The sequence below is a fragment of the Perna viridis genome, chromosome 2, assembly GCF_037379345.1.
Source record: "Perna viridis isolate PV_CMFRI_1.1 ecotype Kerala chromosome 2, ASM3737934v1, whole genome shotgun sequence".
NCBI lineage: Eukaryota > Metazoa > Mollusca > Bivalvia > Mytilida > Mytilidae > Perna > Perna viridis.
Window position 1 is genome coordinate 62,435,897 of NC_142446.1, and position 144,179 is coordinate 62,580,075.

The 144,179-nt window shown below is 32.9% G+C and overlaps 5 protein-coding genes and 1 long non-coding RNA gene across 9 annotated transcripts in view; 4 read left to right on the top strand and 2 right to left on the bottom strand.

The window, feature by feature from the left end:
• Positions 1-4,187: 4,187 nt before the first annotated feature.
• LOC148626387 (uncharacterized) lies at positions 4,188-8,210 on the top strand. The gene is made up of 2 exons (XM_088570346.1): positions 4,188-5,866; positions 6,446-8,210. The coding sequence occupies exons 1-2, from the start codon at positions 4,274-4,276 to the stop codon at positions 8,033-8,035; spliced, it is 3,183 nt and encodes a 1,060-aa protein (XP_088426472.1). The 5' UTR covers positions 4,188-4,273; the 3' UTR covers positions 8,036-8,210.
• A 4,139-nt stretch (positions 8,211-12,349) lies between these two features.
• On the bottom strand, positions 12,350-21,727 carry LOC148626388 (uncharacterized). 2 transcript variants are annotated; one of them, XR_015920064.1, is made up of 4 exons: positions 21,533-21,727; positions 18,554-18,613; positions 16,641-18,258; positions 12,350-15,759 (listed from the first exon to the last, which is right to left on the bottom strand). It is a non-coding gene; the product is annotated as an uncharacterized LOC148626388 (long non-coding RNA). The 2 variants fall into 2 exon arrangements; XR_015920063.1 differs by lacking the exon at positions 18,554-18,613.
• A 26,300-nt stretch (positions 21,728-48,027) lies between these two features.
• LOC148626389 (ubiquitin-like-conjugating enzyme ATG3) lies at positions 48,028-65,059 on the top strand. The gene is made up of 10 exons (XM_088570347.1): positions 48,028-48,176; positions 54,941-54,982; positions 56,047-56,167; positions 56,419-56,526; positions 57,595-57,650; positions 58,671-58,781; positions 59,531-59,680; positions 60,687-60,814; positions 62,778-62,846; positions 63,861-65,059. The coding sequence occupies exons 1-10, from the start codon at positions 48,105-48,107 to the stop codon at positions 63,949-63,951; spliced, it is 948 nt and encodes a 315-aa protein (XP_088426473.1). The 5' UTR covers positions 48,028-48,104; the 3' UTR covers positions 63,952-65,059.
• Positions 65,060-69,469: 4,410 nt separating this feature from the next.
• On the top strand, positions 69,470-98,686 carry LOC148626390 (uncharacterized). The gene is made up of 24 exons (XM_088570348.1): positions 69,470-69,760; positions 75,900-76,191; positions 79,281-79,493; positions 79,912-80,136; positions 80,749-80,967; positions 81,508-81,735; positions 82,367-82,840; positions 83,090-83,320; positions 83,584-83,802; positions 85,038-85,997; positions 86,908-87,120; positions 87,886-88,116; positions 88,645-88,866; positions 89,291-89,512; positions 90,735-90,947; positions 91,783-92,022; positions 92,222-92,434; positions 92,736-92,966; positions 93,269-93,481; positions 93,690-93,917; positions 94,071-94,277; positions 94,968-95,195; positions 96,238-96,462; positions 97,165-98,686. The coding sequence occupies exons 2-24, from the start codon at positions 75,900-75,902 to the stop codon at positions 97,425-97,427; spliced, it is 6,210 nt and encodes a 2,069-aa protein (XP_088426474.1). The 5' UTR covers positions 69,470-69,760; the 3' UTR covers positions 97,428-98,686.
• A 21,008-nt stretch (positions 98,687-119,694) lies between these two features.
• LOC148626391 (patatin-like phospholipase domain-containing protein 4) lies at positions 119,695-126,188 on the bottom strand. Of its 2 annotated transcripts, none has more exons than XM_088570350.1 (5): positions 125,871-125,985; positions 125,421-125,610; positions 123,871-124,101; positions 123,413-123,478; positions 119,695-122,039 (listed from the first exon to the last, which is right to left on the bottom strand). In XM_088570350.1, exons 2-5 carry the CDS (start codon positions 125,589-125,591, stop codon positions 121,743-121,745), a joined length of 765 nt encoding a protein of 254 aa, XP_088426476.1. In that variant the 5' UTR covers positions 125,592-125,610; positions 125,871-125,985; the 3' UTR covers positions 119,695-121,742. The 2 variants fall into 2 exon arrangements, with proteins under 2 accessions (XP_088426476.1, XP_088426475.1); XM_088570349.1 differs by lacking the exon at positions 125,871-125,985 and adding an exon at positions 126,044-126,188 and having other exon boundaries at positions 121,609-122,039.
• Positions 126,189-127,969: 1,781 nt separating this feature from the next.
• The window catches only part of LOC148626392 (uncharacterized), an 18,281-nt gene continuing 2,071 nt past the window's right edge, over positions 127,970-144,179 (top strand). Inside the window, exons 1-8 of one of the 2 annotated variants that reach the window (XM_088570351.1) lie at positions 127,970-128,243; positions 132,346-132,551; positions 135,323-135,519; positions 137,611-137,687; positions 140,544-140,577; positions 141,506-141,577; positions 142,363-142,502; positions 143,010-143,267. In XM_088570351.1, the coding sequence (XP_088426477.1) occupies positions 128,117-128,243; positions 132,346-132,551; positions 135,323-135,519; positions 137,611-137,687; positions 140,544-140,577; positions 141,506-141,577; positions 142,363-142,502; positions 143,010-143,267 (1,111 nt within the window). In that variant the 5' untranslated portion in view covers positions 127,970-128,116. The remainder of the gene's footprint in view (positions 128,244-132,345; positions 132,552-135,322; positions 135,520-137,610; positions 137,688-140,543; positions 140,578-141,505; positions 141,578-142,362; positions 142,503-143,009; positions 143,268-144,179) is intronic. The other variant, XM_088570352.1, reaches the window with a different exon arrangement.

The window sequence follows — 144,179 nt, forward strand, 5'->3', positions numbered from 1 at the left end:
TTGATAATTTTGATTCATTATGTATTTTCAAGTTTTGTGCTATAAATAATACGACAATGACACAATAAAATACTGAAGCAATAAAAAGTGGAATTTCCGACATCATTATTGTGAGTCAAAATATTTCGACTAACTATAACAGTATTGTTTAGTACACAAAATTCTGAAATGGGTCTAGTGGTAGTTGTCAGAGCAAATAGTGCAATGCATCTCATTGCAATAATTCACTTGCAACTGGAAGATTCACCTAACGATTGCTAATTTCAATTTTCAAAATGACGGTGTACCCCGGACAAGTGTTTCCGAATCCGTTTAAACAACAGAGGTAATTGTATTCTTTTCTTCTTAAGTATCAGTTTTAATAAAAAAAAATCAGACAGGAGGTGATTCATTCATGTCAAAAGCCCAACAAATTAAGTGTAGTTTCTTGTCCTGAAACATTTACTGATAACATAAACAGTCTAAGTTTTTCACCTTGTGGGTATACTTTTGAGATAAAAATTATATAGATTGTACTTGAAATTGGAACTTTGCAAGAGTTATCGTTCTTGATTTGGTTTCATTTGGTTTATTTTAGGGGGAGATGAATGTTTAATTGTCTAAACAGTGCACATCTGAATGCATCAATGATTACTCTTATGTGAAAGTAAAGCATATGTAGACTGAAAAAGCACAATTTTAGTGGGTTTTTCTTCACCATGAATCACTGTACCATTTGCAGTGTCTGATTTTAAAAGGAGTTGCAGTTAATGATTTTACCGGTGCACCTGGTCCATGCTCCCAGTTTTTAATGGCGTCCGAGTTGCTCATTTGCTTTTGTTACTTTGTATGTATGATTTTAGTTTCTTTGTTGTGTATGTCTGTTTTCAATGTCTGGTCTTTGTACCTTGGTTACATTCTTCTGATTACCGCTATAACCTTGGTTCTATTGATTACTCTTATAAAAATTGCGTTTTCGAATTTTACAGGAACCACCTGCTTATTTACGGATTCAAGAAAAACATGACACAGATTTGTTTTTCTTCCAATTCATGACAAATTGACACCACTAGCGTTTTCCTAAGTATTGTAACTTTTAGGCGTTGTTGGTCTATCAGGTTCTTTTTCTTGATAAATTTTCTAATATATTCGAAAAAAAATCATTGATTTGTTAGATTTCTCAAGCATCTTTACTGAATTCAATATCCATTGTATTGTCATGCCATATTGTCCGACCGTATCCCTCAGTCATTCCCTGTGGTAATCATATTTGTCGACCATATTACCTCTGTGTCCCATTCCATTTTTCATTTCATCATAATTTCTTGTTCATTTTATCATTCATTCCAATTTTATCGCCCGGATATAACTAAAATACTGCTGCTTGGGAGTTTAACACCATCAATCAATCAAACAATCAATCAGCATTATCAATGAATAACAATAAATAGAACTTAAAATTCTATGAAAATGTATATGCTTGCGCGTGCGTACACACACACGCGTTGTACAAAGACTTTTCATCATATCCCACTATTTAGAAAGGTTGATTATTCGCTTTTTCACTGACATCAAGTGATTTGCATTCATGCAGTAATGTCATTAGTTAGAGTTCCCAACTTAATGTTTGCACCACTAATTATGTGCAGAGATCCACACTACTTTACTAAGAGTTTTAACTGGCCTGTCCTGTTTTTCATATATTAATTGCGTGTCTGTCAAGCCTAAGTCTTTGGTAAATATCAAATCAGAAAGATCGTTTGGATAATTCAATGAAATTCACAAAACAAACCAGGACAATAAACGCTTGTTAACAGTGAAACTTGGATATGTTAAGCAAAACAGGAATACACTAAACATCCGGTCTAAACTAAGCATTTTCTGTAGGTCCCTCAAATCAGTTATAATACATTTTGAACCTCTGTTTATTGAACATCTACTCAACTTTAACAACTTTATCAGTCCAGGAAGGGATAGAGTTTAACAGGTTTATTTATAGTTGAAATAATAATACACATGTAAACAGATAAACTTTTATTCATGCCAGAGCTTGCTGTAGCTACGTGCTAGACTTCTTATATTAAGCTTCTGAAACAGTGTTATGATGTACAAGATTAAAGTGATCAATATTTTTGTGGTCGTCATTATAAACTCCTGGATCTGCACCATGATAACCGATTTGTTCAACGTATCATAGTTGTCTTCTTTCGTCTACACAGGACTTTTTATGAGCAATACTGTGGGTTTTTCTAGAAAAGCAGAGGACGCATACCCTACATTTTCACCTTTTTCATGCTCCCAGTTATTAGTCGAGTCCGAGTTGCTCATTTCCTTTCAATGTTTCTGTCTTGTTTTTAACCTAGGGTTGTGGTCATCTGATTTTCGCTCGGTTCCCTTAATTACTCTTTCACTGTATACGTTATCCATATTGTCCCACAAAATGTTGTAATGCAAAAATAACAATTGTATAGATATTGCAATCAGGTACCCATTCTTCCATTCTTTTAAGGAGTAATCTCTCAATAGCAGCATTTACAGCAAATACTAATAAATTTCAAGATCGAAATATAAGTACTATATAAGAAGTATTCAACAACTAAATTATTGTTATAGGAAGCAAAAACATACGTGCGATAAGATTGTTTTCAGATTAATGTGACCACATATTTAATAGAAGGACTGAAGCTTTAGTGTTTCAGGGGGTTCTAATTTTGAGCAAATTTAGTAAAATAATATATGGTTTATAGTTCGTGGTCATACAAGTCTGAATATTGAGGTGGTGAAACCCGGTGAACAAGTGCTCCACAAGCAGTAGAAGCCTCTAAATGGTTTCTATGTACAAAAGACAAAAGGGATATAAAAAAGAAAGAAAGTCCATATTACAAATGGCAATATCAAAGCAAAACAAAAAAAGTCGGAGAAACTTTCTATCAACATGACATGTCATGGTAAATGGATTTCCGATTGACAATTTACACTGTTTAACGTTTTTTTTTAACAATCATGACCATGAATTAAATACAACCTGAAAACTATCCTTATTCTATAGTATGTACACCTAAGAAAATTTTGAGGGATACATTTGTTTACATCACTTTCCAATCCAAATATCAAGTGAATTATTTAAGTTTAACATTTTACAAAATACCATTCAATATTTATTATTATAATTGACTCGACAGTTTGGTCAAATAAACAAATAAAACCCCTTTCAAATATTTCAGCATTTAAAAAATGCTAAAAGACAAAGATTGCGAAATATGAACTGATAATTCAAACAACATTTTTAAACACATGAACACAAAAAAAAAGACTCATATTAATTTACAAAGAACAATGAAGAAATTAAAATATAACAAGGCAAAATACACATCTATAAACGCTATAAAATTCTGATGATCACTGTGATTCATTCGCATAACACTTATTGTGACCAACGACTCGGTTGTTCATAAAAGAATAGCAGGAAAAGCTCATTGTACTCATATCCCTGGTTAATACAATAATTATAAATGGGACTGTTCTCTTTTTTTTTTATTTTATTTTAACACAGATAATCAATAGCATTTACTCAACAAATCTTTGTTGAGTAAAATATTATTTCAAATCACATTTGTGAAGTTCATTTATTCAATTACATGTACATTTGCTGTCCTTGTATGTGACATTTAACAGATTGTCGCGAATGTTTGCGCCTTTAACCACCTTAAGTGCAAAATTACGTTCATGACGACGTGTTCATGTCAGTTCGAAGCAAAATGTCTCTCACTTTTAACCAGTTCTTTAAAAGATGTTGCACAGTATAAAAATGGAGAAACTAGTCGCTTAATCAAACATTTTTAGTGAAACATATTACAAGTCGCATTTCCAAATATCAGTAATTCAATTATGAGTCTTTCAATGAATTTTGCATTATGTTAATTGTTAACGAGGAAAAACAAACAACCACATGTAACCGCCTGAAAATGTGGAATAAAATTCATGACTACTTGTTCATGTCAGCTTGCAGCACAATGTCACTCGCATTTTCCCAATCCTATAACAGATGTTGCACGGTATCAAATAAAAGGGGAATTTTTTATCACCGTTATTAAAGTTATCTTTGGTGTGTAATGTGGAGAGAATTAAATTACTGTAATTCATACAATTACTTACAAATTGGACAATTTGGAAGCGTATAAAATTGATGTTTTTACACATTACAATACATCATGTGAATAATGTTTTTGATACTTTGTTAAGTAGTACAATAGACGAAATACTGTACACTGTATCTTATCAATATTTTTGAATTATGACCTTTCATCGAATCCTACGATGCTTTTGTGTGTTTCCAATGTACATTGTCTTTAGTGGTCTATGTTACTCGATAAACCTTGACCACACTCATCTCCTAAAACAGTATGCATTGTTTTGTGGCTCGGATACAAAGGACGGATTTGAGAACAGTTGGTTTTTACCAAGCATTCAAGAATACTCAGGATTTTGTTCTAAATGCAGTATAAAGAAGGACTGTTATATTCAACAAAACTGCTGTCCGCACATTGAACTAATGCTACCAGAAAGGGAATGTAAAAGTGACGTGATATTTTCTTCTCGAAATACTCCGACACATAGATATGAGGTAGTGACTAAGTGCCCTGTTGATGCTGATGAAACATATCATAAAAAATGTTTGCAAAAACAAAACATTGCGGAGTTTGCTCTTAACTCACCTGTTTTATCTAAAGAAAATTATGTTTCGTATGCAAATAAATATTGCGCGTTGTGTTACGGAGTTACAGACGTAGTACCATGGCTCATAACAGTTTATTCCACTGTCTGTGAAAACCTGACTGTGTATGACAGTGCTCATCAAATCATTAAAACAATAGTTAAGGAAAAATGTGGCGAAGTATCGTATTTTACAGAGATGGAACATCGTGTTTCATGTGCTACAATGGAACCAAATGCAGTGGTTGGTACATGCAATAAAACAGGAACTTGGAAGACATTTGACAAATATATAGATTATGCCTGTAAAAGTATGAATCTTGGGTATAAATTTTTTAAAAACATATTTTGTGCCATTTGTAATCCTCCAGTCCAAAACGATGCAAGTGAGCCAGTTTCAACTTGTTCTACTGAGGTAACTGTTGAAAAAGCCATAGAAACTGCTTGTTTGAATAGTGGAACCTCTGCAGCTACATATCCGTACAAAAATATATATTGCTACTTGTGTAACGTAGGAGACAAAAGAATACGGTCCACTTACGAGACATGGAGCTCCACAGAAATACGATATTATAGCCTTAGTTTAAGTGACCCATATCTAACGAAGATTCTAGATAATCAAACAGCTGTATTAACAAATTCAAAAATCTTTGTACCCTGGGTTTACCTTATCAAATGTCTAGTACCTCTACCGATCAGTCACTTTGAGGACAATTTACGACTTCTGTTAAAACTGGCTAGACAGTACAACTGTATCATAGAAAGGAACCAGGATAAAGGACTGTTTCTACGTATTAGAAACAAGAATGATACACAATCAGTAGGGGGAATTAGCTTGTACAATACTATAAAAGTTCATTATGCGTATCTGTCAGAAGATGGCATTGTTCATGTAGGAGTAAACGGCAGAGAACAGGATTATAAATGTAGTGATAACATATTAATAGAAGAAATCGAATATAAGTCATCATTTTGCAATCCAGAAAACTATCAAAATGTAATAGATAGGAATATATTAATTTTTCCTTTTGATACACTGATGTGTCTTTGCACTACAAGTATTGAAAATAAAGTAGCATTTGGGCAGCCGTTTCCGACAAATTTATTCCGATTTCAATCTTATGAGTCACTCCTGCACCAATGCCGCAATGAACAGATTTATGACGATCGAAAGGTAACCAGCAGTAATTCAACAACTAATATAGATTTATAACTTATTGCAACAGAATAAAGAGACGGGGGGGGGGACTAAAAAAACAAAAAACAAACAAAACAAAACAAAACAAAAAAACACAAAACAAAAAAAAACAAAAAAAAAAACAAAAAAAAAAAAAAACCAACCAACAAACAAACAAACAAAATTATATCAAGCAAAACAACACAAACGAAAACCCAAAAAAAAAAAGACAAAACAAAACAAAAGCAAAAAACAAACAATTTCAGGGAAAGTACAAGAATGCAGATAGATATTTTTTGTCCGACAAAAAACTTATTCATATATTTTTATTAGCATAGATTCAAAGTGTTTGGTATTTCTTGTCAAAACTTACTGGAATGAGGTAGTTTTTAATTTTACTTTGAAATCACCCTTCCTCCACAATGATGGTTTCTAAGAATAAGGTAAATGTATTAACTATTGTGTTTTTAGTCTAATTAAAAAAAAAAATCCACCAATTTAAAGCAAGTTGTAAAACTTTTCGGTGAATAGAACAATTCAGTTTTTTTTCTTTAACTTAAATTTGTATTTTTTCAGATGCAGTGTCGACAAGTTGGATGCTTTTACGGAAAAATCCTGCATGATGGTAATTGTATCGGACAAGGATATAGTTATGATGGATACACTTTCCCCTTTCTAGTAAAAACAAAGAACCTAAATGAATTTTATGAATTGCTCAATAAAAGCCTTATTATTAATGAAAGCTTTTCTGCTACATTTTGTCCAGTAACTGAAGAAGAAGAAGAAGAAGAAGAAGAAGAAACAGAAAAACTTACTTTGATACAGTTATATGTAAAAAATTTAAACTCTTCTTACAACCAAATTGAAACTGAATCTGATTTGATTGATTTGGTATCCTTTGTAGCAACTGATTCAACATGGTCAAGACAAATCGAATTGATCCAAAGACATAATATTAGTTCTTATGGAGGAGCTTTCGTATTAAGAAACACAACAACGTATTTCAAACAAACATCAAGTTGTCGTATTAGTAATCGTCCATTTATCACCAAATTATTAATATGCCCACATGTTAAATACGTATCTGGAGAATACGATATAATGAAAGATTACACTGTTTATGTACCTGTACACGATATTAGACTGAATTTCTATGAATTTAATATTGAAGAGGATGGTTCCCTGCTAATTTGCAAGGACCGCTTTGACATCAGAAAGGAGTCCAACTTAGATGAAAATATCAGATCTGTAATTGTTCTCATTTTTTTAAACGCTATTTCAGCATTATTTCTTGTGATAACATTTATAACATATTGTTGTATATCATCAATGAGAAACCTTCCGGGGATAAATATCATGAGTTTGTCATTTTCGTTATTCTGCCACAATATATCCTTCATATTTGTGCTTACCACCAAATCAGATGGTTTTCTCTGTACACTGGTTGGAATACTTAGTCATTACTTTTTATTAACGTCGTTCGGTTGTTTATTTGTTTGTGCGTTGCATATATTCAAAATATTTGGCACTGGAAGTGTCGTAACGACAGTCGATGCAAGTGGAAATAAATCATTGACATGGAAATATATTCTAGTATCATATGGCTATGCTCTTGTTACAGTCATAATTTATATTGGAGTTTCTGCCTCTGTTACATCCGGTGAATCAATTGGATATGGGCATCATAAATGCTTCATAACATATAAAGAGGGACTTATTTGTGCATTACTTATACCGCTTGCAATATTTTCAACAACAGATGTAATATTGTTCGTGATAACTGTATTTCGTCTACGAAATCGACCTCGCCTACGATGTAACGACTCGATGAAGAGGAGGGATATTTGGATATTTTCTAAACTGTTTGTTACCACAGGTTGTTCGTGGATTCTTTTTTTAGTCAACTCAATTACAGACGAATCTATTCTTGCTTTAATAATTTCAAGTCTAAATAGCTTGCAAGGGATGTATATATTCATTGCATATATTTGCAACAGACGTGTGTTCAATTTATTTCAAATGAAATTTAAGAACCACTCGAATCGGACATTAAACACTTTGAAAAAAAGGTCACCATCTACATCACTAACGTCTTTATCAAGAATCAGAACTGGTATCAATTGTAAACATTCCTCGCTGAACACGAAGGATGCCGATTATATCTAGCCACTGTGCGGACGCTGACTCTTATAAAACATATAGAACTATTTTTGTAGTCTGATCTCCTAAAACAGTCAGATCAGTATCTTACTTTATTTTCCAAACATAAAAAAACTCACGATGTTTTTTTCACTTACGAATTTTGTCGCAATCTAATTAAAATTTATCTATATAAAACAAAGTTCGTTTGGTAACCTTCTTAAACTTAGCCATATGCAAAAGATGAAGGTTTGGTGGTGCTAAGGTCGAACTGTTACTTTTTTTCGTTAGTTTAGGTTGCTTTTTTGTGTATCCTTTTAAAGTACAGCGGAGCTGCGGTTGGGCTAGTTGTGTTATTATAATTTTACTTATTTTCGGCGGAACATTCCTTCTTTATTGGTGAATATGGCCCTTAATGTAAAGTATAAAGTAACGCGTACTTTTACAGCTTTATTGAAAACCATGATTAATTTCAGACTTTAATTCACCCGGTCCGAAGGCAAGGTGAGGTATTGCCAACACTTTGTGCCCGTCGTCACCGTCGTCCATCGCCTTCCGCCGTCAATAACAAATTTTCAAAACTCTTCTCAACTGAAACTTCTTGTCCAATTAGAAGCAAACATTAATGTTTCTTAGAGTGTTTTGCATTGATGGGTTGAGAGGTTTTTGATCCGTTGACAAACATGGCCGCCGCAACTAAAATAAAACATAGCGGTCTGTTTTTTTTTTGTATATATCTCCGAGACGGTTAGTATAGCAAAAATCTGACGTAGGGGAATAGTGCTCAGCATGATGAGATCTATCTATGGTCAATTTTTCGTGTTAATCTGTCAGGCAATGTTATTGCCTCTTTTCCACGCACAATTTGGTCAACTGAAACGTCTCAAATTTGGTATCAATCGATAGATAATTTTATTTTCTACATGAATAAACCACAAAAAACTAATTTTCAAGAAAGATTTCTCAAAAAATGGTAAAAAATATTACCCCTTCCCATAGAAAACTGGTCACAGTATCAAACAGAATTCTCATTCACATCAAACCAAGAGTGTAAAACTCATATTTCAAGCATTCATTATTAAGATAAAGATGCATAAAATATATCTGATCAATTCAAGCGCTTAGTTATTCCTTTTAGGGTGACAATTACTATAAAGTCGGAAAAATGGGACATTTCAGAATTTTAGAATTTTCTTCTATATCACCCGTTATTGTTTTTTTTCAGAATTCCGTAGTTTAAACAAGCTTGTATGTGATACAGCACATTAATATTATGTCTAAGCTTCAAAGCAGCCTAAGCAATAAATATTTGAACTTTTTCATGTCATGTCATAACAATGCATACTTTAACGTATTCTAGGTCATTTAAGCGAAAGGATAGTACCTCATACCCACTAAAATTTCCGTAAAAAAACCACAATTGGTGTATGTTAGATTATCATATTTAAAATGGCGTTGGATACATATATGTCAGTCATTCATCGTAGCTATTTCTTTGAAATCCTATCCTTATATGTATAAAAATAATGATTGATTGATTGTTGATTGTTGATTGTTGGTATTTAACGTCCGAGCAGCAATATTTCAGCTTTATTCAGACGATGAACATGAAATGATGATGAAATGAAAAATGGGATGGGACACAAAGACAGTAGGGTCGACAAATTTTAATTGCCACTAGAAAAAGGGAGGGATGGGTAAGGTCGGGCAATTTAGCCTCCTGTGGCCGAGCGCAGTGGTTCCTACTCCTATCGAATACCACAGCAGGGTTCTTTAACGTGCGAGGAACGTGGTATCTTTCCCAACACGGTGCACCACTATGGTTTGCGGTCAGGTTTTCCGTATTATAGCCTGACAACCCCAGCATGTAAAATGCCAGGGATACCCCATTCCACCACCTGGGGCACACATCCCAGTTGCTCTGGGCAGAGCGCCTAGCCCCCGGCTAGGTTTCTGAGCACTATTTAGTCGCCTTTTACGACAAGCTTAGCGCTGCTGCAGGCCTATTCTTTTGACACCCGGACCTGCACGGGGCTAAAAATAATGATAGCATACAGACATATGCTTGAAAATCTGTTTTATTCTTAAATTTTCTTTTTTTAATATTTGGTCTTCTTCGGGACAATAAGCAAATTTGCTTGACAATATGATTGATACAAGATCTGCATAATAAATGCAATGTAAGCATTGTGTACTATTCGTCTATGTTATAAACGATCATTTTCTTCCACATTGGGGCAGATTATAGTGGTTAGGGGGTGCTTTGTACACCCTTTATTTTCCAAAAAAAAAAAATAACATTTAAGTTCATGTTGAAGCATTTTTTTCATGGGTAGGGGTGGCATTTTCCCACCTAACATGGCATGAAAATGTTCAAATATTTATTGCGTAGGCTCATTTTGAAGCTTAGTCATTTTATTAACTTGCTGTATCACATAAAACCTTGTTTAAACTACGGAATTCTGAAAAAAACAATAACGGTTGATATAGAAGAAAATTCTGAAATTCTTCACATCTTAATTATGAATGCTTAAAACATGAATTCTACACTCTTGGTATGATATGAATGATCATTCTGTTTGATACTGTGACCAGTTTTCTAGGGGTAGGGGTAATATTTTCACCAGTTGTCGAAAAATCGTTCCTGAAAATTAGTTTTTTGTGGTTTATTTAAGTAGAAAATAAAAGTATCTATCGAATGATACCAAATTTGGGACGTTCCAGTTGAGCAATAACTTGTAGAGTCGAATTTATCTGACTTGCATGGAAAATTAGAAAATCCCATTTTTTGCAATTTTGGATAAATTTTGACTACGAAAATCGGTAAAATTCCCCAAAAGAACCCTGGAATTATAAATTGTGATAATACTAAACAGAAAATACCAAATAAGACATTTTTTACTGAAGCATAAATACTCTAGTTTTGACATTGAAAAAATGCCAATTTAAGCGATTTTTCGGCGGAGTAGGGGTACACATTATTTTCATTTTACCCTAAAGTCTAAGTGATATCGCAAATATTGTGGTACCATGGAAAAGCTGCGACATTTGGCTACATGATACTGCCTAAATATGTTTAGCTTGTTCACACACATGCTATCTCAGGAGGACAGAAACGGTCAAACAATTGAGTCACAAAATATTGGCTTTTTGACCCAGTGGGGTACAAATATAGGCTTATACTGAAAAAGAATCCCAGAATAATCTTTGGCAACAAATTGATTCGGTAATGGGAGGTATAAATGTATCTCAAAATCACCATGAAGTTGATGAGTGTGGGGGGGGGGTGCACGGTGGCACTCCCAGCCCATGGACTATTGGCCTTTAAGTGGATGCTTTCAGGAAAATGAGGAATGTATAAGTTCTTTTGCCTGTTTAAGGGTAATTATCCTTGCCCATTACATAATACCTTTTTCCACGGAGAGGGGTTTCGGGGATGATATTCCTCCTTTGTTTGAAAAGTTTAGTAATTTCGTGCAAAATTTTGGGAAATGAATAAATAATAGCCTGGTACTACCGTTTTAAACATTTTAGGACCCGACTTTCAAACTTATATATATATATATATCAATATCACACAAATCAGAGCTAAATCTCATCTCTACTTTTCTGAAAACAAATTAAACCTTGCAGTCATTTCAGGTCATACCGACATCAAAACATTAAAAAAGAGCTCAGTATCTTAAACATTACTAAAAAGATGCAAGCGTTTAAGCATTTAATGTTTAGTTTTAGATAGTTGTAAACTGATTGTAAAATATTCAAATCCGTTGAAACACTGTAATGTTTTGTGTTGAACCACTAGTTCTTCCTCTGATGCTCTTGGATTTCCTGGCACTGTTTTTTCATCTACTTAGTGGGTGTATTTAAAATAGCTCAGGATGCTATTTGCCCGATAGATATTGTCCTACTCCGAGTTTCAATTTGACAGCGCCACTGACCGTTTATACTTTGTTCACTTGTTTTATAATATGTTTTGCAACAGGTACACTTCTTTATATAAATGATTAACGGAAGTATGTTTGTAGTAGTTTACATGTGATTAGTGAAAGTTGTTTTTTTTTTCTATAATAGACATTAAAGATATTTTTAAAAATGTGCGAAGTTGTAGAGCTGCAAACTATCAGGTTTAAATAAACTACATTGTTTTAAGTGTAAGTATTTGTAAGAATCAGGCAAAATTGGAAAAATCAGAAACATGCATGTCGAAAGCCCATCGATCTGACAATGTAATATCGCCCAAGGATAGTTTCTCTATTTAAAAAGACCATTATTTGATCTCTGCATCACGGCTTTGCTCAGGAATTTTTCAATAGAATCTTAAAAAAAAATATTGGGTCGTTTAAACTTCTTGAAATTTTATTCAGTGTTTTACATTGATAAAGAATAATCAAGGCAACCAAGATTCTAGCGGAAATAAAAATGTAACATAAGGATGAAGATCAAACAATATAAACAGACAAACACAGCAACGAACACAAATTAACTAAAATAATACATACAAGGAACATAAGGTAACTAAAATAATACATACAAAGAACATAAGGTAACTAAAATAATACATACAAAGAAACAAACGTAAATGAGAAACTCGGACTCCACTAAAAACGGGGAGCATAGACAAGGTGCACCATTAGGGTTAGCGTCCTCTGCTTTTCTAGAGTTGCTTATAAAAAGTCCGGAGTAGACGAAAGAAGAAAGGAAAACGTTGACACATTGAACAAATCAGTTTTCATGGTGCAGATGGATACACCGTAACAATCCACGAGTTAATGATGACGACCATAAAACCTCTGTATTGATGACTTCAATCTTGTGGCAATATAACCCTGTTCCAGAAGCCTAATTGTAAGAAATCTACCTTAATACAAAAAGTCTGCGTAGTTACGGCAAGCTCTGGCATAACGTATGAGTTGTGATATGAAAACTCCATACACAGGTGTTGAAGGGATGTTGCCACAGATAAAAGGAAAGTTCTGAAATTCTGAATGAGAAGTCATCACGTTTGTCGTAAAGTTTGGTCAGTAGTTTTCCTTTATCATCGATGTCTAAGTGTAGGTCAAGATATGAGGCTGACTTCACATGTCTGTATCCTTTATCTCAAGTTCTTTGGGGTAGATGCGATATATCAAATCCCTGAAACTAGGATTTTTAACGATAACATCCATATAGCGGAAACTGAAATTAAATGATCTAGCTAAGCGATGTTCTTTCTGTCGGATGAGATCAGCTATGAAGTTAATAAAAGAAGCAAAATATATAAATTTCAAGAAATTTTAATCATATGTTTCATGTTTCAATGAACATATAGTAGCTTAATCAACAAAACTTTTGATCACTAAGATGCTTTGAGTTTGATATCAGAATGTTGCAAATTAAAACATTTTTACAGAGATATTTTCCTACGGAATTGTGCAACCCCCTATTGTAGTTCTGAAAATGGACATATAATGAGTTGATTTACACATTAAATCATGCTGACTGTCATAATCACATACAAGTATAATTATTCAAACAACACAACTAAACATAAAAATAAACAACTGCCAAAGACAGTCAATGGGGCTCCAATTAACGGACAGAAAAATTCCAACACACGAAATATGCCTGCGATTGGTCCCTGAAACAACAAATGCATCGGTTCAGCGAAACACGTGCTTCCCCTTTTCCTTGTGAAATAAAACTCGAAATCACACAAGACATCTAAAGACTAGAGATTCCTGTCTTGGGATCATTGCAAACGATATTGGGGGACGAAATATTTTGATTATATCCAAATCATTTCTACCCCTACGTATAAATACCGACAGCATAATACACAAGAACATATGATAAAACTTATTCAAAAGGAGACTGATTATCAAGTAAATTACGATCATTACAAATCAATCTATTAACAATTAACTACAAATACATGACTTCTATATTATTAGTAGTTACTGACATGTCAGCTTCTGACCTCAAATCTTAACCTTTTGTAGGTAAAAGCCATTTTTGAATACAGAACTTGAAATCAGTAACATTTTCATATTGTTATTGAAGAAACATAAAGTTATATCGTCAAATTTAAATGCATGTGCAAGTTGGAATAATTTGTAGAACAGTATATTTGAAGTTATTTTACATTTTTCATCCACATGTGTACGATTACACTGTGATTAGATTCCAACTTGTCCATTTGATGTTCTATTTAATTACTGTTTAGATTCCTGGGTGTCACTCCGGTTTCCATCTTTTTTCGATAAAATTGAAGACCCTGTTTTTGTATTATTACGTCTTGACACAAGCTCTCTAAACCTATAACATCCATCGCGATACATATGAAAAATGCGCTTATTGCAGACAAATGCAATAAAAATGAATATTCCCTGAAAAGTATTTAGACCAGATATGGTCACGTATATAGCAATATTGTTCACGAAAAAGTTCACGAGAAGTAAAATCCACGAGCATCCAGTTGTAATGAATAGTTTGAGAAATATCAAAACCTCCCTCCTATTTGAGTCTCTCCTGTGTGTAAGTTCAGCAGAAAGGTCAACTTTCTTTTTCAGCCTGTAAGTTGTAATAATGTATAGTGTAAAATTTATCACAAAAGTAAGGACTAAAGGTACGAGTACTGTTATAACAAAGCTGGTTACTGTTGATACAAAACATTTGCCGTTGCGGCCGTATCCAATGGATGACATACCGGAAGTGATGTAGAATATCATTATGTTGATGGCAAGAATAAAAGATGGAATTCCGTACGCAATGAGCATGTAAATGCCAAACAAACGGTTTTCGGTCAGACCAATTGTAGATACTAATTTTGTGCGTCCGAAAATTCGGAACATATGTACAGTGCAAATGGTAAAACTGCCAAAGCAAGATAACATAAAGAAATGAGTCATGACTCCAACAAATTGACAAACGCCGTTGTTAATGTGTTTCAAAACCATCAATACAAGATAAAACGTATGGAACAAAAATAAACTCAAAACTATATTGATCATATTCTTTCCCGGGATAGTTCTTAGTTTTTTAAATAAGCAATATGTAATTAGCGTGAACATCAAACAGAAAAGGGAAATAGTTGTACAAATTATCATGATGACTGTATAAATACTGTAACTATTTTTCAATCTTTCTAGGATCGTTTCAAAACGGTGTATGCAGATTCTTAGATGTTCATCTCTATCTAGCTTATATTCGTAGAATTTTAAGTCTGTTTCATATTGTGTCAAGCGGACATTATGATTAGAACCAAGTATGTAATCGTCAGAGGGTAATAAAATATGGCGGCATGTCAGTAGTTCTGTAGCTAAATGTATTTTCTTGTTCCCTGTTACGCATGCCCTCGCCCCATGCGTTTCAATTTCCGTTATATTCATATCGAGAGTCTCATGACAATATCCTGTAGTAAAGCTGCCAAATGATTCCTCTAAAAGTCTGGTAGTAATATTTACCAACTGTTTTTCTTGTTGTACGATACCGTGCAATGTGTTGACATTTATAACAGCAAAATATGTTGTCGCTGTAATGTTCACAAAGGACGGAGCAGAAATAAAACAGAGATTGAATCTAATTCTGTAATTGTCGTGTAAAAAACTTTGTATCTCGTTTGACATATTTTGGAGGTTGTTGTCGGGAGTCAAGTACAATGGAAGCGCATATAGCATGTTGTTTGGATACCTTTTTGATGGTAATATTGTTTCACACACTGAATTTTGAAAACGTTTGCCAGGATAACAACCTGTAGTTCTGCATTCATTCTGGAAAAAATAAAAGAAAAAAAATTAAGATCATTACTAGCATATTGATATTCATAACCTGGAAGAAATACAGACAATGCATTCAAATGTATTGTACAGGTATTTAATTTATCCCATAACGAATTTTGAAATATGAAGCCACAGAAACAATAATTCTGACTTTTACTGAAAAAAAAAGCAAAATTTAAGAACCAATTAAATGAAAAGAAAATTTGTAATTAAAATATTTCATTGATAAAAATAGATTAGTAGGCTTTAATAGACATTCAGAATCACTGTCACTTTACAATAGCCTGTGCTTTAAACAAAAAACCAACAACACAAAAAAAAAAAAGAAAAAAAAAACTGATTTACCGATCACTAGTGTGACGCAATAGCATGCAAATGCTATTTAATCAGCACTGGTATATTCAAGCCGCGATGGAAGAGAGAGGCTTAGCGCGCTGTTAAACATTGATATACTCCACCATTTCATTTGAAATACTTGTACCAAGTCAGGACCATTACAGTACCAGCTGCCCCGGTAGTGTAATATCTATTTTGCCATATTTATTTTATTTTGGACTTAGACTTGATTACTAATCGGATCAGTAATCGATAGTTTTGTTTTTACGCTTATTTATATACGATGGATTTTCAAGATTTTCATGTCAAACTCCAAATTCTAAATTCCCAATAGTTTTTTTTTGCTTTTTTATCATAAGAAGAAAAATTCCACTTTTACTATGAAAGAGGCACAAAACATTATACAGATTCATACCCTATATTTACTCGTATTTAATTGTTCAAGAATCGTTATCTATAGTAGTAGGTAGTTTTGTGTAAGTGAATCGCAACCCCAAATGTAAAGTTAACCCACAGTACTTGTATTAATTGCTTACCATTACAGGATCGTATACTTCAGTCTCTGAGCAATCAACAGTTGAATAGAAATTAGAGCTAAATATTGCCGGAATAAAATTAACTGACCCCGTACCTATTCCATTATCAGAACAACATTTACAAAAGGCTGCTTCGATTGGATAGATAAAACTTCTTGCTTTACACCTGACGATATCACATATCTGATTTGTATATTCCGCTTCATTTGGAATCAATGCAGGTGGATAATAACAACTATCAGAAAGAAAAAGCATAATACCCGAACGTTCTATGCCGTTAAAATAGTTTTGAAATTCTGAGGTTTCGCATGCCCATAACATTTCCAATTGAGTACCATTGATGCATAGGTTATGTGATTTTGGCCGGCATGCAGAAAATTTTTCGAATAAATATTCACTCACATTACACATGTAAGTTTTGCTGTTTTCTAGTATATCCTGTGTTATATTTCTTGAAAACAAACTAAACGGAATGGCTCGACTGCATTCTACCTTCATCTTAACATGTGCATAGTTGATTTTACAGGAGCTAGAATAGTGTGTCATATTGCCATGGAAACGATAAGAATTTTCAAAAACGCTGATGTCAATTAAATTGTAAGTATACTTGTCTGATATTTCCACTGAATATGGTCTCAGAATATCATGGATAGAGTGATTTACATTGCACATATAACAGTAAACGTTCTTATAAGGAAATGTTGCTCTGGAATACCCGCCATTTTTACACGCATTTACAATATCAATCTTTGTAACATTACTATAAAAAACATTTTCACATGTCGAAACCGAGGCATCTAATACGTTTGACTGCTTTGGAGGGTTGCAAATATAACAAAAAACATTTCTGAATGGAGGAAAAATGTTATCCAATGATTTACAGGCAAAGTCGATATTTTGGTTGTATTTTAACCAAGTACCTGTCGTGTTACATTTGCTTATCAGGTGCTGGGATATACACGGTTTAATATTTCTACGTATAGATGATGGTGGAACAAAATGAATTGCGCAGTCATTTCGAATTGCATGATCAATAATTTGGTCCATACTAAAAAGTGGGTCATATTTTGTATTGCATTGTACATCAAACTTCCATGAAATATATTCATGTACGTTGTTACATTTAGCGCAATACCTATTTTTAAATGTTACATCTGTTTCAACTGCCGTTACGGGTGATTTATTGATCGTGAGAAATATATCGTCACCGTCACCAAAACATTTAATCTTCAAATTATCGTCCGCTTCGGGCGGACACGACTGTACTAGTCTATACATTTCAGTACCAATCGTTATATCACTTGTATTCGGAAAATGAATTATATTTTTCCAGCAAACTCTTGGTTGATATATTAACTCTGTTTCTGGACAACAACTGTCGTCCAACCAACATGATTTGTCATTAGTACAGTTTGGACACAATCCGATCGCATTGCTGGATGCTGGAAGTGAATATGGGTTGTTGTTTCTGTCCGATGGCCCACATAAAAGACCATACTGGTATTGAATATATCTTATGTCAATTCTAAAGCAATACGAGCTATGAAGTATTGCATACACAACTATAATTCTTATTAGTTTTTCCATTCTATGAATAGGGTAGCGGCTAACAGATTCTCTGAAAAGAACGAAATTCAAATACTTATGAAATAAAATAGAACTTCGAAAAATTATAACAATGTCATAGAAATGAAAGATTTTCTACCAGGTCATGAAACGTCAGATTACTTAATGAATTGGCATCTTACTACATACATAGACTACTGTATATTTGATTACGTTATAAACTAAAGCAATTGCTTATCTGCGTAATTTGGCGACTTGAAACCCTTGAGTACAACATTAATTTTTTTTCAGTCAATGTTCAATTATATTGATTCTCAAATCACTACATACTGGACACATTTACATACATGTTTGAGGGAAGTGACAAAGATATGATTGTGTTGCTTTCTTCATGGTCAACTGGTATACTGAAAATATTTATTAAACAAGTTACCTTATTTGCTTAAAAGGAGGCATACAATTATAGAAATAAACACGTACATAATAATGTGTATTTGGGTAATCAGTATGATATATGTAGAAAAGATCATGCGGGCTTACATTAAAAAAATATTCTTAAACTTAAAACTAAAGAAAAGAACACTCCCACATAAAATTAAATAGTAAACAACGGTTGTTTTCTTTAACTTTTCAATGTAAATAATATCGACAGTGTGAAATTTACCACAACGTCCTTCGAGAAAAAAGTTAGTAAATAATACAAGGAGTTTGTTGTATTCCTCCCGGAACCTCTAATGGATAATTATTGACAACTTGGATTCATGTTGCATAAAAAAGCTTCACTTTGCGATCATGCTGCATGCAATATTTATCTTATTTTGGCGAGGGTTACATCGTTAAGCATTAATAAACTGATCGATTGATTGATTGACTGATTGATTGATTTTTATTTAACAACTTATAGCAGATATAATCCATGCATTTTAGAACAGGAACGATTGACCAGACAAGCAGATCCTGCTTTGTAATAGTCCGACATGCTAAGTCGGTTCTTATCGCGCTAGCTTACACAGCAACTACCCTCAAGTAGGCATGTCATCAAATGCAGACACAGTATTCTGAGTTCGAGTCAAAAAGTCGTCACTCTTTCTTACTTATACCGCACTCTTAGCGGAGAAGCAATGTAATATATAGTAATGTTTGTAGATTTACGTTAAGCATTATAATGAATTATTATATAAATTCAATAACAATATGTAGGTAAAACATTCTTTAACATAATTCAAGATATTCATTACCTGTGGGAATCATCTGTTTGAATTGATAACAGATATTCTGATTATTTCTTAATAGATCAAGGAGTGAAACATTGTACAGTTTAGCCCCACTTTATCTTATTATTGTTTATGTTCTTTATTGTGTATGTCTGTTTTCCATGTCTGATCGTTGTCCCTGGAATACATTCTTTTGATTACCGCTATAACCTTGGTTCCCTTGATTACTCTTTGTTATGATATTCATGATATATTTGACGACTCATGTGATCCAAGTCATCTTGACAGCATTAAGCTAGTAAGTCTTAGTTTTGCTGACGATCTTTGATTCCTTTTTAATGTTTTTATATACTTGCTGACAGACTGCCATGAAAATTAAAAGACGAACTGTTTCGATTGGCAACTAACAGTCAACACTGTATGATAAAACAATAAACATATTATAGACTTTTCAGAGGTATTTTGTTCCCACTCCAATCCAATGATATTTTAGGAGTATTATCAATTAAAACAAAACTGATAAAAATATAACTTTTCAGGAACTATCATTGACAATAAAGGTAATTCTAAAATATATACTCAAGAGCTATTGAAAAATGGCTAAAAGTCCTAATTAACTTAAGAAAGCTTTTCCCAAATTTTGAACAATAACCTTTCAATCTTTGATGTAAATTATTTGATACACTTATAAGACTTATACTTTGCAATAACTCAGATTTATGATATATATGGATGATTACATAACTTCTGAGTTTAATGGGGTTTGTTACAGGTTTTACACCCATTTCTCAATACAAAATTTATTAGTTATAATCGATTATTTGTCATTTAACTTCCAAGCTAGAAAATATGTCATAGTATGTCTAAACAGTCCGTTAAGTACCAGTCCATATAAATTTCACACATTGCCTATGGAAGAGGTGATTCATGGTGAAAAAAATACCCACAAAAAAAATGATTCTTTTTTTAGTCTACTTATGCTATATATTAACGTAACGATAGTCATTTTTTATTCTGATCTGTATTTTTGGGAAGACCATACATTCATATCCCCCTAAAATCAACCAAATCAAACCAAAGCAAGAACAATAATTCTTACAAGGTGCCAATTTCATGCACAATATTTTGTTATCTCCAAAGTGCAACAATCGAATGACAAACTAAGCCTGGTTATGACAAACCTAAGACTGGTTATGACAAACTCAGACTGGTTATGACAAACTTAAGACTGGTTATGACAAACTAAGACTGGTTATGCGTTTTGTAACTAATACAAGTAAAGTAAATGGGTTGTTTGACATACACGAATACCTCCTGTCCGCTTTTTATAAATGGCTACTTTAAAACGGAAAAGGCACTGCAGTAGATCTTTCAACTACAAGTTTTAATCGTTTGACCCAGACATCGTTGAAGTCTTGGATGAATGCACTTTAATAATTAAGTGATTATGCTAACAATAAATACCATCCAACCACACGCCTATATTACACAATGATTACAATAATTTGGTAATTTGACCTAACTTGTTTTGCTTACAGCAATGGTCATCACTCCATGTATTATTGATTAAAACATTTTATGATTAAAGAGTAATCAAGAGAACCAAGGTTACAGCGGTAATCAAAAGAATGCAATCCAAAGACAAAGACTAGACATGGAAAACAAACATACACAACGAAGAACATGAAGTAACTAAAATCATACATACAAAATAACAAAAGAAAACTCGAACTCCACTAAAAACTGGGAGCATGGACCAGGTGCACCGGTAGGGTAATCGTCCTCTACTTTTTCAGAAACACCCGCCGAGTTACTCATAAAAAGTCAAGACCGGGGTAGACAAACGAGGAAAGGAAAATTATGACCCGTTGAATAAATCAGTTTTCATGGTGCAGATGGATACACCATACCGATCCACGAGTTCATGATGATGACCATAAAACTTGTGTAGTGATGACTTCAATCTTGTAGCAACATAACCCTGTTCCAGAAGCCTATTTGTTAGATTTCTATCGCGATACAAAAAGTCTGCGTAGTTTCGGCAAGCTCTTACATAACGTATAAGTTGTACTAATTAATATCGTTTTATGTGTATAAATACCAAGTACTTACATTTAAGTAGATGTACATGTTTGTATATATCCAAATTAAATATTTCTCATTAAATGTGTATTTTGTTGTTTAATTGTTCTCACAAATAAGTTTTCTGTATATAAGTGGTTAGTTATGTAATCAATATCAAGTGTAATAAACATGATCCGGAATACAAAATATACATGTATGTACACCAACACCCCACTGCACAAAAGGAAGCTACAATTTATAGGAACGATAACTCAATGATAACTGACCAAAGTATACATGTCATAATTTAATTTTCTACAAACAATATGTCGTAAAAATCAATGTTCATTTAATGATAATAGCAATAAAAATATCATTTGAATGTGATCACGAATCATAGTCCAAATGTTATCAAGTCCATCTGTGGAACAGAAACATCTGTTTATAACAATATGTATCATTAATTTGATCCTATACTCTACATTATAACACCTAGATGAAATGTCCCGTACTACTATACATCGTGTACTAAGTTACAACCCTAGATTAATCATACTAGGAGGAATATATTTTCATAGCCTACCTGGCCGAGTGGTCTAGGGCGCTGGACTTTGTGCAGGCGATGTTGCCACAGATGCCAAAAATTTTCAGACCTATATATATATATAATATATAGAAGGGTCTGACAAATTCCCAACGATGTTAGAACTGTCAAATTTGCGAAGCAATATTTTTTGGTCGTTCCCTCCGCGAGACTCGAACTCGTACCGCTGTGACATCTATGGCAACACCGCCTGCACAAAGTCCAGCGCCGGAGACCACTCGGCCAGCTAGGCTATATAAAAAAATATAGCTTTCGCTGGCCGGGTCATTCCTCCTCGTAGGATTAATCTATGGCTGTAACTTAGTAGACGATGTATGGTAGTACGGTTCATCTAGGTGTTATTATGTAGGATAGAAGATCAAATTAATGATGCATGTCACAAGTCAATATCATACAACGTCTCAGAATGTGACGACTCTATTCGCTACACTGCTCCATCGGATCAAATTGATACAGGGAAGATAACGTTAACTTATAGAAGGGTCTTAAAAATTCCCAACGATGTTAGAACTGTCAAATTTGCGAAGCAAATGTTTTTGTTCGTTCCCTCCGCGGAACATTCTAACATCGTTGGGAATTTTTCATACCTTTCTATATATATTATATATATTATATTATAAGGTACATTTCCTCTTCCGTAATAGGAAATTGGAACCTTTATTATTTACTTATATGAATAGTGTGTGATTTTGACTGAAGATATTTAAGACGCCGAATATTACAATTATTCATCAAGGCTTTAACGTTCATATCAAATAATTTGAGAACCTTTTTATCATCGTATAGTGTTGAACCAAAACATTGACGTGTCAATAAATGCTTTCAGATATAAAGTAGTCAAGTGACAGCTAACTACAAAAGGCACACTATGTGGTTTGAAATAACTTACTTTAATGTAAATTCTGACAAACACAAATGAATGTTTACAAAACATTTTCTAAATTCCGGTTTTTCGGAGTATTGTGTGAATGGTTTTTTTCGTGAATTTACTTGTCTAAAAGCAGAGAAAAGTGAATATAATTACCCTCAATATATTAGTAATTTCAAATTTAAAACCTTACGATGACAAAAGTCACAAAAATGGGTACGGCCAAAACAAGACGGATGGGATAGTAATCATGATTTAAACAAGATGAAAAGTTTTATCAAGTAAACAAGTTGGTTAAAATGACTTATTTGGTAATAAAAATTAAACATTTAAAATTGACTAAGTTATAAATTACCTGACTTAAGCCTTATTTACTACCATGTGGAGCATAGGCCACTGACAATTCCTCTCCATCTTACTTTGTTCTTTGCAAGTTGGTGTATGGTGTTCCTGTCGTACACACTTTCATTCATTTCTTTATAAAGAATTCTCCTCCATTTTGTTCCTTGTGATGTCCATTTTAGAGCTTGACTAATGATGTTACTTTTTACCCAAGCTATTTTGTAAATAGCAGGCTAGTTGAGGTTCGTAAGCTTTGGCTATCAACGCACCTTAGCGATATATTTGACATAAAACCATTTGGATTTATCTCGATGGCCTTGGCTGGCAATAAATCTAGAGGAAAGAAACCTTGACTACAAATCTCCGTATTCAGGGTAAAGGATTTGAGCAAAAAGTTGATCGCTCACTCTCATAACACAACAGGATTACAGCAACACAGTAAAAATTATAGTTACAGGTAAAAACTAAAAATATTTAAAAAAAAAAAATTATGGAGTGCCAAAAATCTATGAAATTACATTATTTTTGTTGGAGATACGTTGCAATGTAGAATGTTTCCCCAGAAAATCGCTACAGAATGGAAACCAACCAAAATTATACACTTCCCTATTAATTAGTCGCTAACAAATATGACACACAAAACCTTTTTACTGACGAACTCAGCTTTCTTCTAGGTTTGAAATATTATAATAATCTATTTTTGTGTCCATCCAAACGAGAAAAGGCGAGTGACATAGCATATTTCATTCAAATCCTAATGGACGATTTGTATTTGATTTCGTCTCATATTTTTTGGGGACTAGAAAATCAATTAGTAACTTGTACTTAAAATATGATAAAAAATAAATCCAGATTAGAGTTTCCCGGTACAATTCCTTCATTATGATGATTGCTAAACATCGAACTCAATCTCAGTTTCTAACAGCCTAATCTCAATTTCAGCTTTCTTTTATGATCACCTTTGCAACGTATTGTTGCTTTGCGAGACTGCGAACTATTGATGAGATAAACATCAGAAGTTTAGCAATTTCGTTATTTTCACATGATATTATTTTTACCTTTATTTTTGTATTTTTTGCTCAAGAATCTGGTACTATTTATAGGAAAGTAGGAATACTTCCTGATTATTATTGTTAACATCATTTGAATGTTTTCAGAAATTTGGAACCAGAAATGTCGTTACCACAGTTGAGACTAGAAGTAATAAATCACTTATTTAGATATAGTGTACTTCTTGGTATCATAATGTATCCTTTTGTTGTTGTTGTCATAAACATGATTATTATTGAATAGCTTTTGCAACCTAACTATAGGTAGGATATCGGGATACTTTTATATGTATTTTATTTATGAGGAGGGCTTTCTTATTGTCCTGATCATACCGCTTGCTTTGTTTTCTTTTACAGATATCATTTAACAAGTAAAAACTGTGTATCGTCTAAAGTTACGATGTAATGATCCAGTGAGGAGAAGTGACATAGATATTTTCATAACAACAGGGTGACTGATCTGTTCTTTTCTTTGTAAACATTCTGATAGACGAACCCGTTCTAGTTTTGTTTATTCAAGTCTCAACAGCTTATAAGGATTTTATATACTCTGTGTGTATGTTTGTAAAAGACAATTGAGTGATATGTTTAAACGAAGTTTCAGAACATAAGGAACATAGCGTGAATAACAGAGCCAATCTAGATCAATGCCGCTATCTTTATTATCCAAACCTATAAATGTATTCATCGACAAGAATCCATCAGCGACGGGTAAACTCAGACATTACATTTATACAAGTTATGGCGCATACATATTTTATTAAATGAATATCAGTTAAATGCGTTCGTAAATCTCATTAACTTGCAGTAAATTACAATGTTAACAGTGTCCGAAGAAATACAAGTTTACAAGTACACCTATCAATCATCTTGGAGACAGGAAATCGGTGATATTATTAATATAGGGTTGATAATTTACGCACCGAATGCTTAAATGATGCTGTTAATATATCAAGTAAAATGTTCATTTATTTCATAGTTATTTCCCTACGCAGCATTTGTAGGAAAATGACCGTAAATTAACAAAAATCGGCGTCAGAAACGCATTACTCCGCCATAGAAACAATAAAACCTGTGTTAGATTAAGACACGGGGTTATGGTAAAAACTTTTAAAACTTCGTTGAACTGCAAAGGAAGACGGTTTCTTTTGGAGCATATGCAAAGTTTTCTAACAGTCTATTTAAAAATATCAAAATTTGTCTGACAGGAACCAGGTCAGTCATTGTCGGTAAATAAAGGTATTATTTGGATAAGTGGGTGTTTTGAGAAAAGAGAAGGGACCTTACCTTACCACATGACCTGATTCGTACAAATGGTTTTTGACTGCTTTTTAATTCGTAGTTTTTCGTCTATTTTTTTTGGTAAACATGTGCTTTGATTGTATCTTGTCAGTGTTCTTGGTCTTGTCTTTGATCCCAGATTATGAATATCATTTTCCGTGTTCTAATAATGAATTTCTTGTTTTTATCTCGACTGGTTTGATTTGTTCAATCATACTTTACTTTTGATGAAGTCTATTCGAATCACTTCAAACAGTAAATACAATAAATAATACACTGGATAGAGTAATTGAAGACAATATTTATCAAATCAAAGTTAACTTTAACCCAGGGACTGGCAACAAATCAAAACGCATTGCGAATTAAGTGCCTTTATTTAAGTCAAACTGCAGTTTTGTTTTATTCTAAGCATATGCATACTAACAATGCATTTACATGCACAATCATCAACATCAATGCATTGAAAATTATAAGAATAACAAAAATATCAACTCTGAGTAACCAATTTGAAATGATTCTCATGAAACATCTTTGACTGAATTATCTACCCTTGCAGGCATCCGACAATATTATCTACAAGCGCAAAGCGTCAGAATTAGAAATAATTAATGACACAAAATGCGTGTGCATACCTAAAGCGACATCTTGTGTGTAATAATGTGTGTGTGTGTGTAAGTGTTGTGTTCCTTCCTTTGTTCATTTTTTGTCTTGCTCTTTGTGAAAATTGTTTATGATGTGCATTAATAATGATTGATGAAATAAGTATTCTATCAATGAATGTAAGGGGGCTTTTTTCAAATAGGAAGAAGCGGGTGGATGTTTCTTCGGGCCAAGGGACAAAAATACTGATATTAGTTGCTGGCACCTGGTCCATGCTCCCAGTTTTTAGTGGAGTCCTAGTTGCTAATTTGCTTTTGTATATGTGATTTTAGTTACTTTATGTTCTTTGTTGTGTATGTCTATTTTCATGTCTGGTCTTTGTCCATGGATTACATTCTTTTGATTACCGCTATAACCTTGGTTCCATTAATTACTCTTTCAAGAGACACATAGTACAAAAGAGATAGAAAAAAATTTGGAAGATGAATGGGAATCAAAAATTATTTTCAGTCATTATAACAGCAAGAGCGCTGGTGTATGTATTTTATTCAAAAAAGTTACTGATATGATAATACGCAATGAAATATGTATTCCTAATTGTAGATATGTAATTTTAGACCTCACAGTAAAAATAAGTAGATTTTGCTCTAGTTTCACTATATGGCTACGATACAGATGAACGCAAACCGTTCTATTCTACTTAACAATTTGTTTTGCATAAAAAAAATCTTCTGTACTATTAAGTGGCTTGATAAAGATTTAGATACACATAATGTATTACATGATAGGCAGAAAACTTGTTCAAGATATTATTCACTCAGACATATAAATTTTAGACCCTTGGAGAATTTGTAACCCACGTTGAAGAAAATTTATATGGCGCCTTAAAAACAAAGTAGGATTTAATAATTTTTTAGTTTCTTAACATATATTTTCATTACTCAAGAAAATTGATATCATGCCTGGGTATAAACTGATCATTCTGCTATTTACTTTTCCGGTATCTTTGGCTAAACGTGGGGAAGGTAATTGAAAGTTAACTTCTCAGCTATTGTTTGAAATCGATTACGTTGTTTTAGTAAAAAATGTGTATGAGATGCTATAAAAGAATACAGAATTTCTGGTGAAATAAATGACCCAATGAATATTGTATTGTCATGTAATGACCAATTATTTTTTGAAATCCTGAAAATGAAAATAAGAAGTGCAACTTTTGCTTGATAAGTCAAAGAAATAAAAGAAATATATCATGTGTATTGATGATGATATTGTAAAGTTAGAAAATCAATTCCTACAAAATCTTAAACAAAAGGAGGAAAAAGAAACAAGCAAGGAAGGCAAGGATATGCGACATTTGTCTAATTGGAGACATATTAGTTTTCTAAATGTAGACATGAAAATTGCTGCCTCTGTCATCGGTTCAAGAATGCATTATCTACTAAAATAAGTGATTCTTAAAAAGATTTTATTAAAGGTCGTTTTATTGGAGAAAATACCAGATTATTGTATGATCTCATGCATTATTTAGAACAGAATGATACGGAAGGCTTACTTTTACTTATTGACCTTGAGAAAGCCTTTGATTCTGTAGAATGGGATTTTATTGTAAATGCTCTTAAAAGCTTTAATTTTGGTTCATCTATTTTTAAATGGCTTGAGGTGTCATACAAATATGCAAAAAGCTGTCTTATTAATAATATCCTCCTGTTTTGATTTACAAAGAGGCTGTCGGCCGACAAGGTGATCCCTTGTCATTCTATCATTTTATTATTGATGTCGAACTTTCATCACTTGAACTTAAGTCCAATCTAATATACAGTTGCGATCACTTCTAACCTCTCTTCGATCCTATCAGGATTCGCTGTCATAGAAGAGTTCTAAACTGTCAAAAACTGTTCTGACCCGCGACACACCTTTTCAGGGTCTGTCAGGACTTCGGACAAGCTCTGTCATAATTTGTCATGGGTCCTGACACCCTCCTGTCAGGAACTGTTCTAAGTAGAACAGATACGTGGATTAGAAGAGTTCCTGACAGATTCTGACAGTCATTAGCTCGAGAATACTTCTCTGACTGAATTACATACAGTACATGTACGTGATTACGAAAAAAGGCAAAGCACCCGAATCCCGATTCGTACGACGAGAAGGAAGCCTTGCTATGTTTAAACTTGATTTTTTCAATTTTTACCCGACTTTTATGTATGGCATACAGTACCAAGAAAAAATATTGTCTGCCGTACTTGCTACGTCCCTTACTTTAAAGAACTTGGACTGATTTTTTTAATTGCAGATCTAAATACCTGTATGATACAGATTACTTATATAAATTGACATTTTCAAACAGTATATACAGAAATTTTAGACCTTTATGGAACGTTAAAGTGTTCACACTCATACAATTTGAAAAAATAGGACGTTTTGAAGAATTTTGACCGAAATAGATTAGTCGTAGTCACCCATATGGTAGTTATATTGCAAAAAATAGCATTTTAGTCAATAATTTTAGGCTCTCATGGAAATCAAAAGTGCTCACACGCATACATTTTGCAAGAATAAGACTTTTTTAAAAAGAATGTGGAGTCAAATGTGTCACAGCCTGCCACATAATAATTATGTTGTTAAATTTAGCATTTCAGTCATTCTTTTTAGACCCTAAAGCAAATTAAAAGTGTGCGTACTCATACATTTTGCAAGAATATGACATTTTTAAAGAATTTTGACCCAACATAATATGCAAATTAAAAGCGTACGCACTCATATATTCTGCAAGAATATGACATTTTTAAAGAATTTTGACCCAAAATAATATGTCACAGCTACCACATGATATTGATATTGGAAAATTAAGCATTTTAGTCAAAATTTTAGACCCTCATGGAAATTAAAAGTGCTCCCACTCATACAGTTTGCAAGAATATGACATTTTTGAAGAATTTTGACTAAAAAAAATGTGTAACAGCCACCACATGATAGTTACATTGCAACATTTAGCATTTCAGTCATTTTTGTTACACCCACATGGAAATTAAAAGTGCTCGTGCTCATCCATTTTGCAAGAATATGACATTTATAAAAAAAACATTGACTCAAACTAATGTGTCGCAGCCACCACATGATATTTATATTGAAAAGTTTACCATTTTAGCCATTAATTTTAGACCCTCATGGAAATAAAAAAGTGCTCGCACTCATACATTTTGCAAGAATATGACATTTTTTAAGAGTAATCAAGGGAACCAAGGTTATAGCGGTAATCAAAAGAATGTAATCCAGCGACAAAGACCAGACATGGAAAACAGACATACACAACAAAGAACATAAAGTAACTAAAATCATACATACAAAGTAACAAAAGCAAATAAGCAACTCTGACTCCACTATAAACTGGGAGCATGGACCACGTTCACCGGTAGGCGTCCTCTACTTTTCTAGAAACACCCGCCGAGTTGCTCATAAAATTCAAGTCCGGGGTAGACAAACGAGGAAAGGAAAACTATGACCCGTTGAATAAATCAGTTTTCATGGTGCAGATGGATACACCATAACGATCCATTTAAAGAATTTTGACTCAAAAAATGTGTCAGAGCCACGATATGATAGTTACATTGAAAAATTTAGCATTTTAGTAATTAATTTTAGACCTTCATAGTAATTACAAGTGTGGGCAAGAATATAACATTTTTAAAGAACTTAGACTCAACCTAATGTGTCGCAGCCACGACATGATAATTATATTGAAAAATTTACCATTTTATCCATTGATTTTAGACCCTAATGGAAATAAAAAGTGCTTGTACTCATTATTTTGCAAGAATATGACACTTTTAAAGAAATTTGACTCAAATTAACGTGTCAGAGCCACTTCATGATAGTTATATTGAAAAATTCAGCACTTTAGTAATTAATTTTAGACCCTCATAGAAATTAAAAGAGCGGGCACTCATATATATGCTGGATTACGACATTTTTGTAGAACTTTGACAGAAATATATGAGTCACAGTTACCCACATGATAGTTGTATTGAAAAAATAAGCATTTTAATCAATAGTTTTAGAAACTCATGAAAAATAAATTGCCTGCGCTCATATATTTTGCAGAATTTTACTGAAATAATGGTGTCACAGTCACTAATATGAAACTAACATTTTTAGTTTCTACATTTTCTACATATAACACTATGTAGGGAAAGTGGAAGTGTTATCACTCACATTCGTTGCTAAAAGTGGCATTTTGAAGAATTTTGACCGAAATATTTAGGTATCAGTCACCCATTTAATGCAAAATTGTCAATTTTAACATTATTTAGAATGATTTGTGACCGTTATGTTATTAAAAGTAGCTTTAACTCAAAAAGTATTTTTGTCAATCTTGAACTTCGTGAGAATTAAGGGCATCTGAAAGTTATCTGTTACGACTTTTACACTTAGAACAAAAACATAGACCTTTATACATGTAAACAATGATAATTTTTGAACGATGAATAACTGGACCGTGATCGACAAAAATTGGAACATGAACAATGATCGAGTGATTGTGGGATGATGATAACGACGAGCTCTCTACATATAATTGGAATTTCAATGTAAATTTTGAAAACAAGATTTGTTTCCTAATCGGGTTAGCTAATTTGTATAGTCACACAGTTTCATTTATTAATTGCGGACTTCCTGTTTTAAATTACATCACACAGAAGAAAAAGATTTAGTGTCAGGAACTGTCCAGAGGTATGACAGTTTAGAACAGTTTTTCGTATTTTCTTTGTCACGACCCAAGACATTTTTCTGTCAGGATCTGTCAGGGAATAGGACAAAAAGTGTCCTGACCCAGGACAGCCTCTGTCAAACCCTGTCAGGATCTGTCAGGATTTCCGTTCTATCTGATGTCGAAGAAAAGAAATCCTGACAGAATTTAAGAGTGGTTAGAAGTGATCGCAACTGTAAAGGAATTCAATGTTGATAATTATAAATCACTTGTCATTAGATGATACAGAACTGTCATTAAGAGAATCGTCAGAAACATTTAAAGCTTTTTATAATATATCTGCTTTAAAAATGGATAATTCCAAAACCAGAGGGGTCTCGATTGGAAATAATAAATATTCTAATCAATTTTGTGTGCAGATAAATCTCTTTATTGGCCACAATCTAACTTCAAACTTCTTTGATATTTCTTTCACTTTGTATACCAACAATGATTGATGTAAATTTCAAACAAGAATTCAAAAAATTTCTAAGCTTTTGACAAGTTGGCAACACATAAAGTTAACCCTTCTTAAGAAGATTACTCTCTCTTATTATATTATTAGCTCTTCCAAAAATAATTCATCTGCTGTCATCTCTTCGAAACATTCACACTGCTATATTGGATGAATTCAATCAATTATTGTTTTAGTTTTATCTGGGATGGGAAGACTGAAAGGATTAAAAGAAAAACCCTTATGGGGGCTTCCTCGAATGTGGCTTGAAGATGGTTCACCCTGAGTCCTTCACTACATAAATGAAATTAGGCTGGGTGAAAAGACTTTTGGAAAACATTTCTTGTACCTGACAAGCTGGCTGAACGACAGCTTAGGCATCTTGGAGGTTTTCGACTATTTAGGCTTGAAAAGGAGAAGCTTAAAGATGCTATAAGTGAAGTCACGAATCCATTTTGGAAGGATGTCATGTTTAGTTTATATAAGGTTAAACCCATTTTGAACATATATATGTATGATATACTTAGTTATGATATTTTGAATTTCGTGACTTTAGACAGTTTTCAGTAGTCAAAAAGTATTTAGAATCTGGTTGATCTTATTGATCAAAGTACAAAGACATATTTTTCTTTTGATAGGGTTAGTCAGATTTGTAATAGCAACGAATTCCTTAAGTATTACAGCCTCTTCTAGCAAATATCCCAAGATCAGAAAAGGGTTTGAGGTAGATGACAGCAAATGAAATTTTAAATTTGAGAGTCCAATTTTTTTTTGGAAAAAACTACTACATGGAAAAGATTTAAAAGATTCATATATAGACTTTTTAAAAAAAATATTTTTGTTTCTTCATAAAATAGAATATAATAATACAAAATGGAATATGTATTCCTAATGGTAGATATATAATACTAGACCAAAATGGGAAAATGTGAATATGAAGCCGTATGAAGGGAGAAAGTCTTTGCTTATACTACAAAATTAATGTAAAAACACATATCTTGGAAATTTTCAATATTAATTGTTGCACAAAATTTTGCTAACAAAAACATTACTTGATAAGATTGGCTAAGTAAGTTCGAAACAATGTACGTTTTGTAACAGTTATGAAGAGACAATTGGACATTTGTTTTATAATTGTAAAGTTTCAAAAGAATTTCAGGAAAACTTTTTTGTAATCTTGAGGAAACATTTTGTTAATATAAATTGAGAGAAAAATATGTGTTACTTTGATACACAGATAACATTCGTGTCTTAATTTTTTGCTTATTATAGCAAAATCTTATGTATATAAATTTAATTAGATATGACTGTACCATACATGACTGGGTTAAGAGAGAATGGTCAAATATTATAGAAACTTAGATTTATATACTGGTAAAAAAATAATTTGTACAAAACAGAAAATTTTTGGGCCCTAGTTATGTTATTTTCCTTAGTAAGACCCAGAAAGAGAATATTCAATATCAAATACGGTTCTTTTATTGTTGTTGATATTTAAAACAACTCTAAATGAGAGATAAGGACAAAAAATGGAAATTCTTGATTTATTTTTCACCGAGTCCAGTATGTGTGTTTGAACGAATGTGTAATATGTATATGTAAATTGAAATTATAATAGGTTTGTCAGTTAATTAATTATGAAATAATCATAAATTATACAATTTACCCCTGTACACCCTTGTCAGTTGGTGATTGCGTAAATCATGGCTATTGAAAAACAAATAAAAATATGTTTTAATACTGTCTTGTATGAATTATCTTTTTTTTTAGATTGGTAAAAGTCCCCAAACATTCTAAGTATCGACAGTAAAACACCTATGAAAATCTCAAAGTGTAAAACTTAATACTAACTTAACATATTTCATTTATGAAAATATTACAAACCCCCCTCTAATTTAAATACAATGTATCCATCATCAATATCGAATATATTTCATGAATTTTTTCGGGAATTTGACGAAAAAGAAAATGAACATTGAACAACAATTTAAAAAAAAATAATATACAATTCCATATCCAGTTAGCATGATGACTAAAATAACAAACATCCAACAGATCAATCTTCAATGTGACGGACATACTTTGTACAATATTCAGTAAACCGTGGTTAAGACATATGATCTGAAGAAAATGATAAAATCAAATATGGGTAGAAGACTCCTTCGTCGTAGTAACGACATCCCTACTAAATGTCGCATTTTTACCCTGCTTATATTCCATGACATCGCTGAAATTATGGCTTTCCTTTTTATTCGAAGCAAATGTAGACTCAGTATGTTTTGTGTCTCGTTGATTGAAAACTGAATACCTTCCTCGAAAAAATATTCCACGGTACATGTTAAGTATACGCCTATTGCAGACATATGCTGTGAAGATAAAAACTCCTTGCAAAGCATTCAGAGCAAAAACTACTACATACATAGCAATATTATTTACAAAGAAATTAACTAGCTGTAAAATCCATAAGCATCCAGTTGTAATGAAAAGTTTAATGAAAATACACATCTCTTTTCTGTTTGAATCTCTCGTTTTTGTAAGTTCAGCAGAAAGATTAATTTTCTTTTTCAGTCTATAAGTTGTTATAATGTATAGTGTAATATTCAACAGGAAAGTTAGAATTAAGGGTAGAAGCACTGTAATGACAAAGCTGGTCAATGTGGATATAAAGCATTTTCCATTTCGGTCGTATCCAACTGACGTCATACCAGTTGAAATATAAAATGCTAAAATGTTCGTGGTTAAAATGAAACATGAAGATCCGTAAACACTAAGCATGTAAATACAAAACAAACGTTTTCCTTTCTGTCCCAATACTGTGGTAACAAGTTTTGTCCGTCCAAAAATTCTAAACATATGCACAGTACAAACTGTAAAACTACCAAAGCAGCATAACATGAAGAAATGTGTCATGACTCCAATAAATTGACAAACGCCATTGCTTGAAATTGATTCATTTAACACCATCAACGAAAGATAAAATGTATTAAACAGTAATAGATTTGATACCATGATCATTGTATTTTTACCCGGAAGTGTCCTAAGTTTCTGGAATAGACAGTACGTTATCAGCGTCAAGAAAAGACAGAGAACAGAAACGCTAGTACAAATTATCATTGCGACTGTATAGATACTGTAACTTTTTTCTAGGGTACTTAATATGTGATCAAATCGTTCTAAACATATTCTTAGATTCTTTTTGTCGTCTACTTGGTATTCGTAGTACTGTAGTTCCGATTCATAATTGATTAAGACGACGTTTTGATTTTTACTCATAATATTGTAATCACCTGGTTTAAAAATGATATGACGGCAGGTTAAAAAATGTGTGACCAAATTAACTCGTTGACCCTTAATCGCACATCTTAAACTCTTTATCTTCTTAAAGTCCATTTTGAAAAGTTCATAATGATAACTTGCACTGAAGCTGTTAAAATATGCCTTTAAAAGACCAGTTGTGATATTGATCAACTGGTTTTCAAATTCAATAATATCACGTTCGGGTACGAGTTTAGTGAGTGCGACATAATTTGAGGATGTCCCGTTCATAAGGGAAGTCACTGAAATAAAACAAAGCTTTAGAATGAATTTATACCTTCTTAAGACATAATGTTGTATCTCCTTCTGAATATTTTGGGCACTATCTGTTGGAGTAAAGGATATGGGAAGTAGATACCACATTCCATTAAGATATTTATAATTTTGAAATATCATTTCACACCTAAGACCCTGAACACGTTTCCCCGGATAGCATCCTGTAGCTCTACACTCGTTCTGAAATTTGAAGTATTTAGTTTTAAAATATGAACGATAGTAAATGGCTGTAAAAATAAGAAGCGTAAAATAAATTAAAAAAGAAACACACCCATAAAAAAACAGACTTCCCCAAATTGCATTTGTCAGTTTGTAAATGTTTGCTACTTTAATATTAACTATTTCTGTGCGGCATGAGCTAAGGATATACGTGCCTGAAATTAAAGGCCTTTACACTTATGGTCCGATTCGTTTCACCTTCGTTTTCAAACAAATGCTTACCGTAGAACTGTTTCGTACAATAAACAACAAAAAGTTAACCTGATTTCAACCATCATGAGAATAGTGCCTTGCCTTCATACATTATAACAAAAAAAATTATATTGGACAAAAAACGCTAAGAACACCAAATTTATAGTGACATACGGGGAAAAAATTGCACATCGCAAAAAGAATTAAAAAACTAACAGCACGTATTCCTCTAAAAGCCAGAATGAACTCAGATGCTCCGAAAGTGATATATTAAACTAAACAATAATACACGATAATCTACGACAAATTCAATGACTGAAAATTTGCTTACCGCGACAGGGTCGTATACTTCAATTTCTGTACATTTTGGAGAGTAGAAATTATAGTTGAATATTGCAGGAATGAAGTTCATTGAACCCGTGCCTCCCCCACCGTCATCAGAATTTCTGCAGCAACCACAGAAAGCATCTTCAATTGGGTAAATGAATTTCTTTGCTTTACATCTTAAGTAGTCACATACATGTACTGTATAGACAGGTTTTATTGTTTCTAATACACTGGAAATATCGCATTCATCCTTGATAAATTGGCTATCTCCAAATTCAGTTAAAGTGTTATAATATAGATTGTTGTTTGATGTTTCACATGTCCATAATAAATCCATCGTAGTGCCATTTCTACATTTAAAATTATAATCGCGGTGACGTGGACAAACTAACAAATCATCTACAATTTTAGTAATATTACAGCTGTAAGATTTACTAAGTCCCAGTATTTCATGCGTTATATTTTTTGAAAACAAACTAAGTGGAATAGCACGGCTGCATTCTACTTTTACCTTTATCTTCCCGTAATTAACCATACAAGAGTTAAAAGATTGTATTATATTACCATCAAACCGTGCGTCACTGTCGTAAACAGTTGTGTCAATCAAATTGTATATAAATTTGTCAGATATGGACACTGAATAAGGTCTGAATAGGTCATGTATAGAGTTATTTAAGTTGCACATGTAACAGTAAATATTCTTATACGGATAAGTTGCCTCAGAAATTCCAACTTTTTGACATGCATATTTCACATCACTCCTGCTGAACTTTGTAGTGTAAAAGTGATCTGCGCATGTCTTCACCAGTTCATGAGACGTATAGCTTGGTTGCTTTGGGGGATTGCAAATATAACAAAATACATTTTTGAACGGAGGAAATACATTGTCTATGGTTTGACAGCCGGTTTCGATATTCTTATTGTATTTCAACCACGTCCCTGTTGTATTACATTTGCTAATTAAACGCTGGTTCAAACACGGTTTAATCCTATCGGCGATGGTAACAGGTGGGTGGAAAGTTATTTCACAGTTGTTTTTCTTTGCTGTCACAACTATTTCATCTGTGCTGGAGAACGGATCATAAAACTGATTGCAGTTAACATCAATTCTCCATGATACATATTGGTACACACTGTTACATTCAGCACAATATCTATTTTTAAAAGTAACGTACGTCTTTATATCGGAAACAGGGGAGTTATTTATATTATCGGAAATATCGTCTGTTTCTTTCAAACATTTACTCCTCAAATCATTGTTGCTTCCAGGTGGACATGATTGCACTATTTTATAAGATTTGATATTTTTGGAAATATCAGTTCTATTTGGTAAATAAACAATATTTTTCAAACAAACTCGTGCTGGATAGTTCAACTCTGTTTCTGGGCAGCAACTATTTGTACTCCAACAAAATGCATCATTGGAACAAACTGGACACAATCCTACCTCATTACTGGTTATCGGAAGCTTAAGGGGATTGTGATTATGATCTGAAGGCCCGCACAATAGAGCATAGTGATACTGAATATCCTTCATATCAATTTTGAAAAAGCACCTGCTTCGTAATAATAGAAACACAACGAAACTTTTGATCAAGATCTTCATTTTTGATTTGGATCATCAATGGTCAAATAAAACGTAAACTGAAATATAAATATTAGAAAGCGAGATCAGCATTAGGGTTAACTTAACAATAAATCAAAATCTCATCAAATTGCATGTAAAACTATAGTTTTCTTACCTTGTTTATTTGTTTATGTAAACTCACACGCGCAATCGCACACCATCTTATCGAATCAGCTCTTTGTCGCTATTTGACGTTAAGAAAAGGAGATCTCACCATATCACAGCAATTTTTTTTTTCAAATAATATTAACAAAAAGCGAAACATAAAGACTTATACATGTAGTTTGTATACATACGATGTATAAATGTAAATCGTGTGACTGACGGCAAAACCGTTTGGCTTGCAAAATATATTCCTGAATTATTGGAATATATCTATTCTGAAATATGTTCATTGTTAATATTCTGAAATATGTTCATTGTTACTATTCTGAAATATGTTCATTGTTAAAAAATACCAATTGCATGCGAATGGAAAATGTTTGCTGTCTTGAATTGAAAGATAGAAATTTTGAATTTCAATTCTTAAACATGCTGATCGTTACAAAAAATACCGATGTTGACTACACTTAGCCTGAAGACAGGACTTTTCACAAGTTTGGAAGCTGTTTTAAAATTTTACAAAAGATCCTCAGTTCAAAATAAAACATTTACAACATATTCCCTATCAGTTATACAACTGAAAACCTTTTTTTTTTCATATGATTAATAAATGAAATGAATGCAAGGTGTTCCAAATACAAATGGTATTGAGATTTAATAAAGTTACGACATGCTAAAGCATAAAAGGTGGTGAAAGAAAATATGATAAATAGTTTTCTTACCTTTCATATTGTGATCAATTTTCAGTAATGAATTTGTCAAACGCCAAGAGGCAAAAGATCGTTACGATTATAGAAGTAGGTGTTATTGAGAAATTTTAAAAGCTTCAACTCAAAGTGATTGCTGAATTGAATGCGTTGAACATTAATCAATGCTATGGATAATTGTTAGAGTTTGCATTGGTTTATAATAATAATAATAATAATAATAATAATAATAATACCAACAACAACACTAACAAAAATCATAGATCATGAATAACCAATACCATAGCAACGTTGATTTAAATAAACCCACTTTGTCTGATTTGAACAATTTTGTGTTATTTAAGAATTTGTAGCAACAAATGATTCAATTCTGATACATTCTTTTGCGGCATATCTACTATAGTAATATAGATACATAACATTTTACATGATGTTGTGTTGTATATTCGAAAACAATATCAGAGGTTAACGTCATAGAGATATTTATTCTACTGTAACATAAAATATAATATTGCCTACAGTGTCGCGCTATACATCTTACCTCGATCATTAAAGCATTCTTAATTATATTATTTTAATATTTTTTTGACGTAAACGATATCAATAAGAAAAAAAAATAAACAGGAAAGAATGATTAAGGTGTTGATCACATACACGGTAACAGGAACAAAAATATCTTTTCACTTTGTTCTTTGTGCATTAGGGATGTTCGCTGCTCTATCAAAAGAATAGCAAGGGTTTCAAAGGGCTGTGAAATCTTTTTAAAAATTATACAAGAAAAAGTAAATTTTAAAAATAGATGGGTCCGTGTGTTCGTTTTTGAGACGTTTTTGCGGGTAAATATTTTTCTAGACTCTTCATAGGTTTTGTCTTGGTAAGTTTTATCTGTTAAAACACTTAAAAATAATAAGGATTTCATAATGTTTCTAAGTAACATTTTAAAATGTGTTCAATGAAATTATAAAAGAAAAATAGGGGTAACTGGGCAAAATATAATAATGCAACGAAGTCGATAAAACCAGAAGAGTCCAAAAATCTGACAAAAACGGCTAAACATGACCATTAAATTTTTCGAATTTATCTAGCATATAGTTCAAAATATTATTTTTTAATTAGGTATCTTGATCATTATAACTGTTTAGAGGTTTACTGAAATAAATGTTACAGATGAGATCAGTTGTAACCTCTCACATGTTCTATGACAGATTTAGAACAGTTATAGTCAGTTCTTCTGATAGTTCTAGCAGTAGAGCCGGCTCTTCTAGTAGAACCGTTCTCGTAGAATCGGCACTGCTAGAACTGTCGGAAGAGCTGGCAATATTATTGTTCTATCACACGTTTAGAACTTCCATGGGCCGGCCTCTCTGACAGTTCCCCTGAGAGGTTAGTACTGATCTTGTCTGTATTAAACTATACACTTCAATAAGCAGGCAAGAACAACCTTGAGTTTAATCATCGGAACAATTTGATATCTTTAAACGTGGTCATATTCTTGCATATCTGAATCACTGGTGCTGGAATGCTCCTCGTGAGACAAAATAAATATGCTATATAAATTCCCCTGCAGCTACCATTAAGATTTATATCATGTGCTGAATATAACAACGATAGTTTGTTGTGAGACTTTATAAAGTTACTATAGGATGGCTCAATACTTTATTGACCTTAATTAATTAAATTCTTAATATTTGATATTATTTTCATTTGGATAATTTGACCGGTGTCCAAGGAGAATAAAGTCATCATCCTGATTTCTGATCTATTGTTGACCTTAAACGATCGTGTGATTGTACTTTAACAACCTATGGCAGATAGGTTATGCATTTTAGGAGAAGATTTTAATCAACCAATATACTCTCGTCTGTACTAGCCCAACACGCTGATCGAGTCGAGATTTTAATGTGCTAATTCACAGTCCTGAGTGGCGTGATATTCGTACACGACGACTGTTGCTTCGAAGTAACAATCCCCATGTAAGGATACCATCCCTCTTTGACAAATTATTTTGATTTCTAGCCAACCAATCATATGCCGACTGCTAAGCGAGGACGCAGCAACAACCAGTTTTAAAGTCCTTGGTATGACTGGGCTCTTCACCTTAAGGATTCAAGGCGAAAACGCAACCACAAAACTACCGAGGCGGGGACCTTAACGTTCAGATTAATACTTGACATCATTTGTATACTCATATGGATACTTCCTTTAAAGTAAACAGACCATACTGATGGTGTATGAGTGGGGATGGTAAAAAGTTTTCATTTTAACTAATCTTTAAAGGATTAGATATTTAATATTTTGAGAACGTCTGTAGACTAGTCAGATTATTCCAATTCCAGCATGCCTCCGTTGGGCCAACTTTGGCTGATGGTTGGTTCGTTGGATCTTATTTGGCATTGGTAAGACAAAGTTGGCCCAACGAGGCAGTGAGTGGTAATGGAAAATATCTCCTCTTGATTTTTTTCCCAAAATGGTTTCTACTTGAGAAGCCAAAGGTTAAACTTGACGTTTTGAAATTTTGAATATTTTCATTCTGAAAAAATTATATGTTGACCCACGTTCGTCCTACTACATTCAGAATAACCATTGTATTTCATGTTTCTCTTTAATTATAACATGTTTTAGAAGCTATTTGAACAATAGAATACTGTTAAATTTCATTGTTTAAATCAAAACCATGATTACATAATTTACATTTTTCTACATTTATCCTTACCCAGAGCCAACGATGAGCCAACATTGAACCAACATAGAACTAAAGTCGAAACAGCTTTGGTAACACACGTTAAAACAGACTCCATATATGTTTTGTGCAAAAATGTATATCTCAAGAAAAGTGAAACAAGAAAGCAAATACAGACATATGCATGAGAGCTAATATTGTATTGCACCTATACTGAGACATTACGTTGGCCAAACGTTGAAACACAAAATACATATATAACTTTATACTTTAAAAAGGAACAAGTTTTGTTGGCTCTTTTCACATATTCTGTTAACTGCATGTTTAATATTTATGTCACAAGTATTCGTGTTTAATATTTAGAAATTAATAACTCAAAAACTTATTATGAATAACCAAATCTAAATGATAACAAAAATAATGTACGTGATTATCCCCCCTTATGCAGTTTTGAAACTGAGAGCAATGGTGGTTAAATCTAGGTTTTACAACGCGCAAAACCTCCCTCTTCCATTGCGGCGTAACTTCGACTTTACCAGTGATTATTAAAAGCATTTGCGTGCTATTGTCATAATCGGTAAATCAGTGGTCACATCAGCACAAAGAACAGTTTACAACCCCCCCCCAAAAAAAACAAAAAAAAAAAACAAAAAAAACCAGTAATTACTAGTTGTTTTAGAAGAAACTGAGTATTTTTCAACCAAGGACTGATAAGGACTAAAAAAGAATTCGGTAAGAGACCATTTAAGACGCATTTCTTCATACCTCTGATTCAGGAGTCTGTTACGCAGATATTTATGGCGTTCAAGGAAATCAGAGTAGTCAGTACTTGCTCTAGCGTAGCGAATCAATTGTAAATATAAACACCATAAGCAGGAGATGAAGGGATATTACTGCGCAGGGAAGAAAAATTTATGATATTAAAATTAAAGTTGTCTCTTTTATCATAAATCTTAGTGCTGAGATGTAAAATTTGAGATGAAGGTCAAGAACAAGCTATTTCTGTTTCTGCAGTCTCCTTTATCTCGATCTCTGGTGGATATATTGACGGTAACTAATTACCAAAAGAAGGGTTGTTGATGGACAATACATCATCAATATATCTGTATGTAAGGTAAAAGAATTACACATTTTTTAAATTTTTATTCTTTACGAGGTTCTAAAGAAATTCAGTCTCGTATGAATATAAAAAACAAATCGGTTAGGAGAGTTCCACAGTAAATGCCCATTGGAATGCCAACTTGTTGAAAAAAAATAGCTCCTCCAATTGTGACAAATATGATATCAATGAGGAAATCAAGCTTATCGCAAATGCTAAATTTATATGATAAACGGAGTGAAAATTTGAGTACTTACTCGTAAAGAGAGTATAGCATCAGCTAGCGCTCTGTAACATAACAATTTATAGAATTCTGATTTAATCATCAAGAAAGCCATAATCGGACCATTTGATTGTGTTAACGTTGGGCTTATGTTGAGTCAGTATTGGGCATTCGTTCGTTCAATTTTGGCATTACGTTGGACCAACGTTGGCCCAACTATTGTTTGCCTCCGTTGGGCAAACGTTGGCTCTCTTTGCACTTACAACGTTGGGCCAACATTGAGCACCCTACGTTGGCCAAACGTAAATGACTTCGTCGAACCAACGTTGGCCCAACGTAGAAATGCTGTCTGGGGTGTTATTCGGGATTTTATATCATATATAAGTTACAGGTTACAATTTTTGCTCAAACAAATCCTTCCCAAATTCACAATATTTCTTAAATGTCTTTACAAAAACGAGTTTTTACTGGATTATGTAGCATTTATCTCGCGAAAGTACCGACTGAGCCTGTTCAGATATATAGCACAAAATCGTCTATTATCGTAGATGTTTTTCTAAGAAATGAGTCATGACACTCTTGTATTGAGCGTATATTTTTAGTTTATGGTTGTAAAAATACTAAAAATTACTCCTTTTTTTTATCAAATAGCAAAAGTCCCTATGATAACAATGTATTTTTATGCATCAACAGAATGTATATGACAAAAATATCTGTTTACCGTTTCTCAAACAAAGAATATTATCTATACATATAGTTCTTGGAGTACTCACATAAGTGAAAATACAATCATACAAACGTTTGTAACATACAGAATCATTTATAAACTGCATTTTAATATACAAAATGGTGAATATTCAATTAGTTCACCTAAGGGTACTTGTAGTAAAATAAATTAACATGTTAAATCATATTTTATATCTTGCTTCACTTGTGTGTATTGATCTGAGTGGTTGTTAGTGACGTTTGATTTGTCATAGTACTGTTCGTTTTAATAATAAGGTACAGCAAACTTTAAATAGTTCCTTTGTAAAGGAGTAAAGACTATAACAATAAAAAATGGTAACAGATGACACGAAACATTCCCCATTTCGACCATAACCGACTGACATCAACCCAAAAATGATGACATCAACACATTTAAATGATAACCATTGCTAACATGCATACAAAAAGATCACGTAAATACAGGTCATTCGATTGTTTCCACTTTGTCTCAAAACTATGGATGACAGTTATAATGTAGATTATACCTCGCTATTACACTGAGTATTCTTTTCTGTCATCTTGCAAAATCATACAGACTTATACATTTTCTATAAACTAATATAGTGTTTGAAGTGATCTAAAAAAACAATATATTTAAATTATTTCAAATGATTTTTGACATAAAAATTAGTATGGTAAAAAAGCCTCTTTCAATGGGAGATAATTGGTGAGAAAAATAATTGGCGGGGAAATGTTCTATAGAAATGTACAGGGAATTTATTCTTTTTAATATTAGGAGAAAAAAATCGATGATCCCCAATTTTGGTTTTGAAAAATGAAAGAATGTCATTTTAGTGTTCTTTATATAGTTGCAATGTATAATGTCCAATCTCATGTCAATAAATCATAAAACTTTTCTTTGCAGATCCTCACATTTTGATTTTTTTCTATTTCATACATATTTTTTAACTTTTTAACTCAAAATAAAAAAAAAAATTGTATATTTATTCAAATGCCTTGATTTATTTTAAAGTAGTTGCCAAGATCTGTTTTAAAATTTTAATTTGAAGAAACTTCTTATATATTCATAGCGTTAATGAACAGTCCTTCCTTAGTACATTATTATTTATGTTTATATGTAAATTGTAAACTCAGTAGTCTCTCATAATTCTTAATAGAATGGCTCTTGTATTTTAATTATACTCATGTCTTGTATATATAATTGTATTATACATAAAATAAAATATTGAATCTGAATCTGTTCTGCAAAGCAGGAAGTCGCAAGTCGACGCTTGTGTCACGGATCGAGAACCATGTGAAAGATTAGAGAAGCCGCCCATGCTATCTCTTGGTCATAATTAAGTCTACCGGCTTTGTTCATGAATATAACACAGCGGCAAAGAAAGAACGATACACATAGTGTCAGTAATTAATTGTTCAAGTCCTTAAAAAATATTGTGCAAAGTAGTGTCTTCACCACGGGGATGTATGAAGGTAATAAGCAAGGCATGTTTACTTGTAGACAATCTAGTGTGGTTAATTATTTCATATGTACTCATGATTTGTTATACAATATTGATATATAGCTTAAATGCTTTGGAATTTCCACCATTGTATTCAGATGTTCATTGTGCAAGAATTTTATATCTATGAACATGCATGAAATGATACACCAGATTCCTCTCATGGTAAAAACTGCAAAATAAGATAGTGAAAAGAAAATTGATTTTACAGAATCAATAGATATGGTTAAAGCAATCGGAACTACTCGGCCATTTCCGCTACACTAACAAATAGCCTCGGATGCAGAAAGGAGAATTTCTTCTGAAAAAAAATGCCGGAATTGTAGTCATGCGCGACTCAAAGTAGTTCTATCCACCAGGTGGCGCTAAATAATTTGTTAGATATCACTAGAAATAAAGAACAATAACTTTGTCAAGAATTTTGGCGCGAAGCGAGGAGCTAGGAAAAAAAGTAATTGTAAAAAATTCAACCAGTAAAACTATGATTTTAGAATCGGATCGGTCAAACTCCGGACAGATTCTTTCGCCTAGTGCCTCCGAGGCTTTTTCTTGTGTGTAACTAGAAAGGCTGAGGAGTTCCGATTGATGGATAAAGTTCAGCAATTAGAAACCGAACTTGGTCATCTTAATAGTGATAATCTTAATTAACACGCTACGGTTTTCACAGATTCTACAGAATAGGTGTTGATTTGTACTATTATAGTAAATAATAACAAAGATAAACACACAAAAATGAAAATAAACCTTTGTTCAGCCAAGAATGTTGGAAAAAAAGAAAAGCCAGCGTACTTCTAAAAGACGAGATAAAATTAGCAGAAGCATTGAGGAAAAAGAATTGATGAAGAGGTTAGAAAAAAGCATATAAGCGAGAGATGAAAAAAGCCATCAACGAACACAGGCTAAAAATGAGGAAAAAACTTAAAAGTTTGAAATCTAAGGAATTTTGGAATATTATAAATACTAGACAGTCTAAAAAGAAGACTGGAGTTCCAACTGATATTTTTATGAATTCTTTAAGAAACTTAATACTTCAGATAATGAGGATAATATACTGTTCATTCTGCCTGACGATAATGAGCTGAGTTTAATGAGATTATAAATGATAAATTTACAGAAAACGAAATTCTAAATGTATCAAAGACTCGAAAAATTGTCAATATCCTGGAGATGATCTTATAATAAATGAATATATGAAGAGTCGATTGTTGATATATTAGATTATTTGATATAATTTTTGATACGGTTCCAGAATCATGGCGAACTGACAATATTCTCCCTTTTTACAAAAACAAGGGAGACCGATCACAATTTTGAGTTTCTTGGGTAAATTATTTACCTCTATTTTAACCTCAAGATTAAGCAATTTCTTGGAAACTTTGTATTGCTAAATGAAAACCAAAATGGGTTCAGGAAAGGAAACTCAACAGTCGACAGCATCAACAACTTTTGCGAAAACTTTCGATAGGATATGGCGTCCTGACCTGTTCTCAAAACTTTTGAAGACCTCTGTAAATGGAAAAATAATCAACGTCATAGTTACATGTAACATGTATAGTAATATTAAATAACGTATATTCGATGGAGAGGAATACGCAAACTTCTTAGATTGTAATGTTGGAGTCAGACAAGGTGAAAATCTGTCCCTTCATAATTTTCGTTATATGTGAATGATGAAGATATTTTTTTACAAGTAAAAATGTTGCTGGTCTCAGTTCATTATCTAATGAAAATGAAAACGAAATTAACTATTTTCTAGAACTTTTCGTCATTCTATATGCAGATGACACCGTTCTGATGTCTGAAAATGTATTTGATTCACAACTTCAATTACATGCACTATACGATTACTGTAAACTCTGGAAGTTGAAAGTCAATGGTAATAGGATAAAGGTTGTTGTTTTCTCAAAGGGAAGCTGCAAAATGATTTTAACTTTAAGTATAATGATATGTCTCTTATGTAGTTACATGTAACGGATTTACTTACTTAGGTGTTCTATTTTCATGTACTGACAGTTTCGTAAAGGCAAAGAAGGCAAACGCAGTGAAGGCAAGTCATTTATGATATTCTCAGAAAATGAATAATTCATAAATTTTCTATCGAATGCCAACTTGATTTATTTGATAAAGCAGGGGCGGATCCAGGATTTTAGTTTTTTTTTTTTTTTTTTTTTTTTTTTTTTTGGGGGGGGGGGGGGGTTAATTGAATTAAATGCCGTGCAAAGCAAGGCAAAAAGTATTATGGTGTGAAAATTGTGGTGAAAAAAAATGTCTTACCGATTTAGATTAGTCATTGGATCCGCGCCTGTAAAGTAATTCAACCCATATTACTTTATGGATGTGAAATGTGCGGTGCGGGAAACAACTCCATATTAGAAAGAATACATTTGAAATTTTGTAAGATGCTGTTGCATTTAAAGAATTCTTCTCCATATAACATGATATATGGTGAGTTGTATAGACATCCTTTGGACATTTGCATACTCGCATATGATCAATTACTGGTCAAATTTAGTACATTGTATCAGGAATATAAGAGAAACTGTCTGCAATCTTGTAAATTTTGGCCTTTAGGAAACACGGCCATAACATGGTATGGCATAAATACATCAAGTCAATTTCTTTACCTCTTTACACACGTGTTAAACAGAACCGTACAGATCAATTTCGCCAGGTTTGGATTTGACAATTACAAAATTCTCCAAAAAAAAAAAAAAAAAAAAAAAAAACATTAGTAAAAATGAAGTCAAATGTTATTATAACCACCGTTGCTATGATAACATTTGAATTAATAAATTCCAATTAAATATAACAAAGATAACAAGAACAATTTAAAGCGCAATTTAAAAAATTATCATAATACATTGTGGATAACCACTATTCTACCAAAGGGGTTTGCTCCCACTTTCAAATACGCAGCCCCATCAGTATATAATCTAGAAAAGGGTGATCCTAGATTTGTGGGTGTCTCGCTTAAAGTCATTTTTTTCGCTCATATAAAATCGAATATATTACTATTTCCTTCTGGGCAATCACTTGACAAATGACGAATCTAATACACGTGCGCCATCAAATACTTCTAGTTAAATCCACAAAATGATTTGAACATTTAAACTTCATATTTTTACAATCGCTTGGACCGAACGTGAAACTACTGTGACCTCATCTGGCATGGTGTGGGTAATTTATCATAGTTCAATGTGCGCATAAACTGCTCTTGGTTAATTTTTTTACTGCCGTGTAGCTTTGGTGTTTCTTTGACAAATTCTTCGGTTCCACCTCGTTCTCTATAAAAGATGTTATCAAAAATAGTCTTTGTCTCTGGCGTTAAAATTTTTCTCACCGCTGGTAATTATAAATTAATCCACGGTTTTATTAAACTTTTGAAATGTCCATGCGTTTTTCTGGTACTATTTAAACTTAGTTTATATCTTGATTCATATCATTCAGATTATAATCCGGGTCAACAAATATTTGAGAACTTGAAAAAAATGCGCTACTAGACTGGTCATCCTTATTGATTTGATATAGAAACAATTAGGAGCGTGATTCAAGTAGTTTTACTGCCTCTGGACGTCACTTGTCCGTAATTAGTAATACCTGACTCTTCTCCACAATTGGAGGTAAATAAATAATTATTTCCGGTTTGTTTTACAGTAAAAACGGCCACTTTTTAAACGACAAACATGCAGAATATGATCAATGCAGTTAAGGGTTCTGCCTTAGGTGTTGCAGAATATTTTACTCCAGTCTTGAAGGTGAATGAATATGAAAAATGATGTAAACGGGTTAAAACTTCATGACCCTCCCACTGGCTCCGACTTTTCACTTCCACACTTGCCAGGAAATACTCAAAATCTGATGAAGCACTTCAGTAGCACATTTTTATTTTTAATTTGTGCTTCTTTTTTTATTGAATGCAATACTACTTAGCTAGTGTATTGTTGTAAGGTTGATAATATGATTATGAGGAAGGCATTGGCCTTAACTTAAGTGCAACAGAATTTGGGAGCATGAAGTATATTACATTGCATGTATGTTCCTTTTTCAATTAAGTAAACATCATGCCATTTAATATTTTTGCTGAGTTTGATCAGGATACTTCATTAGTGGGAGCCAGCATAGGCCATTCCAAATATTTGTGAAATTATTGACAGGGATGCCAGTAGTATTTGAAGTAGCAGGTAAACTGGTGAACAATTTGTAAGAATTCACCCATGTTTGAAAATACAGTAGGTGTCTAAAGATGAGCAAGTAGCTGTACAATTTTGTCGGTTGATGACTTCTATTGACATTCCTGATCGGTAAAATAGAATTCGGGTTCAGCATGAATGCAGTGTTTTATCATAATCTCTTGAACCAGAAGTAGCTATTCTATATATGTCAGAGTAGTTTTGAATCAATAACACAGACATCTTTAGAACGTTTTGTATGGACAGTTTTTTTCACTATTTATAAATTTTGAATAGATTAATGTAGCGTTTTGCTTTTACGAATGTTTCTCAATTGTCAGTATGATGATTCTACATTATATGCAGTTGGGATCACTTCTAACCTCTCTTTGATCCTGCCAGGGTTCGCTGTCATAGAACAGTTCTAAACTGTCAAAAACTGTTCTGACCCGCGGTCAGGGTCAGGGTCTGTCAGGACTTTAGACAAGCTCTGTCATAATCTGTCATGGGTCCTGACACCCTCCTGACAGGACCTGTTCTAGGTAGAACAGATACTGACAGATTCTGGCAGTCATTAGCTCAAGAATACTTCTTTGACTGAATTACATACAGTACATGTACGTGATTACGAAAAAAAGGCGTACCACCCAAATCCTGATTCGTACGACGGGAAAGAAACCTTGCTATGTTTAAATTTGATTTTTTTTTCCATTTTTTATCCAACTTTTATGTATGTCATGCAGTACCAACAAAAAATATTGCCTGCCATACCTGGTTTTCCATTGACTTTAAAGAATTTGGACTGAATTCTTTTTGGTTGCAGATCAAGACACCAGTATGATACGGAGTAGCTATTATATTGACAATTTTAAACAGTTTATACAGAAATTTTTTGGAACTTTAAAGTATTCACACTTATATACATTTTGTACTTTGAAAAAATATGACATTTTTGAAGAATTTTGACTGAAATGTATTAGTCGCAGTAACCCACATGGTAGTTATATTACAAAAAAGAAAAAGCATTTAGTCAATAATTTTTAGACTCTCATGGAAATCAAAATTGCTCGCACTCATACATTTTGCAAGAATAAGATATTTTGAAAGAATTTTGACTCAAATCAATGTGTCACACACAGCCTACCACATGATAGTTATATTAAAAAATTTAGCATTTCAGTCAATAATTTTATACCTTCAAGCAAATTAAAAGTGTGTGCACTCATACATTTTGCAAGAATATGACATTTATAAAGAATTTAGACTCAAACTAATGTGTGGCAACCACTACATGATATTTATGTTGAAAAATTTAGCATTTTAGTCATTGATTTTAGACCCTCATGCAAATTAAAAGTGCACTATATTTTTTGCAAGAATATGACATTTTTAAAGAATTTTGACTCAAACTAATGTGTCACAGCCACTATATGATAGTAATATTGATAAAATTTAGCATTTTAGTCAATAAATTTAAATCCTCAAGCAAATCAAAATTACTGGCACTTATACATTTTGCAAGAATATGACATTTATAAAGAATTTAGACTCAAACTAATGTGTGGCAGCCACCACATGATATTTATGTTAATAAAATTTAGCATTTTAATCATTAATTTTAGACCCTCATAGAAATTAAAAATGTGGACACTCATCCATATGCTGGATATGACATTTTTTAAGAATTTTGACAGAAATATATGTCACAGTCACCCACATGATAGTTGTACTCATACATTTTGCAAGAATATGACATTTTTGAAGAAAATGTAACAGCCACTATATGATAGTTATATTGAAAAAAATAAGCATTTTAGTCTAATCAATAGTTTTAGACCCTTATGAAGAATAAAACTGCTTGCACTCGTACATTTTGCAGAATTTTTACTGCAATAAAGGTGTCACAGTCACTAATATGAAACTAACACTTTTAATTTCTACATTTTCTACATAGAAGACCATGTAGAGAAATTGGAATTGTTCACTCTCATATTTGTTGCTAGAAGTGGCATTTTGAAGAATTTAGACCGAAATATGTAGGTATCACTCATCCACTTAATGCTGAAATTGTCAATTTTAACATTTTTTAGAATGATTTGTGACTGTTATGTTATTAAAAGTAGCTTTAACTCAAAAAGTACTTCGTCAATATTGAACTTCGTGAGAATTACCAAACATATGAAAGTTATCGGTTAACTCTTTTACACTAAGAACAGAAACATAGACTTTTAATTTTATAATTAAATAATTTGATTTAATTAATATCACAGGTGCATGACAGAATGTAAGATAATTATACATGTAAACAATGATAATTTTTTAAAGATGAGTGACTGGACCGTGATCGACCAAAATTGGAACATGAACAACGATCGAGTGATTGTGGAATGATAATCACAATGAGTGCTATATATATAATTGGAAATTAAATGTAAATTTTGAAATCAAGATTTTTTTCCTAATCTGATTAGCTAATTTACATTAGTCAAACAGTTTCATTTATTAATTGCGGACTTCCTGTTCTAAATTACATCACACAGAATAGAAAGATTTAGTGTCAGGAACTGTCCAGGGGTATGACAGTTTAGAACAGCTTTTCATATTTTCTTTGTGACGACCCAGGACAGTTACTGTCAGGATCTGTCAGGGAATAGGGCAAAAAGTGTCCTGACACAGGACAGACCCTGTCAGGATTTCTGTTCTATCTGCTGTTGTAGAACAGAAATCCTGACAGATTCTGACAGAATTTAAGAGAGGTTAGAATATGAGATAGGTGAAACAAGTCTTGAAATAAAGGTTTAAATTTAATGTCCTAAAAGTTGCAGGCCTTGAAATATCACATTAAAAAATAAAAATAAAAATTCACTTTCTTTGCAAAAATTCCTCAAATAGTCAAATTACACAATTAATCCAACTTCTTGATAATACATGTATTTCAAATAAAGAAAACTATTTTTATAATGGGTTAAAAAAAAAACCATAAGTACCCCAAATGGGTGGTTAATCCTTATTTCAGAACCTGTTCAATCTACCTATATACTCCTTCATAATGTACTTGTTAATGGCAAGATGTTTGAAATTCTATTCTTCCATACTCAGTTCTCTTATTTCCAAGCACTATAATGTTAACCACATTTTTCAACACATTGACATTGACAGAATTATACTATAAGATTATTTTTTTTAAGCTTATTTTACAGTTTCTTTCCCACAAGTGAGATGATGATCAAATTAAAGAAAATGAATACTCTACCTTGCTGATGAGAAAATATAGCAGTTCCAGAAATCCTATGCAAAAACTGTTTAAATGAACTTTGTATTCATTTTTTAGAATTTTTAGAATTGGCAAATCTTCTGGTAAACAAAAATGTGCATTTTAAGTTGAGTAATGTAATTTTTAAATTAATCATTGATTTGTAAATTAAAATAAACTCAAAGTGGCTGGTCATTATGAAAACTGTTTCCATTTGGAATATTTTTCTTTTGATTTGACAAAAATTTAAGATTGTTATTGCTTGATTTCCAGTAGGTTAAACTTCCAATTCATGTATTTAAAATGAATGGCCTAAATAATTATACATATAAACACTTGTTAAGAATTAATCAATTTGCTGGACTTCAAACATGTTGGATGATACAGTTTAGGATGGCACCAAAAAAGCTTGCCTGACAACCTCTAGCCTTGCTTGAGTGAAGTTCTTTTCCTAGATGAGTCTCACAGCTGCTTGTTTTGACTTGCCACATTTTTATTGGTGACGTCAATGAAGTTTGAAAAAATTCATTTATTGCTTTTCTTTTTGGTGACACTCATACATTGTATTTCATATCCTTTCTTGGATTTCCTTTTTGGGATCATACATTTACATCAGTCCTTTCCTTCAAAATTCTCAATGACTAGCCCGAATAATAGAGGACTGTATAGGATTCAGCTAGCCTAAAACAGAAATGTATTCATCATTTCACTAATCTGAATAAATTTTACTAGCCCTGGGCTTTGGGCTAGTGGATAAGGGCGAGCACTGTTACATGTACATGTAATAGAAAGCTACATATACATGTACAATGTATGTAAGACTAGCAATATTTTTCTTGGTTCAAAATTAATTTCAATTCAGTCTCGTTTAAATTTCATTGAAAGGACTCGATAAAAAATGATGTATGAACAGTGACAAATCGTGATGTATCACTTTTTACTCAGAAGTGTGAGTCTTTAAACCATCTGATGTCAATTAAGTGGCAGTTTGTGTAAGAATCAGGCAGTGGGTGAAACATGGTATGAATAAAAACCACTATTTTGACAGTTTAATTTGACTATTTTCACCACCAGAATCAAGGAAAAAAGACAGTATTTTCCAAATAAAAAAAAAAAAATTATAGTGTAATTTGGCTATTTGCACCGTCAGAATCAAGGAAAAAGATAATATTTTCCATATCATTTTGGCTATTTGAGTTACAATTTCATTGAATGCACTGAAAATGAACATTTCAAGGGCAGATAACTCTGTCAAAAACCTCATTTTTCTAACATTCTATTGAACAATTTCTGAGCAAAGCCAGTGATGCAGAGGTCAAATAATGTTCTTTTTAAATAGAGAAAGTATCATTGAGTGATATTATATTGTCATATGGTTTGGACATGCATGTTTCTGATTTTTCCCTTTCGCCTGATTCTTACGAATTGGCCTGCAGCAGTGCTAAGCTTGTTGTAAAAGGCGACTAAATAGTGCTCAGAACCCTAGTCAGGGGCTAGGGCGCTCTGCCCACAGAGCAACTGGGTTGTTACATGCTGGGGTCGTCGGGTTATAATACGGAAAATCTGATCACAAACCATAGTGGTGCACCGTGTTGGGAAAGATGCCAAGTTCCTCGCACGTTAAAGAACCCTGCTTTGGTATTCGATAGGAGTAGGAACCTTTGCGCTCTGTCACAGGAGGGTAAATTACCCGACCCTACTTATCCCTCCCTTTTTCTAGTGGCAATCAAAATTTGTCGACCCTTTTATCTTTGTGTCCAAATCCAATTTTTTCATTTCATCATCATCATTTCATATTCATTTAATCATCCATTTCATGTTCATCACCTGAATATAGCTGAAATATTGCTGCTCGGACGTTAAACCTCTACAATCAGAATCTATCAGCCTAATTCTTACAAACACTTACACTTAAAACAGATAGATTAATAGTGTAAATAACTCATTTCATTTCACGAATGAAAATGATTTAAACTCGAACAAAGATTAAATAAATAAGGACTTCCGGTTGATAACCGCCTTTAAAGCACTTCCACCACGAAAGAGATCTGTCGTATGAATATTAAAATGTATCAAATTGATTTTTTCATATAAATACATCATATTTTATATGATTGATTGTCAAAATAAATTCAAATACATATAAATAGAAGTTTGAACTATATTTTATTAATGCCTTTGATATCAGTATGCATGTATGTGTATGTGTATAAGTTTAAAACTAGGCCAGACTATACAAGTTTTATAAAATACCTATAAATATCTCATGACTTCTGAGGTTCAACTCCATCAGCACTTTGATTAACTTAATTCATCATTTTTAAAATGTTTTGAATAAAGAAAAGCATAAATATATGCAAAATAAAATGCAAACTATCTGGTTAAACAGAAACAGACAATATGAAACAGAATAGTCATGTTTAATATCAGAATACAGAGTGTTCCTTTATTAACAGTATTTGGGCTAAAATCAAAATTAAGTTTGTTTCTTCTACCTACCCAGTACTCGCCTTTAGTCACTAGCTTGTAACCTGGGGCTAGTAAAAATTAATTCAGGCTAGTGAAATGATATGCACATTTCTTGTTTCGGGCTAGTTGAATCCTATAGTCCTCTATTATTCGGGCTAGCCGTTGAGAATTTTAAAGGAAAGGACTGGCCTACCCATAAAAATTGGTCCTTTCCAAATGATTCTCTGACAAGATTTAAAAACAATTAAAGCAACATTTTTCACTAGTTTGATCATGTTTTTCACAGAATCATATGAACTTTGGGAGAAAAACCATATTTTTTCTACCTACATATCCGAGGATAGCTAGGGTCAGGTAAGGGGAAACAGGGATTATTTAGGTGTGGCCTTGGCATGGGCAAAAATGTTAACAATATCCATAGGACAAACTGTCATATTCTGTCTTAGCTGTTTTCAGTGGGTCAGTATGCAGGAAAACTTATTGACATTCCTGCCATTGATGGTCTCAAAAATATATACATGTACATATACTACATTTTTGTATGACCATGAATCTGATACCATACTAGCATGTTTTGTCTTACATTATAAAGATTGCATTTTTTAATACAGTTTACTTCTATTTTTAGGATTCAAAGTTTAAAGAAACAGGAGTCTTGACACCAGATGAGGTAATTTAAAAAATGAGTTATGTTTACAAACAAAAATTAACATTTAAGTAGACCGAGTGGTGAAAAATTGAAGCCATTATTATCATGCCATGGCAGGGGACTATATCTGCTTTTGTTAAGTAACTTTTTTTAATATGTTTTATACGTATCCATTTTATGTTTCTTTAAAGTTCATATAAGATATTTCTTCATGACTTAGGCATGTTTTATGTACACATATAGGATATTTCTTCATGACTGGCATGTTTTATGTACACATATAGGATATTTCTTCATGACTTTGGCATGTTTTATGTACACATATAGGATATTTCGTCATGACTTTGGCATGTTTTATGTACACCTCTTCTTTGGATGAAATCATGAAATATAAGTAATTTTGGCACTACCCAGCAAAACATAGTGTCTTCCAAACTGTTAACTTGTAAGCTACTCCTATAAGGTAAAATGTTGAAATTCCTTTCCTCCATACCCCAATGGATGGCACCAAGTCAGAAAATAGCTTGCCTGACAACCTGCTGGAGTAACCAGTAAGCATTTAATCATTTTCTTTCTTTCAAATTCTTTAATGATTTACATTAAAGAATTTGTAAGAAAGAAAATGATTAAGATTTTCAATTGGCCTGTAAACATATTAAAATGTATGATGTACCTGTAAAGGTACATGGGTAAAACACAAGTATTATCCCACATGTACATGCACTATATAAGATAGGGTTTCTCTTAGACCATTTTAGTGGCTTCCCTCTGCTTCTGAAAACACACATTACAATACATGGAAGGACTTACATGTATGTAAGCAGAATACTCAAGGAATATAATTTGCATGCAAAACTGTCCCTTGCTGCCAACTGCATTAGTAAAATTTTTCCCTGTCCCTTTGGAGCTTTTGTGGGAAATGTAATGAGAATATATGCATGTACACATGTCATTTTTAGCACATAGTTTGTTTTCAAATATTGTTAGATACATGTAATATACGGTTTTAAAATTTTTGATTAACATTGACATTGTGAATTTTATAAATGACTGAATCGTATGAGTCACATGACTTTAACTTTCAGTTTGTAGCAGCTGGAGATCACATGGTACATCATTGTCCTACTTGGCAGTGGGCCAAAGGAGATGAAAGTAAAATAAAACCTTATCTTCCACCAGATAAGCAGTTCCTTATAACAAGAAATGGTCAGTTGTTTAAAAGGGTTGGCTATATTTTAAGGAGGAGAGAAAAATGACGTGGTTAAAGTATTTGTTTTGACTCCTGTTTCTTTAAACTTCGAATCCTAAAAATAGAAGTAAACTGTATTAAGAAATGCAATCTTTATAATGTAAGACAAAACATGCTAGTATAGTATCAGATTCATGGTCATACAAAAATGTAGTATATGTACATGTATATATTTTTGAGACCATCAATGCTTTTTAAATCTTTCTAGTTCCATGTTATAAGAGGGTGAAACAAGTTGACACGCATCAAGAAGAACAAGAGAAAGTTATAGAAGTAGATGATGATGGTGGATGGGTTGACACTCACCATTATGCTGGTACATGTACAAGTATTCTACCTTAAAAATCTGAGGCTGACCCTAATGGATAGTAGACCCTGGACTTCATGTATGGAAAGAGGGAGCCTACTCAAGTGATTTCCAGTGATTTTTCTATATAGTCAAAGATTTTGAGCATAAGGGGGAAGGCCTTGGGTCCTGCCCCTCTCTCCTAGGTCTGCCCATGGTAATAGAAAAAAATAGATATTGCTGACCTGAGTACATTTACTTGCTTTAAGTTGATTACAGTAGGCTTTTATAGTTTATGATTCTCCTATACACATGTAAGTCTTGTCAAGGTGTCAGATTTCCAATTTTGATATTTTTTCTGCTTCTGGTTAGACTGACACTTTACTCATTGTTAAGAAAAACCCAATATTAGGACTTCATTCTCTGTAACATTACATTTTATATTCTGATTATCAATGTCACAAGTCTTTCAACAATTAGGTGACTGATCATTCAGATAGATCAGCTGATTATTTAATGGACTGTTAGTGTTTATATTGTATTTGTGACAGCGTTATAAGATCATCTGAGTTTATTCTTGAAGTTCAAAATATATAGCAGTACTTATTCATCAGCTTTTTAGCAGAATTCTGCTATTTCAAATCCTGATTTTACCGTTATGATTTTTTTCCTGTATATTTACTTCCGATTTTGCCAGTTTCCCCATTGTTTGTAGACTACGTAAAATTATCTCTGACTTATAGATATTCCCACAGTAAACTAAAAAAAGGCCAATGAACAAACAGTCACAATTCTAGTAGGAAATAGAAGTCAGAGGACAAATAGTCACAAGAAAAAGTCACATGACAAATAAGAAATTACAGGGGAAAAAGTCACAGTATTTGGTAGGAAAATACACAGGAAATATATCGAAAGGAATTAATAATTGATAGACTGTGTATATATTCTTCTTGTTGAATATTATCATAGGGTACTTATAGCGACCTCATATTATACATTTATTTCACTATACAGATAATGCCTGGGTATTGTTACCTTTGTCCTAGTAGATATGGCTTCCCTCTTTTACTCATATTATGATTATGTAATTATTTTTAGATCCTAGTACAACAGCTTTACAAGAACAAGTAGCAGAAATGACATTAGATTCCAAGGTTAGAAACTATTGGTGTGATAATTTAAGGTTTCATAATGAATGAAAGTTGAACATTGCAAAATATAAACTTGATTTATTTAACTTAACATCATAACAAATGAACCTAGGGGAGTTTGTTATGGTGTTGAAATTAAATGAAGAGAGTTAATATTTTGCAATATTCAACTTTTATGAGTTATTAAACCTCTTTTTCTATGATTCCTTAGGAATATTTTGGCTGCTTGACATTTGGCATCTTTTCATGGCTGGAATTCTTGTGAACTTTTGCCTATGACGTCACTAATACACAGTGAATCCTGTGTAAACTGAATTCCTCTTAGACTTCAGATTGGTGCAGTTTAGACTGATGTTCATTTTACCAAGATTCGAAATACATTTAAACTAATATGAAGGGACTTTTAAAAAAATGTCTGGTTTAGACAGGTGTTTGAATTATTTACGGTTTATTTTAGACAGGTTTCACAAGTACAAGTGAGGATTTGCCTTATCCTGGAAGCCTGGATAATATTTTTCTTCCACACATTTCTCTCAAATATAACCCGGGGTCACCAGTGACGTCTTTTGCCATTTGATTGGCTGAGGGAAAATGATGTTATTTTATTTACTTTTATATGTTCTAATACTCAAATTTAAAGAAAATATGTTTAAATATTTTTTTTTTCAAATTGCCTATATTATCATTCAATAAAAATGCACAATTATTCAGTTAGTTAAGATAACCTCATCTTTGCTTTTATTTTATTTCGTAAGTGGCAATTTACTCATATATCTTGTATATCCTTCTCTGGTGACCTGAGTCTGTATTAGCGATCCTATGGTTGCTTATGATATTAACCAGAAAACCAGATTAGGGTTTGCCTATCATGTTGATGCTAACCTTTGCCATAACTTACTATGAAATGTTGTCTGATCTGTATAGAAGACAGATTAACACTAATATGATAGGATATTTGAAAATGAAATGTTAAGAACGAAAAAAAAAAGTAGTGCATATAAATATGAATTTTCTTCATTTCAGGACAATAAAAAAATTAATAAAGATGATGATGATGATGACGACGATGACGATGAAGATGCCATGGACATGGAAGACTTCGAACAAAGTGGTATGCTGGAGGCAGAAGATAACGTATGTTTACTTGTAGTGACAACTTGTTTGATATTTAAGGTTAAATTTTCCTTGAAAAAAAGTTAAATTGAAACAATTTTTTCTGCAGCTTGAAACATTATCGACATTTTGGGCAATACCACTGCACCTCAGGCAGTCAACTTATTGTTACAATATCCTCTACATTAACAGCTACTTTGTAGTGTATAATTATTATGGTAATATCAATGGAGCTGGTAAGTATTATGGTAATATCAATGGAGCAGGTAAAATTTCTAAGATACTGATGAAATAAACATGAAATAAACAATAACTGTTTTTAAATAGATTAAGGTCTGTTATTGTGTTAATATATAACCTGTAAAGAGGTTATTGTGCAGTTACATTAGGGTTTTGATTCAACAAAAACAAAGGAAACACATACACTTCTGATATAACTTTTAATTGATGAAACCCATGATTTCTCTTTGATGTCCATATGGATGTTAAGGCTGTGGCTCTGACAGGCCTGTTTAATCAGATTTATCACATTTACCTAATACCTGCAAACACCATAATAGCATCCACATTGTTTATAAATTTTTCCTTCACTGTAAGGGGACATTTACCATAGAAAAATAGGGAACATACCCATTATGCTCATTTTCCCAGATGTATTTTTGTCCTTTCATTCGGTTACTTTATGCAGTGTAAGGCTTAGGAGGGGGCCAAAAATGAGCCATGGCACAACACTACATATGTTAACATTGATGTTCATGTTTTGTTTACAGGCAACATTAGATACAGCGAAAGCATGTTCCCGACAAGATTCCGAGTCTGGAACAGAAAGTGGTATACTACAAACTAGAACATATGATCTCAATATTACATACGATAAATATTACCAGACACCTAGACTATGGCTGTATGGCTATGACGAGGTAAAATTAACACAATACTATGTAACATACAATAAATATTACCAGACACCATGGCTATGATGAGCAAAATTAGTGATATCCCCACAAGAAGTTTGGATTTATTTTGCAGGTTTTGTCTGGAACTTTCGATAATGACCAAAAAGTGACCGAATTGGCTCTAGTCAAATGTCTAATTGTAATCAAAATTCAAAGCTATGTCGTTAGAAATGTGTGTCAATACTTGCCCCACTGTTCAGGGTTAGACCTCGGTGGACGTATGTAGCTGTGCCCTGCATGGCATTTTATTATTTGAAAATTTCTCATTTCTCGAAGAAATGAATTTGATACTAAATTAAGAACAGTTTTCATGACAATTGTTTGTTTGATCAAAAATCATATCACAGATTTTGTGAACTGCTAAAAAAATATTGATATAATTACCTGAGACCAAATATTTCTTTTCTGTTTTAAACCAATGCGAAAAAATGATATGTGTAAACATATTCTTGGGATTTTTAGTCCACTTAGGTTTTTTTTGCTGGAGAGGACTTTTTATTTGCACTCGGTCTGTCTGTCAGTTCAGCAAAACAGTTTTCTGCGTGTTGTTTTGTATTTCGTACAATGCTTTACCATAAAAACTCAGTTTTCCACAGTTTTTGCCATTCTTGCGGATGTAATATTGATAATTAAGGAATTGCACTACCATAACAGGTTACAGATCAAGTTTGAATTATGTCCTTGTTCACTATTTTTTTCTTCTGAGTTATGGTGGTACATTGTTTTATCATTACAAAATACAGATCAGGTTAAAATTTTGTGTAGGTTCATGAATTTTTGCTGATTTATGACCCTTTGATTTTGAACACATGCTAAAAAATTACCTGAAAAATGAGATGGATATACAAATGTATGAGAAACCCTTTAACACAACAATCCATAAGAACAACATGAATAAATGCAACAAAGAAGTCTTACAATATAGATAATATAAAAAAACACACGCTTATTTTTGAATTTTTTTTTACAGAATAGGAAACCTTTAAATGTACAACAAATGTATGAAGATTTTAGTCAAGACCATGCAAAGAAAACTGTTACCATGGAAACACATCCTAATTTACCCGGTCCTCCTATGGCTTCAGTTCATCCTTGCAGGTATAATGAATTGTGATACATACAGCTGTAGAATAAACTTCCCATTTACGCTGTGTGCCATCCCCAATTCTTCAGGCTCTTCATAGAAAGTCTCATCATGAGAATGGGTCTTAATCTACCATTCCGATGCACAGCAACTTGAGTACAGAATTAAAAGTAAAACATCTTTCTGTGTAAAAATACCCATAAAAATGACAATATAAATTTCTACATGATAAAAGCAATAAATAAAAGATTTTGCATTGTAATGCAGGGTTCTAAGATCCTGTAAGTAAACAATAAAATGCAGATCTGTCTTTGGATTTCATTACGAGAAACTAGAACGAGACTTACAAACCCTATAGAAAAACCCCCAGTACTTTTGATGAAGGTGAGTAAAATTGAGTACTGTAAACTTATTATATTTTGCCATTTGCTTATTTTTGTGGATTCTGTCAAGTGAATATATTTGCAGGTATCAATTTTCACAGTTTCAAAAATATAGTGTTGTAAAAAATCTATTTCATGGGTACTTTTTTTTACGGTCTTCTGTCTGCAGCGAAAATAGTGAAAATTAGTACATTTACAATAATAGTCAGCAAAAACCAGTCAATGCAATTAGTCTGAGTATGATCTGAGAATCCTGCGTAATTTTCAAACCAAATACAGTGAAACTTCTCCAAACCAGTCACCACTGGGACAAAAAAAATGGCCGGTTTTGTGAAAAATAGCAATGTATTCTAAGAGCTGTTTCCATTAATGTGTTCTATAACCTTACACCTTTTCAGTTTGTTGGTTGAGACATGTTTAATGTCAATTCAAAATTTTTGGCCTTTTATTACATTTCAAAGCTTGCATCATTCATAAATGATTTGATTTTACAAAAGGTAGTGCCGACAAAATTATGTTCACGGTTTCGAAAAAAAATGTGTATTTAATAAAGATCAAAGGGCTATTGATGGTAATTAATTATTTGTATTGTTTTAGTAAACTACATATCAACAAAGTCTAATAATTTCACCCCTATGTTGTTTTGGCTTGAGTCCAGGTCACATTAATTGATAAGTAAAAGATCGTAAAGATTGTACTATTAAATGACCCCGGTTGCCTGACGTGTGTACACACCAATTAACAACCAACCAGTGACAAAATGTAATGTCTGGATTAAATTTGTTGTTTAAACTACTGTCCCCTTCAATTATCATCTGTCCACTGATGAAATGCAAACCAGCCAGTGAATGAATTATTAATTAGGTAATCATTTACAGTTTTGTTGACACATTTATTACAGGTGAACAATAACTGGGCGGCCTGAATTGAGAGGTTGTTTTTATTTGGAATATGTAACTAAAACTGTGAAAAACTGATCGATGTACAGTTTTGGGGGTGGCCGGTCTATTGAAGACAAAACACACAGGTTTTAAAAGTATATCGGCCGGGACTTTTGAAAACGGCCGGTTTGAAGGGAAGACCGGTATCCTGAGGGTCTGGTTTGGAGAAGTTTCACTGTATGAGACTGATGTTAAAATTTTATTATGTCAGGATTTAGTTGAGTACATGCAGGTGAATATTTTGTTGAAAAAAATTAAGAATATAAGTTTTTTCTATGAAACTTAGTAACTTAGAAGCAGGAAATGTGTGAAACATGGTATGAAATATGAAGTAACCCACCACATTGACCGTGTAATTTGACAGTATATTTGTCAAGGATCAGGAATATTTCATAGACATTTCAAATTATTTTGATTTTCATTGAAATTCGCTGCAAATAAACATTTCAAATGCAGATAATTCTGTTAAAAACTTAATTTTCTTACATTCTAATGAAAAATACATATCTAGTGATGTAGATAGCGGTCATTTCAAATACCAGGAGATAAAAACTACTTCTTTGAGTCTGTTAGGTCAGTAAGGTTTTGATTATTCTATTATTGCCTGATTCCTACAAGGACTTGTATTTAAAACTGAATGTGTTTATTTTTAGACATGCTGATGTAATGAAAAAAATTATTCAGATGGTGGCAGAAGGAGGAGGAGACTTAGGTGTACATGTGTATCCTTTTACATAGGTGAATGAGCTATAAGAGTCATTTGTTGCCTAATTATTTAGATTGTCAGTTCATTTGTAAATTAATAGGAAGTTTGAGTAGTTTGCACCTTGCATGATTAAGTCTTTGTTAGGTACGTGCAACATCATTGATGCTCAAATACAAGTGATTATACATGTATTTTGAGAAGCTTACTTGTTTAGTTCAATATGACTTCTGTGTCCTTTCCATCATTTTGTCTTTAGCAAGTTAACAGCATACTGCATACTTCATTTATGAAGAGACAGTTATTGAAATGAAAAAGAAGTTGAATGAAATCAATTCTGGGTTTAAGGGGAGATAACAATAAAATCCACATCCCTCTCTTCAAAAAATCAATATATTTTAGGACAATTTACAGTACCCCGAACTGAACCATTGACCAAATAATGATCAATAACTGATGACCAGTGACCAATCTAATGATGATCTTGTTATGTAAAATTATGGTTGATTCATTCATTTTAATTTCAGAATTTTCATTGGTACAAATCTAATGCTATGCTAGGGTAAGCTTACCTTGAAATAAAAATATTGAATTCATGTATTAAAAAAAAAAAAGAAAAAAAAACATGTTGAAAAATAGTAAGTGAGTTTTCATCATAACCTATATCATTTACTAAATATTTGTGAAAGGAAAAAATGAAACAAACCTTTCTGTAAAACTCATATGAGCAAAGTCTTTAGATCAGTTGGATCAGTTGAACAGATCAAAGACTAATCTGAAACTGATGATCAGGGAATGATAGTCATTTGTGTTGATTGGTACTGACTTATTTTCACTTGATTAATTATTTGCTATTGTTCTTATATAAAATGTTCATTTAACTGAAAAATTAATGATATAAATTTCAAAATTTAAAATGGCATTGAATGTATCATGTCCAAGTCATTTTGAAACATTTTCTCCTTCTAAATGAAATTAAGAAATTTTATAGATGTATCAGAAATGTGTTATAGAATCCTTAACTTTTTATTAGATATTTGATGATCTTTTTGAAGTTTGTTCAAGCAGTGATACCAACTATAGAATATGACTACACAAGAAATTTTACAGTGGCATCTAAATAAACCAATGTGCAATATTTATAATTTATTAACCAAAACATTTTGTTTTATTTTGATCATTCCCATGTGCATAATGTATGAATGATAATTGTGATATTATTAATATTATTTCTGTAAAAGTTTGTTATCATATGCCTTGTGTTGATATATTTGTTATGATATTTGGTAAAGTCAGTATTGAGAGTTTGAATTGAAGTTTGGAATTCTGCAACAAACATTCTATGATAGATATTTGAAAAATCTATTCTTTTTAAATATATATTTTGCATTTTCATAATATTTAATAGAACAACTTTTGTTTTACTTCAAAGACGTTTTACAGTAATACATACTATTTTTGTCTTATTTAAGAGCTAAATCATCTCATTGACTTTTTGTTTATTATCCAATGTCAATCCTTCTTTAAAGGAAACTTTCATTCACGAAAGATTAGTATTTTATGAAACTCATGCTAATTTAAGGAACGATTTTCTTCTGCTGTTTAGCGTAATTCTACTTTTACAAAATCTGATTTACAATTACGATTTTTTTTCACCATATATTGGCTTTGTGAAATCATCCCGAATACTAGCCTTAGTACAAAAAAAAACGTGCTTTAGAAATTTGTAATAAGCTTATGGTTTACTTTGCATTTAAAGTGAGTGTAGGTGCAGATGTAATGTTGTTTTGACAAATGATAATGAAATTAGATAGAGAGTGATTGTTTTCGTCGTGGCATCAGCATTAGTTTTCCTTTTTTAGTTGTATGAATTGTTGATCTAGATTTCCCTTGAGTAATTGTTCATTCACAGAAAGTCACATGATCATTTCTTTGTAAGCTTACAGGGTAGTATTGTTGATTATATAGTCTTGTAGCTTCCATATGTTTCATGTACTTATATTGATATATTTTTTGACAGATTTAAAAAAAAAATGAAGAGATTTAAATATAGTTTTAGATAAGTTTGCAAGTTATTTCAGCTGCTTGAGATGTTTCTTGTAATGCACAATTTTTGGCATTGAATTATAAGCTACACATGTAATAGGATTCATTGTTATTTATTATCCTGTATTGTCTCTCTCTCTCTGTCAACATCATTAATTCAGTCAAAGAAATAAAATATGAAATAAACAGGTGTTTGTTTACGTATAAATTTTATTGATCTATATTACTATCAACTGAAACTTCAGCCAAGATCTAGTTAAGTAACAGTTCTAATAAATATCAGATAGAAAGTGATGTAATTCTCTTTTATTTCTTATTCAGAAACAGTCACCCAACTAGTTTTTGCTTTTCATTCTGTTGCACTCATTTTTCAGGAGTTATCGATCTTGATTTTGTTGATTTTAGTAGGAGATAAATGTAATGGTTTTCTGCAGAATACCAGCCTGAATACAGAAAATACTATAGTTATGTGATATATGCGTATGTCAAAGAAAAAACATCATTTCTTCTGTGGGTTTTTTTGCATGAATCATTTCCTTTGGCAGGGTTTAAAATTTATATGGACTGGAACTTAGGTACTTGTTCTGTCACACTCTTCTTTTAACATAAAAATAAAGCTTACTGATTTTAAAATTGCCATCTACAATTATGCTGCTGTCTTTTATTCAAAAAGAACTAGTGCAGTATACCTTTGGGCATAGACTGCTTCTTTAATAAGAGAAAATGTTTAAACCCAGCGAGATTCTGATATCATTAAGATAAGTACTGCATTCAGAGTGACATTTAGTTGATGTCTTAAAATTTTTATTAGATATTTTCTAATCATCACCGTTATCCAGTTGTATTTTATGATACTGGAAGCATTAGCAGTTAGGTATTAATTTTGATTACTATTGTTGCTGACAGCATCATCCAAGCCCAAAAACATGTAAATAGGTTCACAGAGTTTAAAACAGGTATAGGCAAATCAAGAAATACACTTATATTGAACAACTTATCCATAAGCATGGTAGAAAACCAATAATTCGATTCTGGAAAGAGGGGTAGATATTGTAGGGACTTAATACTTTTTTTAAAAGAGTAATCAAGATTATAGTGAAAATCACAGTGCAATCCAAGGACAAAGACCAGACATGGAAAACAGACACAGCAAAGAACATAAAGTAACTGAAATAATACATACAAAGTAACAAACGTAAATAAGCAACTCGGACTCCATTTAAACGGGGATCACGGACCAGGTGCACCGATAGGGTAAGCATTCTCTGCTTTTCTAAAAATGTGAAACAGAAAATTTGTTATGAAAGGTTATGTGGCTAGATAAATTATTTTTCATTCTTTATTGTGAAATTAGTATTCGTAAAGTTATCTACAAAATCTTCCGCCCCTCCATCAGAATCAAATGGTCATCGTCTTACTCTGAAAAAAGCCTTATTATTTCAAAAAAAAATTTTTCTATGTACAAAAATAGCAGTCACTTAAATATTGCAAATTTGATGACTTGTACATGCATGTCATGGGCTAAACTCTCATCAGTAGTATTAAAACTAAATATATGGGAATTTTAAGAACATCTTCTTTGAAACTAATCTTTAGATTGTAACCAATCTTTGTATGAATGTTTCTTAATGTAATTTTAACAATCCTTGTGTGTGTGTGAAATTTTGATCTGGCAAAAAACATGGCCGTTGTTACTAAAAATAGACCATAGGGATCAAATTGTAGAATTATGCAAATAACTCAAAAACAAGTGGGTTAGCTAAAATCAGGTATGGGTAAAATTGGTCGGCATAAGTTATTGGTCCTGAAATGGATTTTTTCCCGAATTTTATATTTCCAACTTTGAAAATCTTCTCCTCTTAAACTACTGGATGGATTGAAACAAAACTTTGCATGAATGTTACGTTGAACATGTTTAACAATTTTTCTGTAGGGATTTCTGATCTTTCGAAAAACATGGCCACCGTTACAAAAATATATCATGGGGTCAAATTATAGAATTATGCAAATAACTCAAAAACAGTTTAGCTAAAATATGGTATGGGGTAAAATTATTCAGCATGATGGGCTTATGCCCATATTTTCAGAAAGATCCATTGACGAATAAATTAGTTATTGATCCTAAAATGGATTTTTTTCCAGAATTTTACATTACCAACTTAAAATTTTCTCCTCTGACACAACTTGACTAATTGGAACCAAACTTAGTATGAATGTTCATTTGGGTGTCCTGCATAAAATTGATATGGGGATATTTGATTTGTCGAAAAACATGGCCACCGTTACTAAAAATAGAACATAGGGGGGGTGAGACAGTAGTATTTCGCATTTATCTCCAAAACCGTTAGGTTTAGCTATATTCTGACATGTATAAAAGTGTTTAGCGTGATGGGATCTATCTGTGGTCAAATTTTCATTCTAATTTATGAAGCCATGTTGGAGTTATTGCCCCTTTTCGACGTTTTTTTGCTATTTTTAATGATATTTCTTTAAAAAGTCTTCTCCTCTGACAATACTTGACGGATTGGAACCAAACTTAATATGAATGTTCTTTGGGTATCCTACATACAACTGATGTGTGAATTTTTGATCCGTTGAAAAACATGACCGTTGTTTCTAAAAATAGAATATAGGGGGTCAGGCAATAGTTTTTTGCATAAATTATCTCCAAACTCGTTAGGTTTAGCCAAACTCTTTCAATTGCTAAAATGATCCTTATTATAATGCCTTCAAAAGTCTTCAGGGATCCAATAGGTCAGGCGGCTCCTTGTAAGAGTTATTGCCCTTGAAAGATGAAACAATGACTTTTTTCACAGTTTTCAGCAAATATCTTGCAAACTATAATAGATAAAAAAAATGCTAAAATGATCCTTATGATAAGTCCTACCAAAGTCCTCTTGAGTTAAAATTGTTGGACAACTCCGTGTTAAATATATTGCCCTTGAAAGACAAACTTTAACCAGTTGAGCGATTCAGGCTCCTGGGAGCCTGTTGTTTCAAGTGGCATTAATCGGCTTCTGTACTCTTTTAATGCTGCTGAAGAGCGGTAACTCTTTGAAACACGCGTAGATTATACTTCATACTTAAGTTTGCAATATTTATTGCATTTTAGTATTTTGAACATGTACTCAAGATATGAAATCCATTCGTCTAAATTCCTTTTTATGTCTTATTTTCATTACTAAAATGATAATTTGTCATTTTGACTATCTTTATATTTTTCTTTTAACAAACCAAATCCGGGAATAACACGGATTTATGTTCATGGTTAACCAGTTGTATGAAATCAAGTGAAAATCGGTCATTTTCTGTTCATTGATTCGATAAATTCTTTCACATACATGAAATGAGTTTATTTTTTTATTTATTATTTATTTTGCGAAACCCATTTTTTACAGCTGACCAAATATGTATAGTTTAAACATACTAAGATGAACAAGATGAACTTCAATGTAAAAGAAAATAAGATATACATGTAGTAAGAAACATTTGAAAGAGTAATTAAGGGAATCAAGGTTATAGAGTTCATGATGACGACCATAAAACTTCTGTAGTGATGACTTCAATCTTGTAGCAACATAACCCTGTTCCAGAAGCCTATTTGTTAGAGTTCTAGCGCTACACAAAAAGTCTGCGTAGATTTGGCAAGTTCTGGCATAATGTATGAGTTGTGATATGAACAGTCCATACGCAGGTGCTGACGGGATGTTGCCACAGATGAAAGGAAACTTGACAATTTTGAATGAAAAGTCATCACGTTTAGAAAAACAGTAGTACAAAAACAATTAAAAATGTAAAAACAGGAAAGGTCACTTTATAGTTGAAACGAAGTAAAGCTGTTTTAGTTGTATTAAAAAAATCGAAATTTATAACAAAATGACGCCATGTAGTAGTTAAAGATATTACCAAGACAGATAGTACTGCTACAGTCCATAAAAACTTGCATCATGCGACTCCATTATGTTGCTTTAAATGATACTCAGTAATTTATGCTGGATATGCAATAACGATGCAAATATATAATTGAGTCCACAAATGCCACACGTTACATGGTCTTAATGATAAAAATGCAATATTCTACAAACATTAATGTTAATTACCATGTACTCTGCATTTGAAAACAATAAAGATATTAAAACAGTCAGCTAATTAAGATTGATAAAACCAATTTTAATCAACGACATTTTTTGTCATTCATAAATTACGTCTTATCAACATACATTGTTCTATTTTTCACTCAGTTTGAATTCAACCGAAACATTTAGAATGGTTACGAAGTGCATTTTAATATGAATTGGAAATTCACGAAAAGCCTTGTCTCACTTGAGAAATCTCACCTTCATCAAATGTATATTTCTAAACCACAGCTAAGAAAAAAAAATGTAATTCGACCCTTAAGGTGTAATGTAATTGATGCAGGTATTCATGCGTATAAACAAAAGCTAGAAAATTTAATCGCCTCATTAGTTGTTTTGCTTTGTTTCCTACATTGCTGATGATAGATGTTGTTTTCAGAAGTACATGTTAAATTTCTATGTATATTTCATATAAATATGCAAATTTTTAATGCACATATTAACGCATTACAATCTGTGAAATATTGTACATTGTGCATAATATAAACATTTGTATATATGTTGTGGTCATCACACCTCCTATTATATTCTTATGCGTGTTTTTATGATCATTGATAAAACAATGTGTCATTAATTGTACAAGACAATATTATAGTATGACAAATGAACATATATCCCTTCATGTACGATACGTCATTTGCAATTCAACCGTCAACCATGTCAACACACAAAACGATTGGAAATAATTATAATAAGGACTAATATATCCAATTCCATGTTATTTTATTTTAATTCTCTTCGAATTTGAAAGGTAAGTTGGTTTATTTAGTAAAAAATAAACAGTTGTTTTCGAGGGTGTTCGACAGGGCAGCCCAATCAAGTATCTTATATTCAGATTGTAAAAACCTTCAAAGTAATGCAATTGGGCATGCAAATGAAAATGAAAAAAATATAAATTAATTGAAAGGTGCAATGACTTAAGAGCTATAAAATAAAGTAGTTTTTATTGACTGTTTTTTTTTTTACTTTTAAAGATATTCATTTATAAAAAATATAGATAAATGATGTCGGTAGTTTCTTTTCAGGCTAGTGAAAATATGTTGTAAAATTAAGCCGCCACTTCGAATTACGGAATGTTAATTTCTAATAACTATACAAGATTATAAAGAAAGAAAAATTAAATCGAAAATAACATGCATTTGTATGTACCAATTCACCGTGTGATCGAATATACTTATTGCTTAATTCAAAAAAGTGGATCGTGGAAAGAATTTGTATTGACCGAGACGAGTTCATATGGTCTATGTTACATACGGTTCATGGTATTGTCTTTCTAATTATGTAATTTGCCTCTGGCAAGTGTGAAAGAGTTTTTAGAGTTATAAGAATTCGTAAACAAAATTGCAAAAAAGCAATTATTAGTTTACCTACAGGTATTATACACGATTGTGGTTTATATTGACATACAAAACCGAAGTCACGCCAAATAAAAAAATAAATCAATTGTTGCATTGTCTTCAAAGCTAAGGGGAAGTTTGTTCTCTGCGTAGTATCAAAACACATTTTTTTAGGATAGGAAACCTCAGTGACGATAACCACCGATAAAGTGATTTTTTCCCAACATTGTTTTTATACAACACGTTCCTATAATTTAAAACATAAAATCATATCGATTCAGATGACAATTATGTTTGCTTTGATTTTTTTCTCATCGAAATCAAGGAAATATTTCCCAAGCTAAACCTAAGTAAACAATGAACTGCTGTTAAGCTTTTCATCTTTTTACACATAATCGTTTTATCATTACCGACCTTTCTTTTGAGAATTCGGCCTTATTTTCGAACCTTCAATGTAATTTTCATTCGGGTCTAATAACCAATCATGACTTTTTTATGGGGTTTAAAGATGGATACGAGCTGTCGCAAGAGAAGGAACACGAAATGATTAATGAAATATATTGAACCTTATAACAGGAAGGTGCTTTGATAGCACTAAATCATTCTATTGTGTAGTAATCTGCATTCTGATAAGAGTGTTTCGTGTGTTTTACTCCTTGGCACTGAATACTGAAAAGATCATATCCTACAAATCAATTTTGCTTGACAACATTTGAAAGAATAACTTTTCAAAACATTATAATTTAAACTATTAATATTAGACTCGATACTTTTTCGGAATTATGTTATAATTAAACAATTTATACAAAACAAAATAATTATGATATCAAAGGATACGATAACACCACACGTTACGCATGGCTGCTACCGTGTTCTACCATAAAATACGCCCTTTTCATCCCGGCAAGAGGTTAATAAATGATTCCATTCCAATCGCGATCGATTTAATTTGTATTTTTTTCTGAGTATGATAAAAAGTATATGATGAAACAATACAAAATAAAAAAATAAGTTCAGAAAAACGTCGACCATAATTATTCGAATTCAAACATTTTAACATAAGAAAAAGGTCTTTGCGATTACAGTTAATGTCAACTGACATGACAATGAAATAAATTATATCTATCAATTATATAAAGAATGGAACACGTAACTTCAATCACAATTCTTGAACCCTATTTGTCAAGTCATCAGTTAATTACCAGATGTGTTAAAGATTTTTTTGTTTAACTGAAAACGCTCCGTGTCGACACAGTCAGTAGGCATAGGTTTTATTACTTCCAAAACCTATTCGGTAAGGTATATGTATATATTTGGTCTGCAGTTCCGGCATTATAAAGAGCCAATCGTGTTTGCCAAGGTCAATGACCTTTTTAATTCATTATTATTTGAACTGGACAAAGTTCCGTCATATTCCACCTTTATACATAAATATACATGGATCTGCTATTCATAGATAAATATATGATGCCGCATAACGAATTAGTTTATTATATGTACCTAGTTAATTCAATCTGGTCTTGGGGGAGTTTTAAAACTTGTTGCTTTGAATTTTTCATCAAGTGTTATTCATTATGTTCCTCAGTTATCTCGATGACTATTGAAAATTCCTGTATTCGTATGCCAAATGTTCTGGTTACAAAGGCCATAAAATTGAGGCTTCAAATATGAACAATGTCCAAAAGCAACTGGAAAACCTTACCGCATTTTAAATATTAGAAAAGCAAAACGTATAAATACAGTTTTTAATCTCTTATCAATATATTTTGTCTGTTTGGTATATTTTTCCCAATTGACATAAGAAACCATTTCAGTTTTTGTTGAAAATCATGAAATCATATTACGTTTAGCATATGCGTTAACATCGATTCATTATGAATGAGAACACAATGTTCATAACGAGAATGTATATGGTGAATATTTCGAACAACCACGCCCGAACGTACTCCAGACACATTAAAAGTAAACTGAAGCGAAAACGAAACAAAATACAGAGGCTAGATATTTCTGACTTGGCACAGGCGCAAATAATCACCTCGGGGTGATCCTAGTCCTCCCCCTTTAAATCTGTCTCCTGTTACACAATATTGCACATTTAAACACACCTAAAAAGAGTCCCTTGTTAAAATAGAAATAAAGAAACTGATTATACCTACACAAATGCACAAAAAAGGACTACTAACAGTTAACTGACATACCACCTCCAGACCAGTTTATACGTACAAAAAGTTCTGTCCTCACCAAATGTGATGTCAATTCCAATTCTTCCCATGCTGGGTGAAGAAGCACGGTACATCACAATTCAACAAAAAGAACATAACCCGTGTCATGTCGAAAACTGCATTTAAATATAGTGTGTTAGTTTTCATCTATAGACCCTATGCTTAACGATTTGACAATATCATAACTATATCCCCTATGAATTAGCCTTTTCAATGGTTAGTAAACTGTTTGGGGGTTCGTCTGTATTTGAGAGTAAGTTCCTTTTATCGGTTGAAAAATAACTTTATACGAGCTTGTGATATCGAAAACATGATGTAATAATTTCTCGGTTATGGTAAGATTTCTTTCGTAATAATCCGAATTGTCACACATATGGGGAAATGGAACCATTTTGTGATAAGTAAACAATGATGGTGAAAAGGATATTTAATAATAAGGAAAGAAAATTCTTCCCTTTTGTCGCAAATTTTTGTATGAAGTTTACAAATATTGATATGAATACAAAGATAAAGAAATGGACATTCTTTATTATTAATATTTGCTTTACCAAAGAGAGGTATGCAGGATGTACATTTTTAGTAAGAAATATTGAAGTCATTGATATTAAGAGTCAAAATATCGTCCAGATTTTTTAAGGTGTTATTACATTTTTCTACCAAATGTTGTTTGGAAGGTTCAATATTTATTCTAGCCAAAAACTGTGATTCGTAACAAAACAGGAAGAGGTCCACAATACGTGGTGCACAAATGGTCCCCGTGGAATTGCAATAATATGTTTAAAAAAGCGTGATTGTATACATATTGTATAGTGTGATTTGGTTGTTGCAACCAGGCAAAATGGTGTCTGTCAAATGATTAGTATTTACAGCATATTTGTGTGTATGTTGTATAGAAAGCAAGTAGGCATGTTGTTTTGTGCCCACATAGAAGGCTGATACTATGGTAATTGCGGTCATGAGTATTATGCATAAATTCCACTTCAACGCTACACTAACCTTCAGAGGAGAGGAGTACCATAAGTACAATATATATATATTTGTATAAACAGTAATATGCAATACTATGATGTAACTACAGCACATATGTCAACTGTCAGGGAAGACACACGCAAACATTAATTTAAATATTGAAATTTAGCTTTAATGTAAAGATGACGTAAACTAGGTGTAGGATACAGACAGCATAATAAACATATCAAAGAGTCGTCTAATTACACTTTTATAACATATCTGTCTGAAAGATTTGCCTGGCGTAAACCAGCTTACACTACCATAGGTAATTGTCAGTGCAAATATTCTTTCGAACAAAAATACAAATTAAGCACATCAACTTACCTTTGAATATGTATTGTTTAAGCTCAAAGTGCATATGAATGTAAGTAAGTTGGTTATTCCTAATACTGGCAACCCAGTTTTGTCCTTTATCTTGATTTGTTTCCCTTGACTCAGACAAAGAATAACATCAGTTTGATTAAAGTAAGGATCCTATTCACATTTATTGACCAATTAATCTATCATTGATACATTATTGTTATCTCAAGAAAAAGGTTTTTATTTAAAGGACTTATTTCCCTTGACTCAGAGAAAGAAAAAACATCAGTTTGATTAAAGTGAGGATCCTATTCACATTTATTGATCAATTAATCTGTCATTGATACATTATTGTTATCTGAACATCATGAATGTTCTCTGACTACAGATTGTTCATTTTGAATAAATAAAATTTCTTAATATTAAAAAAAAGCATTTAATGTTTAAACATAGTCCTGTTTGTTACACATTGATATGCATACTTAATTTGAGAATGATTTCAAATGTGACGATAATGATATTTTATTTAGATTTAGTAGATTCCGGTGTTTTATTTTATTTTATTTTGTTTCATGCATTATTCTGGATATTGTCTTAGTGGTGTAGTCTGTTTTCCCTATTTAGTCGTTATTCTTTTATTACATTCTTTTGTTTACCATTCGAGTTCTGGTTCCAATGATATATCCTTTATTTGAAGTACAGATTTTCAGAAGTTAGCTAAAAAAAACATGTTTATTTTCCCTGTGGTAAGTTATGCAATGAATGAGGGACCAAATCATACGTAAAGCTTTGGTACGGTCTGTAGGTTTCATACCAGCAATATAATATAATCATCCTATGTAAGAGAGAGTTACATCAGTTATAGTTAATGCTCTCAATTTTTTGTTGCGTCTTGTTTTCGTTATTTCTCATTACATATATAAATATACATTATCCATTTTATCCGGTTCTCTACATTGAGTATTTTCTTGTTATCACATTCTTGTCACGATTTTTGATTTTGACTTATTTCAATTGTCCCATTTCGTTCTGTCGATATTCAAGTAATATTATAAGAAATAAATAGCAGTACTGCATGTTACAAATAAGTAATGTTTAACAAAATAGAGGCACTTAAGTAGGTAGATCTAGGGTAAGGTACATAACTCTTGAAATCAGTGATATGTTTGTATCATATCCAATTTCACGAAAGCCTTTGAAACCTTCGTTTGAAACAGAATGAAATCAGTCCAATTTACTTTGATGTTTACATGAGATTGATGTAAAATGGTATAGTACTGACGTTCCAATGTTTTTTGAAAGATATGTCCCTTACCCTAGGCCTACCTCCTTACATAGAAAATAACATATTTGAAAAATACAATTAAATATGATATTTAACCAAAGGTGAAATTTTTTTTTCAAGAAGTGAAATTTGTTAGCCATACCCATTCACATTTATCAAATGGCCACAAGCATCCCTGTCACGTTACAAACAAGTTCATCACACTTTCAATGCTATCTGCGAGGTGGGTTTTAGAACATGTTTGTTGTATGTTATCGATAATCCATAAATAAAAACACAGTTATAAATGTCACTTGGTATGGACTTGTTCCATTTTATTAGTTAGACAGTTACTATCCTGTAGTTTGAGATAGAATCATATGTTAGTGCGTGGGGAAAGGTAGAAAACAGTACCATTGTATCACATCCGATTGCTATATAATAAAAGATAAAGTTCGAGGTTAAATTAAAAAAAAACTGTTGAGGATATGTAAAAAATAACCTCTTCACAGTCTTCGTAAGTCCTATTGCCGTTCAAATTCTATCTATCTATCTATCTATTACTGATGTGAACCAAAAAGATCGACCATATTAACCTTTGACCTACACGAATGATTTGTACAAGGACATATAAAGTATATTCAACATTTATTTTGAAATTATGAAATGTCCGAAAGTGCAATATAACACAGTAGATTTTTTTAATGTAGCATAACGACTATAGTATATCTAGTATGTATTCATTTTTTCTTTCAGATGGTTCGTTTTGGTATTAGTGCTTTCGTTTTAACAATTTACATATTACTACAAGGAACAGTAGAAGCAAAATTAAAAAGAGGGAGGTACCCACAATTTAATGACTTTTGCACAGAAAAAGATGTTTACGTTGGAGTGCCATGGGATTGCTCGGGATATATTCAATGCCAACAAGGCAATGGAATAAAAATGACATTTTGGTTAGAGTGCGCGGCAAATTTATATTTTAGTTTAAAGCATAAGACATGCATGTGGCCAGAAGATGTCGAAAATCCTTGTCCAAGAGTCAGGGGTATGTATCATATATATAAGTCAACATTATCAATATATCATCGTATACTTTTTTGCCATTCAAGGATTTGATAACTGACCAAGTTGTGAATATTTACTAACTTTCGGACAGTTTGTGCTATATGAACAGCAAAACATACAGTTAATGGGCAACCTAGACTCCACAAACACAAAGCTCCAATATATACTTTTCAGTTTGATAGAAAGGAAATATCTCTGCGAGGATGGTCATAAGAGTCAGAGTAGATTCCCGTGCAAATTAAACTAACATGGTTGCAAATGTTCAGTATCTTAAAAGTCTTACAAGCTTTAGAATTCTAATTTTATTTTCAACTATATCTGTGAACAATGTTAACACGATTTTAGGTACCTGCTATGCATAAACTCTTCACATTACATCATCTTGCTACCTTCTAAGTAGATACGTCACGAACCGTGTCTCGACAGTCCACTTTCTAAGTCAATAAGTCACCTGCGTCTCATTTTATAGTGAATAGTAATGCCCGAGAATTAATTTCAAATTAGCTAATTGAATAAAGCCAGATTCGTGTTCTGTTAAATGTTTATTGCACAATTATGACATTTTTATGAATATTTTGTTAAAAGTCGCCTTTTGTTTGTACATTTAGGTGGTAAACTTATGTAAATTTAACATAGTTAAAATGACATTTTCACAAAATTTGTAAAAAAGATGAACACGCTTTTTTCATCAATTACACATGATTGTAAATTGTAGTGGAATGCAAATGAAATTAACAATAAAAATCGTGATGACACTAATGGTTGTTGTAAACACGTCAAAAAGTTTTATTTTTGCAGAATTTATCTTTTTTTTATTATTATCAAGCTATACTTATAAATGTACAAAGCGCATTTTGACTGAAGATCCTCATAATATTGTTTTTAATTAACTAAAATGGAATGTAAAACTACTTGGAGAACAATATTGAAACTTTAAAATGTTTCATAAAGCGTTTGTATCCAAAGATGACATCAGCTTTTTAAAGAAAGTATTTTGTTAGCTTATTGCAAAAGAATGCTGTTCGACTTCTAGTGATAGTAGACCTAAAATACATGCAAAACATATAACGGCATGTCAATTGCCTTTTGAAAATGTTAATTAATTTTTAATAGTTTACATACAAAAAAAAAAAACAGAGAAAATAACACTTTTTAGTTTAATGAATAATGAATCAGGTCAGCTGGTACAATTGTCCAATTTCAAAATACTAGAAACATCTTAGCATTAAGGATAGTAAAGATATTGTAATTCAAGGTATTAAGGTGACATAAACATTTTTGATTGAAAAGCCTATTTGATAAGTGTACTGAAGAAAAAAATTGTCACGATTTGAACATGGCTCATTGTTCACAAGAAGTGAACACCAAAGGAGACGGCTATTCATTATTTTATTTGTTATATCTTAACCTAAATACATAGATTTGAAATTCACATTGTTTTAATTTTACTGGTCCGTTTCTTGGATAAAGTGAAAGGCATTCTTTGCAGTCGTTGACATTAATCTCTTTTGTCTATATGTTTTTTTGTTTGTTTTAGTAATGCAAATACAATTTATTCCAATTAAGATTTTAACTTAATTAAGAAAATGCATATGTTACCATTGCTAATTATATATTTACACATATCTGAGTATCATGCATGTAGTATAATAAACGTTCTATAAAGGCACTTCGAATGTCAATTTAATGCTTTCGATCGCTTAGTACGGTCTTGCTATTACCATATCTCCGGGTCATGAACCTCAATACGATCATAACACCAATAGGTGACATACAAAATAAAACTATCATATATATACTACTGTTAGTGTTTAGTTACAACTGTATATGCAAAGAACATGCATTATGTGAATACATTACGCAATCAATCAAAACACGCACATAGAAAATATATACAGGTAGATATATACTTAGTATTCTGACAGCCAGGCAACGACTGTCATTTGTCAAAAAACTCTATTGTGATATACAACTATACTAGAATAAATTCAGTGTTATAGACAACTCTATGTTATTTGACAAATAGGTTGCAAGAAGGAATTTATCATTCCGATTGAAAATTGTCATTTAGATATCAAAAAGTTATTTCTGATTTGCATACAAAATATAGGTCAAATAAGGATGCGTAATGAATTAATGTATAGCAAACGTACAATCAAATTCTGTTTTGCACATGCATAGGTTATTGCGACTGACTTAAACGATTGAAATATGTCATTAACCTACATATCAAAATTTCCATTTTGTATTGGTACAAGAGCCACATCACATTAGCAAAGTGTTTCTGCATCTAAAATCTGTAACTTAAATTATTTCCCGAAATTATTACAAGACAAAACATCTACATAATTCTTCAACAATATCTACTCTAAATAAAATGTTCATGTTTTTTTTTCATTGAATTTAAATTTCAAGATAAAATAACTCCAATTTCCACATACATTGAACGTAATGACTTTTTTGTAATTCACATAGATTACTCTAAATGTCAGTTTAAAGAGGACGAATTTTCAAAAAGTAGAAAATTTGGCACATTAATATATTAATGGTTTTCAATTTAATATTATTTAGTACCCATAAACAAGTAGTAGAAGTTCCTTTATTTATCAAATTTATAACCACATATTAACAATTCCAAACAAAGGACAAATGATAAAAAAATAATAATTTTTTAAGAACATCATAGCAATGTAGAAATGTATTTGTAGTCCCGATTTATCATACTTTGATAATCTTGCATAACCTTGGTGGTATGTTGCTTCTTTATCCATTTATGTATCATATTTAAACGATTTAGAATACGCTGAATACAAATACATAATATTCGTTATCTGAGCGACAGGGTTAGAGGTATACCTAAACAAAATCCACGTTGCAACATTTGCTATATCAACAGTTTTAAGAAATAGCGTTTTCATATATATAATATATATAATTTGAATATTTTTTAAATACAAAAATACATGCCACAAATATTTTCAGAAATACAGAAGTTACAGTTAGTCTACTACTGTTGCATTTGTATTTTTTGTACAGTGATAATTCTTAAAAAAATATCTAATGTTACAGATGTTGTCAAATCTTACTGTCCACAATATAAAAAAGCGAAATTACTCCATGAAGATAGTTGTGCTAGGTATTATGACTGTGGCGACATTGGAACAGGAGCTGAACCTTACCTGAAAGAATGCCCTTATCCACAGCTTTTTAATCCAGATACACTTACATGTGATGACTATAAATATGTTGATTGCCAAGGGAGGAACAGACCAGTTACACCTTGTAAGTTGTAGTTCTCAGATAACAATTACTTTTTAGCTTTTTTTTTTAGTTAGAAAACGCTTTTAGAAATAGTAAAAATATTATTATGTCCTAAATCTTTACTATTGAGAGTCAAAATACAAACACAATCAGTTCATCTATTTAACACGTTTTTATCATAAAATGGTCGTATGATATTTTTCATTGGTTTATCTAAAGTATATCTGTTTTTCGTGTATTCCTATTTGTAGCCATGTGTGAGACGTTTGTGGCGTCACAATAAAACGTTTTATGACGTCCTGTAAATTCAAAGGAATAGTTTAAAATTGGCATACTAATTGCAAAATTTACTTAAAATGTGCAAACAGAATCAAAGACCGCTAGAAGAGTGGATCAATTTTGTGACAGTTTGATTGCATCATTACTGGCTATATTTCAGGTGACTATACGCTAAACCAGTGTGTAGGACCCGATTGCCCACCATGCGAATCACAACAAGAGGGTTGTCAAGGGCAACCAAATGGACCAATAGCATACCCTGGTCGTCTCCTCACAGAATACTACCTCATATGTCTCAACAACAAAACACGTGCCATAAAAACTTGTGCTGAAACAGAAGTATTCGACCCAATACACGGAAGATGTACTATTGACCTTGACCCAAGTAGGTTATAGCATCAATTATTTTAACAAATTATTTAGGAGTTTTATTGATGCATCTTGTAATATAAAAATATGAGGGGAAAAAGGAAGTAAAGTTTCAATAAGAGTAATTATTTTCGGTGTACACGAATTGACTAGATTCAGATATATGGTAAAGAATTTTGTAATATGGAATGCAAATATTCAAAACCTAAACATATTTATAGTTTGCTTAGTTGTAATTTGTTAAAAATTTACTTTAAAATTTATGGAAATACATTTTACCATAAACATTTGCCTGGTTTCCAGATAGTCCTAAATACTTATAGATGGATAACTCGCCATATACCATTTGACATTGACCTTTAACGTAAATTAAAATTGTTCGAATTTTATTTTTGGTAAATGGGTTATCATGCACCTATGTGATAACGTGTGTATTGTTGTAGTAACAACCGTTTAGACATGATCCTTAACAAAATTTGCCAAGACGTGATATGGGTATACAACGGCATATAGATCAATTAACTTTTGCTTCCTTACAAAATTGGTTTTACATTTATTATGATAGGACAATGCATTAATAAAGAAAGAAGAATATTATCCATTGACACCCTTCTATTATACTTTTCAGTGGCTCTTGATGTTTATTGCGCATCCAATGTAGATGCAAAATTAGGCCACCCTAGAATATGCTCTAGATATTATGACTGCAGATTAAGGAATGCCAGAGAGAATTACAACAGGTTTGAGGGGGAGTGTCGATACCCTCTATTGTATTCTGAAAGATACCAAAGATGCATAGATTTTACAGACGTACAATGTGGAACCAAGATTGAACCGAAGTCTCCATGTTAGTAAAAACGTCTTATAAAACATTTATACAGTTTACAACTGAAGTTTATCTATAATAAAATCAATATTTTGCATTAGAACCGGAACATTGATATAGTTTTCTCCAAGGAGAAATTCACTTTGTGCAGATCAATCAAGAAAGATATTAAGTTAAATGCCATGGACGAATCAAGCAAAAGATGGCAATAAGTGATCTGTGCATATCTTTCCTAAAATATATTTTGACATTTTTTTTCTGAATTCAGTTCAGAAAATATTTTCAAACATATATCAAATGAATCGTTTAAACGCTATATTGGATACACAAATGCTACCTAGTTAAAACAGGTGACATTTCACCTCTGCATGACTTTTAGAAAGAACAATACTTTTATATGAAGTTTGTACTCTTGCGTTTTACCGTTTACAAATTTCATGATTACAATTGGATCGTGCATGTATTTCATTTGATTTATCGTTTCCTTTGTCAAAAGTACTTTATTTTCAAATGTTACATGTGAAGTATTGTCATAAACATATCCATTGTGAACGGTTTCAGGCGAATATGGTCAGGATGCTTGTTTTGGCAGTAATTGTCGATGTATTGGCGGTAGCCTTCCATCCTGTATATCCTTGCCTGATGGTCCTAATCCCTATCCAGGATATCCTAATAGATACATTGTTTGTCGGATGGAGAGAACCATCGAAACACGAACCTGTACTGCTGGTGAACAATTCTCAGCAAACCTTAGAGGTTGTTCAAGCACCGGATCAGGACTGCCAAATGGTAATGCATTCATTGTTTTATTCCTTATAGTTTAACAGAGTAATAATTGTCATCCCCAAGTATTCGAAGCTCGATATTAACATAGTATTGCATATAATTAACCGAAGGACAACATGATATTTCCAAATGGTTACGTAAAGGAAAGGTTTGTTTGTTTGTTGGGGTTTAACGCCCGAGCAGCAATATTTCAGCTATATTCAGGCAATGCACATGACGTGGATGATAAAATAAACATGAAATGATGATGAAATGAAAAATGGGACGGGACACAAGGACAATGGGGTCGACAAATTTTGATTGCCACTGGAAATAGGGAGAGGTGGGTAGGGTCGGGCAATTTAGCCTCCTGTGTCGGAGCCCTAAGGTTCCTACTCCGGGAGAATACCACACGCCTTTTACGACAGGCTTAGCTCTGCTGCAGGCCTATTCTTTTAACACCCGGACCTGCACGGGTCGTAAAGGAAAGGGTTTCCATATCTCCACAACACAGATGTTTAGTAACAAAGTCGACTGGAAAAAAAGCAATCATCATTGTATTATTTTGATGTAATAATATCATAAAGACACCCTAAATCTGAATTTACTTATCTTCGAATTATATTCATAGATGTTCATATATTTATCATTGCAGTGGGTGTACCAGATCCAAGCGTTCAACCAAGACCACCTGTTGACCCGACTAGACCGATACAACCACCCGTTCGACCACCAGTCCGTCCACCCGTACGACCGCCTGTCCGTCCACCTGTGCAACCTCCAATTCCACCGACTCGACCACCCGTAACACCACCTCGTCCTCCTGTTCAGCCGACCCGTCCACCTGTAATACCTACACGTCCACCAATTCAACCACCAGTACGACCGCCAATTGGACCTCCTGTTGGACCACCCTCAAGGGGGCCTTGCGTAGGAAATCCACTTGGTATTTTTCCTGATCCTGATACTTGTGCTAGGTATTACAACTGTAGTCAAAGGGTACAGTATCCCGGCCTTAGCTCGTACCAAGCCGAATGTCCATACCCTCAGCTCTTCGATGACCAGATGGGCTATTGTAATGATTTCCCTGCAGTGAACTGTGGTAGAAGATATGAAGCCATGTCTCCATGTAAGTAAAATTGCAGATTTTGTAAAAGACCAATGCCCAAAACAGATAAAATATACCGTGACAGCCACAAATCATATAGACAATACTGTTCCTCTATTACATTATAGGTCAAATTGTTAGGGAAACATATAATTTGTAAAGGTTGTTCTAATTTCGCACATTTTCATTTAATTATTTTGCTAAGCTTTGCAATGCAATTTGCCTAATTTCGTTATATATTACCATTAACATAAAGTTTGTCATATTAAGGTGACTATGCTACAACTCGTAATTCCTGTACTGGAGAATCCTGTTCTATTCCATGTGAAGAGAGATCACCATCTTGTGTTGGCATGCCTGACGGAAATAATACATTTCCGGCAAGGGAGTTAACACCATTTTACATAACCTGCCTCCGAAATAGAACATTGTCAGTTGGAATTTGTAAATATGGAGTATACGACCCTACCAAAAAGTATTGTACAACAGATCTGGACCCCTGTAAGTTGCATACAATTCATAACACCAAATATTTGACTTAATGTACTATTTCAGTTTTGAAAAAAGTAGGAAAAGTTTTTAAAATAATCTTATATGTTTCCATAACATTTTACTAAAATGAGACATTTGTAATAGATAAAACATGAAGGAAATTAAAACAACTAATTATCTGAGTTAAATTGAGAGTAGATTCAAACAGAACAGATGCGAGAAAGAGTGGTTATATGATTAAATGGGCAAGATTGTTTTACATTTTTTCTTAGATTCTGTTCAAGTTTTCTGTCAAGACAAACCAAACATCAAATTTCCACATATCGCAAACTGTGCACGTTATTACGACTGTGGTGCCACTCAAGATGATCCTGTATTCGGGAGGTACCAGAGGGAATGTACATACCCAACACTGTTTAATATAGACATGTTGAAATGTGTTCCTCCTATGCAGGCGGATTGTCAATGGAGATATGAACCTAAAGATCCTTGTAAGTACTGCGCATGCCTTAACAGCGAACCTCTGTGACATATATTAAACATTATATAACGCAGATTATGCAACTAAGCATAAAGGGTTATCAAAATTATATTAAGATAAGACAAAGAGTTACCTAGAATAAATAAGAACAAGATTGATATAGACCATTCGGCCAGCTAGGCTATATAAAAAAATATAGCTTTCGCTGGCCGGGTGATTCCTCCTCGTAGGATTAATGACCCGGCCAGCGAAAGCTAGATATTTTTATATAGCCTAGCTGGCCGAGTGGTCTAGGGCGCTTGATTTTGTGCAGGCGGTGTTGCCATAGATGTCACAGCGGTACGAGTTCGAGTCCCGCGGAGAGAACGACCAAAAATTTGCATCGCAAATTTGACAGTTCTAACATCGTTGGGAATTTTTCATTTTTCAGACCTTTCTATACGTTTACATATCTTCCCTGTATCAATTTGATCCCATGGAGCAGTGTAAGCTTGTCGTAAAAGGCGACTAAATAGTGCTCAGAAACCTAGCCGGGGGCTAGGCACTCTGCCCACAGAGCAACTTGATGTGTGCCCCAGGTGGTGGTATGGGGTATCCCTGGCGTGTTACATGATGAGGTTGTCAGGCTATAATACCGCAAACCATAGTGGTACACCGTGTTATGAAAGATGCCACGTTCCTTGCACGTTACAGAACCCTGCTGTGGTATTCGATATGAGTAGGAATCTTTGCGCTCCGCCACAGGAGGCTAAATTGCCCGACCTTACCCATCCCTCCCTTTTATCTTGTGGCAATCAAAATTTACCGACCCTATTATCCTTGTGTCCCATCACATTTTTCATCATCATCAATTCATTTTCATTTTATCATCCCTTTCATGTTCATCGCCTGAGTATAGCTGAAATATTGCTGCTCTTAAACCCCAGCAATCAATCAATCAATCAATCATTTAACAAAACAGGTTAAAAATTAGAACACAATGATATAAATGTTTACAATTATAGAAAAATTACAATTTTTGTTTTAAGTCACTTATGTAACTCTTCTCTTTGACCAGTAAAGACATATTTGTTATTTTATTTTCTGTCGGTATCGTTACATTTAGAAATCGTTTTTACAGGATGATAAGAATCTAACACTGTAATAAATAGTTTTTCCCAAACTATCCCAAATAATTTTAAAGCTAAATAGATACACATAAATGAAAATTCAAGCGCGCTAATAACATTGATTGTTGCTCTTCAGGTGGTTTCCTTGGGAAACAACGATGCGATGCATCCAATAGAAACTGTCAGCCTTGTGTTGACACCATTAATATATGCGCTGGAACAATGGCGGGTAATGTTGCTATTCCGGGCAATTCAATGGAATATGCTGTTTGCAAACGAGGCAGATTTTTCGCAACCGGTAGTTGCGCACCGTACAAATATGAACAAACTACCAAGTCATGTGAAACCGCTCAAAACTCATGTGAAACATTACAAAATGGCAAACACCCTATCAAAAATTCCCAATCGAACTATGTACTCTGCTTCAATCAGAATGTTGTTGAATTCGGTAGCTGCGATCCTCATCTGTATGATGCCCAAACACAATCCTGTGTACAGAGAAAATCTAAATGTCATGGACTAGCCAATGGGAGATATCCAACACCAAATATCTTCACGTACCTAATCTGTGAAAATGGCATGGAACTGGGAGAAGGTGAATGTAGCCCATTAGTTTTTGATTCAAGAACTTCAACTTGTGTCCAACCTGAATTTTCCTGTGCTCGGCTACCTGATGGCAATTACGGTCATTCTAATGGTGTTCATTATTACACGTGTTCACACCAAAAATTCGCAGGTAAAAGTTCTTGTCAATCAGACGTTTTTGATTTTCTAGAAGGAAAATGTATGCCAGGTGTTTGTTCCGGAAAACAAAATGGTAGATATGCTGTTCCCGGAAGTGACGTCCATTACGTATCATGTGAAAATGGACAAGTTGCCAAGGTCAGGCGTTGCAAAAACTACAAGTTCGACGAATTTACAGGAAGATGTACTAAACAACCAAGCTTTTGTCGGGAAAGACAAAACGGATGGTTCCAAATGCAGGAGATATTTATTTATATGTACTGTTTGGAGGGAAAACCATCACGTATCACAGTCTGCCCTGCTCAAATATTTGATACTGTCAACGGAGTTTGTCTAGAAGGATACGTCCCATGTAAGACTGCACATCGCTTAAATTGATTATCTTTGCTTAGCTGCTATATGCTAATGTGCACTATATAAACCGCTTGATGTAAATAATCACAAGGCTTGCTCAAAGAACTACCTCTTGATAAAACGTTTGAGAATTAGCGTATTCAATCACATGGTATTGATACATATGCCTGTCGCTAGCTTTAGGCTTTCATATTTGCATGACATACTCGATTTTATATAGCAATGCACAATTGGCTATTTTCTGCACTTATTCTGGAATACATGTGTTGGTAAAATACTGTGGTGATGTAGCTATAGCGTTTGAATTTCTGTTGGCTATGATCGGATTTCATTCTGCTTTTATGGGCTGACTTTTTAGTATTAAAAATCAAATTGATCCTAGCCCTTTCCACTCGATTTCGCTTGTTTTGCACTAACCATTTTGTAATCACTGCATAAGAAATACAAAAAAAAACTGTTTTACTGACCTTCTAAAAGAAAGCAAAATCATGATCATATACGCATGTGCTGCATTAGAATATTTTAACCAGAGACTTTAAAGTCAGGTTATTGCTGAATGTATGATGTCTTAAGACAGGTGTGACTGTATAATGCCGTTTTGTTAACTACAATACATATTTCAATTAGATGTACGATGTGCAAGCAATGTGCTAGAAATGAAAAAGCCCAAAATGAACAAAAATGACAAAAATAATATACTTTCTGCATTGCCTATGACGAACCATACTATAGGGTATTTTTTTTACTATATATAAATATCTGCTCACCTTCGTCTGCTTGATTTGTTTCGTTACTTCATTTTCTTTTGCAAAAAACTGTTTTCATAGTTATCATGGGTAAAGGTTGTCCGGTAAAATACACACTTGAACTTCATCAGCTTTAGCTTTAGAATATTTCTTTTACATCAGCTGATCCAGCAACATTCTGTGAGATGAACCCAACAGCCATAATGATCCATCCAGACAGCTGTGCCAGATATGTAGACTGTAGGAATCGGAACACACTTTTAGGGAACTACCAAGAGGAGTGCTCCTATCCAGAGCTCTTTGATAGCTATAATAGCTCGTGTAAACCATACAGGGAAGTCAAATGTGGTAACAGACCGGAGCCAAAAGCACCCTGTAAGATAATATACCCTAATTATCTATTATCAGTTTTTTGACAAGATAAAAGTTTAAAATTTTTAAAATGTACGCGACAAAATTTTTAAACAGAGTATACATCTAATACGATTCCAAGGCCGTCTGTTGTAAAATTAATTTTAAGAAAACAATATTTTCATGCCAACAGCTTTCACAATTGATATATTTTAAGTACCAGTTAGACAGGAGGTGATTCGTGCAAGTCAAAATCCCGCCGAATTCAGTTTTATTTCTTGTTCAGAAACAGTTATAAATCAAATAACCAATCGTAGTTTTTCATTTGGGGGTTGCACTTTAGATTGTACGTGAAATTAGCACTTTACAAGAGTTATCGTTCTTGATTTGGTTTGATTTGGTTTATTAAAGATTTGGAGATTAAAGTGTATTTTTCTCAAAAGTACAAATCTAAATACAGAAAGGACTATTGTCACATGAAAATATAGCATACAATGTATGTAGACCAAAAAGCATCCTCTGATACATGGGTCACCATGAATCACCTTACCACAGGCAATGACTGAATTTTATATGGACTGGTACTTTAATAAGTTAGATATAGAACACTTATAATCACAAGTTGTGATAAATGATGGACGAACAGAGGTTACCTTTCTCCTTCTCCTTCTCCCATGTATCTGACCCCTTTCTCCTTTCTCAAACTCCATCTTTCCCCGTCTCTTCTTCCCAGTCCGCCGTCCCATATATCATTTATTGCATGATTTTCATACTCACTTGTAATATCAGGCGGTTATGAAAAACAGAAGATCTGTATGGAACCCTCATTAAACTGTCCCCCATGCGAGCAAGACAACCCTACCTGTGTTGGTAAACGTGACGGAGCTCAGGCAGTACCTAATAAACCAGAGTATTTCATGCAATGTAATGACGAACGTACTATCAGTGTAACTCAGTGTCCACCAACGGCGCCAACGTTTGACGTTACAACAGGATCGTGTATCGTCACGCTTAATCCATGTAAGTAGAGATTGACATTTCATTTTTTGTTGGCTTCTAGTTTATTAGTACTTGACAATTCGTTATTACAATGACCAATGCAGTCCATTTTGAAGATTTCTAGGCTCACATTTTAATTTGTTAATTAAACGTTTTTGTCCACATTTAATAAAGGGGTTTTACTTTGATACTTTTTCAATTTGAATACCACCATGATGGTTTCATACTTTGGGTTTAGAGTACTTATCGCCTGCATTTATTTTTTATTCATCCTTTGTTTTCTTGCATTACTTTTGCCTTGTTTTAATACAATGAAATTTTATACACCTCTTTTTATTTTTGGTTTTAACTTACTTTCACGAGAATTTTACACTACCTGAACCGAACCCGGGAAAAGCCGGAAAACTGTGTACACCAAATATCTTATGAAGTTAACCCATACCAGTTTCAATGTATTTTGAGCCTGTGTAAACCGAACGTAACTTTTAGTCCAAAATTGGTTCTCCTTTGACAAGCTTCTACGTATTATTGTATGTTTTATATCAAAAGTGAACCCGGGACCATACTGTGACGCTAATCCATCAGCGGTTATACCCCATCCAGATAACTGTGCTCAATATATCGACTGTCGACAGAAAAACACACCACTGGGAAACTACAGACAGGAATGCCCTTACCCACAGCTTGTATCAACCTCAGATACCATGGGAACGCCATGTCAAGATTTTCAGAATGTTCAGTGTGGCACAAGACCTGAACCTAAGAATCCATGTTAGTAATATTAATGTATCGGTGCTATGTATCTCGTGTATGGCACGCGAAATGAACCAAAACCCCGCTATATATGGGATAACTATGTGCGTAGTAAGATATTTTTGTATGTATGAATCGGCAGTCATTGATTCATATATATCTATCTCGTATTTACAACTATCTTATGATTTTTTTTTAAAACAAAATCATATATGATGTGAAACTGAATTGATCATTATTTATGGATATTACAAAATCGATATTTAAGTACCGTGTACATGTATATCTAGCCAGTAATGTGAATTGCTCTTATGTTTCATATACATGCATATGATTTTTATATTTTTAGGAAGTTGAATCTGTGATGAGGCTGGTTTTGATATGCATGACTCTTCTCCTTTCTACTGCGTATACCAAATATTTCGTAAATTATCAATTTTAGGTGACTATGAACAAAACCTGATTTGTATGGACCCATTAAACTGTGTACCATGTGACCAGAGATTACCAAGCTGTTATGGTGTTCCTGATGGTAACCAGCCCTTCCCCGGAGAACCTAACAAATACATCGTTTGTCTGTCTGATAGAACTATTAGGACAGAATCATGTGAATTGGGACAGTTTGATCCTATCAGAGCTGCTTGTTCTGTCAAATTCGATCCAGGTACTTTGAAATAATCATAGTTTAAAGGGAAAGACCACCTTTGCATTAAGTTAGGCTCTTATGATAAATCATATCCACGTAAACAAAAATAAATAACCTTTAATGCAAAATGCGCTTTTATAAAATGCTCAAGACTATACAAAGTTCGAAATACTTGAAATATAAGTGGATAGCCATCTTGCAGAACTCTCCTATCTGAAGGAAGATCACAGTCAGACTTTATTGATTTTGACCGATAGCTTCCGATTGTCTCATGACGTCACTAAGTCGGTCTGATACCGATACAAGTACTGCAAATAATATGTAAACAAAAAATATTCTGTAAATATGTCTACAATCCTGTTTATCTAATCACCAAAACATGATGACTTGTCAAGCTTACAATTGTACGAATGATAAAAGAGAAATATTCTAGGAGATTTTTTACCAGCCACACGAACATTCTTCTGAAGTAGACATAAGATTTTCCTTACAAATACTAGTCATCTGGCTGCAAATCCCGTTCTTCGTCAATGATGTCTGACATTTACTTACATGTTGTTCCTCAATATCTTCTACTATTTATTTTGGGTTGAAATTATAGGGGAAAAGTCCCAAATTTGCGATTTCTTCGGACATCGTTATCACTTACCTATTTACTTTCACTTTACAAACCGACTTCGTGACGTCACAGTTCAACCGATCATGCTGGCGTCCATAGGCGCGGGAAATTGAAATTTCCGAACTATAAATCTCGATTAATTAATAAAGGAAAGGAAATTATTTTGTATCAGTTTAATTTGTATGAATATTTAACAGATTAATTTCGATCTTTATGACTTACACAATAACATGGTCTTCTCCTTTAACCATTTCTTCAAATACCGAATGTGTGCTACACGTGTTTGTACATGTACTAAAGTGCATAACAATTCGGAAGAATATGATTTCTTAGTTTTTGGCATAATTTTAGGTATGTATGTGATTTTTATCCCTCTGAAATAATATAATTTTATACCCTTTTAATGTTTTGCGCTAATATGTACAACCTAAATACGCGCATTATCCCTTTTACTAAGGCACCCCTTGCATTTAAATCTTTTATGCTTTTAAAAGGACAAACAAAATGCCACAATTTCCACAAGATTTTGTTCATACGATATTATGACAATCCACATTTAAAGAAGAAGCGCCTTATAATATCGGAGCTAATGTAAATTAAAAGACTTCCTATTCTTTACAGATAACCCTAAAGCATACTGTAACTTCAACCCAAGAGCCAAGATGGTAGACCCAAGTAATTGTGCCTTGTATTACGACTGTTCTCAACCTGGTTCCAGTGCCAGTCCGTACAAGAAGGAATGTCCTTACCCACAATTGTACTCAACAGTCACACAGAAATGTGAATCGTTTACATCCGTACAATGTGAGGGACGATTTATGCCAGTAGAACCCTGTAAGTTACAAAAACATATGATGGTAAAAAACTGATATTTATTGTTATTTCTGTCTTGCGTATGAATAAAAACCGCACTATTTTTGTATCAATTTTCCAATTTATTAAAAAAAATCCAGTTTGATAATAGCAAAAATATTTGGGTTCCAAACACGAAAAATGATTTCAGTTTAATAAATCACTGGTATTCTTTATTTTTAAAATATTTTAATAATTATGATACACACAAAATGGATGGTTTATGTTTCTACGTTATTACGTTAAAAGAAAAAATGTTATATTTTTTTTTATTGTACAACAATTTGAAACCAATCACCAAATATTTGACGCGGGGGTTTAAAGTGTAAGGGGTGTACTGCATTCATTTAAGCAAAGGGGTACATTTGTACCTATTCTTTATTCTTTATTGTTCCTACACCACTGATCGAAATTTCATTAACTTTCACACAATTGTTATTAAATATTTGAATCATGCACCTCCTATTTTGAATTTTGATCCAATCAATTTAGAGGTCGAAACTTCAAAAGGGCATGTTATCTATTGAGGAAGTAGAGTTGTCGAGTTAGTGAGCATTTCTCACATGTTTTCTAGTTAAAAGGCAATAACAAAATTACTGAATTGATTTACTCAAGGTCAAAAGGATTAGTCAAAAGGAAAGTCATTTCAATGAGTAGCAGTATCAAACGAAATGTTGGAAACCATGGCGATGCTCCCGATACGAGTACTTAAGGTGTAAATGGTGGGTTTAACCAGATTTCATAAGATATATCTCCCTCTTTCATTCCGTGACTTTGGAAGAATAATCAATAACCCAATACTATATTGTGGTTATAGGTCAGTACGTACAAAACCGATGTAGTGCTCCAGGAAGCGGACCAGCACCAAACTGTGAGCCTTGTGTTGAAAGATTACCATCTTGTGTCGGACTACCGGACGGAAATAACACGTTTCCCGGTAGAGCTAATTCGCCATATTACATTACCTGTTACCTAAATAGAACTATCTTGGTCAGGACATGTGTTGAAGGAATATATAATGCTGACACTAGAGTTTGTATGGCCACATTAGATCCAAGTAAGTTAAGTCAAAATTAATTTATATTCACTTTTACAAAGAAAGTCTGGTGCTCCTACTTATATTGTTTAATCTAATGAAACGCACAAAAATTTAGAGGCAAATATAAAATTAATATATATATGCATAATCTTCCTGGCTTCATAAGCGAAAACAATCAATAATTTTTGTTGATATTCCATTGTTTATCAATTCACAGCAAACCCAGCCATATACTGTAGAAATTTCCCTCTAAGGAAGGTAGAACACCCTACAAATTGTGCACAGTACTTTGATTGCTCCAAACCAACCGGGAAATATGGCGCCTATCTCTACGAATGCCAATATCCACAACTCTTCAACACAGAGACCGGAAGTTGTGTTGTATTTGGGAACATTCGATGTGGTGCCAGATATATGCCACAAGCACCTTGTAAGTTTAAATGATATGTTTGTTTCTTGTTTTTAATTTAAAGCCGATATCATTATTGATTTTATGATTCGACAGTTGACGTTAAATGATTTACAGTACGTTGTGCAGCACTCAAGAAAATAAAAGTATACATGTAAGAAAATAGTTTTTTGAGCGTCACATTTGGAACAAATGAACAGATTTTAAGTTAACAACGTTTGTGCGTCTCATTTAAATGTTTTTTTTTACTTTAGAATGAACTTGTTTGTGTTTTTATATCTATATTTTGAATAACTGACAATATTTGTACTTCAATTTCAAGGCGAGTATCAAGCAAACAGATGTTCTGCTGCCGATGGACCAAGCTGTGAACCATGTGAACGACGACTACCATCTTGTGTCGGTAGATCGGACGGTAACAATACGATCATAGGACGGGAACTCACAGCAGACTATGTCGTCTGTTTCATGAACAGGACGGTCAGTGTCGAGACATGCCCAGTCGGATATTTTGATCCATCTGTTGGTGAATGCAGAACAAACATTGGAGCAGGTATATTTGTCCTTCAGTTATAACTAAAGACATTTTTGTTTGGAAGGAATCTGTGAAAACTTGTTTCCTTTGATGTTTATTGCATACGTGTGTAATGGTTTTGTCAAATTTAGATATATATATATCAATTTAGTTATTATCCTGTCCTGGACAAATGCATGCAATAATTTCAACTTAATATAAAAGTTGAAATCTTCTGCTTATCTTAAAACTTCATCCTTGATCAAATATGCCCAACATCTAAGAAAGATCTAAATTGCTGTTACATTTGATTTTATGGTACTTCTATTGGAATATTTCAGCTGCTATAAGGGCATTCTGTACAGCCAACCCAGGAGTTATCCGTGCCAACCCAGTTAACTGTGCTCAGTATTTTGATTGTGGTGAAGCTAGCATAAGAGCCCGTACTTTCCTCAGAGAGTGTCCTTACCCAATGTTATTTGACACAGTGAGCAACACGTGTCAGAACTATACATCTGTTACATGTGGAATGAGAAGAGAGTTCACTGCACCATGTGAGTGGCCATTCATTTTGTTGTGTTTTTTAAAAGATTGAACATTTTTAAATGGCGCATAAAAGGATGATTTAATTTAGTTTGCATTCTTTTTTTAAACTAGAAATGAATATTTTACATGTATTTGGTAAACATCTTTGCTTTCTAGTCGGTTTCAGAAATTATTGACAGCATAAAGCATCTGATTTATTAAAATATATTTTATCAGGTGACTATCTGCAGAACAGATGTAACCCTGCTATAGCCGATTGTCGTCCATGCGTAGAAAGATTTGCAAGTTGTGTCGGTTTACCAGACGGCCTGCATCCTTATCCAAATCGTACAATGAGTCCTGACTTTATAGTATGTCACAGAGGCAGAACGGTATCAGTGGAAAAATGTCTGACCGGATTATTTGATCCTGGAACCAGAATGTGCACCAGAGATATTACTGAAGGTTAGCAACTCTTTGATATTTGAATCAGTTTTAAGTTAATTGAGGATCAAAAGTCTTTCCCAGAATAAATGAATAGTCTCATGACATCAAGTATTTCAAATGTATTTAATGTGGTATTATGTTTTTTTCCATTGAAATCATTTTCTATTTCAGAGATGATAAAAGCACACTGCACATTAAATCCCAACACTATACAGCCGCATCTCTATCAGTGCGCTCAGTACTTTGATTGTGGACCCACAATCGGTGGAAGCTATTTACGAGAATGTAAATATCCACAGCTATTCGATACCAATACGATGACATGTTCAAACTTTACAGAAGTTAGCTGCGGACCTAGGATCGAACCACAGGCTCCTTGTAAGTGTTTTATACAAGACTGTTTGTTAATATGTATGCAATTTTCACCAAGAATGTAGTGGCCAATCAACCAATTAAAGTACAATGTACTTCTCTGTTTGAAAATCTGGCAAAATGTGTATTAAGTGTGACACATGAAGAAAAACACGCAGAGATTAGATTGCTTTTATATATATGTGGAATTTAGTTGAAATGTTCTTTGGTGGATTTTTTTTCCTTTATATAAGCAGTGAAAATATCTGCAGGTGCTTCAAGATAAATTCAAATGAAAGAGCTTTTTGTTAATTTCAAAATTATAGAAAATATTTGAGGGGAATAGACCAAATTAAGAGAAAATATGTGCCACTCATTGCCCAATTCTTACACAGAATGGTACTTAAATCTTTCTCTCTTTTTGTTTGTCTTTCCGTCTGCTGATATAAAGTTTGAATCCAACTTTATAATAATAAACCATGATAAATAAAAAAGGCGATGCAATGAATGATATTTTACTGTTGTTTGCTTTTGTATATTTTTTACTGGACTTCGATAAACATCACATGTAAATATTTTGATATGAATATTTCATATTCAAATTTAATACGTCACACAGTTACATGTGTTCAGCCCAATAATTGTCTTGTAAGTTCATGTTATTTGGTTGATTTTTGATGTTATTATTCCATCAAATATTCTTACTGTACTCTTTAGGTGATTATCTACAAAACTACTGTCCACCAAACGTAACAGGATGTGTTCCATGTGAGGACAGGCTTCCAAGTTGTAAGGGTATGAATGACGGAAATAATCCATATCCTGGCCGTCCTCTGTCTGAATATTATATCAACTGCTTCAAAAACAGAACTGTTTCTGTGGAAGCTTGTCAAGTGTCCAGATATGATCCAATCAGAAGAAGATGCTCATCAAAAATAGATTCCGGTATGTTTTCTTCAGAAAATAATATACGTTCACCTTCAACGTTAAAATATTGTTGAATATTAACACAGCTAGAGCAGTATAGTTACTGTACAAACCATAGTTATTAAAAGTACTCTTGTCTCGATTTTTGCCTCATCTCAAGATTTAGTGAAAGTTTTGGAAAAAATCAGAAGAATTAATGTCAAAAACTCATCGATCTGACAATAGAAGGATGCTTTTTCTATTTGAAAAGACCACTATTTGATCTCTGCATCGCTGGATTTTCTCAGAATTTTTTTCAATAGAATGTTAGAAAATGAGGTGTTTAACAGAGTTATCTGCTCTTGAAATGTTCATTTTAAGTGCATTTCAATTGAATTATAACCACTTTACCATAATGATGGGAAAATCTTGCCTTTTTCATTGATTCTGATTGTGCGAATGGTCAAATCAAACTTTCAAAATGGTGTTTTTTTCATACCATGTTTCAACCACTGCCTGATTCTTACAGAAGCTAACACTTAAAAAAGTGATATTACTCTAATGAGCATGTAACTTTAAGTGGAAAAGCCAAAACTCAATGTACGTTACAGAGCAAAGTTGCCATTGTACTAGAGCGTACTTTGCCATACATGCATATTCAGAAAATCTATTGTCAAATGTACTTTTCTAAACAATAAATTTGACTGATCAACCCTAAATTTAAAAAAAAAACCACAACGTTGCTAAAATCAATATAGTAAAGAGGCGACCATTTGCATCTGAATGGGCTGGGAAATTTTTTGGGGTCAGAATATTTCTTTTTTAATTTTGTTTGTCAGAAAATTTTATTTTCAACCGCATCGATGCAAGATTATTTATTTGCATTTTATTGTCTGAAGTATCTGGACTGAGGTCAGAAATTTATTCATTTACATAGAGTTGCACGTAGACCCAGATACTTACTTACAACTTTTCAGGGCCAGAGGTTTTAATTTTCAAAAACTGCTAGCCCTCCCCTTCCACTCAGAATCAAATCGTCGTCCCTTAAAACGTGTTTTCGAATTCTATTTTACAATTCCAGGTGTATTAACAAAGTTTTGTCAGGATAACCCTTCTATGGTGATACCAGATCCTACAAATTGTGCTCGATTCTACAACTGTAGTGACCCTAATGTTGTACAAGGGTTGGAAGAACCTTACAGACAGGAATGTAAATATCCAAGATTGTTCCAGTCAGCTAGTGTTGGATGTCAACTCTTTACCATGGTCAGATGTCAGAAGGATAGATTCATTCCTAAAACTCCATGTAAGTATTAATAACACATATTTTATCTTTAAGATATCTTTAAAAAGCCTGGAATTTCTGACTAAGTTTAGAATAAACCAAAAATGGCTTCATTTCTGGTTTTTGTTTTTTAGTTGGTTTCCAGGTATTTCTGGGTTGCGTATTCATATGCTTTGACTTTTATTGATAAAAAAAAATTAAAATGCCGATTTCTTAATTCATAAAATCATCTTTGCCAATTTGTAATACAATATGATACAACACCTAACACGTATTAATAAAGTAGTGAAACGTTCATTTTAGGGATACATAACATTTAAAAAGAGAAGGTATGTGGAAACGTTTTAAACCAAATTGAACTGAGATGTCATTTTGTAGAAATGGTCCTAGTTTTAGCTTTGAATATTGAATTATTGAAAATATAAAAAAAATTCTGCGAAAATCTATTATGTATCGGATCGGATTGCACACCTTGTACCGTACCACTATCTCTACGTTTGAACACATTACAAGATTGTTGTTCATACGTTCTGAAGAACTGCATGATAAAATGATTTTCAACGTTCCATTTAAGTGAATAAATCATTTTATTGAAAAGGGAGTTCTCCTTTTCCATTGTATTCCGTGGATTAATTCTTTACTCATCAGTTCTCGAAAATTGTTTGCCATTTTGAAGTACTTGATGTGTATGATGTCTTTTTGCATTTTCATTGATATTACCAGGTGAATATGTCGAAAACAAGTGCTACAACTCTACATGCGAACCCTGTGATACAAGATTCCCAAGCTGTGTTGGTAAGGTCGATGGTAGCAACGAATTCCCGGGACGTAAAAACACCGAATTCTACATTGTTTGTTACAGAGAAAGAACTGTCGCCATTGTGTCATGTACAATTGGCACATACAGTCATGCTGACCGCGCATGCGTTGGAGAAATTAAGAATGGAACTGACGTAGCAGTCGTCCCAACGGCACCACAGAGCTAATTTTATACTGGGAGGCAATAATCACTTGGTGCTGGTCTTGAACGTCTCACTGTTATAAATAATTAGACTACATCCTTGTCTTAAATGTGTTAATTGACACCTGTTTAACTTACGTATGTACCCGCTATTGGGTATATGAGTCACACATATTTTTAAATTGACTTTTCAACTAAATAAAACTTAACACATACAACTATTTTACGTGTACATGCACCTTTTTGTAGAACCTCATACACGTGTCTAGACACGTACGTAGAGTATTTGTGTTGATATCTCTTTAACACCCTGTTTATAGCTTCAACTTATATCGTTATACACACTAGCAATGAATCATCCTCGAAAACATTTCAGTATTTATTTCAAACATGGTATAATTTTTCTTCTTTATTGGAATGTTTCTGTAATAGACAATATTTTTGTTCTTCTTAACAAATGCTATACTAAATAATTTCATGTATTTATTCTCAGTAATATATTTATATCTATGTGTATACAACCGTCATGTATCGAATCATAAACTTGCATTTTCATGTTATAAGTAGGCATCTATCAAATCATTTATGTAAATCTGCAGGTCAGATAAAGTGAATGTTAATATTTGTATTTAATTGAACAAAGAACAGTTTTTTTTAGAGTGCACCTTTTGGCATATTTCATAAATAAAATTGAATATTGTCACATGCTTATAAATATTGCAATATTTATTTTATCCTAGTTATTCAAACACCGTTATACTTGAGGTAACGCGGACATTTTAACATTATACGAGTCTTAAGGAACGAACTAATGTAATATTTTTTTTAAAAATTTAGTAAAAATTATTACATTAGTTCGTTCCTTCAAATCTATCAGGAAAATATATTATTCAAATTTTCACTCACTGATTACATCAATACTCCTTCTAATAGAAGAAGTATTGATGTAATCAGTGAGTGAAAATTTGAACAATATGTTTTCCTGATAGATTTGATGAAATGTGCATTTGAAACAAGGCGTTCATCAATGTTTCAAACAGAGTGGAATGAAAAATATCTGCAGATTACAACACCATTTAAGTTTGATGCTCAATTTTGCCGTCGCTAATTGTTGGTCGGCAAAACTTTACGTGCTACAAATTTTCAACACATGTAAATGAAGTAAAATGTTGTAAACTGTAACAATAGCCTTTTTTGAAGTGAGTAGAAATACATAGTCTAATGGTAGATAATGTTATGTTACTTTAACATCGCAGTTAGTAATAAACAGTTTTATAACACAAACAGCTTTATCTCTCATGTACATATTTTTTTTCTGTTTTTGTACGAAAAATATGGCATTACGTAAAATCACAATTTTTTTTTTGAAACTCAAACAATAAAGAAAACTCAAGGAAGCAGCAACAGATGCAACACAACAAATACTTGCTGAAGAAACCGCATAGAAAAGTCTGAAAAATTCAAGCGATGTTAGAACTATCAGATTTGCGGAGGGAACGACAAAATATTTGCTTCGCAAATTTGACATTTTTAATATCGTTGGGAATTTGTCGGACCCTTCCAAGCTTACGTTATCTTCCCTGTATCAATTTGATCCGATGGAGCAGTGTAGCAAATAGAGTCGTCACATTTGCAGACGTTAGTATATATGGATTTATTTTGACATGCATCTTGAATTTGATCCTCTATCCTGCATAACACCTGGACGAGCTGTCCCTTAATACCATACATCGTGTACTAAGTTACAGCCCGAGATAAATCCTACGAGGAGGAATTACCCGGTCAGCTGGCCGAATGGTCTAGGGCGCTTGACTCTGTGCAGGCGGTGTTGCCATACATATCCCAGCGGTTCGAGTTCGAGTCTCGCGGATGGAAAGACAAAATATTTGCTTCGCAAATTTGACAGTTCTAACATCGTATGTAAATGCGTTGGTTATAGTTGTTTAGGTTGGTTATTCAAATTCACCAGTAAGTGATAGATCATGCACTGCCATGTCAAGTTACTTTGGTTATAAAACACATTATGTTCAGACCCGTTGATTATTAAGCAAATTATAAATTTTCCATGATAAATATAATAACCAAGGTTGTGTTTTGCTCAAATACAATCAAACACACCCGAATAATAATCTCTTTAAGCAATATAATAAAGGTTAACTTTGAAGAAAAAGATGTAACATTTTAACATCGATAATTCCAATTGTCCTTTTGGCAAGGTCAGTTATTGCCATTACTTGCCGTCCGTCGTCAACTGTAAGCTTTAATTTAAACATCTCTGAAACTAGTTGACAGATTTTGATGAAAGTTGGCATAAATGGATCGTAAAATATCCTGCGTTAAAATTGCATTTGGAATTTCGATCCGTTTAAAACATGGTCCATACCTCTATGGAACATAGGGGTAATGTCACTCTTTTCAAAGTATATCACAAAAACTATGAGGGATAGAGAATAATGAAGACGAATGTCCTTCTTAGACTTGAAGAGAAATCATAATAGATAAAAAAAAACTTCCAATTGTTGAAATGATCTTTACATAAGGCCTAGAAAATTCTCCAGTGGTAGGACTACTTATTACTAAAGTTATTGCCAATGAAAGGTGAAAAGTTTTTGGCAGTTTTATCTAATTTCTTGAAAATCATGATAGATAAAAAATCAAAGTGCTGAGGCACTGAGTCGAGAAAGACCTCAAAGTAGTAAAAAATATTCATGTAACCAAATTGTAAGCAAAGTAAACAGACCTTTTAAAGAATAATCATTTGTTTTAACGCTGTGTATATTTATACAGTTCATTTATTAATATATATTTTTTGTATTATTGCTTTTGGTATTCCTGGCTGTCCTCAAATTTCCTAACACTTAAATCAGCATTTCTTACAAAATATGAATTCCATCGAAAATCACTGAGTATCAATATTCGATGAATTTTCAAAGTAAGAATGGATCCACACCTTGAAATTTCGGTTTGGAGATGCATGAAGTAGAAATGAATCCTGTAGACTGGAGGAAGTTGAACAGGTCTAATCTCAAGGGAGAAATTCTCACTTTGATGCAGAATATTTTTGTAATAAATTAAAACTAAAATTTGTCTTTGTCATTGTTGTCTAGAATATGCTATGGGTTCAACTCTCTAGGAATTTTTCAGTTCAAACAAGGATCAAAACTCTTGTTGTTAATATTAATATGCAGTTTAAAGATCATTTTACCAAAAACAACTTTGTAGCTCATAGATTTGAACAATTTAAGTTTTCAATTAAGTTGGAAAGTCAATAGAAATGCATTTTGAGTATAAATCCATCTTTTCTTCTCTCCAAAACAAAAAAAACAAAAAAAAAAACAAACAAACAAACAAACAAAAAAAAGAAAGAAAAAAAGCAGCTAGTGAACCCGTACCACTTTTTATGATGAATCACTATTGCTGAGTGTTTTATACCTGTTTGCCTTCAATAATGTTTGTGCATTTCTTTTACTTTTTTCTGCATGATTGTTTCACAAATATATAAAAAAAATACAATATAAGTAACTCTTATGTTTTGCAAATATATAAGTGCTAAGAAATCAGGCTTCATATAGTTAGTTTTTTATTTAATGATTTTGACATACACATTTACAGCTGCTTCATGCTACACATGCATGTACCAGCACTTCAGAATCATGAACTTTGTATCATGCTTACATAGTGTCCCAGCACAGAAATGGTCTTTTTTACTTTTGCTTTCTTCTCACTTGATCTAGTGAAACTTCTAAGTGATAACCACTGAAAGGAAATCAAGAAAAAAATTCATGAAAATATACATGTATTTTAAGCATATAATATGGAGAAACCTCCTCTTGTTGGGAAATATTGTTACATGTACATATAATATCGTGCAAAGCGGGCAAATAAGGGTTGGGTGGTTATAACAGTACCAGGTTTTTACTGTTTTTTAAACCACCTGGTCAATATTCCCTCGGTGATCAATACTGGTCGATTGAAATTTTGCAAACAATATTTCTGTCATTATTCATAGTTTTTGTCCTACATTAAAAATGTTAATATAATAGTATATACATGTGTATCTACTATATTTCAGTGTTCTTAGGTTTCATTCTTTTAATTTCTCTATCAGCTGTATCAATAAACATTTCTTTCTCTACAATAATTCAAATATATCTGATATAACATAACGAACTTTACAAAAGAGTAATCAAGAGAACCAAGGTTCTAGTGGCAATCAAAAGAATGTAATCCAGGGACCAGACATGGACAACAGACATACACAACAAAGAACATAAAGTAACTAAAATCATACATACAAAGTAACAAAAGCAAATGAGCAAAAATGTACAGTTATTTCATGAGCACATCTTTGTCTCAATAACTATTTATAACAAGTAACACAAGTAAGAATAGAACAGGTTACTTTTCACATGTCCTTGTTAAAACAACATCCCCGCATAACCAGGAATTAATAAAATTTGGTTTGAAATGATGAGTTTAAAACAATAAATTAAAGTCATTTCATTTACCAGACAAAAACCTTCTAAATACAGAAAATGTAAAGATTGCTAAGGTTATTGCTTTAGGGCTTCTTCCATGTATGATTTTAGCTACCTGCTGATTTATAATGATGTTTGGACCCCCAATTCAAAATCTCTGGATGAATCCCTGAATGTTGATTTATCTATGAGCAATTAATGTCACATTGTAAAGTAGACAACAAATTAGGTACATGCATTACTATATTACAAAAATCATAATTTCATGTATGAAATCTTTAATTGATACTGTACTGCATATGCCAGTAACCATAGTTGGAGTACATGCACACGTATTTTTGTAGTTTTCAGTGTAAATTTCTTGTTCACAGACATACAAATGTAAACTGCAAATTTTGCCAAGAAATATGACTACACTGTTCTACACTAGCAATGAAAACATTATACCTACTACTAGTTTTGAACATTTTAAATAACTGTGTACATACAAAGTATATGAATAAATAATCTATACATCATGTACCTTCAACACTTACCTTGTACATTGTACATTGTACATTGTACATGTAAGAATGTCCATGAAAATCAGCTCTTAGAAAAGGTCTACTTTTGGTAGCCTTGATATCCAACACATTTTCAATGCACTTTCATGGACACAGAATTTCTAACATAACTGCGTCTTTCTTGTGTCATGAAAATCATGTTTCTTACTTTATGATCTGCATTCTAAATAAATGTATCTGGTTTATTTTGATAATGTACTAAAAAAAACCATATTGATAATCAGTTATGACTTACATGGATATAATACACAGTCATGTACATTGTATTATTATTTCTTCAAATTCCACGCTGTATAGTACATGGCAAAATCTGTATCACATGCAGTATCAACAGCAGACTCCTATATCAACTCATGGGCGGCTGGGCCACTGGCCCGCGGGGTGACATGGGTCGAGAGTTGATATTGTATATCAAACAGATTTTTGCATGTCATGTTCCTTCTTTCTTATATTTTATCTATACAAAATGCACAGTTTTTTGTACTTCAATTGTATTCTGTGCTTGTGATATACATGTAGGGTATGTCATATAGGTCTAAAGGTGTGATTTAGAGAATGCGATATACATGTAGGTCCATGGATGTGATACACAGTATGCGATATCGGTCTAGGCATGTGATATAAGGTATGCAATATATGTTTGTGGGTGTGATATATAGGGTACTTGAAATGAGTTTAGGGGTATGATATACGGTATGCGATATAGGTCTAAGGGTGTGCAATATAAGTCTAGGGGTTTGATATACAGAAGGCAATAAAAGTCTAGGGGTGTGATATAGAATGCAATATAAGTCTAGGGGTGTGATATAGAATGCAATATAGGTCTAGGGGTGATATCGTAAGCAATATAGGTCTAGAGGGTGATATATGTATGCAATATAGGTCCAGGGGTGATATAGAAAGCAATATAGGTCTAGAGGGTGATATACGTATGCAATGTAGGTCTAATGGTGTGATATACGGTACATGTATGTGATACAGGTCTATGGGTGTGATACAGGGTATGTGATATAGGTCTACGGATGTAATATAGGGTATGTGATAAAGGTCTATGGTTGGTGTGGAAGTTTGGATTTTAGTTACATGTACAAATGTATGTGTAATGTCGTGGTTATTGTGTCCACTCACGTCCCAAGGATATTACTTTATTTCACTGGATACCCCTCCTTTTTGATAGTTCAAGATTATTTACTGAATGTGATGAATATGTCAAATGACCTCCTTTCATCCTTACCGTTGAAACAGAGACATTGTTTATGTCTCTGCTCTGAAATCATAATAATTTAACAATTCTGTTTATTTTCTGTTTTATATATTTCATTTATTGCTACATGTATGTACATGTGTGTTCACCATTTTATTTTATTTATGTATATGTACATGTAGTAATGAACATATAGTACACAGTGCTTGCATTTTATGTACAGAAGTTAAATTCCTTGGATCACACATGAAATTTTCCAATAAAAAGGAGGGATGCCAACCCCATGCACCTCCCCTGTATTCGCCACTGTAATCTATACTTACTACACAAAAAATGTACATTGCAGCTCCGAAAATTCGTCATGAGAAGCTCCCGACATTTTCATTAAAAGGGTCAGATCGAGAGAAATAAATTGGCACATCTCGATTGAGCTTTCCTCCCTGCTAATGTTCGGGTCAATTTGACAAAATAGTCCAGCTCTCTGCGTCAAAATTTAAATAGTTAATATGATATAATCATTGAAATCTTGCCGTTCAATTTGTTAGCCAGTTACATTAAAATTTCATTCACTATTACTTTTTTTTTAATTTCTTTAAGAAGAAGCTGATACCTTTGAGGAATATAATTTATATCTAAATTAAAAAAAATAAATTTAAATACAACATGCTTTACTAAAGAAATAGCCTTACTATCGTTATACACCCATGTCGTACGTAAAGTAAACATCAAATATTTGACATGGAGTATGATCGGCGGCGGAGCGATATTTTAATGGAAACTTTGCAAGGTGAATAACTCGTGGAGTGTTTTGTTGATAGTTTTTTGTTGAAATGTCCACCCTGGTGATGTAATTTGGTTGCCGACGATCTTTAAGTCAAGTTCAGTCTATAAATAGACTTCCTCGACAAAAACCGTTGATGAAATGATCCTTATGATAAGGTCCACATAAGTCTTAATCGGTCGTAGTTGTAGGACGACTCCTTGCCATTGAAAGGTGAAAATGAACAAGACGAGCGATTCAGGCTCAGTAAAGCTTCCTGTTTATTTGACCAGTGTAATTCATATCTCGTTATCACGCTATCGCAGAATTGTTATTTGTGTTATAAGTGTTTTGTTTTCGTGTTTCGTAAACATTTTTTTAGCAAGAAACAATTTGTAATATTTGAGTTATTCCAACACCCGCTTCATACCTTGCTGCTCGGGCGTTAAACACCAATAACCAATCAATCAATCAATCATACCTACACAGACAAGTACTTAGGTTTGATAAATAAACGAACGAACTAACAACAATTTGAAATGTACAACTTGTTAGCCAGTTACATTAAAATTTCATTCATTATTACTGTTTTTAAAATTTCTTTAAGAAGAAGCTGATACCTTTGAGGAATATAATTTATATCTAAATTAAAAAAAATAAATTTAAATACAACATGCTTTACTAAAGAAATAGCCTTACTATCGTTATACACCCATGTCGTACGTAAAGTAAACATCAAATATTTGACATGGAGTATGATCGGCGGCGGAGCGATATCTTAATGGAAACTTTGCAAGGAGAATAACTCGTGGAGTGTTTTGTTGATAGTTTTTTGTTGAAATGTCTACCCTGGTGATGTAATTTGGTTGCCGACGATCTTTAAGTCAAGTTCAGTCTATAAATAGACTTCCTCGACAAAAACCGTTGATGAAATGATCCTTATGATAAGGTCCACATAAGTCTTAATCGGTCGTAGTTGTAGGACGACTCCTTGCCATTGAAAGGTGAAAATGAACAAGACGAGCGATTCAGGCTCAGTAAAGCTTCCTGTTTATTTGACCAGTGTAATTCATATCTCGTTATCACGCTATCGCAGAATTGTTATTTGTGTTATAAGTGTTTTGTTTTCGTGTTTCGTAAACATTTTTTTAGCAAGAAACAATTTGTAATATTTGAGTTATTCCAACACCCGCTTCATACCTTGCTGCTCGGGCGTTAAACACCAATAACCAATCAATCAATCAATCATACCTACACAGACAAGTACTTAGGTTTGATAAATAAACGAACGAACTAACAACAATTTGAAATGTACAACTTGTTGGCCAGTTACATTAAAATTTCATTCATTATTACTGTTTTTAAAATTTCTTTAAGAAGAAGCTGATACCTTTAAGGAATATAATTTATATCTGAATTAAAAAAATTAAATTTAAATACAACATGCTTCACTAAAGAAATCTTACAATGAGGTATCACTTCGGTTCATTCAGTCAGAAAAGTCGGAATTCATATGATTTATTTATTATTGCTAAAAGCGACTACATTGTCATAAAAATCATCCAAGTTCATGTGAGATCCGACATCAAAGTTCATGTGAGATCCGACATCAAATGTAAAATAAATGACAAGCAACAGCTTAACTAGAAAACATATCATTTCACTTAAGACATATTACATTCGACCATTTTCATTAAAAATGATGAAAAGAAAACATAAAAATGAATGTAATAAAAAGGTCAAAGTTCAGTCATATTATTTACCAATCAATCCAGAACCCACTGGATCAAGAAATGATCCTCTTCTTTGGTACCGATTGGCAGCCCTAAATGCCCGCAATCTTTGTATACTATTGTATAAACTCTTATATCGATTGAAACTACGTGTCGCAGCTGACCTTTTCCGACGGTAGAATTTGTTTTTGGAAAACTGGTTCAAGTCACCAAAGATACCAGGCAAATTGAAGTTAATACTGTCTTCTTCGGTATTATTTACCCTACCATCAACGACTGTAGCATCATCCTCTACGTCTTTAGCGGGAGTGACGTCAGGGAAATAATTTGGGAAATCTGCATAATCAATATCATATACCCTATTCCATTCATCATCAGTGTTGACGTCTGGAACGTCAGATGACAATTTCCCATCGGAGACAGCAAAATATCGCATAAAGGAGCGTGACAAATCCGGAGAGACAACAGATCGACCATCTTCAGCAGACATTATATCAACTTGTCGATCTACATCAAACTGAAAAGCAGACCTTTTATTGCTTGCGAGCTGCATCTCATCCATATCGGTAATTTCTTTTGCCATTGTAGCGCTAAAGAAGGAAAAATATAAACTCATTATTGTATTTGAGCTTTCAAATAATGTAGATGAACCATCAGCGTAGAACATTTTGCCTCTGAATTGATGGAAACAAACAACAATTTAACATATTTCTTATGAACTGAAGGAAATCAACATCAACTGAACATATTCTAATCCGTTTTTTTGTGAACGAACCAAAAATAATTTACCATAAATCTGACGAGCTGTCAGAAATGAATAACAATATAGCGTGTTTCTAATGAGTTGCAAGGCCCTTACAACAACTGCACGCATATATCGTAGGCATTTTACGGAGCGAACGCAGATTTAAATACCCCCATGAAATTTTAATGAATAAAAAACGTTTTTTTTTATGATTTGTTAGAAACCAACAATAATCTGATTTATTGCTGGTAAATTTAACCATATCAGAAAAAGTTTAAGAAATTCCCTGTGAAATTTATGAAACAAAAGCAATTTTAACATGTCCCTTATCACTTTTAAGGTAACAATAATTTATCATATTCCAAATGAAATGAAAGAAGCCAATAGGGAGCGAACAACAACTGAACACATTCCATTTACGCGTAAGTGTCTTGGTTCGTTCACAAAAAAGGAAAAAAAGTAGGGTAGCCGACTACATTTAACATAGTCCATATAAACCTTTTGTAACCAACATATTTCAACTTACTTCTTATGAATATAAGGGATCTGTAAGAAATACTTCCTACTTATTGCTTCCTGCCTTATTTCCGATCAAATATTATCTAATGTATCCTTTGTGTAATAGGTTATTGAAATTGTCGGTATCTATTTTTACGTTTTATGGTTTCGTCATCGACAGCACATAAGTATGGGTGCCATTTTACGTGTAAGGCGCATAAAAGTTCCATGTACATTCGAGTCCTTTTTCTATAACATTAAGCTATTACAACATCGTTTTTTTAGCTTTATATGATGCTCAGTTTTTTACAGAATTGAAAACGGAAGTCATTTTTTTATGCGCACTACTGTAAAATAATGACGAGATTATAGTCGGTAAAACAAGTTGATTTATTCCATATTTTCAATGTATTTAAGATACAAATGTTTAGAAAATTGCTTAATTTAATTTTCCAAACTTTGAATAGTTTTTAATTCTGCCGATCTGTTTATGTCACATGTGTATTATTAGTAATAATATATAAATGCTGTGTAGTGCATAAGTGACAAAATGAAACATGAAAATGAAATATCAATTATTTACAATGATACTTATACATTGTATATGAAACTTTAATATTATTTTAGAGAATCCACAAAAACAGCATTTTAACATGTTTGTGGTAAATTTCTGGAAACCAACAACATTGAAAAAATATTTTGTTGTTAAGGAAAGAATTATGTTTGTCATAAATGTGTCTTTGTGTCGTTATATTACTTTTAAGTTTCAGTTAAAAAAAAAACAATGAGTTATGATTGCTTTTGAATGAGTAATCAAAGTAACCAAGATTCTAGCGGAAGTCAAGAGAGTGTAATCCAGGGACATAGACCAGACATGGACGCCGGACACTCATAACAAAGAACGTATAATAACCAGAATAATAAATACAAAGTTACAAAAGTAAATAAGCAACTCAGACTAATCTAAAAAGTGAGTGTATGGACTAGGTGCACGGGTAGAGTAAGCGTCCTCTGCCAGGTGCTGAAATGATATTCCCACAGATCATAGGAAAGTTGACAATATGGAATGAAAATCATCGCGTTTGTCGTATAGTTGGATTGTTTTCCTTTGCCAACCATCTCTAAGTGTAGGTCAAGATATGAGTTTGACTTCAGTGTTTGTGGCATACTTTATCTCCAGTTCTTTGGGGGTAGAAGTGATGTATCAAATCACCGAAACTGGGATTGTTTAACGATAATATGTCATTATATAGCGGAAACTGAGAAAAAAGGATCTAGCTAAACGATGTTCCTTCTTTTGGATCAGATCAAAGTCAGTCTCATAAATGTGAAAGAAGAGGTCAGCAAGTAGAAAAGCACAATTTGTTCTCATTAGAACTCCGACCGTTTTTTGAAAAACGCGTCCACTGCACTGGACAAATGTGTTGTCGATTAAAACTTCCATCACTCTGAAAACATCTTCGGTATATTTGGAAGATGATTTGAAATCGTTTTTAAAAAAAAATATATATGAGAAATCTCAAACAAGACCTACAAATTTGTATCTAGGTATACAGTCTTTTTTGAGTTTTAACTGAGTATGGAGAATACAAGTATAAAGAGTTGAAAAATCATAGGTTTTAATGCAATTGTATTGTAAAAATCTTGAGTTGAGGTTTTCAGAATATCTTCCAAATTTTTCAGGATCCACATTGAATTAATACCACTACGGAAATAACAAGTATCGTGAGTATCGTGGTAGGACTTGGAGACCCTCTTTGACAGCTGTGAGTATAGAAGTTTAAAGTTTTGAAAGAGGTTTGGTGGTAGATTTTGCAGATCCAGCTATGTAGGTTTTTTGTATGGATTCTTGAAGAGTTTAGGAATCCTGTACATAGACGGTTGATCACAATTATCGTCTGTGGTAGAGAGACCAAAAGAGGATAGCACTGATTTATAAATTATTCTTTGCGTTGATGTGACCACAAATGTACTGATTATGATACTATTGCATGCAAATGGTATTCAACACCGCTATATTCACGCCGCATTTAAAAGGGGTTCGCGTTCTGTAAAACCGGATTTAAGCCACCATTTTGTTTGGAATGCCTGAACCACTCCGATGGTATAATATCTATTTTATCAGATTTAATTTTGACTTGACTCGATTATGAATCGGACTAGTATTCGGTAATTTTGTTGTTATCCTTATTTGGCATCGTTCTGTTAACGTGTACTTAATTACGTGTGTTTCCGGGGCTCACTTAAAGATGTGTTTACACTCGTCAGGGTCTCTGAAAGTATTAACTATTTTTTCACTTAGGTTATTCGCTAGTGCATTTATTGCGTTTCACAATATCCGTTCTTTTTTGGCAAAAATGGGATGTCTGTTTTTAATACACTCGTACTAAAACGTGTCCAACACAAATGTGTATGCCTAGAGGTAAGTAATAATAAGCACACCAGACTAATATAAAATAAATTCTCTGTTGCTTATGATGACAATGCATTAACTCAATAAACAAACATAAGATTATAGAAAAAAGTACTAATTATATACACACATAGAAAAATAGTTATCCTGCACTTGTCTTTCTAGAAGTGACATCCAAACAACAGATTTAAACTGCATTTCAGTAAATTGTGATATTAGGGACATATCTTCTTTTGAAAATCAAAACATTATAGTTTTACTATATATATAATATTGATATTGCAAATTTCCGAAATCTGTTATAGTGTTCAAAGGAGGAGAGCACAGATAAGTTCTAACATATGCAATGCCAAGGAATGATGCCACAAAGTTTTAGGGGTTTTCCATTATAATAATAATAGTAATAGCTTGCACGTTTCGTACAAGGAAATTATTAAATACATATCTTACCTTTGAAACAACGCAGCATTGAGAATACAAATCATTTTTATCCATGTCTTGTTCATCTTTGACTGGAGGAGCTCTAAATATAAATACTGTATTCAATGCCTGATTTAATAATCATTTAAAATGATGAAATTTTTCCATAAATGCCAAAATGGTCATAAATGTTTTCTTATACTTGATTAGGTAAATAATTTAAAGTAATAAACTTGGATTGCTGGAAAGAAATGATCAAATCATGGCGTTTAGTGCTATTTATATATTTTATAACGCTGCGAAATGAATGTCACATTCGATTTCCGTATTACATATTTCTTGCCTCTTTTTAACATAATACACAAGATTATTCTTTGAATGTTTCACTACGTTCATTTCTGAATTTCTTTTTTTCCGTCTACTTGATTACAAAAAATCAGCATCTTTAGCATCTGTTATTTATATGTAGGTTGGGCTGCTGTTTGTTTGATGGTGTTCTTGTGTTGTCTGTCATTTTGAGTTATGTCTTCATGACTTGATCTTTAAGATAACATTAAATGTACATAATAATTGTCGTTAAATATCGAGAATATAACAAGCATTTGTTACAGTACAAAATTTGTTTTCACACATATTTTTATAGATGTTAAATGTTAACTTGTAGACACTTTCTTAGTATGACATAAATTGATAATTATTACAATCCCCATGAAAAAGAGCAAACAAACAAAACAAAAACAAATAAAACAAAAATAATTTCAAAGAAAACGTTAACGTAGAAATTTATAATACTAATCAAACTGATATATAACTACCTTTTATTTCCAATCTTTATAGTGCCACGTTTATTGTAGAGCTATGTTGAAATTCATCTTTGTGGTATTGGTCAGAATTGTAGATTTTATACAAAAACAAAACCGGTGATGTCATCAGCGTCGTAGCAACAGAAAGGCGGTTTTTATTACTTTAACAGAATAAACCAAGGGAGGTGTTAAATTGTTTTTAATATCCATAAATGTATAAAGCAAATGCCAAGCCTCTAATAAAATGGGGCAAAGCACCTGCAAGATGAAAAATCACACATTTGGACGTAAACATAACTGACTTGTTAAACCGAATAAATTCCTTAATACAAAACAGATTACATAAAAATTAAGAATAAAATATGACAATGTACTTTTTAACTCTGCTTAACACGCCTTTATAAGTACTTTTTATTGCATTCTTTGCGGAAAGCAAAGAAGTTTTGCCTCTGGCTTTGCTAGAGAAAGCAATGATTTGAAAGTAGTATCATTGATTGGTTATTGTTTAAGTTTTGTAACATTTCAGTAATTCTAGTCAGGATCATGTGGCAATCACTCGTTTTCTTTACTTGCCTATCAGTGGTAGATAAATTTGCACTTGCGGAGCTTTTTGTGAAAGCCAATCGTGAAAAACCCTGGAATCAATGTTTTAAAGAGTAATCTCTCATCAGCAGCCTATGAACAATTGCATAGCAGGATCTAAATCAAAACTGTAATTTTTAAAAAAAAATACAAATATAATTGAGAGATTTACCCACTCAATATGACTATGATAATATTAGCAATCATCAAAATGTAAAAGAAAAATGTAGTAAGGAAACCGAGTTGTGTATATGGTTTAGAGGAGGTGTTGTAGTGGTCTTTTGATAAATCATTCTAAAGTAATGCAAGAATGAAACGAATATTGTTGACATATTCTGATGCTGTGCAGTACTCGCATGGAAAAACTGCCTATTGTAGGGTATAAAGGGGATTGGGAATGGGGCTGAGGGATAGGAATAGTATATAGGGGATGCGTATTTCAAATGGGGAGGATGGGGAAATAATATTTTTTTAGTATTTTTTATTTAATAGATTAAAAAAAAACAAATTAAATGTTGAAGAATTAAAAAAAATAAATAATTCATTTTGATAATGTAAATATTTATCAGGAAAATGTAACGGAGAATCTATTGAGGTGGGGATTTTACCATGGAGAATGATGAAATCTTAATGGGGAATGGGGATGGGGACAATCGGGAATGGAGAAAAGGGAGATGGTATATGGTGAAAATGGAAGGTTTTTTTTAACCATTTAAGAGCTGTATCAGGAGTTCAAAAGATTTGGATGGTGTGTGTCAGATTCGAAGTTGAGATAGTACATGGGATATTTTGAAGTCGGAGTATGTATGGGAAATTCTACGTGAGATTATGTATTTAGAATACAGAAGGTTTGTGGTGAATGGATATCATATCAGATCATATCGTTTAGACGGGTATTTTTTAGTGTTCGGTTTAAAAAGGTTTCAAAATACCTAAAACACGGAGGCTTAATTCCTTGTATTGTGCATGGTAGAACATCTTGGCTTTCTATTTCGGTAGTTTTGGTTTTGAGTATTTCTTAAATACAATTAATTTTTTGGATGTAGATCTTCCTATATATTTGATTCTACTGTTGACGATTGCAGGTTACTGCTTGAAACACGTATATAGCATATCTAAATTTGCAAAATATATATAATTAGTATGTTTGCATTTGGTTAGGTGTGATTACATGGAATTAAAGGTACATGTATATTTGTCGAGGGAATTGCGTATAATTAATTTATGTATTGTTTATTGAGAACATTGTAAGATGTATGCTTTGACTTTGAAGTTTTGTCTCTTTCATTTTAATCCAGATTTGATATCATATGAGCAACTCGGTGGAGTCATTTCACTTGACTGCCTTACTTATATGCAAAACACATTGGCCAAGGAGAATATAACCAACACTTTCTGTAAAAGAAAACTGGACGAAAAACCATTGTAACAACAAGAAAAGACCATTTAAGTGGCTAAGAGATGTCATTCATAAAGATACAAATATAAAAATAGGAGATGTGGTACGATTGCCAATGAGATAGGCATCCACAAAAACTACATAACGATCAATCAAACTTCCAAAGGTCACCACACGGTCATCAATGATGGGCAAAATACAGAGCATAAAGCAAACTGATCTTGAAATAAATTGATAAAACCTGGAAAATATTCGAAAAGAGAGCTATGATTATAATTAAATGGAGGGAACTGCTTTCAGACATATGGGCCACCAGGCATGAAGAGCATAGGTAGGTAGGGATTTCAAACCTATTTTCTAAGTATGTTTCTTTGTGTATTCATCATTTATTTGTTTAATCTATGATGTCTTGTCTGTTTTATTGATATATTCATCCACTTCTACGTTATAATTGTGGTTTCTTAGCTTTTACTCTAACCATTAAAACGAATATATTGAAAATTCAAAAGTAAAAAAGTCAAAGCTTTTAAAGACGGTGTATAAATCTGGCGATAGAAAAAAGAAACTACATGAACAGAAACCAGACTACTCTGAAAACTAGAAACATTAAACGAGTGCTTCCTTAACAGTCATTTAATTTTTGACAAAAGGTGTACATGATATTCTACATCATATGTTTTCTATTGCATTTCATATGTCTAGAACCAACACCAAAATTGCATGAAAGAGTAATAAAGGGAACCAAGATTCTAGCGGAAATCAAAAGAATGTAATCCAGGAACCAGACCAGACATGGAAAACAGACAAACACGACGAAGAACATAAAGTAACTAAAATAATACGTACAAAGTAACAAAAGTAAATGAGCAACTCGGACTCCATTAAAAATTGGGAGCATGGACCAGATACACCCATAGGGTACGCATCCTCTGCTGTTCTGGAAACACCCGCCGAGTGGCTCATAAAAAGTCAAGATTCCGGGATAGAGGAATTAGGAAAGGAAAACTATGACATCTTGAACAAATCAGTTTTCATGGTGCAGATGGATACACCGTAACGACCATAAAACTTCTGTAGTGATGGCTTTACCCTTGTAGCAACATAACCCTGTTCCAGAAGCCTAATTGTAAGAAGTCTAACGCGATATAAGTCTGCAAGCTCTTGCGTAACATATAAGTTGTGATATGAAAACTCCACACGCAGGTGCTGATTTTGCCACAGATGAAAGGAAAGTTGACAATAGTTTTCCTTTACCATGGATCTCTAAGTGTAGATCAAGATATGAGGCTGACTTCACAGTGTCTGTAGTATCCTTTATCTCAAGTTCTTTGGGGTAGATGCGATGTATCAAATCCCCGGAACTAGGATTGTTTAACGATAATACGTCATCTATATAGCGGAAATTGAGACTAAAAGATCTAGCTAAACGATGTTCTTTCATTCATCTATAAAATCAGATTATTAAGAGTAAAGGAATAGGTCAGCAAGAAGAGGAGCACAACTTGTTCTCATTGGAATGCCGATCCTTTGTTGAAAAACGCGTTCACCAGACTGGACAAATATGTTGTCGATCAAAAATTTCAGCATTTTGAAAATATCTTCCCCTGTATATTTGGAAGATGATTTTGATTTTTTTTTACAAAATATGAAGAATCTCTACCAAGAACTATATATTTGTATCTAGGTGTACCATCTTTTTTTTCGGAGAAACAACGATGTATGATGCTTTTGAGTCGGGATTTTAACTGAGTATGCGGAATAGACGTATACAGTGTTGAAAAATCATAGGTTTTAATGCTATCATATTCTGATAATAATCTTGAGGGTCTCCAAAAGATCTTTCGAATTTTTCAGGATCCACATTGAATTAATACCACTACCAGCTATGTAACAATGTTTGTTGTTGCTTATGAAGAGTAATCAATGAAACCAAGATTCAAGCAGAAATCAAAAGACTATAATCTAAGGGGAAAACTACACAGGAACCCCCCCCCCCCCCACACACACACAGGAAAGATCATGAAATAACCAAAATGATACGTTATAGGAAACAAAAGTAAATGATAAACTCGAACTCATTGAAAAATTGGGAGCATGGACTAGGTGCACCGGTAGGTTAAAACACCAATCATCAACATCTATTGTACATGTTTTAGCTACTTTACTGCTAATAAAAGTCTGACTGCTGGGTTATTGAATACCCTTGAGAAATTTTGGTCCACCAGTAGTGCCAAATACCAAATGGTTGCTAAATACAAAAATACCACTCACATCAATGTTGAAAATTTCGATATGCTGCACATACACGTGTTTCATTGATTAACCTTAGAATCAAATATGTAGGAAGATGAAATTCTTTTCCTACAACAATTTAAAAAGATGTTGCTGTCTGTACTATTTTTTTCGTCGTAAAAATAGACACAAGATTTATTGTTGCTCACTGAAAAAACGTAGACGAATTATTATTGACACGACTATAAACTCGGTATATGGCTACACATTTTATAGATAAACGATGAAGTTTAATACAGGAAAGAACTTTTCCACAAGATAGAGGCTTTATTACTGATATCTTCTCATCCAGCAATTTTATGTTCAGTACATATAGGTGCAGGTAAACTAACAAAGAACTGCTCACGTGTAGGTTTCTTTTGGTTGTTATAATCCATTCATATAGCGAGTGATTAGTCTGACTTACAGTTTAAAGAAGTTGTTTGAAAAAAAATCAAAAATTAATATTCTTGGAAAACAAAATGATCCTAATCCAGTCTCTTTTTCACATCAGTGTCATTTGTATCATTACAATCTTGTGTGAAATTTATTGTTTACAGTATCTTTAAAATATGATTCTGACCGATTTTGACATGGTTTACTTTGGAAATCATTATTTTAGATAAAGACCAATACATTATGTAAAACATTTATTGAGGGATAATTATGCAAGCAGGATAAATTGGTTAATATCGTAATGTATGTTTTATTGTAGGATGTTTTTGTTGCTTATTTGTCGCGTATTTTTATTTAAGTACTTGTCTACTTATCTATCAGTCTAAAGAAGCACACACACACACACACGCGCGCAATGCCCATTATAAACCAGTGGTGAATTTGGCTCACCCTACCGTTGGACCCGGGTTCATCACTGGTTGTTAGTGGGTGTCGTCATGTTTGTTTTTCGATGAGCATATTTTGCTATTGTTGTGTTGCACAATTTGTTTTGTTCTAAGTTCCCTTTAGTGTCATCTGGACCATTTTGTGTTGTCTGTTCCATTTGGTATTATCTGTCCCTATGGTGTTGCAAAGTTGAATCCATGATTTTTGCCACATTTGTACCTCCTATATCACTACCTCTTCTTGTCAACTGTGTCGCTTTGACTCTTATGGTAATAGTAAAGTAAAGCAATGGGGAAACGTGTATGCGACAACACATCAAGTATTGAACCGGAGTGAAACTACAACTTTGGTGAATCTGTTTATCAACATATGACATAAACACATCTTTGTTGATGCATTTGATTGATTTTTTTTAGTGTTAACGATGATCCTGTTAATCCTACAAGAATATGCATTGTACTGTATTGTGGGTATGTATCGGACCATATATTCATTTTAATTACGAGGATATATGGTATCACGTGCGGTATCAAACCATGTATCCTATATCAACCCAAGGGGCACCTGCCCGCGGGATGATAAAGGTCGAGGGTTGATGCAAGTACTACATGTGATACATACTGAATATTTCATGTCATAATCTGTATCACATGCTGTACATTGTTTTTTTTTATCAACCCGAGACTCCTATATCATCCAAAGGGCCACAGGCCCGCGCGGTGATATAGGTCGAGGGTTGATACAGCATATGATACAGATTTCAAAATGTCGTGTTTATTATATCATATATTTTAACCATACTTCGAGTATGGTGTGTGAAGAGGTGTGATATAGGGTATGCGATATAAGTCTAGGGATGTGATATAGGGTATGCGATATAGGTCTATAGGTGTGATATAGGGTATGCAATATAGGTCTAGAGGTATGATATAGGGTAGACAATATAGGATTTAAACAATCACTCATAATGCATTTACAAAAGTTATATTTTAATCTAAATATATGATATAGATTTTTACCTGTCATGTTCATTGAATCATATATTCAACTATACTTAAAATAAGTATGGTCCGTGAAGGGGTGTGATATATGGTATGCAATTTATGTCTAGGAGTGTGATATAAAGTATGCAATTTATGTCTAGGAGTGTGATATAGAGTATGCAATGCAATTTATGTCTAGGAGTGTGATATAGGATATGCAATTTATGTCTAGGAGTGTGATATAGGGTATGCAATTTATGTCTAGGAGTGTGATATAAAGTATGCAATTTATGTCTAGGAGTGTGATATAGGGTATGTGATATAGGGTAAACGATATAAGGTTTAAACACACAGATATAATGCATATACAAAAAATGTATATTTTAAGCTTAATATATATGTATCATGCATGTGCATTGAACCGTATACGTATATTAAATTATTTAACTTAGCGTCAATGCCGTCATACTACTGAGAGTTTCATAAGATATTTTTCTATTAAAAATACACAATATTCATGTCTTACAAAAGTACGTCTTTATAAAAAGTATTTTATGGGTGAATAATTAACAATTACAAGGAAGCTGTTAAATTTGAAGGTTATAAACATAGACTTAAACTGATAAACAACATGTTAGTGGTAGCTGAAAATAAATCCATCTTGACGGGTTTTTTTCCGACGCTTTTTACCCTTTGACCTTAAGGACGCTCTTCTATGGAAACATAAGTCACCTGATCGCAATTCTGTTTCCCAATTGGCCAAATACTGATAACTGAGTGGCGTTCGAAAAAACTGTATCGAAACCATGTGCCAATTTTCTTGAAAGAAATGTAGAAACTTATCAGGAAAAGAACAAATTTTTTTAAAAGATAGTACTTGTTTCAATTTGTGATAAGTGTATCTTTTATGAATTAAAGTCAGTATTTGTATAGTTCCTCAGTCTAGTCGTTAAGAGTGTACTTTTCAAACTCCCTATAATTCATTTTAGGAGTATACAGAGATCATCTTATCCAGCTGTACACGTGCTTTTCTTGTTTCTAGTGGTCGATCTTTGTCTTCGCCTGTTTACATTTAATGTTAATAAATGTCCTTTATTACAAAATATAACTAGAAAAACTTTGGGCAATGCTCACTAACTTGATATCCCATACTTCTCCATTAGGTGTAACATGCACGTTTTAACCTCCATATTAATTTGTATCTAAATCTAAAATACAATGTAGGAGGTGCATAATGGCAATATGTTAAAAAGATACTGTGAAAGTTCATTCAATTCCATTCAGTTGTATAGGAGTAACGGGTAAGAGAAGAGTCCGCCCCCATGTCCCCGATGTTACAATGTGGAACCCCAAAACTGATTCCGATCAAAATTTAAAATAAGCCGTGAACAATGGGAACATGTGATAAAAAATCTTTGAAAGCTTCATCCTAATTCATCCAGTGGTGATAAGATATGAGTTCCCTTGTCCTCATATGCACAAATGACAAAAGAAATGGTTTGAAATGTGAAACCCTAAATTGATTTAGATCAACATCGAAAATAAGAGGTGCACAATGATATATATGTAGTAAACATATTCCGTGAATTTTTTATTCATTTCTATTCAGTGGTACTAGTATAGGAGGAGTAACGGATAAGTGATGGGTTCACCTTGTGTAACGGAAGGGAGGTAGTACGGACGGATCGAAAGACAGACACATTCATCACCATATACCCCTACTTTGCAAGTGGGGTAAAATAAATTGAATGCTTATTCAGACAAGATGTATTGTGTACACCAACTGAAATGAAAACGCTGTATATAAACGCAGTAAAACCTGTCTAAACCATACCCCATAGGACTGAGAGTATGTTTCGTTTAAACATGTGTATTCAGTTCACCTAGGTTCAAAATACGTTACCATTATATACTCTTAAAAGTACCTGGTTTAGACAGGTTTACGATCTATTCAGTGTTCACTATACATTGCATACATATAGTGCATTGATGTAAACTGCATTGCTACTGCGGAAAAAATTGCTGTTTCTGTTGTCTGCTAAAATGACAGACAGTTAAAATTACCCATCAGCATAAACCGGCCATTACTTTCCTTAATATTTTAGCTAAATCTAGAAAGTAAGTTATGATAATGACAAACTAGACAAAACCCCCAATTCAAATGGATCTTAATATAAATTTAAAACAACCCTAAAAAGTTGGATTATGTCCCTTTGAGTCTTTTAAAAATAATTGTATTCCTTTATGCACATCTACATATGATGCAAAACCTTGCACTCCCATAAAATTTCGTCGAAATCCTTCTTATGAGCAGTTCAGGGGGAGTTGCCATTACAAAAAAAAGAGGGCAGATGAAAGGACGGAAAGACAGATGAACAGACAGAATGATTCATATATATCCCAATACCTTGTTTGCGGGGGGGGGGTATATAAATAATAATCGAAAGCTTTCACAGATAGAACAAAAAACGTACTCTGAAATTTCAATGGATCTTGCACATCGTATCATGGGTTTAATCCTTCGGTCGTTAATTTTTACATCTTATATTTCCTTGACATTTTGTAAATGTTTCATACTTTTGTGGTAAACAAACAAATAACAAAAAAATGATATCTATATTGAGTGTGACTATGCGTCAGAATTAAAACAAAATCGTAAGTTCATGGTTACAATGTTGAAAATAAAAACAGTTTTGATACAGATATATCCATCTAACGTAAACAAATCATGTTCACCATACACAAGAAGAATGATTGTCATAAAAAGACCATATTTGAAATATTAAGCAATACTAATTTTAAAACCGTTTTCCATGAACGAACTGCAGGCTGGTGACTTTCCTTTAAGTGCTTGTGGAGCATTTTTATTGCTAAAACGCATTAAATAAATGGTGAAAGAGTAATCAAGGGAACCAAGGATATAGCGGTAATCAAAAGAACGCAATCCAGGGACAAAGACCAGACATGGAAAACAGACATACACAACAAAGAACACAAAGTAACTAAAATCATACATACAAAGTAACAAAAGTAAATGAGCAACACGGAGTCCACTAAAAACTGGGAGCATGGACCAGGTGCACCGGTAGGGTAAGCGTCCTCTGCTTTTCTAGAAACACCCGCCGAGTTGCTCATAAAACGTCAAGTCCGGGATAGACAAACGAGGAAAGGTAAACTATGTACTAAGATATCATTGATTGGTGTAACATAATGCAACAAATTGTGCAAGTGTATTCCAGCCGTAACTCAAGTGATTTTAAATATTTCATGAAAATATTAGAGGCTCTTTACAGAGTTCAGGATTCTTTTCTGAAGTGCATTGAATGTATTTCAGAAATAAAAAAAAAATTGGGTCATTTATTTTTAAGATATTACTGTTACTATACAGGATGGTTAAAAAATATACAAGTACATTTGTAGATCAAAACTATCATTAAATTTTACTCAATTTTGTCCGAATCTCACACAATAATAAAAAGATTTTCCAACAAAAAGGGGTTGTTCAAACCCCCAAGCTTCCCTTTCTGATCGGCTGTCGCTGTCTCATTCATACAGGGAGTTTTTACACAATACAGTATATGGTTTACATTTACAACTTTGTTGTAGAAATAATAAAACTTGTGAATACTTATATTTTTAACATAGTAGATGTGGTATGGTTGCCAATGACACAGCCAAGCAATGAATAACTAAACTTCAACAGGTCACCACACGGTCTTCAATGACACTATTTCGATTATGTAAATCAACTGTCTTTACACTTTTATATGTAACTTTAATTAAACAGCAAGTTCGAAGTATCTGGAAACGCGTGTGTATGTGTGGGTGGGTGTGACAGACCGGCGGGATTGTCACCTCCGGTATTCTTGGTAGGAGACTACATATACATGTACATTGTACGTCTTATTTATTGCACCTTTTTCTAGGATAGTCCAATAAATATTAAACCGGCTGAAGCCTATAAAACTTGAAGTTAACTGGCGCATGTATTAGCGAAAGGTTCACAAGCAATAAGACTATTCCTATTATTCTAAACTAACACATTTTCATGAGCCCATCCAAATACCACATACAATCATATAACTTTAAATTTGTGAACTTGAAGCTTGTACATTTCCAACAGTCTCCGTCTACTTTCAGTAACGTTTTTAGGGGAAAATGCTGCATAAAAAACTGATAAAAAAACGGCTTAAAACAACAACTTAACCAAATAATACATGTGCATGTATAGTGTAGACACTATGACGGTCATTGCATACATGTACCAATTTATACAAGTATTCACAATTTACTTAATCCATTCTGGTTATTTTAAAAATACATAATAATTAAGATAAATAATGATAAAACTACAACGTTTTTGTTCGATTGAAAATAATAAAATAACAACAGTAAAAATAACAAAAATGAAAACATTATGGAAAATAACATATATACGACCGTCTATATAAGTTTCAATGTTTAATTTGGGCATATCAAGCTGCTTAAGTAGTTTCGTTACAAGGTCTGCTTCTATGAGTTTATAAATAAAACTTATGACATTCATGCATTTTACAAAAATCTAAATACAGAACAACTACATGTACCAAATGAATAACAAAATAATGTATTTAACAGTCAACTACCCATTTACAAACAGACTAAACTAATATTTTCTTCTTTCTATAATATTCTCTTTTATTAAAAAGCGTTTTGCGTCCTGGTAACCTAGATTGTAATACTCATTCAGTACTTTACTTGAAGGTGGCAACATCGCGTGGCTAAACCGTATCAAATTGTTTTTGTTCACTTGGAAGCCCTGATTGGCCATGCTAACATACATTTCTCTACCAAGTTTATCACAGGGAGAAATCTCCTGTCGACCACAGAAGGGCGATACTTTAATTGTCCGTTCGTTCATAAACTCTACCATATTGTCAGTCATGCCACCATCCATGTATTTCTGTAAAAAAAAAACAAAATAAGTGAAGGAAAGATGTAAGGGTATTGACCTTGAGACAACCAATCAAGCAGCAACACATAAGTTTAATAAAAACAAATCTCAAGAGGGCGCCGTCACGCCTTCAAGATCCTAATTATCGCATGTCTCATTTGAGCAGTCCCAGTGATGGCAACTGTGTTAACTCCAGGTATACATATATATGGTAAAATCACAGCAACAAAAGATAGGGCCGATTAAAAGCGTGAAACTCAATTACTATCTGCTTTATTCCATTAATTTTCAACAACATAGTTACATTCAAAACAACAGATTTTGAACCATCCATGCTAACTAAGGCATCGACCATTTTTATGGTGAGAGGAAGCTTGGGATTGTTTAAAAAAAAATATTCCAAATTTTAGCATTTTTTTACTCATTCAAGGACAGAAAACAAATTATGATTCAATATTATCCCCTTTACTTAACAATAAAGATTATCAAATAAAAGATTATAACTCTGGTTGCTGCTGAACAAAATTTTCTAACACAACATAAAATCCCAGGACCCCCCCTTTTCGAGAAGAAAATGGTCTGTGCCTTATCAGTGGAATGCCACCATTTGCAATGTGATTTCGGATGTCAACTTTCACTGTAAAAATAAAGCCAAAAATAAAACAAAAAACAAAAAATACAAACAAAAGAAAAGAAAAGAAAAGAAAAGAAAAGCAAACACTGAATGGGCATATTTTTCACATAAATAAATTCTGGAAAAACGGTTTTTATTTTAAAGTATAACCGGCACTCAATGATGCACAATGTACAAACCTATATATTGTATATTAAATTAAGCCCATGTAAAAAAGTTAATACACCGTCCGTGCGAGACCCAAAAGAGTGGTCAAGAACGTTAAAATCCCCATCAACCTTGTTTAATTGTAATACAATATAAAGAAAATGTGGAAAAAGTTAACATGCCAATAAATTTTCTAAAGAAACTGTGTCGAAATAAATAAGCAGATATCAACTTGTTTTCATTACAAATTGTTCTTTTTCATCTGGCAATCTTTATCATAATTCAAAAATCATCGAAGTCAATTCTTTTCATGGCCTATTTCAGTATTTTAGTTAAGTTTCCATTGTTAGTGATCATTTTGTTTATGTATTTTTCGTATCCATCAAAACCATGATCGATCTTATAAGGCTAGTTTCATTGTGGTACACTGTTTACAGAACACATCTAATTTTGTACATTTAGCTCGCTGAAATATCTTCACTTCTACATAGTATGTTTCTTATTATGTACACTTTCAGAAATAAATATTTTACTTGTTTACTTTTATGTACACGTATCACTATTGCCTGAATCTTACACAGATCTGTATTGAAAGACCTACCTGTCCATCTATCTTTACAGGTTTTCTACTGGCATACAATGGAATGTGACTACTAGCTAATAAGCACTAAAAAACAAACAGAACTGTAGAAAAGACTAATTTGTAAATACACAACAGATCGTAAGAATAATCAAAGAATTGTAAATTACAGGAAAACAAATAAAGCGTACAAACAACTAAAAAAAACAAAACAAAAGCATAAAAAAACTTAGTGTTTAAAACCAGTAGCGGACCCTGGTGCCTATTTCGTGCAATTTTTGGGCAAAATGAGCAAATAAAATCCTGAAACCTTCCTTTAAATCTTGAACCCATCTGAAATCCCACTTTTAATATTCTGAAGTCTATTCTATAATTCATCTAACATATATTAAAGTACAAAAGATATTCTTCATTACACGAAATAACAACTTTTGAGCCACGAAATGTCTTTTAAAAAAAAAAAATAAAAACCAAGTTACCTTGATAAGATATTCTCTGGAGGGATATTCATAAACCAAGACATTTTCCCGAGTCCTTATATTGGTTAGTGAAATATATAGCTTCCCGCTAGCCCTTTCGTGGGCATCCTCGGGCAACATTCGAGCCAGGAACGCTTTTACAGAATCCAGGAGGTTGTATCCAGGAGTCATAGCACCGAATGGTTTGGATTTCACCTCCTTCGCTAATCGGAAGGTAAACTTTTTACATTCCTGTCAGTAAATAGACGTACATTTTACTATCTTAAGGATAAATTGTAATTTATATATATATATATATGGAAGGGTCTGAAAAATTCCCAGCGATGTTAGAAATGTCAAATTTGCGATGTAAATTTGGCAGTTCTAACATCGTTGATAATTTGTCGGACCCTTCTTTGCTTACGTCATCTTTCCTGTATCAATTTGATCCGATGGAGCTTTGTGACGAATAGAGTGGTCACATTCTGAGACGTTGTATATATAAACGTCTCAGAATGTGACGACTCTATTCGCTACACTGCGCTACACTATTTGTAGCACATTGAATTTTATTACATGTAATATCAACAACAACAAAATATTCATTGAACTTCAATCAGTTCCATTTTGAATCAAACGACCTTCATTATGGAGTGCTCTGAGATACATTTTTGTACAATACTATTCGTTTTTTGATATCAGGTAAAACAGTAAATAAATATGTTGTTTGTTTTAACTTCTTGTAAGCGAATACCCACATAAGAAGCGAACATATTAAAATGTTTAATTTCACCGCCAGGTTTGACAGGAATACCAGCGTATGGAATTAATTATCACTATCAATGTATATGTTATTACTCCAAATTTTCACATAAATGGAAAATACTGGGATTTTTTTAAATGTGCTACTTTTTTAAATAAAAAACGTATATCTACTTGATTTTTTTATTGTTAACAAATCATTTAAAAAAAAGAAAATGCATTCAATTATAAATTAAATAAATCCTCTGTCAATAATTAATCTTTAAAATTTCACTCAGTGGTAAAAAAGTCTCATTTACTGACAATTAACAACTAAGCCCATTTAGACATTTTGTTTTTACAGATTAATTATTCATAGTAGTTTTTTATATAAAGTATTAATTAAGTATTATCATTACTGTCTATAGAAAAACAATATTAACCTTGCCTGGTGCTTATACCAAACTTATATCTACACATGTCCTATTTCAAATTAAAATCCAAAATAATCTCGTTGATTGGACTTGTATGTACAGTTGAAGGAATAATTGACAACGGAAAAACCCAGTGACGATACTATTTGTGTTAGGATCGAAAAGTCTTGGTATAACATGATATTAAATCAAGAAATTCTAGTTCTTAATATTTTGAAGTGATCTATATACATGTACTTTAGAAATACGTATTACATTATTTTACATGGACACCTATCCTGACGCCAGTTTATATTTCCCAATGTTTTCTGTATTTTTCACCGTCCAGGATTTTTCATCGTCCAGGATAATACTTAGTGTTTTGCCAACCCTGTCCTGTTTCTTACAGTTTCTTACCTCAATTTTTGTGTCATCCGTGACAAGAACAGATGCAACCAATGCCCCCGCACTAGCTCCAGCAATTTTGCTCACATTGCTCAGGAGAGTTGGGCTGAGCTGTTTGAGGCACGCAGCTACTCCAAGATGATAGATACCAAGAAACCCACATCCACAAAATGATAAGTTCATGTTCTCGTCATTTAAAGGGCTTAAAATACAATTATATTAACGCCATTTATTGTATGATGTAATGGATATTATATCTTTGAGTATCGAGTTATCTCTCTTTGTTTGAATATTTGAGAGTTAAATATAGAAAGTAAACATTAATTGTGCATAATCCCGTTAATAGATGGCATTTGTGCATACATGCAAACCATATATATTACCTATATTGGAAAGTATAACCCTTGATTGTGTACACTTAAATTAAGTTTGAACGTTAAAGGTAAAACATGATATTCTTACCCAAGCCCAAGGCTGACAGCATGTGATAATAACCATTTTCAAATACAATTCAGAGTTATCGCTCTTCCAGCGTTAAAACGCTTGCGGCATGAATGTACATGTATGTACAGTTTACGAATATAAGCACAAGTACAAGTAAAAATGAAAACTTTAAACGAATCGAAAGTACTCACCTTAAGATGTCCATGGTCATAGTTCCGGGTTTTATCACATATTTCCAGCATATCAAATTAAAAAAAAAGAACTTCACGCAATCATAACATGCATGTTTGATAATTTTTCAAATAGATAAACCAGTTAGGTCATTAAATGGCACGACAATACCCAGATTACAATCACATAGCGACAACATCACGTGATTAATAGAAAGGGATACTAATTTAATTTCGCTGTTTATGGTCTTTCAACTCACTGGAGACCCCATATAATATAATAACATTGACCATGGTTATACATGTAAGCAATTAAGATTATTAAACTACTTCCGAAATCAGGCATTTTCCAGGAATTTGTATGGCAAAGTTATTTTTACGTGGAACTATAACATTGTAATGTAATAAAAAAATGAAAACTTTCCGTCTTCATACAAAAGTTCTTAATTAAATCAAATCCATTGTTTAATGCGTTTTCTACGAAACAGAATAAATTTACGCAAGCGCAGTTTTTCGTTGAACAGCATAATCTGCTTGAACATTGCGCCTCAACCCCACACAAAACTTTTACAACAACAAATACAACAGCTAAACATAAAAACAAAAACTAAAAAAAAAAAAAAAAAAGAAAACCCCCCCAAAAAAGGACATGAAAAAAAAGAAAACAAAATATACCCCCTCCCCCCCCCCAAAAAAAAAAAATAAAATAAAAAAAAATACTTCTCACAAATTTTTAAACAAAACAAAAACCAAGATATGTTTCAACTTGGTTCTGGTCGTGTTACAGTGAACCTACATAAAACATTGTCATGTGATCATTTTTGTCATTTAAATAAAATTAGTACCAGATACAGTTACATGTGATATGACTGTGTAAATTAAAATAATAATAATAATAAAAAAAACAATTATAATATAATATAAACATGTATTGCAAATTCTTTATTTTCTGTTGTCGAGTGTCGTGGTTCCCTTTTATTTTTTGTATGCAGACGATCAATGTATAAAAAAGTACATTTGTATTACAATTGAACTTTAAATAACATATAATAATGTAATGGATCTGTGAAAAATTCAATAAGAAGCCTATAATTAACTAAGTATGTAGCCTCTTTGTTGATGTCTCAATTACATCTATTCGTACTTCTCTTCCTATGCGAAATTTGTTGATTCATACGGTACACAATCACGCCCGTCCGTCTGTACGCACACTTATTTTAGTAAAGTTCGTCATGTGATTTGATTCGATTTTGGATCTGGGTTAAATTTAAGTAACTCACTAGATGGCGCTGGACGATACCCGCTAAATATGAATGAGTGATGTCAGGGGTTTGAGGGAGCGAGGGTGGACTCAAAACCCTGACTTGGGAGGATGGTCATGTCTAAGATATAAGAGTATTTAAATACAAGAAATCTTCTAAATATTCTGATGCATATAATTAAGGCATACTAATAAATTTGACAATTTACAAGCGACAACGAATCCGCTAAAGTGACACTTCAAACATTGATCATGGGACATCAATGTTTTGTCTTTGGGTTAATTTCAAGTAATAAGGCACACGGGGTTTAGAAGATTAACTGTATATATCCTCTTGAACTGACATTTCTCACAATTTCCTTTGCTAAAATAATTACAGTTCATGTTATCTTTCATAAAAATCTGTTTACCAATTATAATCTCTGGGACAGAATGTATCTTTCAATGAATGTCATTATGAGATGATGTGTCAGTAATCTTTTTTCTTACGGGTCATTATTTCACGCATACTGTTACATACTTTGCAAAAGGATATTCTTTACATCTCGCAAAAGATTAACTCTAAGTATTCAATAAATCGAATATCGATACTATGCTTTAATATTTAAATTTTAGTGTATCAATATTTATTCTATGTAATTTAAATGTCTACCTATAGAATTTACCTTTTGACCTTAAAAAATCTATTTCCCTTAGTAACCAGGTACCAATATGGCGGCTCACGTTCCATTTAAATCTTCAGTGTGCGATAAATGACGAATGGGATAATTACAATTTGATTTCCTCCAATTAAGATTTTTTAATATACATATTCTGGAATGTAGGATAAAATAATGACAAATAAGAGTCCTAGATCGGAAAATGGGAAACGACCAAGATTAAAACTGTTGGATCTTAATTTTTCGAATAATGTGAATGAGGTGTTATCGAACGGAGTACGACCACACGGTGGGCTTAGAGGTAAGATTCTACTCTCGTGTTTGCTTTTTAACTATTCAAGAGGTGCTTCCTGTCTTATTAATGAAAACAGTGCATTGATTATTTAATAAATTAAAAACTGTTGCTATTTGGTGTTACACGTACTACTAAATACAGTTTATACAAGAAATCGTCATTGAGCTGAAAGTGGTGTGTTTGTAGTATGTGTGTGTGGGGGGATTGGGGGCGTAGTAGGGTAGAGGGGGAGCAAGAGACCAAAAATCAAGGAGAAAAAAAAATCGATAACAAGCAACCAGGCACTTTAAATGAATAATTTAGATCAAACAGTATGAGTATAACCCCATTTTGAATATTGAATGCACAATAATCCAAGTTATGCATAAGATATAGTTTGAATAATTTGAAACTAAGCTTTGCGAATTATTATACAGTATTCAGTGCGGATGTGTTTTTCTGTATTATTCGTATACATGTAGTACACTTCAAGCCGTAGAGAAAACCTCGTGTACATGTATTAGTGCATACAATGTATACATATGGCATGCACAAACTTTCCAATTTATTTACTTCACTATTCATGTACTTGTATGATGTAAGGCTAGACTTTTGACCAAGCATCTATAACATGTTAAAGTGATTATCGTAAGCCTAAAAACGCCGATAGTATATACATGCATATCCAAAACAAAGTACTGCCCTATTAAAATATCTATACCTATGTTAGACGATAATCTTCAATCAAATGCTACCTCCTCAAAGGATCAATCATGCATGAAATTGCATGAATATATATGTACATGTATATCTTCGACCTGTCTTCCTGACATATGAAATGTACAACGTAACATTGTGCATTTGGTGTAACCTCCTGATGTGTATCGTAACTAGATACAAACTCAAGTGTCTAAAACCGTGAATTAAAGCTGCGCTATGGAAATATCAAGGGGAAGTTCCGATAAAAAAAATTATAAAAAAAGGGGTCCCAGCTAACATCGTAATTTGCTCATTTCTGAGAAGGGAGGTTTCGAGCTAACTTTATCGTTTGGTCATTTTTGGCCATGATTTGCGCAAAATTACTACAATTGCCCAACATAAGTGGATCCGCCACTGCTTACAAGTACATTTGTATTACTCAACTTCCATAAGTAAGATACAATTGTACAACTTCCATAAAACTTTCAGAATTCTCAGGTTCAATTATATTTGCCATCCTTTCTGTTATAAATACTTTACTATAGATAAAGTACATGCTTAACACAGTTGAACAAATACTGCATATACTCGAATCTTTTTATTATTGACATTTTCTTTAGCTTCGCTCGTTAATGACTTTACTTCGATTTTAAAAAGGGTGTATTTTACAAACAAGGTACTCTGAATATGTACATTATGAAAGTTGTCAAACTTACCTTTTTATTAAAAGCTTTTGTTTAAATGTTTCTTGGGATACTAGTAATATTTTCCCGGTAGGCGAAAACCGACAACAGCATATCATGCCTTCCCCCCCAAAAAAATTAGATAAAAAATGAAATAATTAGTTTTTAATTCATAGCAAAAAGTAATAATATTATCCAAAGGCCACGTTAAATGGCATACAACACTAATATAAGAATTATAAGTGTCAGTCTCTGTAAGAATCAGGCAGTGGGTGAAACATAGTATTTTTAAATGTTTCATTTGACTTATTAAGTAAAACAGACAAGATTTTCTATACCATTTTGGTAAATTCAGTTATAATTTCATTGAAATGCACTGTAAATGAACATTTCAAGGCAGATACATGCAACTCTGTCAATAACCTCATTTTCTAACCTTCTATTGGAAATTTTCTGAGTGATGCAGAGAGCAAAAATTTATCTTTTCAAATAGAAAAAGCATCCTTGAGGGAAATTATATTGTATGGTGTGTTTTGACATGGACATATCTGATTTTTTTCATAGTTTGCCTGATTCTTACAAAAACCCATACTTAAACAATTCAAATGACCAAAGACACCAAATTGAGTGGCCGATGACTTTGCTTTCCAAACGAAACCCTTGCCAAGACAATTACATTTATTCATTCCAAGTTTATCAGTAAAATATCCCACAGTCTTGTGTTACAAATTGATCCAAAAATACCTTGTCTTGTTTGCGTGCCAGAAATCCTTATGATAAACACATTTTGGCTTGTATTTTACACTTATAGTTTATCATAATAATTCTAAGCCGTCCTTCAGATTTTAAATTAAAATTCTGCACCAAGAGATTTTAAAGATAAGCCTGGATTTAATGTTCCAATTAAAAGCACTATATACAGCTAGGCTACTTATTCGCGGTTTGTTGATCCTTATGACCAAGTATTAAACTGATGTCAACTGTACGGACTAATGAGAGATTAACGGATTAATGACAAATTAAAAATCAGACAAAATCTAGATTAGGATAATATTTGGTGGGGTATTTAGAATAATTAATTGGACGTTTAATTAATTCTCTAAGACAGACAGCGATTTTTACTATAGTATGTAAACATTGCAGGTTATTGAGGGTCAAACAGACAAGAAACCACAAGCTTTGCCTCCACGACGTTACCCTAAACGCACTGCAACATTATACATTGTACATGTACTTAAGATTTTATTTACAATTTTTTTATTAAGTTAGTCTTTTGAAGTTGTCGGGGACCATGATTAATGTTCATGAGTCTAATAAATAAATGTTCACAACATTTGAATTTTTTTAATCCGCCTTTTTGTATGAAAATTTGTGTTAATTTCGTGCAAAAATTGGGCGAAAATGATTAATTAATAGCATGGAACTACCTTTTCCTTAACCATCAGAAACACCCTTTCAAAATCTATTATATCCGCCCCGGTTGAATTCATGTTCTTTTTTTACCCCCTTGGAGCATCTTGTACCCTTTATTGTGTGTGTAGCCTTGATAACCAGAGAACATTACAACTTTCAAAAATGCAAGAGACTACGGACACTTTTAATAAGATATCACGTAAAGCACACGAAAAGGGTACTCTACCAATGCACTCACAATGTATCCTGTTACTATGTTATATGATAAAGTACCAATGAACCGACCCATTTTCATTGTTTGGTCACGAACGTAGCGTTACAGCATGATGTATCGGAGAACCTCGTGCTTTCCCATGGCATTCTATACACGATCGCGTTATTTTATCACTAAACCAAGCCAAGCATAAGTGTCTTCAATGCAAACAGAAAAATCTATAACTAACTTGACTATTTGCATATCATATAATAATAGTTATGCATTTCACATGCGTGAGATGTTATGAAAACATTAAGAAGTTTCCTGTTAAATTTGAATGAGAAATTCCGAAGTTGATTTATGGTAATCTCTAAATTGTCGATAATGCCTCGAACTCACAAAGATTTTGCATGAAACTGTTCTCTTATATCAACATTTAATTTGTATTGAACAGTATAATTATAAATGTATGTTTCTTGTTCAGATGTTTTAGCCGTGGGTTAGGGAAGATTAAGTTACAGTCTTCTTCATAAAAGTAAAAAAGTAAATTAAGTTTAAAAAGCTAACATTGAATCCACATAAACTGGTCAGTCGTCTCAGCTTCTTTTTTTCTGAATGCAAGAAGAATTTGACTGGTTTTATTCTGAGTGTTATAATAAATCACGAGAAACTCGGTTCAAGGGAATCCAAGCCTTTTTAAATGCACTAGACACAGCATTGACATTCTAAAGCTAGAGGGACCACTTACATCTAGAGAAATTCTCGGACTAATAAAATATAAAGACTTATAATTTCTAGCTCGGTGCAAATTCTTTTCGACATCTGTTCAAGTGGGAACAAAACACACACCAAACAAAAGCAAAAACAAAAACAAAAAACAAAAACAAAAACAAACAAAAACAAACAAAAACAAAAACAAAAACAAAAACAAAAACAAACAAACAAAAAATCAAAACCGAAATCAAAAGAAATACAAATGTAGAACATCTGCAATTGAGATAAAAAAATAAATCACTCTGAGCAAACATTTGAAATTTTAAAAAAAGTCTACATGTAAAACACATGAGGGGTTCCGTGGGTGTTCAACAAAGATGTATTTCTGCTTTTTCAATTGTGTGATTCTATCTACATTTTACAGGCAGCAAGAAACATCCATTAAGTCCGTTTTCATTTAACAAGGATGAGAAGCATCATGAGCAAGTAAAGGAGGCCATAGAAAAACAACTGGATGAGGATTTCATAGACCGATATGGATCCCCAGCCTGGGTGGTTGAGGCTAACAGGGAAATCTCACACAGCGGGGAGAACCCTCTATATATAAACCGGTTACTGAGCCCCTGTCGAGTAAGTTAATTATTAATGAGCCAATCGCAAGCCTTGATGGTGAACCAAAAGTCAGATCCCCAGCCTTGTAGGTATATATACACTCGAAGGTTAAGTTCTCTCATTATTGACAAGCCTAAGTACATATAATAAACTTTAACGTCAGATTCTCTGCCTGAGTGGGAGAACCAAAAAGGTCAGATCCCAAGTGTAGGTCTGTGACACAGTGCAGCTGCCATAGTTAAGGATATCAACAGTATTCAAATATGGTGTTTTGGTTTTCCTCATCACAAAACCCGAGGACCGCCTGGCGCCTGAATTTCCCAACAAGCACATACTGTCCCCCCTTTGCCGTATTAATATATATTATAATGCATAAATAACAAAAGACGCTAGATCGTGTTTCTATTCTTTAACTGTTTATAATCTTGTTATTTTGAAGCAATGTTGTACATGCAAGTCTTTGAGATTCGGAAAATATATGAAATATATATATGTTATTAGAATGAAGAAGCTTTATTCTTTCCAAATTTTGTCTTTTAATTAGTAATAAGCTTGTTAATGTACATTTGAAAAGTCCATCTATACAAATGTACATACATTTTTATATTACAGCGTTTTAAGATTACACATACAACTGTCCATGTACTTGGTCTACATTCATTCAGATATAAAACCTTTTGGGTTTCGTTTTTATCCCACGACCCAAATTTAAAATATGTAAATGCGTATTTCGCTCAATAATATTATGATACTGGATTCCGAGAATCCATAAGCTACCGACCGTTTCATTTTGTTTGGTCTACTTAGGCCTGAATATCTGTGCAAACATTCAGATTTCTCGAGGTTCATTATGGCACATCGATGTTCGATTCATGCAGACTTCATGTGATGATTAATTGCACATACGAAGATACTTGTTTTAATACTCAAGTACATGTATAGGTCATTGAGATAAACATGATTAGAAATGTTGGTTATACACCCTCTTTTAAAATCACTACTACCCCGTAGGTGCAACTTTTGGAAAAGGGGTGAGCCCCAGGTACTTAAAGTCTATTACAAAGAAGAGTCTGTCCTTCTCCTTCAAGAACCTTCTATCAACTGACAAATAATATTGATGCTACATTTCTTCCAGTATTGGCATTTGCCTCAGATTTCCTCTACTTTTTCTTCATCATTGACGAAGTTACATTTATTTTTTTTAAACCCCTCATGGGATGATATGGTTGTCTCCTAATACACATTTACCAGCATTTCTACGGCGTCACTGGACTAGTTAAACCTTTACAAGTGCGACTTGTGAGAAGGAGGAAAAAACGTTAACTAATATAGTATTTACGTGTGCCACGGTCTCGCAATACATGTGTATATAGAGAGTGAAAAATACTTTGAAAATTTAATGACAAACCCCATTCAAAAGAAAGGAACAAGCGGAAAATAGAAAGTAAACAAAATTTTATGCACATATACATGTAATAAAGGACAATAAAGTCTTATGGAACCAATATACAATATCGACACAATCGACACAATAATGCACAATGAGCAAAAAATCATGATTCAAATCATGTATTGAAAAAAAAAGAATGCTTCGAATCTTTTCAATCTACAAGAAATTTTCCATTGAACAAGGTTAAAATGTCTAGTATATTTACACATCTTGATCACCAAATAAGTTGAAGTGGATAACATGTTTACTTAAGAGATATATTCAATCCTTTATCTCGTCCGATCACTCCATATTCTCATTGTATCGAGCATCTTAGATAATTTAACAATTCTATACACGCCATATTGATACAAACTTGTCAACTCTTCAACAAAGAGGTTTAAAAGTTAGACACGGGTACTCCATAATAAACTAGATAAACAATATCAAAAGAAAACAAATAAAAACCTTCAGTATGTGAAGTCAAATATGTATTTGAATTAAAATTTATGACTTTAAACGACCTCTCAACTGGATTTTGGCCTTGTTATATTGTGAACATCTGTAAAATTAGGTGTTAGAAAAACAGAAACCAACCCTTTAACTGTTGGGTATTGTAATGGAAAAAGATAGTTTTGAAATATATGATTTATTACTCGTACTGTGGCCTGATAATCGAGGACTATTCAGATATCTATAAAATTTTGTAAGAACTTCCCCCAGTGACAGTTGAATTATTGTGTTCCTATCACATGAATTATGCCAATTATCACAAACAAGGGACCTTGTACATTTTGTATAAGATTGACCTCGTATACAATTTTCGTAACTTTTCATTTATTTCAGTATTTTAAGTTAACTCGTATTTACATCTATATCACACTATTAAACAAGATTTAACAAAGAGATTTTTATATGTAATAATGTGACATACAGTCACAAAGTGGGAAATTCCGAATGAAGTATGTACTTCTGATTCCATTTTTATTACATCGAAAAAATCCTTTGAATCAGTAGCCCTTTGTCTCAAACACAGAACACAAATTTCAGCTTCTACTACATTTTTAATTTGTTTTATAACAGTTGATTTCATTTATTTGGCTTTGAGGTCTAGTTTGAACCTTTAGTTATATATTGTACTAGCGAATAGAACTGTAACATCCATAGTCCTCATAATAATTTATGTAGTCCATGAACCCCTTTGATTTTGTTTTTAGATTTTAGACTCTTCAAAAAAGAAGTCAACGTACCATAGAGGTATTGGCTCCTTATGCAACCAGATGTGGGAACCAATGATGAAAAAAGTTTTTATTAGGCGTAACTGTTTCCTACGTTTAACACGTTATTGTCCTTTTTGTAGCACGATAATGATTCTAGTTTCACCGGATCAAGAGCCGTTACCCCAACACCATCTGGAAGACTTTCAGCAACACCAAAACGAAGTAGTTCTCTGTATTACAGACAGACCACTCCGCATCAGTATTTATCCGCTACAGAACTTCCGGTTGTCTCTTCAACGGATCCGACGCCAATACTCGGAAGACCGACCAGAACAACGTAAGAGTGTGCTAGAACTATTATACATGTACATGTAATTAAATGAATTAATATTAACCAGGTATAAGCTTCTGAATCATTACATGGTCAAAGGTCGCAAGATATCAAAATGTTCATAAAAGTAAATTATAAGGAATTACAAAAATATATTTATTTCGTATATATGATTGTCATTTAATTTGATATTGAAGAAAACAAGAAAGAAAAACTTGGAAATTTTTAATTAATTTTCAAATATTAGATTCTCTGGCATTTGCTTTTTTGATAGTCAATTTACCTCTCATATGCACTTTCATTGTTTTTTTACCGACCATATATCCAAAAGTAGTATTGGTTTTTATTTATTTGATGTTGCTGGTGCAGTCATGTATCTGCGTTTTGACGGACGTACTGTGATGTTCCGCTGTGTGTCCGTCTATCAGTCCGTACGTTGCTGTAGAACGTTTTGATAGATTTAAAAAAATCATGGTAAAATAATAAACAGTGTTTGTAAAATGGTGAAAATGGCCCTGTTTATTTTTCTTTGTTTTTTTTTCATTCAAAGTTATAGGGCAATGTTTTAGAGTCGAACTTCCAGAATTTAACGCTCTCGCGCTGTTTATTATCAATGATATACTAACAAATGTCAACGAAGAAACAATGGCATTTTTCATTTTATCAACAGTAACACATTAGGATGCAGTGTAAGTAATGTACTGAAATCATACATGTAGTTACATGTATATAGGAGCACGGGGTTAGGTTTCTCGGTTGTTCGGTGCATGGTTAAATGTATGCACTACAAGTATATGCACACGTGTAGTCACGAACAATTGTATAACCTAAAACTATTTAATAGTAAAGTATGATACCGTACATGTGTATGACGAACTTCACAAGATGCATGGTGCATGAAACACGCGTTGCATGATGGATATCTTCTTTTAAAATATGCTATAATCTTAAGGAGATAGACCTAGAGTAAGGAACACAACTCTTACAAATCATTGGAATGTTTGTATTCAGCATTTTACATCAATCTCCTGGAAGGATCAAAGTAACTTGGATTGATTTCATTCTGTTTCAAATGAAAGCTCGACATGCTTTTGTGAAATTGAATATGATACAAACATTTTACTGATTTCAAGAGTTGTTTCCCTTACCCTCGGTCTACATCCTTAATATTACAGAATAGACTCTATTTAACACTGGACTGTCTTTTTCATTTTGATATTCTTGTGGGACATACAAACGTCTTACTGGGGGTGGGGATGGGATACAAAATGTAAATGAATATAAGGGTTTAGGTGTTATTTTTTCTCTCCAAATTCCGTTAATTGCGAAATATAGAAAATAAAAAGAAAGAAAATGAGTTTCCAGTGTGCCAGTTTTATTGAAGCATGTAAAATATGTCTTTTGTAACTAATTACGATTTAATCGAATAATGAATTACACGTAAATATATCTTATAATAAGAAGTCCTTTTTTACAAAACAAAGATACTTATATGAAAGTGGTAGACACATCATCTGATTCAATTCAGACGTTGCACAAATATCAAATGAATGCATAAAATTAGGCATGACATACTTTCAAAAAGGACACATATTTTAGAATTCGTTTTATTTGAATCAAAAAATTATAACAAAAATTATTTAAGCTACTGTGCAGTGTTATTCGGGATTGTATTTCTGTCATTTGCAATCATTTTGTGTCAACACAAACCGTGGCCATATAATATGCAATTTTTGTTTGAAGTCAATCATTTCTTTTAACTGAATCAAAGTTTAACACCATAGAAATAATAATAATAATAATAATAATAATAATACGATACATGTTTTTAATCATGAAAGTTGATATTTGCTTGTTAGAAGACTCAATCATTTTTGTAATATAACTTTATATTTCCCGCCCTTCATTATAACTGTCGTGTTACATCTGAGTGTTTGAGAATCTATCATTAATACCATGCTTTCATATTGAGCAATCAATTGTTTGCTTTAAAAAGACGTTTAAATTGTTCTGCTTTCATACGAGAACTTACTATGTGAGACTACAGTTGACCTTTTTTATTGTAGTCGTCAATTGTCTTGTTCTATATTCTTTCAGACTTCTTCGCGCCAGACAGAGGTGTAACTCGGCACCAATTAACGCCTACCAGAAACGTCGGGAAACATCAGGCAAGGGTAAGTCAAATATATAAAAACACTTCTCAGCATAGATATCAGGCAGACAAATACAGGAAAGAATTCTGAAAACTGTTTAATTCTATTCCTGTCTCCTGAACACACAATAATCCAAGAATAAAATATCTGCAATTGGACGTTTAATTACCACCAATCAATCAATCCAATCAATATAGTTTGAGTCTGATTTCGTGTACATGGAGGCATTTTCCACTGTTCATGTAGTAGTTTGAGTCGGATTACGTGTACATGGAGGCATGATCCACTGTTCATGTAGTAGTTTGAGTCTGATTTCGTGTACATGGAGACATGTTCAACTGTTCAAGTACTAGTTTGAGTCGGATTTCGTGTACATGGAGGCATGTTCCACTGTTCATGTAGTAGTTTGAGTCGGATTATGTGTACATGGAGACATGTTCAACTGTTCAAGTACTAGTTTGAGTCGGATTACACGTACATGGAGGCCTGTTTCACCGTTCATGTAATAGTTTGCATGTTATTTTTTTTAATCAAAAAATGCCCTGATTTAATGATTGCGCATCAAATTATTTGATTTAAATTCCTCGATAAAAACTTTCCTAATTTTTGGCTCAATAGCGAGTGACAGCATATATTTTAAACGTAAGTAACAACCAAAAAGTGATAATAAAACACTTATTGATGTATAATATATACTGTTTAACATACAGATTTATAAACAAAGACTGTAATATTCCACCGTTGCCCGAATCTTATGTGGCGGAGTAGTACTTGAATGGCCTTGTTATCAGTTATGTTAGTCTATATTTTTTCTTTTACCACCCTTTTTAAGTAGAATGAGGCCTTGGATTCCTGATTAATGTCTCAACGCCTTCTCCATTTAAACTCTCCTTGTTTATTTTAGCTTGAAAAATGTAACAAAAATGATCAATCAGATTTATCTTAGGGGAATGGAGTACATTTGATAATATTTGTACTCTTTTTAAACCAAGTTAAACTTCAGAAAGACATGCAAGTGAAAATGCGATAAAAGGTTAAAAGACTTAGTATTGATCGCAAAATAACCAAATTTTCAGATGTCCATATACGATACTACATTATGTACATGTAAAATGAAGAAAAAAATATACATGTGTATGTTGTGAAGTGGCTCAAATTAAATGTTAATATGAATATTGGAACAGTGAACAATTATAGCCACGTTTAAAAGGTGAAAAGGAACTGATGAATGTTTCGATATCTGTAGAGGTCATTGCATTGCCACATGAAATATTAAAGAAGGAAATATTATGATTTCAACCAATCAAGCGATCAAGAACAGAAAAAAAAACATATTCGTTTGTTCGTTTGTTCGTGTACAAGACTGCGCGGCCATATTTAATTGGTGTAGATTTAAACGTAAAGGGGAAGAAATTCGGAAGCTTCTTCGAAACAAAAACTTTGTATAGAATAATCCATAATTTCTTATCATTTCCCATTAATCTGTATTAAAGAGTAATCAAGGGAACCAAGGTTATAGCGGTAATCAAAAGAATGTAATCCAGGGACATAGACCAGACATGGAAAACAGACATACACAACAAAGAATATAAAGTAACTTAAGTCATATAAACAAATTAACAAAAGCAAATGAGCAACTCGGACTCCATTAAAAACTGGGAGCATGGACCAGGTGCACCGGTAGGGTAAGCGTCCTCTGCTTTTCCAGAAACACCCGCCGATTTGCTCATTAAATACTCCTTTTTGATAAACAGTAACTAGAAGTTATTTATGCAATACCATCTACAGCAGTGACGATGCTGCGGTCAATAATTGTATAAAAAGACTTGTTATATGTACGCTTATTGTGCGTTTTTACAGTTTGAACAGCCTAGTTTGTTCATTAACAAGGAAGTTTTATGACAATGTACATGAAGCATATATTTATTGTACTATTGAAATACACTTGTATGTCCATATATAATACTTCAAAATCTCATAAAACATTGGAAAGACATATGAATGAGACAGGAAACAAATAATGTAGGAGTGCATCCTAATAAATCGAATGTTCGTCTTTGTTATTTCAGTATATGACTGTCTATTCTACTGGAATATATGGCATTGAAATGCCACTACAAATCAAGACAAAATGTCTATTTATATTTTATGAAATCACTTACATAACATTTAATAGTCCTTCCTGGTTTCAGGAGTTTATAATACTGTCACCTTGATGGTTTAAAGTAGCTTACAATTATATGTATGACACATTGAATTCATGATCAGTTGCCCTCTAAGGATAGATACAAATGTTTTTTCAAGGACTTCTCCTGTGTGGTGTGTTTTTTATGTCGGTGTTGGGTTAGATTAGGCGTTTTAGTTGGAAATCTAGTTTTGGTATTGTATTCTTTTATCACGTTAATGTGTGTTTTTTTTTGGTCCAGTATCCATTTTTGTTTTAGGTTTTGATCGAATCTTTTCAGTGGGCACCATAACCATAATTACCCTTGACGTCTATTGAATGATTGACGAACGTCTGCCAATACAATACAAAATACAGAAGTGCACAAATGCAGAATTTAGGCGTCCATCTTGGCCTTTACCAGTCCAATACGTCAAAGTGGCCTGGTTAAAATCCATATTGGCCGAAGTCAATATGACGTATTGGAAAAGGTAGTCAATAAAGGTTTAGCTGCATAAGATTTTCCATATTGGCGGAGTTATTGGCCATTGGTTAGCCATATTGGAAAACCTTACGCAATAATATTAAAATATTAAATAGGGAACTTAATTCGGACCTTTATCATCAGCCACTGTAAAAATGTATACAAGTTTTTTTTGTCTTATATAAGATAAATCTACTTACATTTATCTGCATTTATTCTTCTTTTGCAGTTCCACCAGTAAACCAGCCAACATTGAGTCGGGAGTAAGTAAATGTTAACAGGAACAATTACTGGTACTGTACAAGAACCCTCCTTTTTTAATTTTTTTGTGCGAAATTTTCGCAAAAATTGAGGAAATGAATTACCACTTTTAAAAATGTTTTGAGTGTAACCTGAAGCACCCTTTTAAACCTGGAACCTTCCCTGCTGTACCTGGTCAATATAACTTCCACCAAAAAAACATTAATCAAATTTCAGTTTGATAAATTACAAATTGAAAGCAAAGGGGCCACAATAAAAAAATGCATTAGACTATACACAGAAAACATACGAAATGCCAAAAATAGTACAGATTAATTGAAAGAATTAATACAATTAAAACTGAAAAATAAGCATCCCGTACTCCACACTGGGTGTATGGACTGACGCTGCTGTCTGTTGGCATTTTGATGATTTCATTGAAGATGAAATGAAATGGATGTGATTACACATTATACATTAATACTGTGATGCTCAGTGTAAACATGGACGCTAAAGAGCAGAACTTAAATGTCTGTACTAGTATATTAACTTGTTTTTCTCTTTCAATCTAAAACTATAAGGGGTTCGATAAACATTGGAGCGGGTTTTATGATAGAATTACATAGACTTTAAATAGTGTTTTCAATTTATCAAGCGTGTACTCATTTTTGGCCTGGTTGTGCAAATCGGCCTATAGAATGGTAAATTGCGGTCGGGCTAGCGGAGAGAAATTCTTTCCGTAACATTTCTCTCTGGTACTGTATATCACTGCCACTAGATATTTAGTACGCACCTTCAGTATGGGGTCCCATATCGAGGGATGCGATTTCAGGTTTTCCTGTTTACCGACTTTGTGTATATTTCAATGTTCCCGGTCAAATGCATACTTTACGGCAACCTGGCCATTTCTGTCATTGACCCATTTTCACTTTTGTAATGTGAATATTTTAGGCCATCTACAGCCAGCTTGTCACCAGAGGGAGAAACCAATCATGCTTTCCTAACAGGGGCTAGATATAACAGGCATGTATACGGAGTATTTAATATTGTACAGTTTGTTAGAAGTTCCAATATGCGAACGTTCCGGCTTTTAAAGTATGGCCATTTACATTAAACGATAAAAATATCGTTAAAACAACATTCTAGTACAATTAGGCGGTCTTATGTGTCTAACTCATGAACTGAAGCAGCTGTGCTTGTATGTTGAATGCTTATTTGTTCCAAATTATATTTTTTCATTCTTAACCGTAATGAACACGTATGAGGGAGTTTAAGAAATCATAAAAAGGACCAATGTGTTGTGTTTATGAATTGAAAAGAATAGTTATATATCAATTTAATGTAAATTTACATGTACAGAGCTCAACTATTTAATTAATTACCTACATCGTAGTTACTTACTTTCTTACATTGCACTTACTAACTTACTTACATTGTGCTTACGTATTTATTCACATTGTACTTATTTACTTACTTACTTTGTACTTAATACTACTTGCATTGCACTTACTTACTTACATCATACTTACTTCCTTACATACATTGTGTCTACTTACTTACATACATTGTGGTTATTTACTTACTTACATTATACTTACTTATTTGTTTACATTGTACTTACTTACTTACGTACATTGTACTCACTAACATCGTAATTACTTATTACTTACTTTCATTGTACTTGCTTATTTCCTTACACTATACTTACTTTTTGTTTATATTGTATTTACTTGCTTATTCACTTACATTGTACTTACTGACATTGTTCTTACATTGTACACGTACATACTTATTTTCTTACTTTACAGAGCACGATTGATGGACGTGAAGAGTTTTAATGTATATGGAGTGTACATGCCAAGATGCAACCCTCTAGACTGCTTTATGAGCGGACCAGCTGTTAACAGAATGAAGGACAGGAATGAGGAATCACCCGGTGCCCCGCCAGGTAAGGGGCGTTTCGACAAGTACACCTTTTCTAAAAAAGCTGTCTGAAAATTTTGTTTTCCCAAATGCTGTGTTGTTGAATTGAATTGAAATTTGCAGAAGCACTTTGCAGTGGAATACATTATGACACATCATTGGTATAAATTTATTTATACCCCTCCCTCTTATTTTATCATTAGATTTATTTCAGTCATTGTTTTTCTAAGAATTGTGGCATTTCATTGATTTTTTTAAACAAATGACTTTTGGCGATTTCGTTTGTTCTTGCCCGTTTTGCTAGAAAATATTGAGAATTAGTGCATCTTTAAGTTTTTGTTGTGTGTAAATATGCTATTTGTTTTTCATTATTTTCGTTTTATTTTTGCTGCGTTTTAAATATTGCTTGAACAGATCAAGTATTCAGTGAAACCATTTCGTTTAAACAAGTGCTCAGTTTCCACGGGTCAAATATTTACTGGTCTAAAACGAATCAACTTCACCATGGAAATATCATTTCGAACTTTTGTAGATACGCCTCGGTCTGACGTCGAGGACTTGCCAATCACAGAAGTAAAGGAAACAAAACAAAAACGGCCATCAACCGCGCCACCTAAAAGGTTACTATCTTCTTCAACGCCATCTGGCGGCCGTCCTCGAAGTGCGAGATTCGATACCAGTACCTCTGTTAATTATATTGACGAAAGTGAGAACAAAGAAAACTTGAATGGCGTTAACAACAATTTGGTTGAAAATCTAATATATTTGCAAAATGGGTTGTTCATAACAGGTATCAAACTACCGTAGGCTAGCGTACTAATGCTAAAAGGAAAACCATATAGAGCTACGTGTAAACATAGTATATACATGTACATATACTCAGAGTAGATATAACGCTATTTGTAAATAACTATAACCTATAGTAAAGATAAGTCCATCATCTCTCATAGAAACTTTCAGATTTTGACTATCTCTGAATGACGTCATTTATTGCTGTCTCTTCTCCGGAATACTTGTGACACACATAAATGAAGTCATTTAGAGCTGGCCTAAATACACTATATGACTGCATCTGCCTACATGTATGTAAGAATTGTAAAATTAACATGTAGTCTGTCTATTTCAGGGACGGATACAGATATTTCTAAAAATGGGGATCCAGCGGGGGTCAAGAAAATACGGGGTACAAATGTACATGCTATTTTTTTTGGCTCATTTTTGCCAAATTTGAAATTAACAAAAAATTTCCAACAAAAAATGGGGGGGGGGGGGTCAACCCCCGCCCACCCCTGGATCACAAATTTTGTATGAAATTAACAAAAAAAAAAATTCCTACAACAAGGGTTCAACCCTCGCCAACCCCCTGGATCTTCCAAAGTATTTTTGAGTATTTTTGAGACAATAATTGTATGACAGTGTACTGTAGACGGTTTTCATTGAATGATAGCTATGTTGGTAAGAATTCAGGTTCTATGAGAGCAATGGACTAATCTATGTTATGTATGTAACAGGTGCTTACCGGCTTGTGTTCAGCTTCTGTGTATGTATTGCAATTATATGACCGTCTGCCTGTAACCCTGCTAACCCTCTGTGTATCTAATTTCCAGACACATTTAAATATCATTTCAATTACTTAATTATCGAAATAGGCGAAAATATATGACTGACAAAATATATGAATTGTTTCACAAAAGTCATGTTC

Bases quoted from the DNA above. Each gene is read 5' to 3' on its own strand.
- LOC148626389 (XM_088570347.1), top strand. From the start codon at position 48,105: ATGCAGAATATGATCAATGCAGTTAAGGGTTCTGCCTTAGGTGTTGCA. The intron at 57,651-58,670 runs GTTAGAAACTAT...TCTTCATTTCAG, and splicing joins AAATGACATTAGATTCCAAG to GACAATAAAAAAATTAATAA. The intron at 60,815-62,777 runs GTATAATGAATT...GTTTATTTTTAG, and splicing joins GCTTCAGTTCATCCTTGCAG to ACATGCTGATGTAATGAAAA.
- LOC148626390 (XM_088570348.1), top strand. From the start codon at position 75,900: ATGGTTCGTTTTGGTATTAGTGCTTTCGTTTTAACAATTTACATATTA. The intron at 79,494-79,911 runs GTAAGTTGTAGT...GCTATATTTCAG, and splicing joins GAACAGACCAGTTACACCTT to GTGACTATACGCTAAACCAG. The intron at 82,841-83,089 runs GTAAGTAAAATT...TGTCATATTAAG, and splicing joins ATATGAAGCCATGTCTCCAT to GTGACTATGCTACAACTCGT.
- LOC148626387 (XM_088570346.1), top strand. From the start codon at position 4,274: ATGACCTTTCATCGAATCCTACGATGCTTTTGTGTGTTTCCAATGTAC. The intron at 5,867-6,445 runs GTAACCAGCAGT...GTATTTTTTCAG, and splicing joins AGATTTATGACGATCGAAAG to ATGCAGTGTCGACAAGTTGG.
- LOC148626391 (XM_088570349.1), bottom strand. From the start codon at position 126,063: ATGACCATGGACATCTTAAG. The intron at 124,102-125,420 runs GTAAGAAACTGT...ATTTACTGACAG, and splicing joins CGGATGACACAAAAATTGAG to GAATGTAAAAAGTTTACCTT. The intron at 122,040-123,412 runs GTAGGTCTTTCA...TTTTTTTTACAG, and splicing joins CTGTAAAGATAGATGGACAG to AAATACATGGATGGTGGCAT.